This window comes from Vombatus ursinus, unplaced genomic scaffold (assembly GCF_900497805.2).
Source record: "Vombatus ursinus unplaced genomic scaffold, bare-nosed wombat genome assembly UNPS02000481.1, whole genome shotgun sequence".
Classification (NCBI taxonomy): Eukaryota; Metazoa; Chordata; class Mammalia; order Diprotodontia; family Vombatidae; genus Vombatus; species Vombatus ursinus.
The window spans coordinates 278,225-402,416 of NW_020940259.1; the positions used below are offsets into that span (position 1 = coordinate 278,225).

A 124,192-nucleotide genomic window follows, 5' to 3' on the forward strand; every position below is an offset into this window, starting at 1 on the left:
CCTTACCTGCAACTCCCAGATGCATCTAAGGAGCAGGTCCAGAATGACTCCTTTACTAACTATCTAGTCATTTCCCTGGCCTGTGTGTCCTTTCTCTTTCTGGTCTCTGTTATTATGTTCATTGCCATTCGCCTGTGGAAGAGGAAGAAGGACACCACCGACATTAGTCGCTTCTCTTCCAATGGCCCCTTCCCAGGACACTTGGTGGATGTCAGCAGGACAGGGACCCTGTCCCAGAGTTACCAGTATGAGGCGTGTCTGGCCAGTGGCTCAGGGACCACTGAATTTAAGTTCCTGAAGCCGATTGTTCCCATCCTTCCTACTTCAGAGGGAAATGAGAACTCGATTCAAAACTTAGCCTCAAGGAATAGTTTTTGCTTCAATTAGAGTTTGACATGTGCTTCAATGCATAGAGGCCAGGTTTTATGGCTTCTTTCCCTTCTCCTCCCATTAGTTACCTGTCTTCTTGTAGCATGAAAAAGTAGATTTTTGTAGTGTTACATTGTCTCATAATGTATTTATCTTCTCTTTCCCCCTCTACACACACATTTTCCTTCTTTCCCCTGCATCCTTTCCCTGTAAATCTTTCCTTTCTCCTTTTGTTCTCCTTGGGTCTTTGATTTTTCTCCCAGTTACTCTATTGCTGTTCTTTTTGAAATGAGTGAACCATCATATATTCCCTTTCTCATTTAAAACTTAAATTTTTAACATTCCTCAGTCAGATAATTCAGCAAAATTTTTTCCCTGTATTCCAAACTGATTATGATTCCATGCTCTCAGCCAGAGTATCCAATCTTGTGTCACCTACAATGGAATGTTTTCCAAGATTTTTCCAAGAGTTCATTCTCATTATGTCAATGGAAATAATTGTGGTTCTGTGGAAGCACAATTTAGGCATCTGTTCTGACCTTCTTGGGGATTTTTTTCCCTCTAATTTACCTGCCCTCCTTTTAAGTGAAACATCTTCAGAGAATGGTAATGACCTTGTAACCTACTAGCTGTGACCCCTAGAATTTTTAAATTACCCAGGTACTTAAAAAAAAAAATAAGATACAAGGTATTTCCTTGTATTTTGTTTTTAAATAGTGCATAGACCTTACTGAAAATGTTCTTATTTGTGATTTCTGATGTCAATCCCCTAGGTCATGCCTAGTTTTGGGAAATAACAAGGACTAATAAAGAACACTAATATATTGGTGGAAAAAATTGGCTAGAATATATCATTATGAAGGTACTAAAGACAGTTGTATGGTAAAATTTTGTGAAGAAAGAATATATAGTGGATTGAAGACAATTGTGAAATACTAAATGCAAACTTCTGACTGCTGAATATTCCAATGACATTGCACATTAGTGATAACTTCTAATCTTTAAATGTCCTTGATATGAATTTCAAGAAGTGGAGTCGTGCCTGTTGTTATGGCTTTGTAAAATCATTCTTTGTGAACTACTTTGTATATGTTTGTGCCACTTTTTGCCTTCAATCCCATAGATTTGAATTTTTACATCCTTTAGAAGGCCAAGCCATTTATCTCACAGGTTTGTGGTGAGGTTTAATGACATAATATTTGTAAAGATCTTAGCACAGTGCCTGGCACATAATAAGTATTAACTAAATGCTTGTTCCTTTCCCTCCTTGAGGCCTGAAAATAAGTTTAAATAAATATGTCTTTGTTTTCCCTTATGGTTATTTAAATCATTTTCCAGTTTGAGTAACATACCCTTTCATGAGTGTCACCATCTTGGACAAAGTGTGTACTTTCATAATATCTGCCTGAGGTCTTTGAAAAGTTTCATCCATAGCCATTCTGAATTTTATCACAGAATATCTGAACTGGAAGGGTCTTCACAAGCCTTTCAACTCAGTTTCTTTTCAATCAATGTTCAATTTTGAAGAAATGTCATTTCTGGTATACTTTTACTTTTCATACCAGATATGATCACCTGCATTTGGAAGTAGAAGAAAATCTCATTTATTTGAGACTGAAAGCTATTCTTTAATTTGCATATATATATATATGATTTTAAAAACTATTTTAAAAGACAGATTAAGAAGATATACCATGTCTCACTCTATCAGTATTTGGGGTTCAATATGGGGCAAGCACTTTTCTTCTTTCCGTGCCCTTTTGCACAAAAGATTTGTGATTTCTTCAATTCGAGGAACAACTCAACTGTAACTTAATAGACAATTGCTAGGGAGTAGCCCCTGCCACACAGATATTAAGTGGTTCATCAATGATCACATACGTAGTAAATGTCAGAACGTGGCTTTTTGATTGGGTATTCCTGACACCAACTAAACGTGTTGTCTCCTAAACCACAATGCCTCTTTTTTGGGGGTAGCATTACTATATAAATGATTCAGTTGTCTGCAGTTATAGATCCACAATCTTATATCATTAAAACCTAAAATAGACAATGTGATGGTGGAATGGGGGAGTTTCCAATGTCAGGACATTCTCTGAAGATAGAATCATTATATACTCTGTTGGAATTTTATTCTTTCTTTTTTGCTCTTCTTATTGTTTCAGAAGCTGATTTGGTACAGTAAAGACTTTGTAAATAAAAGGCATTATCTTCCTGGTAGGAGAGGAAAGGAGTAAAATTAAAAGATGTCTCAGAGTTATTCTCTCTCTCTTTTTTTTATTTTTAAGCTTTTTATTGTTAAGCTCAACAAAAACCAAAAATTTTGTTTGAAAAGAGGACAGTATTGTATATGAAGCCACAAATTTCTGTTATTTACACTTTACTTTAAAATGTACATATTATAAATTTAGTGTTATTTTCAGTATTGCACTGCTTATCTATGTTTCCTTCTGCTCTTTTTTGTGAAAGTTTTAAGATGCTAAAATAATGGTATTTTTGTTTTCTTCTCTCTTCTTTTTTTTTCACTCACATTCCTATAAGAGTCATTCTTTAAGATAGGATCCAAATTTCATTTGCCAGATTACTACCTCTTCCTTTCTCAACTGATTGGCTCAAATGAACACTTCATCATCTTCTATTATCCACATTCAGTCTATGGCGGATCTTCCAAGAAATCCCCTTTCCCTAGGGCAACAGAGTTCAGGGCTAAGAACACTGACTCCCAGAGAGTCATTTTCCTGGATGGTATTGGTGTTGTTGTTCAGTCATGTCTGAATTTCTGCGGCCCCATTTGGGATTTTCTTGGCAGAGGTGATGTAGTTCTTTGTCATTTCCTTCTCCAGATCATTTTACAGATGAATAACTGAGGCAAACAGGGTTAAATGACTTGACTTGGATCACACAGCTAGGAAGTGTCTGAAACCAGATTTGAACTTAGGAAGATGTCTTCCTGATTCCATCCAATGCACCACCTAGCTGCCCTGGGGTGTATATACTGAATCATAAAACACGGTAATATCCAAATTCTCTTAGCAAAGTGCCCCTTGGCTACAGAACCCTTGCACCATTCCATTTGTGAAGAAGAAAGACTTTTGATTACCAGAAAGATCAAATAAAGGACGTCTTAGCTTTTTGGTCTTATAGGTTCACAAACGAGGTGAATAGGAAGCATCAGCTGCTTCCACTCTTCACCATTTACTCTTTCTGTCTGACTCTTAGTTTCAAAAGGTTGCCCCTCTAGGTATTGTAGAGTTGAATATGGCTTTTTGTAAGCTCAAGTCCTTTCTTTTGCAGTTAAAATATTCATCATTGCTTTTGGGGTCTGGAAGGCTACGTTCTTGACAGAAGCACATGCTTTTAAACCAACTTTAAAAAACATACATGTATAAATAAATACATTTATATGCATATATGTGTGTGGTGTGGGGCAATGTTCTGAGTGGTTATAATATTGATATGGATCACCCTACAGAAAAGAAGTTGTATACCATTTATATTACAAAATAGAATTCGAAGTATGATATCTATATGTGTTCCCTGTGACATTATTTACTTCATTCTACAAAAAATAATGAAGAGCCACGTGGTGGCGCTGCAGACTAGGAAGAGGCAGAAAAGTTATGCGAACACATCAATACCCAGGAAGAGAGCCCAGAATCAGACAATTCAGAAGCAAAGAGGAAGCTTGGTTAGCTGCCATTGGGGATCAGCTCTCCGAGCCAGACGGACGAAAGTGGTAGCTTCTGGTTACCATTTGCCGTCAAGCTGGACTACACGCATTGAGAGGAGGGGTCAAAAATGGAATGCAAAGGGACTATGATTCCACAACAAAGGCAAGTTCTCTTTTTCCTTGTTCTGCTGGGTGTGTCTGGGGTGGCCTCAGAGCCGCAGCAGTTTTCAGTAGTGGAGGAGATGGAGAGAGGCTCCTTTGTGGCCAGTGTGGCAAAAGTCCTGGGCCTGGAGGTGGGGGAGCTGTCAAATCGGGGGGCCAGAGTCATTTTCAAAGGGAACAAAGATTATTTACAGCTGCACCCTAAAACCGGGGATCTGATCTTGAGAGAGAAATTGGATCGAGAGGAGCTGTGCGGCCCCGCCGAACCCTGTGTGCTGCCTTTCCAGATCTTACTGGAAAACCCTTTTCAGGTGGTTCGCACTGAGCTTAGGATACAAGACATTAATGACCATTCACCAGTATTCCTAGACACTGAGACAATCCTAAAAATCTCTGAGAGCACCTCCCCCGGGACTGTGTTTCTGTTAGAAAATGCGCAGGATTTAGACGTAGGAAGCAACAGTCTTCAGAACTACACGATCAGCTCCAACTCTCATTTCCACATTCAAATTCGAGGGGACACAGAGGGCAGGAGTTACCCAGAGCTTGTCCTGGATAAAGCCCTGGATCGGGAGGAGCAGTCTGAGTTTATATTAACTCTCACTGCAATGGATGGGGGAACCCCACCCAGATCTGGAACTGCCCAAATCCTAGTGTTGGTTATGGACATCAATGACAATGCCCCTGTGTTCTCTCAGTCCCAGTATGATGTTCAAATTCCTGAGAACAGCTCTATTGATTCCCTCATTGCTGTAGTCTCAGCTAAAGATTTAGATACAGGAAATAATGGAGAGATTTCCTATTCGTTATTCCGTGCCTCTGAAAGTATTCGTAAAACCTTCCAATTAAATGAAAAATCTGGAGAACTTCGTTTAAAAGAGAAACTGGATTTTGAGTCAATTCAGTCTTATACAATAAATATTCAGGCCACAGATGGTGGTGGTCTTTCTGAAAAATGTACTATAGTTGTTCAAGTGAAGGATTTAAACGACAATCCCCCCGAGCTGACCGTGTCCTCATTTACCAGCCCCATTCCAGAGAACTTGCCTGAGATCTCAGTTGCTGTTTTCAGTGTTTCAGATGCAGACTCTGGGGAAAATGGAAGAATAGTTTGCTCCATCCAGGATGATATTCCCTTTACTCTGAAACCTTCTTTTGAGAACTTCTACACATTGGTAACAGAGGGAGCACTGGACAGAGAGAGCAGAGCTGAGTACAACATCACTATTACAGTCACAGATTTGGGATCCCCCAGGCTCAAATCTGAGCACAATATCACTGTGCTCATCTCTGATGTCAATGACAACCCCCCAGTGTTTATTCAAAGAGTCTATAAACTGTACCTCCAGGAAAACAACAGCCCTGCCCTCCACATTGGCAGTGTCAGTGCCAGTGACAGGGACTCAGGAATCAATGCCAAAGTCACCTACTCTCTGCTGCCTCCAGAGACTGGAGAACTGCCCCTCTTCTCCTACATCTCCATCAACTCAGACAATGGCCATCTCTATGCTCTGAGATCCCTGGATTATGAAGCCATCCAAAGTTTCCAGTTCACTGTGAGGGCAGCTGATGGTGGTTCCCCATCACTGAGCAGCCAGACTCTAGTTCAGGTTTTGGTAAAAGATGAGAATGACAACTCTCCCTTTGTGTTGTACCCTCCTCAGAATGGCACAACTCCCTGCCATGACCTGGTGCCCAGAGCTGCAGAGCCAGGTTATCTGGTGACCAAGGTGGTGGCTGTGGATAGGGACTGGGGACAGAATTCCTGGCTTTCCTACCAGCTGTTCAAGGCCACAGACCCAGGACTCTTCATTTTGTGGGCCCACAATGGGGAAATTCGAACAGCAAGGCCCATCAGTGACAGAGACACCATCAAGCAGAGGCTCCTGGTGCTGGTGAAGGACAATGGGCAGCCACCTCTATCCACAATGGCCACACTGAATGTGCTCCTGGTGGATGGATTCTCTGAACCATATGTGAAGATCCAAGACTCTAACAAGGAGGAAATGCAGAGTGACTCCCTCACTCTCTATTTGGTCATTTCTCTGGTTTCAGTGTCCTTTCTATTTCTAGCTTCTATCATTCTGTTTATCACCATAAGATTGTGGAAAAGAAAGACTGATGGAGGAAATGGTCACTTTCCATCAAGCACCCCCTTCCCGAGTCATTTGGTGGATGTCAGTGGCACTGGGACCTTGTCTCAGAGCTGCCAGTATGAAGTATGTCTGACCAGTGATTCAGGGACAAGTGAGTTCAAGTTCTTGAAACCAGTTGTTCCCAACTTCCCTCTTCAAAAATCTGGGAGTGATGCAGAGGAGAATCCAGCATCTTGTAGTAACTAAAATTAGGAGAACAGTTTTAAGATCAGACTTTGGGTGTCTTTTTTTCCAGTCAGTTGCACTCATTCCTTCTAATTTCTTCCTTAAGAAATTTAATATATAACTTGTTTGTATTTAATAAATTTGCATGTTGGCAATTGTATCCTCTCATTTGCATTAATATTAGAAAAGAAGTAACAGTCTTTAGATAATGAAAAACTCTGCTTCCAATCTAACAACAAAATTAAACCATAGTTCCCCAGTTGTTGAGTAAATCTCTCTTTTGAAAATTAAACAATCTCCATTTTTAATGTACATCCCTTTTTTCTTCATAACACTTTTTCATTCCTTGATTTTATCCCCAGATCTTTAGATTTTTACTCAGATAGAACATTGAGCTATCTATTAATAGGCAATGGTACAAAGTTGACCTTGCCATTTTGGGGTGAAATATGTGCTCCAGTTTCTTTATATGAAAAAATCATGTTGGACTAGAACATATCTAAGATCCCTTTCAGTATCAACAATTTGTTGTCCTATTATTCTTATTAAACATCAACACTGTGAAAAATGTTGCCTTCATTTTAAGGAACAGAGAGAAGTTTGGGAATGCCTCCTCCAGCCTTTATTCTGTCTTGATAGGCTACCAAAATGGATAATTATTGTTTCATTTTTTTCAATCAAACATCGCTCATTGTTGTAAACAAAGTGGTCAGTGTGAGTGGGAATATCTTTGTGTATAGTTTTTTCTAATATATTAACAATTTGGTATAAAATAGTAAGTCACATCCTCTATGAATCTCAGTTTCTTGATTGTAAAATTAGGATAATAACAGTACTTACCTTAAAGTATTATTGTGAGAATCAAATAAAATTAGGCTTGTAAGGTATTTTTCAAATCTTAAAGTGCTATAAAAATAAGAACTATCATTAACATTAAGGGTCAAAAAGAGTACTGCCTACTTTATTATATTTTCACATTGGTTTATATGAAATAAATTAGAGCAACATACAATACATTAATGGAGACAGTCAAACAAAATAGTCATCAAGTGACATGTGAAATTTTGAAAGGCAAGTATATCTGAGTTCTCCAAAGAAGAGCCATCATCATCACACATAACCAGGGAAATGTGTCTGAAGGCAAGTGGAGTTCACATCTGAGCATAGGTGATGGTCATAAAAAGTTTTAGTGTATCTGGGAAAGGGGTGTGTTGAGTCAACTCCAATGGGCTTGCGAAGGCTGCCTGTTAAATTTTCAGTGTGATTATTTATTTATACCTCAGAAGCCAACAATTGCTACAAATGAGGTCTTCGATTATTAGTTTGTTCATTGTATAGATTTAAGAAAGTGTGAACCACTCAGATAAAACTTAAAAGTGTGTGCATATACTTTCTCCCCCTCGGAGTTTGGTTGTTAAACATTTACCAGCACACCCCTTTATTACTCTAGAAGCATTGCTTGAGCTCAGAGGGAGTACAATAGAAGGTTTAGGGAATGGAGTCACCAAACTGATGACAATCAAGATAACAATGACAATGACAACAACAACAACTGGTATTAATATAGAGCTTTACAGTTTTTTAAATAAAAAATAATTTTTACAAAATTCTTTACATCCATTATAGAACGTAGCCTCACAGCACCCCTGATCTGGTTCCCTTAATTTCAATGACACACCTCATAGCCCTAGTAAAGCACTAGGAACAGCATGTCAATCTGAGTTTTCTGAAACTCATGCTTTAATGGAACATTTGAAACAATGTGTGAGAACTCATTTAACCTGCATCACTGCAGGTTAAATTAATTGTGTGCTAGTCCACATTTGTTGAAAATACAATGGTGCCTGAAGAAGAGGAAATTCAGCAGAAAAGACAAGTTTTGCTTTTTTTTTCCTTTTTGTGTTTGAGGAGGGCTCAAGAAGATTTCAATGGAAAAGGAGAATGGTGCCATTGTAGGTAATGTGGGAGAGGTGGGGGCAGATTCTCTTTGAAGATAACAGGCAGTATTTGCAGTTCAATCATGAGAACAGATATTTAGTCCTAAAAGAAAAAAATGGGACCAGGAGGAACTGTATGACCCCACTGAGCCTTATGTGCTGCCTTTTCAGATCTTACTGGAGAAACCTTTGCAGTTCTTCCAGGCTAAGCTCTAGATGCAAGACATAAATGAACATTCCCCGTTGTAAATGGATGCTAAATTACTTCTAAAAATCTCCAGGGATGGTCATTTGGAAAAGGCTGAAGATTTGGATGAAGGAAGCAATCATGTTCAGAATTACACAATCATCACAACTCACATTTTCATATTCAAATCACTGCAGCACTGACATCAGAAGTACCTAGAACTCATGATCGACAAAGTGTTGGATTGATAGGAAGAGTCTGAAGTTAGATTAATTCTCATGGCTGTGGATGGTGGGTCTCCACCCATATTTAGGACTATTCAATTCTAGTTTTTGGTTATGGATGTCAACAACAATGCTCTTGTGTTTGCCCAGATGTTAAATAAGGTTAAAAAACAGCCCAATAGGCTCCTTGGTTGCCACTACCTCTGCTAAAGATGCAGAGGTAGGTGGGGCAGCGAGCTGGTGCAGTGGACAGAGCACTGGCCCTGGATTCAGGAGGACCTGAGTTCAAATCTGGCCTCAGACACCTAACACTTACTAGCAGTGTGACCCTGGGGAAGTCACTTTACCCCATTGCATAGCCAAAAAAAAAAAAAGATTCAGATGTAGGAAATTATGGGAAAATACCCTACATATTTTCCATGATTCTGAAGAAATTCAAGAAATGTTTGAGTTGAATTCAGAAATGGAAAATTCAATTGATAAAGCAATTAAATTTGGAGACTATTCAATCTTAGGAAAATGATATTGAAACCACAGATTGTGGAAATCTTTCTGAAAAATATATGTTCTTATGGATCATTTGACATATTTGAATGACAATTCCCAGAGTTGATCATTTCATCATACACCAGTCCCATCCTAGAGAATTTGCCTCAGATAATTTCTGTGGTTTTCAGGATTTGAGATAAGACTCAAGAGACAATGGAAGGGTGGTTTGCTCTATTTGGTAAGACCTCCATTTTATGCTAAAACCTGGTGAGAACATTTATTTCTTCATAACTGGGGGATCAGTATATAGGGAGAGCAAGGCTGAGTACTCTTGCTGTCCTCAATTTGGGATTCTCAAGCTTCAAAACCGAACTCAGCTTCACAGTGATGATTTCTGATGTCAATGACAACTCTGCTGCGTTTATTCAGTCTACACTGTGTACTTCTGGGAGAATAACAGTCTTGTCATCTACATTGTCTGCATCAGTGACAGGGACTTGGAAATCAATGCCAAAGTTGTCTACTCCATGCTGCCTCCTGAGACTGTTTTATCTTACATCTTCATTAAATCAAACAATGACCTTCTCTGTCCTCTGGGATCCTTGGATAATGAAGCCATTCAAACTTGCCAGTTCTCTATGAGAGCAGCTGATGTTAGTTCCTCAGCCCTGGGCATCCCTGGACAGCCAGATTCTGGTTGAGTTTGTACTTTTGGACCATGAACCATAGTTCTCCTTTTGTGCTGTATTCACTACAGAATGATAAAACTCTCTTTAATGACCTAGTGCTCAGGGGCTGCAGAGCCTGATTACTTGGTCACCAAGATAGTGATTGTGAATGGAAACTGGGGCATAATTGCTGACTCTCCTAATACCTACTCAAAGCCACAGACCCAGGACTCTTCAGCAGGAAGGCTTGTAATGGGGAAATTGGAAGAGTGAGACCCATTAGTGACAGAGACAACATTAAGGAAAGGATCTTGATGCTGGTGAAGAACAACAGGCAGTTATCTCTGTCCACACCAGCCACACTGAACCTACTTCTGTGGTGGATGGATTCTCTGAAAGCTACCTACAGCTCCCAGATGTACCCAAGGAGTGAGTCCAGACTAATTCCCCTACAGCCTACTTGATAATTTCTTTGGTCTTTGTCTTTTTTTCTCTTCCTGCTTTCTCTCATCCTGTTCATCACTATACATGGTGAAGGTGAAAAATTGATGTTAATAATGTTGGTCCTTATGGGAATGATGAACCATTTTGGGGATACTTTGTGGATGCCAGTAGCAATGGGAACTTATTCCAAAGCTAACAGTGTGAAGTATCTCTGACCAGAGGCTCCAGAACCAGAGTTTAAATTCCATAAACTGATTATCCCCAGTATCCCTGAATAGGGTAGGGAAAGATAGTCAGAAGAAAACCTGCTATTCAAGAACAGCTTCAGTTTCAAGTAGAATTGCATAGAGTTGAAAGTTTGTATCAGTTTTCTCTCTTCTTGAAGTAAAGTGTTACATTAAAAAATTTAGATTTTTAAAGTAGGTTTCTAAATTAGGATCTTTGCAAGTAGATTAGTGATTAAGATGTATCTATCCTTATTATCCTTATTTAGTGTAACCAAATTTATGCTTGTTTAAAAAAATGATTTTATCACCCTTCCTATAAAGCCGAATGTCACAGTTTGAAATCAATAGGAAACTTTCACCCTCAGAGAACCTGAGGCCAATGGATTCCCATACCTCATAAACATTACGCTTTATAATCTTGAATAATAAGTTATTCCAAATGTTGTTCCTTAGCTTCACAATTGAGATGAGTATTGTGTTATCCTAGTAATTGGGGTACATAATCAATTAGTTTATTTGAAGTCTGTAAGTGATTTTTGGCTTGTTGAAGCAGTTAAAGTATTATCAGAGTATACCTATGGTCCTGTGATTCCCGCTTTGCAATTTGACACAAACTTTTGTTTTTCTCCTTTGAAAGACACTATTACATCAATAATATTGGTTATTTTCCATACTTTTAGAATGATATTATCCAATAAGTTCTTCTATTATCAATCTGAAATATCTTCATTATCAGGACATGAAGGGGAGGAAACAAATCTCTAAGGAATCATTACAGAATTAAGGATGTGGAATATTTAAAAGCCAGTATGAAAGCAGGAAGAAAAGTATTCATGGTCAAAGATGGGCAACTTTGGACAATCCTGGAAAGGGAAAAAGAACAAAAACATTTTCTCTTGTTATTTGGTATTTTAAAACTTATTTAGTTCAGCTAAAGGTTTTATCCCTTTTTGTATGTTTATTTGGTTTTTTCTTGTGTTGATAATTTTTACTATGTAACAAAAATAATGAAAATAGAAGTACGACATTCTCCGAAGTAGGCTAGTGCTTTTGGTTTATTCTCAGTTCTTCTGCAGCAATAGAACACGATCTACCAAAAGCCTTCCATGGTCATATGTGGGGAGCAGCATGGCACAGCAGGTAAAGAGAGTGCTGGGCAAGGATTCAGGAAGACCTGGGTTCAAATTTCACCCCTGGCATTTATTAGCTGTATGACCATGTACAACTCACTTATACTCTCTGAGCTTCAAGCAGCTCCACAAGATCTGAGGTTACAGAAGAATTGTCATCAGTATATATTTTCATACATTGTGTGTGTGGCAGGAGAATGTTTTATTAATTACAATATAGTGAGGATTTGAAGAAATTAGAATCCATGTGCTCACATAGAAGATGATGTCTTGAGACAACTGGACCTGTTGTCCTCAAAAACAATGCTGAGTTTTGCAGAATAAGGAACATTTCTAAATAGGGAACCATGACAGCAACAGGACCTCTGTGGTTTATTCTATGTGATGCATTTTCATCGTGAGACAATTCTTTATAATCATATGAGGCCCAAGTGATGATTAAAGACATCATTAGCCAGTCCTGAGTGTTTTAAAAAAACAAACTTCTTCTAAAGATTCCAGAAAGTGATGCCATAGTCACTGACTTCCCCTTCCAAGTGTCTGGAGTGTAGCTGTGACAGTCAAGGACTTTCAGAACTTCACACTGTTCTCCAACAACTGTTTATAAAGATATATCAGGGGGTACAGTAGTGGTGTGCTGTGCTAAATAAAGCTCTGGACAAAAGAGAATGATAGTGTTGAATACTATTTGCTGGCATTAAGAGCATCTTCATCTTGGCCCAGGACACTCTAATGAAACTGGCTACTCAAGATTAATTCCCTATTTCAACCTGCCTGACCTATTAAGTTTGAGTTGTAGACATCAGTTCCTGGAACCAGCTGCTTGTCTCACGACTGAAGGCAATAGAGAACACGTACAGCATTGTGAAATCCAAAAATGCAAGAAAATTTCAAGCCATCTAGTCACACTCCTTTGTCTGAGGGAAACTGATTACATCTTCAAGCAGTTGGAATGATTGTGATATAAAAGCTATATGCTTTATCCAAGTTATGGGCTAGGCCTTTAGTTCATTGCAAAAATCTTCAATAAGATTGAAAGCACGCCAAAAGCCACATCAATGGGCCATAACATTGCTGCTAAGTTAGTTCCTTTCCAACTTGAGCAGTCTTTAACTGACTACCCTCAAGGCTTACACATTTGGTGACATTTTTCATTATACCATTGTCCAGGCTTAAAGAGAAGACAGTTTGCTTTGCTGAGGATACATTCATCGTGGCAGCCAGTTGGCATAGTGGATAGAATGCTGGACTTGGAATCAGAAAGACCTGAATTTAAATTCTTAGGCAATTACTAGTAGTGTGACAATGAGCAAATCATTCTACATCCCTCAGCCTCAGCGTCCTCATCAGTAATAATACCTGTCTCACAGAGTTCTGAGGATCAAATTACATAACATATGTAAAGTCCTTTAAAAAGTTTAGTACTATGTAAGTGCCAGAAATATCATTAGCAAAAATTCAAATGAAACATTATTATTTCTAAAAATCTTACATTCCCATGTCTTTTTCAACTCAGAAGAAGGAATGAAGGAGATGGTCAAAGTGACTTCCATCTAATTTCACCTGTTTCCTACACCATATGGAAGGTAGATCATGTTGCTTCCTATGAAAGCTAGATAAGGAGGAGAACACAGCTTTAAAATACTAAGAATTCTGGGGCAGCTAGGTGGTGCAGTGGACAGCACACCAACCCTGGATTGAGAAGGACCTGGGTTCAAATCTGGACACATAACACTTACTGGCTGTGTGACCCTGGGCAAGTCACTTGACCCCATTGCCTAGCCAAAAAAGAAAGAAAGAAAAGAAAAAGACAAAGAATTATGTTTCTTCATCCCATAAATGTTATTTCTATGACTTCTATAAGCAAGTACCACTACTTGCTATTTCCTAAGTATTATTCACCGCACAGCACCTGGCATGGTCTCTACAGAATCCTGGAGTCTAATTTACATTGTTAATTTACTGACTGAAAATCACTTGCCCCAGTAGATTGTGTGTTCTAAACCCTTTTGGAGGGAAAAAAAATCCCAGCAACCTTCATTTGTGGCCAATCAGGAGTACTTCATATACTTTGGAAATAAAAATGCCTTTAATATTTAAACCACGAATTGAAAATGCTTGTTGCCCCTTGAAGTATTGTGATGTCAAATCATTTTTAGAGTGTGTGTGACCCACATCAATGATTCTGCAAATGCAATTCAACTTATCAAGATAGAGTCCTCATTGGTTGTCACCAGAGATAATGAAACAATTGTAAAGATTTGCAATTGCCATATTCATGTGAACTAAATGAATCACAGTACTACCTCTCCCCAATTTAATTTTCTGGGGCCCTTTGATGCATATATACTTAAATTTCTTTTACAATTAACTTTTATGGGAAAATATTAAGTTATCTTTTCAGACACCTGGTGGCGCTGCAGGCTAAGAAGGCTCTGCAGAACCCAGCCTCCCATCAAAGCAAAAGCAGAATTAGAAAAAAGCTCAAAGGGAAGCTTTGTAAGGAGGAGCTGAGAACTCAAACCTGAGCTTCCTGAGACAGCAACCCATGCCTGACCATTGGAATTAGAAAGAAAAGGCAAAATTTCTTTAACTGAAAGGACCCTGGATCCAGGACATAATGAAGCCGAACAGGCAAGTGATATGTCTTATTATCTTATTGTGGGTTTGTGAGGCGGGCTCAGCAACAGGGAGGTTTTCTGTGGCAGAGGAAATGGAGGTCGGTTCCTTTGTGGCTAATGTGGCCAAGACTTTGGGGCTGGAGATAGGGGAGCTGTCTGCCCGTGGGGCCCGAGTCCTCTCCGAGGACAATCGGCAATATTTACAGCTTAACCTAGAGACTGGGGATCTGCTCCTGAGAGAGAAACTGGACCGAGAGGAGCTGTGTGGTCCCAGAGAGCCCTGTCTGCTGCCTTTCCAGATCTTGCTGGAAAAACCTTTTCAGATAGTTCGCGCTGAGCTCTGGGTCCAAGATATAAATGATCATTCCCCTGTTTTCCTGAACACTGAAATCCTTCTCAACGTCCCTGAAAATAGCCAACCTGGGTCTCTGTTTTCTCTGAAAACTGCACAAGATTTGGACATAGGAAGCAATAGTGTTCAGAACTACACAATCAGCCTTAATTCCTATTTCCACGTTGAAACCCGTGCTCGCGGTGACGACAGGATGTTCGCGGAGCTGGTGTTGGACAAAGCCTTGGATAGGGAGGTGCAGTCCGAGGTCACTTTAACTCTCACTGCCCTGGATGGAGGATCCCCTCCTAGGTCTGGAACAGCCCCAATCCGAGTCCTGGTTGTGGACATCAACGACAATGCCCCGATTTTTTCCCAGGCCCAGTATGGAGTTCAGATCCCAGAGAATAGCCCTATCGGCTCCCTGATTGTCACGGTCTCTGCTAGAGATTTAGACATAGGAAATAATGGGCAAGTATCATATTCCTTTTTTCAAGGCTCTGAAGAAATTGTAAATACTTTTGAAGTAAATCCCACCTCAGGAGAAATTAGAATGAAAAGAAAACTAGACTTTGAAGCAATTAAATCTTACGAAGTGGATATTGAAGCCACAGATGGCGGGGGCCTTTCAGGAAAATGCACTGTTGTGATCCAAGTGACAGATGTGAATGACAATGCCCCAGAACTCATCATATCATCATTTACCAGTCCTATTCCTGAGAATTCACCTGAGACTGTGGTAGCTGTTTTTAAGATTCGAGATCAAGATTCTGGAGAAAATGGACAAATGGTTTGTTCTATTGAAGAAAATGTCCCCTTCATCTTGAAACCATCTATTGACAACTTTTACACCCTGTTAACAGAGAGCTCCCTGGATAGAGAAAGCAAGGTCGAGTACAACATCACCATTACAGTCACAGATCTGGGGACTCCGAGGCTCAAAACTGAACGCAGTGTCACTGTACTAATCTCTGATGTCAATGACAATCCTCCAGAGTTTACTCAGACAGCCTACACATTCTACCTCCAGGAGAACAATAGCCCTGCCCTCCACATTGGCAGTGTGAGGGCCAATGACGAGGACTCAGGGACCAATGCCAAGGTTACCTATTCACTGCAACTTCCTGAGCCTGGAGACCTGCCCCTCTTCTCCTACATCTCCATCAACTCTGACAATGGCCATCTCTATGTTCTCAGATCTCTGGATTATGAAGTGATCCAAGCTTTCCAGTTCACTGTGAGGGGGACTGATGGGGGCTCTCCAGCCCTGAGCAGCCAAGCTCTGGTTCAGGTTGTGGTCCTGGATGAAAATGACAATTCTCCCTTTGTGCTGTACCCCCTGCAGAATGGCACAGCTCCCTGCAATGACCTGGTGCCCAGAGCTGCAGAGCCAGGTTACCTGGTGACCAAGGTGGTGGCTGTAGATAGGGACTCAGGACAGAATTCTTGGCTTTCCTACCAGATGCTCAAGGCCACAGACCCAGGACTGTTTACTTTGTGGGCCCACAATGGGGAAGTGCACACAGCAAGGCCCATTAGTGATAGAGATGCTATCAAACAGAGGCTTCTGGTGCTAGTGAAGGACAATGGGGAGCCACCTTTGTCCACTGTGGTCACGTTGAATGTAATCTTGGTAGATGGCTTCTCTGAGCCCTACCTTCAACTCCCAGATGCACCCAAGGAGCAGGTCCAGATTGACTCCCTCACCATCTACTTGATCATTTCTTTAGCAGTTATTTCCTTTCTTTTTCTGTTCTCTATTATTATGTTTATTGCTATTTGCCTGTGGAAGAGAAAAAGGGATGCCACAGACTGTAGGCAATTTGACCCAAATGGCCCCTTCCCAGGGCACTTGATGGATATCAGCAGAACAGGGACCATGTCCCAGAGCTACCAGTATGAGGTGTGTCTAACCAGTGGTTCAGGGACCAGTGAGTTCAAGTTCCTGAAGCCCATTCTACCCAGTGTCTCTCCTCAAGGTACTGGCAAGGACTCACAGGAAAATCCTGTCCTTAGAAATAGTTACATGCTTACTTAAGTATTATAACTGATCAACAGAAATTTAATATTATTATTTTGTGAACCCTTTGCTAGCACTGTTTCATGAATCTTTCATCCTTGCCTAGTAGGGGGAACTTTGAACCAGATAGCAAAAGTCCTTTTAATATGGTGAAAATTATTGTTGGTCCTGAAAGTTTCTCAGTGTTCTTGGTTTTAGTAAAACATTTGGCTAGCTGATTAATTGATTATGTAATATTCCACATAGTCTGCACAATATTGTTATTATTTTATAATATGCTCTATCCAAAAGAGTAAAATGAGAAGATAGATTGTTTCCTTTCAAATTTCAAAGATCATATAGTTTAGCTCTAAGGCTGATATCTCACATCCATTTAGATGCTTTCTTTTTTATTTATCTTTGAGTTTAACTTCCACTGTCTAGGACTGTGTTTATGAAGCTAGTTATTATGAGACTTTCTCCCCCAATCTTGAGTATGTTACCTATAATTTAAATTACTACTACAATTAAATGTCAGAGAAATTCCTGAGTAATGGCCAATAAATACTAGACTTCCCGTAGAGGCAGAGTTAAACAAAAATAGATTTATCTATTACCAAAATCAATTTTACTTTTTCTTTTAACTATTAAATTAACAACATCTTCAGGCTAGCTAATTAACAGTATTAGCATATCATCTTGGAAAGAATTATAAGTAAAGTATGGAACAAAGTTTAAAGAAATGTAAATATCTCATTAAGACCTGGTACTTTTCTCTTTAATCCTTAATGTTAACAGTAATAACTGATTAATCTATCCCTACTTTTTCCTTCCAGGCCTAAGTAAAAACCAACTTTAACTCATGCTTAAACTCACCTTATATTCAGAAACTCATTGGAATACACACACACACACACACATATATATATAACTTCCAGTAAAATTTGGCTCTAACATTTTAGTTTTCAGGTTATATCTGAATATTCCTTACAGTGGCTTTTATCTAACCCTTCAAAAATAGTTATAAACTTATTAAAATAAAATGTTTTGTTCTTGATCCTTTCAATTAATTATATGGGCATCCCAAAGAATGTCTCTAGACCTCCTGGTGGGAAAACTTGGGTTTCTGGGTTTCTGCTCCATGACTTGAACATAGCAAAATAAAGGAGAGACATTAACACTATTCCCTTGTTTAGATACAGACAGGCTGAATCAGTCAGTCATGAGTTATTGATTTTTCTGAAGACCAGATTATGCTTCCCTCAAGTCTCTCCTCAACAGATAGCTTGAGAATACCATAAATTTGTTTTTGATAGTTACATAATCTGGACTCAAACACTATTGACTTTCAAATGGCTATGCCTATTCTTTCTGAATTCTTATACTTCGAAAAATTCAGTTAAACACAACAGACTACAGTTATGTGACAGAGGTATACCTTCATTTCTCTGCAATTGTTACTTTTTAAAGTCATGGGTTATATGTGTTAGCATTTTATCATCATACAAAATGGAGAAACCTGCTATAACTGTTGGTTTACTTCCCCCTATCCTCTAGAGTACTTTTTATGAATGGTATTTGCTTCTAAATTGTGTTAAAGCACTTTGTATTTCTTTTTTTTAAAATATGAAATACAAAATCTTCAAAACACTTAAACATATCCATATGTTTATCCATATGCAAAGAAGGTCATAAAACTAAGGTTGCATATGTAACCATTAATCTATTATTGCTATATTGCTCTTCTTATTTGTGTTTTCTCTTGAACTTCTTCATACTCTCTCTTGTGTGTTTTTGGATATTTCACTGTTTTTCTTTTCTTTTCTTTTTTCATTACTATCACTAATCCCCATACCCCAAATAAAAGCCCTCCTGTGAATTACGTAGGCATAGTCAAATGAAACAAATTTATTGCTTTGATCATGTTTGGAACTATATATCTCATTCTGTCCCAATAGTTCCATAACCTATTCATCAAGAGGTGAGAAGATTGCTTCATCATCTACCATTGCAATGGTTAGAGTTCTTAAACCTTTCAAAGTTGCTTTCATTTATAATATTGTGGTTATTCTATTTATAGAATAGAATATTCTTCTGCTCTGCTTACTTCATCCTGCATTAGTTCATATAAGTTTTCCTATATTTCTCTGGAAGAAATCCAGATTCCCTGGGATGGCTTTTGTCATTTCTTATAGTGACATAGTATTTCATCATACTTATGTACCATAACTTGTTCATCTACTCTTTGATTAATGGACCCTCAATTTATTTCAAATTATTTGATAAAACAAAAAGGGCTGTTATAAATAATTTTGTACTTAAGTTTTCCCACTGTTTTTAATCCCTTTGAGGATATGCCTAGTGGTTGTGCTACTGTGTTAAAGTGCATGAACAGTTTAGAAACTTTTTTGATATTGTTGCAAATTGTTCTTCAGAATGGGTAGACCAGTTCAAAGCTCAACCAGCAATACATTTGTGTGTATGTCCTCCTGTAACTCCTGTAACAATTGTAATTTTAATTTTTGTCATCTTTGTTATTCTGTTGGGCATGAGGTAGAACCTCAGAGGTGTTTAATTCATCTTATTATGAGTGATTATGTGGTTATTAATACCTTGGATTTCTTCCCTCAATTGAGAGCTGCCTATTCATGTACATTTTATCTATTAGGAATGGCTCATTAATAAATCTGTATCAATCCCTTCTATCTTCTATCTTGGATATTAGACTTTTAACAGAGGAAATTTTCTATCTTGGATATTAGACTTTTAACAGAGAAATATTAGACTTTTAACAGAAAATTTAACAGCAAAAACTTTCCCAGATACTTGTTTGCTTTCTGATTCTATCATTCTAACTGAATTGCTTTTAATTCATCTATACCTTTTAAGTTTTATGTAATTAAAATTGAACCTTGCATCTCCTGTGATCATCACTACCCCTATCTGGTCAAGAAATCTTCCCCTGCCCATGGTTATGAAAGATATTTCTTTCCATTTATTCTAATTTATTTGTGGTATAACTTTGGGTATCCAGATCATGTGTCTAGATCACTTGGTGCTTCTTTTAATAAATAGTACAAGTTGTTGATCTAAAACTAATGTTTCTCAATTGTTTTTCAATACAGCCCAGTAGTTTTATCAAAACCTTACCTGTGGTGGTTTATTTCATTGGGTTTAGCAAACACAATAATATTGTTTCAATTGATTTTGGCTCTTTCATACTTAATCTGATCCACTTATCAACTTTTCAGTTTTTTAATCCATACCAAATTGTTTTGATGATCTCTATTTTGTAGTTTGGTTTGAGTATTGGTAATACCAGGTTCCTTTATTTCTCTTAAAATTCTTGAACCCCTTTAGATGAATTTTGTTGTAATCTTGTCTAGTTTTATATAGTAATAATTTGGTAATCATTTAGCAAGGCACCAGCTACCTAAATTAATTTAAATAGTATTGTCATTTATTACATTAGTATGGCTAAATCATAAGCAATTAATTTCTCTCAAATTGTCTTTCTTCATTTCTGTAAAGATTGTTTTGTAGTTGTAATCATATAATTACTATGTCTGTCCTTGTCAGTGAGCTTCTAGATATTTTATGCATTTTGTGGTAATTTTCAATGAAATTTTGTGTTCTATACCATTCTGCTGGGTTTTGTTGGAAATATACAGACAGATTCTCTTTATAGGTTTTATTTAACATTTTTCTACTTTACTGAATTTATCAAATAATTTCTGTAATTTTTAGTTGAATCTCTAGGGTTATCTAAGTAACCTATCACATCTTTATCACAATTACCTCTTTTTTCCTAATCCCTTTCATTGTTTCTTTACTTTTTTCTCCATTTCAACCAGTCTTTAAGTATATTGAAAACCATTTCCTCTTTTTAAAAAAAACTACCAGTACATATATTAATGTTATTGGACATGGATCTCAGTGTTTTAATTTGTCCACAATACTGCTAATCCTCTGTGTCAACTCAATAAATGCTAATGAAATGGAATGGAATGGTTTTGGCATTTGATGTATTCTAATATGTGCACATTCTATTTTAATCAAGTTCATGACTGATTGTGTGATTTCCCAGCTCAACATAGCTGTGACTCATAGTCATGAAAATTGGCATCAACTAATGAAAATGAAAGCCACATGTAGACAATCAGGAAGATATTTTATCATCTCAAAATTGTTTTTTGTAATTCCAAACACTGCCTTTAATAGTGTTGTTGGGATGCTTTCTAGCATTACTCACTTTTTAGTTGGACTATTCAAATTTTCTGGTATACATAGATAAATGATATAAAGAGCTGAAGATGCATCACCTCTATACTTTTAGCCTTAGGTGATATGATGTTTGAATGAGGAGCTAAAGAATGAGGTCAGATGAGAGGGAAACTCACAAAGACTTTGAAAAGTGAAACTCAGTTTGATGAATTTCCTATTAATATATGGGTTAAATTGAACAAAATATGGTTTTTATGTTAATACAAATATTAATCTGAAGTAATATAAAAGTTAACCTTTCACTTACTATATCAATACATGGAAATCCCCTTTGATGAACTGGTAGACCTTTATAAATGAAATCTGTAACTCTCCTCACTTTGTGCTCATGAATTAAAGAGAATTTTTTGAAATATAAAATGGTATTTAAGATGAGAAATTGTAATGAAATCAACATGGGATTGACTACAGCAAAATGAAATGGAGAATAGAGTCAGTGATCCTAAGAAACTGGAGGATGTATTAACTTAATACTACTGGTATTTTGATTATATATGTATTTGACCTAATCTTTTCTTTGGTATAGCTGGTCACATCATTAAGCGAATCATTTCCCCACTCAGGCCTTAGATTAATTATATGTAACAGAAGGGGGTTGGATTAGATTTTTATTCATGTCCCTTCTGAGTCTAACACTGAATATTTCAATGACTATTCCTTCATTTTGGTTAAATAGACTTGGTCAAAATTTGGGATTCATTTTTTTTTTCCATGAAGCTTGTTACTAGTTTAGTTACCATCGCTGTCATAAGAACCCAATAAATAGTGGAGCCCAAAGGAATAAATACAAACTGGTGACTGAAAAAAATACTCTCATAGTCCATGTTTTAAGTTCTTTCTTTGTGTTTTAAGATGTTTAAAAAGAAGTGCTAATTTACTCTAACATCAGAATTTCTTAATGTGCAATTGGAAGAGTTTAAAGTTGGAAACTTGAAGAAGAAAGTATAACTACTTATCTCCTTTTGTCAGTAAGCTCTTGCTAAATTATTTATTAATTATTAGTCAAGTACATATGAGATGAGAAACAATGCCCTTTCTTTTGTTATTTCACTTTGTTTCTCAATAATGCAATAAAATTTGTATGCCTGAAATTGTTTAAGGCAATATTTTGATACTTGAAGAGACATGGAAAAGTGTAAATTCTATGTCAGGATGCATGGTGCAGATGCCATTACCCAAAGCAAAAAGTTACCTCAGGAAGGAAAGAGATTGAAGGCTTAGCAGGGACTGAGGGATATTCCCCCAACAGCTATGAGGCAATAGAAATATTGAGCTAGAGTTCCTTCAACCAGGAAACTGGAATGGATTTTTACCAGGACTTTTTATTACTAAAAGGACACACATGGTGCAGTAGTCACTACAATGGAGACTGTACTATGTAAAACTCAGCAGAAGAGGCAAGTGATATTCCTTATTGTAGCATTACTCTTGTCTGAGATGGGTGGAAGCTGGCCTGTTTTCTGTGGCAGAGGAAATGGAGAGTGGTTCTTTTGTGACCAATGTGGTGAAAGCTCTGGATCTGGAAGTGGGGGAGTTGTATGCGAGGGGTTCCCAGGTAGCCTCTAACCATAACAAACAGTTTTTGCAACTGGATCAGAAGACAGGGGATTTATTTCTAAAGCAGAAACTGGACCGGGAGTAGCTGTGCTGCCTTTCCGGATCTTACTGGAAAACCCTTTGCAGTTCTTCCAAGCTGAACTGCAAGTGAAAGATATAAATGACCATTCACCCACTTTCCCAGACCCTGACATACTCCTGAGAATATCAGAAAGCACCACACCAGGGACTGCTTTCTCTTTAAAGATCAGTCAGGACTTGGATGTTGGCATTAGCAGCCTTCAGGACTACACCATCAGCCATAACTCGAATTTCCTCTTTCATATTCAAACCTGATGTCATTGGTCTTTGAGAGTGCATTGATGGCAGAAAGTTCCCAGAACTGGTCTGGTGTTGGAGAAAGCCCTGGATCACAAGGAATAGCCATAGTTCATTGTAATAAGTGTTAACCACTCCCTAGCACCTGGTATGGATGGATGCAGAGTCCTGGAACCCCATATATGCTGACCAGTGGTTGAATCAAAAGCAAAACTCCTATAAGACTGGCATGTCCAAAGCCTTCTGAAAATTCTTGACTTATTGTGCAGTAAGGGATCCCTGGGGCATCTAGATGACACAGTGGATAGAGCACCAGGCCTAGAGTCAAGAAGACCTAAGTTCAAATCCAGCCTCAGACACTTACTAGAAGTGTGACCCTGGGCAAGTTACTTAACCCTGTTTACTTCAGTTTCCTCATCTGTCAAATGATCTGGAGAAGAAAATGGCAAACCATTCCAGTATCTTAGACAAGAAAACCCCAAATGGGATGATAAAGAGTTGGACAAAGCAGAACAACAAGAAGAACAAAGGGACACCTGATATTTGTTATAAATACAAATGCCAAAGGTGCAAATGCCTACTGCACAGTAAAAGGGTGGAATTTTGTTTTGTTTTGTTTTAAGAATATATAAGATCCATAACAGTGATAAGGTGAATACAACTGGTTGCAGTAAGATCTGATAGTTTTTTTAATAGAGATAATGCGATCTTTCCCATATCTACAATTACCAGTATTCATAGAAGATAATAAATCATAATTCAAATCTCTGTCCCAAATTTCACTAATTGAAGGACTCCTTAGTTCAAGTACATTAAGTATTCTTTTACAACTTAACTATTATGGGAAATATTAAGTTATCCTTTCAGTCACCTGGTGGCGCTGCAGGCTAAGAAGCCTCGGCAGAACCCAGCCTCCCATCAGAGCAAAAGCAGAATTAGAAAAAAGCTCAGACAAAGGGAAGTTTTGTAAGGAGGAGCTGAGAGCTCAAACCTGAGCTTCCTGAGACAGCAACCCATGCCTGACCATTGGAATTAGAAAGAAAAGGCAAAATTTCTTTAACTGAAAGGACCCTGGATCCAGGACATAATGAAGCCGAACAGGCAAGTGATAAGTCTTATTATCTTATTGTGGGTTTGTGAGGCAGGCTCAGCAACAGGGAGGTTTTCTGTGGCAGAGGAAATGGAGGTCGGTTCCTTTGTGGCTAATGTGGCCAAGACTTTGGGGCTGGAGATAGGGGAGCTGTCTGCCCGTGGGGCCCGAGTCCTCTCCGAGGACAATCGGCAATATTTACAGCTTAACCTAGAGACTGGGGATCTGCTCCTGAGAGAGAAACTGGACCGAGAGGAGCTGTGTGGTCCCAGAGAGCCCTGTCTGCTGCCTTTCCAGATCTTGCTGGAAAAACCCTTTCAGATGATTCCTGTTGAGCTCTGGGTCCAAGATATAAATGACCATGCACCTGCTTTCTTAGAAACCAAAATGCTTCTGAAAATCCCTGAGAATACCCCACCTGGAACTCTATTTTCTTTAAAAAACGCTGTGGATTTGGATGTGGGGGAGAACAATATCCAGAACTACACGATTTTCCCCAATTCCCATTTTGAGGTCCACACACGCTCGGGTGGTGAAGGCAATAAGTACCCAGAGCTGGTGTTTGACAAAGCTCTGGATGGGGAGGAGTATCCTGAGATCAGATTAACCCTCACAGCTTTAGACGGTGGGTCCCCATCTAGGTCCGGGACAGCCGAAGTGCGAGTTCTAGTTATAGACGTTAATGACAATGCCCCTGTGTTTGCCCAGTCCCGGTATGAAGTCCAGGTGCCTGAGAACAGCCCCATTGGCTCTCTGGTTGTCATGGTCTCTGCTAGAGATTTGGACATAGGAAATAATGGACAAATATTATATTCACTTTTTCATCGTTCTGAAGAAATTAGCAAAACTTTTGAAGTAAATGAGAACTCAGGAGAAGTAAGGATGAGAAAAAAATTGGATTTCGAGACAATTCAATCATATGAAGTGGATATTGAAGCCACAGATGGTGGAGGTCTTTCAGGAAAATGCACTGTTGTGGTCCAAGTAACAGACGTGAACGACAATCCCCCAGACCTCACCATATCTTCACTGACCAGTCCTATCTCTGAGAACTTGCCTGAAACGATGGTAGCTGTGTTCAAAACTCGAGATCAGGACTCAGGGGATAATGGAAAGATGGTTTGTTTTATCCAAAATGACCTCCCCTTCATCCTGAAACCATCTGTAGATAACTTCTATTCTCTGTTAACCAAGAGAGCACTGGACAGAGAGAGTAGGGCTGTATACAACATCACTATTACCGTCATGGATTTCGGGATACCAAGACTGAGAACTGAACACAACATCACTGTCCTGGTCTCTGATATCAATGACAATTCCCCAGTATTTACTCAGACAGTGTATATACTCTACCTCCAAGAGAACAACAGTCCTGCCCTCCACAATGGCAGCATTAGTGCCAGTGACAGAGACTCAGGGACCAATGCCAAAATCACCTACTCACTGCTGCCTTCTGAATTCCGAGACTTACCCCTCTTCTCCTACATATCCATCAACTCAGACAATGGCCATCTCTATGCCCTGAGATCCCTGGATTATGAAGCCATTCAAACTTTCCAGTTCGCTGTGAGGGCAACTGATGGTGGCTCCCCAGCACTGAGCAGTCAGGCTGTGGTTAGGGTCATGGTCTTGGATGAGAATGATAAGTCTCCCTTCATTCTGTACCCTCTGCAAAATGGCACAGCTCCCTGCAATGACCTGGTTCCCAGAGCTGCAGAGCCAGGTTATCTGGTGACCAAGGTGGTGGCTGTGGATAGGGACTGGGGACAGAATTCCTGGCTTTCCTACGAGCTGCTCAAGGCCACAAACCCACGTCTCTTCACTGTGTGAGCCCACAATGGAGAAGTGCGTATGGCAAGGCCTATCAGTGACAAAGATAACATCAAGCAGAAGCTCCTGGTATTGGTGAAGGACAATGGGGAGCTGCCTCTGTCCGCAGCAGCTACACTGAATGTACTCCTGGTGGATGGCTTCTCTGAGCCCTATGTGAAGCTCTCTGATGTACCTAACAACAGCACTCAGGATGACTCCCTTACAATCTACTTAGTCATTTCTCTGGCCTCCATCTCCTTTCTCTTCCTGTTCTCTGTTATACTGTCCATTGTAATGCATCTGTGGAGAAAAAAAAGGGTTGCTGGAGATAATGGCCATTTTGGTTCAAATGGACCATACCCTAACAACTTAATGGACATCGGTCACTCTGGTACTCTGTCCCAGAGTTACCAGTATGAAATATGTCTGACAAATGGATCTGGGACCAATGAATTCAAATTCCTGAAGCCAGTAATTCCTAGTGTTCCTCCTCAGTGCTCTGGAAGGGAATCAGAAGAATATCCAGTATTCCAAAATAGCTCTAACCTTGGTTAAATACTGGGATTTTTCAACTAAGACTTAAGGGAGTAGATCTCATTGTAAACTAGTTTCCTACTGTGCTTCATTACTTAATATTCATCTTGATAGTCAAAGTCTAACCTTTAATAGCAGATTATTGGTGGTTCTGAAAATTTGTTAGTTATTTGGGCTTCAGATAATTTTAGCTACTCAGGTAATTGAATAAATTGTTATGCTTTATTTAAAGCATTTGTACCTAACATCATTTAAAATTTATTCTATACTAAATAGTAAAATGGAATTTGGCTTTGATTCTCTCTTTAATTAGATTTTTTTCTTGGAAGACACATTTCAGGATGCTTTAAGGTTTTTACTAATTTTGTCTATCTGTGAATTTAACTTTTAATTTATTTGCTTGGGTGTATGAAGCCAGAGGCTCTGAGTCTCTTTATTGCCAGCTGGACCTTTTATCTGAAATTTGGATTATTGCCACAAGTAGAAAGACAATAGTGTCATCACCATGGCTAAAGGGTAGTAGTTTTTGCATAGGCTCAGTTTCCTGAGAACACAGATTAACTAACATATGACTCTAACCAATTACTCTTTTAAAAAAATAAAACATTAAAATTAACAAAATATTAATAGTAGTTAGTTGACATTGTTAGTATAGGAAAGAATTGGAAAGAATAGGAAGTTTAATATGAGACTTGAGAAAATAGGTGTTCCCTCTTTGAATTTGGTGCTTTTTCTCCTAGTTAATAATAACTTACTGTTCTACTCTGTGTTTTTCCTCCCAGGCTTAAGTAAATAACTTCAATTCACTCTGAAATTCTTACATGCAAAAGAAAATGGACTATGTAAATGACTACCAACCAAATCTGGTTCTGATATTTTGAGTTTTCAGGATGATTTTATTTAAGACTCCCTTATCATGATTTTTCTTAAATCTTTTGGAAGATGTAGTAAACAGTTAAAGACTTACCAAGATAAAGTGTTATGTTACTTACTTAGTATTCCCAATGAGCAAATAGGCATTCCCTGTAGCTAACTAACTTGTATTTCTAATTTTCTTACTAAATTAGAATTTCCTTTCTGTTCCACACATTCAGTTTGTCAAAACTGCTGAAAAGAGATGGATTATTATCATCTCTTGTGTAGCTATAGATAATCTGAATCTAACTTTGTAAGTGATTAGTTTTTATGAAAGCTACTTTCCACATCAGTTAAGTTCCCTTCTCTACTGACCACTTGCAAAGAAGATATAATTGTTTTTGATGGTGTTTTATAGGGGCAACTAGGTGGTGCAGTGGATAAAGAACTAGGCTAGGAGTCAAGAAGATCAATATTCAGAGCTGTCCTTAGTAGGTGTGTGACCCTGGGCAAGTCACTTAACCTCTGTTTATTTCAGTTTCCTCACTTGTAAAGTGGAGATAATGATGGCATCTACCTCCCAGGGTTGTTGTGAGAATCAAATGACATAATAATTGTAAAGAAGCTGGCACATAATAAGTGCTATATAAATGTTACCTATTATTCTTATACTTTGGTCTCAGGCACAACCTATTTTCCAAATGGCTAAGTTTACATTTCTAAAGTAATCTTTAAAAACATTTCAACATAACACAATGCAATTTTGAAACAGAGGCATATAATAATTTTTATAATATATACTCTTCAAAATCATAGATTCTATTTGTTACTCGTTGTCATCATACCAAATTGATGGACTTCCTGTAAATATGAAATGCTCACTCTTGCCCAGTTCTCTAAAGTTTCATCCATGGGTATAACTGTGTTTTAAATTATTTCAATACACTTTAAAAATAATAGGTGACATTAATATAGTGGTTTGAGATTTGTGAAGAATTTTACATAATTTTACAAAATTTTTGATTCTCACAACCTCTTGAGATTGGTGGTGTAATTATCCTTATTGTACAGATGAAACTGAGAAATGGAGAACAAATGACTTTCCCAGTGTCATACTAGCTAATGTTTGAGGCAGGTTCTAAATCAGATCTTCCTGATTCCAAGTTCTGCATGCTATCATCAATGCCATGTAACTGTCTTTCTATGCATTTTGATATTTCTGACATGAAATGAAGACTGGAATAAAAAAGCCTTTTCCAAAACAAATCCCTGCACCATAACCCTCCCCCCCCCCAAAAAAAGCTTTTGGCCCTACTCTAAATGAATGTTTTAACTCTCTACTACTCTCAAAGTGTCATTGTTGGGTACTGAGAAAAAAAAATCATGCTCCTGGAAAATCTAGTTTGGATGTCAACTTCTGTGTGGACCTTATATGTTACCTTTATTTCAAAATAATTAATTGCTTTGCTTTTTATCCTATTTGCATTTTACTCAATCTTTTAGTATTTATAAATATTACCTCCTTTTAAAAAATATCAACAAGTGTTATTGTTACTAAAGTAACCTCAATTCACTGTTTTATTTTGCCTACAGCATTGTTCTGCTTTGCATGAAAACTTTATAATAAGATTGAATAGAATTTAATCAAGTCTGTCCCTTTGTATATTCTAAACTATTCATTGTATCATATCTATTTCAACTATTATTGTGAGGTATTTTGCAATAGTGATATGGATACCTAGAAATTATGGTCATTTGATAGACATGTCAGCCCAGTGTCAATGATTAAGATACTTTATTTTCTTAAAATTAATTTCAAATATGTCCTTAAACAACACCTTTTGTGATATTTATGGAAATATTTTCAAGCATAACTGTCACTTTTAACCTGGCTTATTCATTTGTCCAGTGTATGTTGTTAAATTTAATGTAGAGCAACAAACAGTTTGCACATTTGACCTATATAGCTCTAACCTTAAGATGCATCAACATGGATAAATTGAACTTGACCTAGATAAACTATAAAAAATATGATTCAGTTTTACTAATTTCCTTCTAATAAGTGAATTCAGTGAAATGTCTGATTTTGTTTACATGAAGATAAATAGTTGTTCTTCATAACATCTGCAGTTAAGAATACCTCTTGACATCATCTTTCTAGTAGCTTTATATTGCTTTGCCTAAATAACCAATAACTATAAACTCTCATGGAATTCTTCCTATGTATACTTCATACTTCAATTTCCCAAGTCTATGTACACTGCAGGCTTCTCTACTGTTTTTGAAAGTGAGCTTTCAGGGGCAGCTAGGTGGCACAGTGGATAAAGCACTGGCTCTGGAGTCAGGAGTACCTGAGTTCAAATCCAGCCTCAGACACTCACCACTTACTAGCTGTGTGACCCTGGGCAAGTCACTTAACCCTATTGCCTACACCCCCCTCCAAAAAAAGAAATAAAAAAAGAAAGTGAGCTTTTAGCTTTCTACCTATGCAACCCTGGATTTTAGTGTATTGCAAGGAGAATGTAGAGGGAAATTGTTATATGATGTCCTTTTAAGATGAGCCTCTTTTATAGGGGGAAGGTCAATTAATAATAGCAAAGTGCAGTGGAGAATGGAGTCAGCAGTGATCCTTATAAATAGGATCATGGAGTATGTTCGATTAGTTGAATCTTATTTGCATTTCAACTTCAGTTATTTTTATTTCCATCTTTTATGGCCTTTATACCCTTCCTCTCCCTCCTTACTGTGACCATCAATTCATTTTATGTAAAAAGAAATGGTCAGACTAGAATCACAAGATAATCTTTAATACACCTTCAAATTCTAACATTTTGTGATTCTATAGTTTCTTCATTTTCCTAAATTCAGGATTTTATTTTATTTTATTCTCCAAATGTGGTACTAATACAGCCAGGAGATCTGAAAGGGATTTTAGAAGGTGGAATTTATGAGTAAGGACGCATGGTGGCGCTGCAGGCTAAGAAGGCAAATGAAAGGACCGCAGCTACAGCAGACTCCATTACTCTGAGAAAACAGAATCTGAAAGAACAGTCAGAGAAAGAAGACTTTGTCAGTCTCTGCTCAGGTATAGGGGTACCAGTAAGAGAGATCGGAGAATAGAAATAATTAGCTCAGAATTACTTCAGACAAGAAAAAGGACTTGATGTTATTAGGAATATAATAAGGATTCTTCACACGGATACAGCAATGGAGACTACTCCAGGAAAAGCACAGTGGAACAGGCAAGTGATATTCTTTATTGTAGCTTTGCTCTTGTCTGAGGTGGGTTCAGAGCTGGGGCGGTTTTCTGTTGCAGAGGAGACGGAGAGCGGTTCTTTTGTGGCCAATGTGGCTAAAGCTCTGGGTCTGGAAGTGGGGGAGTTGTATGCGAGGGGTTCCCAGGTAGCCTCTAACCATAACAAACAGTTTTTGCAACTGGATCAGAAGACAGGGGATTTATTTCTAAAGCAGAAACTGGACCGGGAGGAGCTGTGCGGCCCTACCGAACCCTGTGTGCTGCCTTTCCAGATCTTACTGGAAAACCCTTTGCAGTTCTTCCGAGCTGAACTGCAAGTGAAAGATATAAATGACCATTCACCCACTTTCCCAGACCCTGACATACTCCTGAGAATATCAGAAAGCACCAAGCCAGGGACTGCTTTCCCTTTAAAGATGGCTGAGGACTTGGATGTTGGCATTAACAGCCTTCAGAACTACACCATCAGCCACAACTCGCATTTCTTCCTTCACACTCACACCCGCAGCGATGGCAGAAAGATCCCAGAGCTGGTGTTGGATAAAGCTCTAGATCGTGAGGAGCAGCCAGAGGTGACACTAACCCTCACGGCCATGGATGGTGGGTCCCCCTCGCGGTCTGGGACAGCCCAAGTGCGAGTTACCATTGTGGACGTTAATGACAATGCGCCTGTGTTTGTTCAGTCGAAGTATCAAGTGCAGATTCCAGAGAATAGCCCCATTGACTCGCTAGTAGTGACTGTCGCTGCTCAAGATTTAGACGCTGGAATCAATGGGGATGTTGCTTATGCCTTATTCCAAGCTTCTGATGAAGTCAGTCAAACGTTTGGAGTTGATCCCGTCTCAGGAGAGATTCGATTGAAAAAACAAGTGGATTTTGAGGCAATTCAGAAATATGAGGTGGAAATTGAGGCCACAGATATTGGGGCCCTTTCAGGAAAATGCACTGTTTTGGTCCAAGTGATGGACCTGAACGACAATTTCCCAGAACTGACTATGTTGTCACTAACCAGCCCTATTCCAGAGAACATTCCTGAGAGTGTGGTTGCTGTTTTTAGCATCAGAGATCGTGACTCTGGGGAAAGTGGAAGGATGATTTGCTCCATTCAAGAGGATCTTCCTTTCTCCTTGAAACCTCACTTGGAGAACTTCTACTCCATAATAACTGAGGGAGCTCTAGACAGAGAGAACAAGGCCGAGTACAACATCACTATTACAGTCATGGATTTGGGATCCCCAAGGCTCAAATATGAGCACAATATCATGGTGCTCATCTCTGATGTCAATGACAACCCACCAGTATTTACTCAGAGAGCCTACAAACTGTACCTCCTGGAGAACAACAGTCCAGCTCTCCACATTGGTAATGTCAGTGCCAGTGACAGGGACTCAGGAATCAATGCCAAAGTCACCTACTCTCTGCTGCCTCCAGAGACTGGAAATCTGTCCCTCTTCTCCTACATATCCATCAACTCTGACAGTGGCCATCTCTATGTCCTGAGATCTGTGGATTATGAAGCCATTCAAACTTTCCAGTTCGCTGTGAGGGCGACTGATGGAGGCTCCCCAGCCCTGAGCAGCCAGGCTCTGGTTCAGATTGTGGTTCAGGATGAGAATGACAACTCTCCCTTTATTCTGTACCCTCTGCAGAATAGCACAGTTCCTTGCAATGACCTGGTGCCCAGGGCAGCAGAGCCAGGTTATCTGGTCACCAAGGTTGTTGCTGTGGATCAGGACTCTGGACAGAATTCCTGGCTTTCTTACCAACTGCTAAAAACCACGGACCCAGGGCTTTTCACTGTATGGGCACATAATGGGGAAGTGCGCACAGCAAGGCCCATCAGTGACAGAGATGCCATCAAGCAGAGGCTTTTGGTGCTGGTGAAGGACAATGGGGAGCTGCCTCTGTCCACAGTAGCCACATTGAATGTACTCTTAGTGGATGGATTCTCTGAGCCTTTTGTGAAGCTTCCAGATGAGCCCAAAGATGATCCACAGACTGATTCCCTTACAGTGTACTTGATCATTTCTTTGGTTTCTGTCTCCTTTCTGTTCCTGGTCTCTGTAATCCTGTTCATTTCTATAAAGCTATGGAGAAAAAGAAAAGCATCAGAAGTTGATCGGGTAGGACCCAACTGCCGATTTTCAGGTCACTTGGTAGATGTCAGTAGCACCGGGACCCTATCCCATAGCTACCAGTATGAGATGTGTTTGACCACTGGCTCTGGGAACACTGATTTCAAGTTTCTGAAGCCAATTATCCATGGTGTCCCTCCTCCAGTCTCTGACAGGTCCTCAGAGGCAGATCAAGTCTTCCAAAATAGCTATATGCTTGGTTAAATGTGAGAATTCTTCAATTTGTATTTAATATGTAAATTGTGTAAATTTTTGGCATTTCTTTGGCATTTGTGACTAGCTACTTAGATACTGAGAATTCCTGGATCTGTAATCTTTACCTATGTGGTCAGCAATTTGATTCCTGATAGTCAGTACTGCATCCACATCAGAGAGCTTATTGACAGAAAGGAAAACTTTTTACTGGTGATTTTCCTTAAGGAGGTATTTTAACTAGCTAACAAGTTGAAGATGTAGTGTTCTTAAATTCTACATAGTCTGCCTGCCAGTGTTGACATTTTAATTATATTCAACCTTCAAGTTATAAAGTGGGAAGGGGAATTATCTTCCCTCTCATATTTTAAAAATTAGATTAAATTTAAAATTAGATTTTTTCTGTTATTGATCAATTTTAGAACTTCTTTATTCTTTTTAAAATATCTGTATGTTTACCTTTTACTTCCTAGGTTTGGGTTTATGAGGCTAGTACCTATGCAGGTGTTTACTTCTTTAATATGTTAACTGATCTCAGAAATGAGTTGCCTGCTTTAAATAATAGAATAATTCCATTATTTTGGTACTTTCTTCTAAAAATGGTGTTAATACATAGAAGGCTTATGATTTACTAGGTTTGGGAATTCCAAGAACACAACACCAAGAACACAGTCTGTATAAATGATAGTACCCTGGGCTCAACAAGGTGAAGAGATTTGCTCTTGGTCACAAAGATAGTCAACCTCAAATGCAGGATTTAAATCCAGCTCTCTCTGATTCTATGTCCAGCATTCTACCCACAATGCTATGATATCTGTTCAAATATCTCTCATAAATGATTTATTATTCTCAAAAAATGAGCTCCCTGCCATTATTTTTATTTCACTTTCAGAAATTGCAAGAAAAATTAAAACTAAATGGCCTTGTAAGAGGAATGTCTGTTATGAAACTAAAACTGATTGTAGCATAGCAAAAGTAGAGAAAATAGAAGCTTGTAGTGGCTTGTATTAATGAAGATACATCAATATTTCAATTGAGTCCTTCCTTGACCTGATATTAATTGTATGAAAGCCTGATATATCTTTAAGCAACTCTGGCCTTAGTTTCACTACCTGTAATAAAGAACAATTTGTACTACATTATCTTCAGTGCAAACTTATTGAGATGACCAATCATTTTGATAGGATTTCATTTTGTGATAGTAATGGTTATATGTGTGTGCCTCTACTATAAGCTAACTCAGAATGCCTGACCTCGACCAGATAAAATTGGATTGACCTGAACTTTAGTCTTCTATCAGTTGAGTGCTGAATTTCATGGCATACATGAGTATTCACTACCGACTTTGATTGTGTTTTAAATGTTATGGTTTTTAAGAATGGCTATTGCTCTAAGGAATGAACAAAATATGCGGCTCTTAAAAAACACATTTCAATAATTTAGAAGCATTACAGTGTCTGTTTGTGTTGAGTCAAACATTTCAAGGATCATATAAGTTCAGAATGAGAAAGAATCAGTCACATTGAATTGTAAATGAAAATGTGGTTGAATTAAAATACACACACACACAAACTGACCCATTGTTAAAAAAAACAAAAACAAAAACAAACAATTAATTCTGAACAAAAAAGCAGACTTTCAAAGGGACCTGGCCTCTGGAGGGGTTCTAATTTCTTAACAGTTCACCAGAGACTTCTTGAAGTTGGAAAAACAGTGAGAACACCAAGGGGAGAATTAGTGCTAACCAATACTATGAAGAACAGATGCTTGTTATAGGCAAAACAATATATAAACAATGAAATTTCAGATATTAGAAAAAGTTCATTTTGACTAATGAATCTCAGTTTTTTTCTTGAAGGCTATAGCAAAACCCTTGTCAGAAAGAGTACAGGGAGGCTTGAGTTACCTGGATGTCATCACATTGTAAAACATCCACCAAAACTGTTCAGAGTATTTTTTTTTTTACTTCAAGAAGTCCTGGATATTTTTTATCCCTTGAGAAAACTGAAATTCTAATAGATATATTGATATACTGCATAGCAGAATTGTTTTGGAATTACAGAAATTCCAAAATAAAAAGAGACGTTATGCAATTGCTTTACATCATCAAACAGATAATGAAAGGTTGAAGTATTTATCCAAGAGATAGATACAAGCATGCTTCTTTGGAATTTGTCTGATTTCAACCTCATAGATAGATATACTGTTTATAATATACAATGTGTTATATATAGTTTCAAGATGAAAAACTATGGAATGCATGAAAATCATTAACTCAATTCTAAATCATGCCAAACTAGCTATTGCAGTAACAGTAAAGAATTTTGAGTATTAAAAGTTTTTTAGAGTTATAGAGGTTATTATTTTCAACTAATTTAATTATTTTGTTTTGTATTAATAATTCCCAAAATTATGTGTAAGATCCCTTCAATTCTAAAACTTTGGGTGCCTATAATAATTCCTTCATTTTGTAAAGATAAATTTGAACTCAATTAAGGATTGGAAAAATATTTCAACCCCCCCCCCCAAGAATGTTACTAGTGAGACATCAACATTGTTGTGAACACCTAATAAATAAAGTGATTTAAAGAGTAGTAAAAGAAATTACTGAAAGACAGTAGTAATTTTTTTTTAGAAATCCTACTATAGAATATAATTTAGGAATGCTGATATTTTTAAAAATCTCTGTTTCCTCTACTCTCAGAAATTCCTAACATACAATAAAAATATACTTTGAAATAGAAGCTAAAATGAAATTTATAAGGATATTTCTAGAGTATTTCTAGAGTAAATTGCATAAGTATATACAGACTGTTCAAGCATATATGAGAAGTGTAAAAAATATAGCTCTCAAGTAATTACATTCAAGACAAATATTAATATTTCAATATTTTGAGCATAAAATTTTAATTATCTAAATGAGCTTTTACATGTTATTACTGAAACAGATTTAAAATGTGTGATCTGCCAGTTACATAATACAGAGGCACTATAGATTAAGAAGGTAATTTAAAAGACTGGAAATATAGAACACTACATTACCCAAAGAAAATAGAATTTGAAAGAAACAATTAAAAGAAAAAGATTTGTAAGGTTTAGTGAGAGTTAAAAGTTACCTATAAAAAATCGAGAACTCCGAATTCCTTCAACCAAAAAAAAAATAGATTACTAGGGAAGAGGACTCTTGATTGTACCAGGAGTGTCTGTTCTTGAAAAGTTTACATGCTCTTCACCAATACACAATTAAACAGGTAATTGGAATTCCTTGTTGCACTGTTCAGATCTGAGGCAACTTTAGAGCTGGGAAATTCAGTATTCAGTGGGTGGGGAAATGAGAAGAATTGTCTTTATGGCCAATATGGCCAAGGCTTTGGGGCTATTAGTGGAGAACCTGGTGGGAGTGGGTAGTGGTGGGGGTGGTCTTTAACAGTGGCAAACAATATTTGTAATTGAATCAGAGGACAGGAGATTTAATTCTAAAGGAGCAACTGGATGAGGAAAAGTTTCATGGCACCTCAGATCACAGCCTGATACCTTTCCAGATCTTATGGGAAATTTAGTTGCAATTTTCCCAGGCTGAACTATGAGTGCTGGACATAAATAATCATTCAACTATATTCTGGATATGGAAATGCTCCTGAAAGTATCAGGAATGATGACAAAGAAGATGCATTTACTGAAGATCACCCAGGATATGAATATTGAATGAACAGAATCCAAAACTTCACACTCACTACCAACTCCCATTCCTTCAAATGCTCAGCCTTGAGGATCACAGAAAGTTCCTAAAACTATTGTTAGGCAAAGCACTGGATCAGAAGGAACAGTCTAAATGGGATTTTAACTCTTAAAGCCACAGATGGCAGGTCTGCACTCAGGTGCAGGGAGCTCCCCAACTGTGATCTAGGTTGGAGATGTAATTGAAAATGCCGGTGTGTTTACTCAATCTCAATATAGAATGTGGATACCTGAAAATGGTTCCATTGGCTCTCTCTTTGTGACTATCTTGACTATAGAGTTAGACTCAGACATCTGTAGAGACATTGCTATATTCCAAGCTTGGGATGAAGTCAATCAAAACGTTTGGAAAAAAAACCCTATCTTTGAAGATATTTAACTGAAAAAATAGGTGGACTTCAAGGCAATTCAAGGCAATATATGGCATATTTATTGATGCCGTAGACCTTGGGACCTTTTCAGGAAAATGTATGGTTTTGATTTTAAGTGAAAGACCAGAGGATTAAATGACTTCACAGAAAAGGCCACATCATCCTTGACTAGCCTCACTTTTGAGAATTTGACTGAGACTATAATCACTGTTTTTTCATACATCATTTAGACTCAAGGGACAATGGGAGGTTGCTTTGCTTTATCAAAGAATATCTCCCTTTTATCCTGACATGAGACTTCAGGAATTTCTATACCTTCATAACAGAGGCAGCAGAGTACAGAAAGCCTGGCTGAATAAAACATCATTATTACTATATCAGTTTGGGAGACTCCCAGGTTGAAAACTTAGCATAACGTCAGTGCTCATCTTCAATGACAACTCACCACTGTCTATAAAGATAGCCTATAAACTTCACCTTGCTGCTTCTCCTATTGGAAACGTCCGCTTTTGGTTGCATCAACTCATAATAGGAAACTTTATTCTTTAAGCTGAGTGGACTATTGAGAAATCCAAACTCTTCATTTCTTTGTAAGGATGACTGATAGTAACTTCCTGACTCTGTGCCAGGTGCTTGCTGGTTTATGTTCTAGTTCTGGATGACAATAACAACTCTCCTTTGTGCTGTATTCACTTCAGAATAGTACATCTCCCTGAAATGACCTGCTGCTTGGGGATAGAGGCAAGTTTTCTGGTTACCAAGGTGATGGCTGTGGATGGGGACTTAGGGCAGAATTCTTCACTTTCCTGACAGCTACTCAAGTTCATGGATCCCCAGGCTCATCACTGTGTGAGCACATAACAGGGAATGAGACTCATTAATGAGAGATACCATCAAGCAAAGGTTGGTGGTACTACTGAATTACAACTGACTACAGTGGCCTGATAGATGACTTCTCTGAACTCTATATGCAGCTCCAAGACTCAGCTAAGGAATTGACTCAAGTTGAAGTCCTTTCAGGTTATTTCCTCCCTTGTCCTTACGTTCTTCAGAGTCTCATTCAAAGCCTTTCCCCAGTAGAGGAACAAGAGGGGCCCAAGAAATTGTGGACAATTTGAATACAAATCAAACTTTCAGGATACTGGAAGAAAATAGCATCATCCCAGAGTTACTAGTATGCAGTATGTCTAACCGTTGGCTCAGAACCAACAAATTCCAGTTCTTGAAGCTAATTACATAGTTTCATTGTCCTTCCTCAGACAGCTGCCAAAGGGGGAAAATAGAACCTTCCTCAAAAGCAACAAACTTGATTACCTGAAACTTAATCTGTGCATTTTGCATATCCCTTTTATTCTGAAACCAACAACTTTCAAATCACTCAGAAACACTTGCAATACTTTTTTCAATTTTATCACCTGAATTCAAACAATTTAAAATGATATTAATAATGTGAAGATTGGTAGAATGGTTGTGTCACATAGGTCTTCCAAGCTAACTGGATCTGGTTGGTCACTGGGGCTTCAAAACAATTGTATGTGAATATTTGTTGGAGTGGTTTTTCTCCAGCCAATTGCAAGAAGTAGCAAAGCTCTTTAAAGACATACTAACTGGAATCATTACTCACAATAAGGTATATGAAAATCCCTTCTATCTAATTTAAGCAGTGCATCTAAACATCTTATTGAGGGAGAAATTAACTGTTGACTTCAGGAACTAAAATTGACAAAATTTTAAAAATGAGATTTTGTAGTTACATTTTGTGTAGATATAAACAGTCAGAATACCCCCAGTTTGAATGATTATTTTTCCTGTAAACCAAGTTCTATATTATTCAACTCTTCCAATTAGCCAATGACTTGAAAGCAACATACAATTTATTTTCAGTAGTTTCACAGTTAAAGCTCTGACACAAACTTCTTTTCATGTGATTAGAACACAATATAATTTCAAAACATGGATATACAGTCATTTCTTCACAATATATTTTTCAAATGCATAGATTACTTTTGTTACTCTTTATCATGATACATTTGTTATAAATGTTCAATGACCACTTTCCTCCTAAGTTCTTTTGAGCACATATCATGGATAGGTATTGTATCTAAATTACATCAATCCTATTTTTTATGTTTTCAAAATACAGGGAATATTTAAATAAAAAGGCTTTTCTCAAAAATATCCTATTATCTGAGTGAAAAGAACTTTTGTCTCAAGTGATCTGAAAAATAATATCAACCATTAACTTCACCTCTTCAGTCTACATTCAGATAAAAGCTACATTGAGAGGAGTTAAACACTCAGAAAGTTAATGCATGAAATCCTGAGTTATTAAGAAGAAAATTGTTTTGAATTTTTGTTCTGACCATCTAGCAAGGATAGGATAAAAGGAGGTAAAAACTCAGCCTCCATTTCTCTCTCCTTGATGTTTTGCCTTATTTCTTTACTTTTTACCTTCATGTAAGTATATCTATTGCCTTATTCTGTTCATCTAGTCTTGAGCCATTTTAAATGCTTTCTTTTTATATCTACTGATGCATTTATTAATCAATGCAGATGGAACATATGTTGAAAGTATTTTATTTTGCTGTGCCACATGTTCCCCAGACTCAAAAACTGCTTTGAAATTGTTCAATACTGAATCATGTTTGGAATGTGTTGTGTTTTAATCTGCATCTAGCTTATTTCGATTATCTCCATGACTAATTTTTTTTTAAGTTTCTCTACTTAAATTGTAAAAGGCCTGATCACATAGGTATAGAAATTAGCAACATCTGGTGGAACTTCAGGTCCAATATAGACAATTAACATGTTTTACCTTCTCAAAATTATTCCTGCTAACCTTCTCAAGCACTACCTTTAATGACTTCTATGAACTTGAAAAAGGCATAAATACTACTTTTTACCAACATTGTTTAATTTTCCATTTTTTCTAGATAATTGAAATGTAAACCTGCAAACAAATTACTTTTTTGCCTTTAGGCTTTATCATCATTAGTGAAGTGAAATGAAGAACTGAGCAAAAAATCAAGGGGAAAATTTGAATGATCAATGAAAATTTGAGTTTAGTTGGACTAATTTCCACTCAATAAAAGGATTAAACTAAGTTAAAATGGTTGGTTTTGTTTAGGCAAATAAAAATTTTGGTTCTGAATAACATTTTATTTAACTATATATTTTAACAGCATGTAAATGCTAGGTTTTTTTTTTCTCCTGTGCATGAATAAGCCATAGCTATTCTTTGTTGGAATACGTCTTCCAAACAGTCATTTTTTTTTACTTTTCCTTACCTTTGTCTAGAGACATTGATATTGACTTTGGTTGGAGGGGATTGTTCTCAAAAGTCAAATCCTTGCATTATATCATAAATTAATTCCATGATTTTGGTATTCATCTCTGAGAAATTATCCCAAGTTAAGAACCTTTGAGTTTGTGCGTGTGGAAATTCCCTCAGTGGTGCATTTTTAAAATGTCTTTACTTCACATCCTTAGAGAGTTTTCTGAAGCTCAGAAAGGCTAAATTACTTGCTCACAGCCACACAGGCAGTAAGTGTCAAAGACAGGATTTGAATCCAGCTCTGTCACAGGGCAAGTCCTCAACTCCTTCCACTATGCTGCATTGTCTCTAAACTTCTCTGAAAATGGTATATTGTTCTCAAAAGTGAACTCCTGGAAAAGGAGTATCATAATTTTGTTACTTCAATCTCAAAAATCTAAGGGAATATATATATATATATATATGTATATGTATATATACACACACACATAAGTATATGTATGTATAATAGCTTTGTTGTAAGAGGGGCAACTATTATGAAACAGGCCAGGTATACTATAGCAAAATAAAACAGAGAACAGAGGCTGATATCCTAAAAAATGAGGCTTGACTGGCTTGAATTCACTGAGTTCTTTTGGTATTTTAACTACAAATATCTCTTTAATCTAAAATTATTATTATAGTAGTCTGATATTTTATTGGGCAAGTCATGAACTTATTTTCATCATCTGTAAAAACAAGAGGTTAAATTATATGATTTATAATATCACTATAATTCTAACATTCTAGTAACTTGTGATTATTTCTTCTTTGTTGACAATTTTAAAAGATCCTCTCATAAATCATGTTTTAAGAATTCCTTGTTTGTGTTTTTTGAAATGCATTTTATTGTCATATTTTATTTTTATATCACAGTCAATTCTGGAAGTGTCATTCCCTCTCCCTGTCCCCTCCTTTATTGATTCTTTTTTGTTCTTGCTTGTCCTTTTAAGAAATCTTTGCTTCAGGTGCCATCAGGAAGCCCTAACAGGCCATAAGAAAAAAATTAACTCTATGGTAAAATGTTGAAAAAAAATTGGAACCCTCTCTCCCCCAATGACAAGTTGGTTAAATTTTAATGACTGCTTAATGATGATTATTCAAATATACTCTCTATTGTTTTCCTCTGCTCTAACAATTTTTGCTCCTGTTCTTGAGCTCAAGGAGAAAGCTGAGCCTAAAAATCTAAGACCATTAATTTTATATTGAGTTAAAGAGCTTTAGTCTGAATTTTTTTTGGTCGTGAAAGTTTTTACAGAGTGTAATTTGTCAATAAAGACACATGGTGGTGCTGCAGAATAGGAAGGCGATTAAAAGAACTGCAAATCCTGCAGGCTCCATTAACCTAAATATAACAAAGACAGTTCTGGAAGACAAGATTGCGGGGCTTAAACAGAACCAAGAGGTTTCCATAAGGACTATCCTGAATTACAAATAAGGACTTTATAGTTCCTTCCAAGAAACTTCCAAGAAATATTGATTGTATCAGATGTTTCTCTTGCTGAAAGGATTACGTATTGTGCACCCAGCCAAACAATGGAGACTGCACCAGAGAAAACTCAGCGGAACAGGCAAGTGATATTTCTTATTATAGTTTTTCTCTTGTCTGAGGCGCGTTCGGAGTTGGGCAGGTTTTCTGTGGCAGAGGAGATGGAGAGCGGCTCCTTTGTGGCCAATGTGGTAAAGACCCTTGGGGTGGGAGTGGGGGAATTGTTAGCCCGGAGGGCCCAGGTGCTCTCTGAGGATAAAAAACAGCATTTACAGCTCAATCGTGAGACAGGAGACCTTCTTATAAAAGAGAAACTGGATCGGGAGGAGCTGTGCGGCTTCACGGAGCCCTGTGTGCTGCCTTTCCAGATCTTACTGGAAAACCCTTTACATTTCTTCCGGGCTGAGCTCCAGGTCGAAGATATAAATGACCATTCGCCCACATTTTTAGATATGGAGACATTTTTGAAAATACCAGAAGGTACCACACTGGGAACAACGTTTCCCCTGACAATTGCGCAGGATATGGATGTCGGAAAGAATGGTCTCCAAAACTACACAATCAGCCCTAACTCCTACCTCTTCCTTCACACTCGCACTCACAGTGATGGGAGGAAGTACCCAGAACTGGTGTTGGAAAAAGCTCTGGATCGTGAGGAACAGCCAGAACTCACATTAACCCTCATGGCCACGGATGGTGGGTCCCCAGCAAGGTCTGGGACCGCCCAAGTGCGGATCACTGTTGTGGACATCAATGACAATACACCTGTGTTTTCTCAGTCTCAGTATGAAGTGCAGATTCCCGAGAACAGCCCCTTTTGTTCTCTGGTTGTAACTGTCTCTGCTCGAGATTTAGACGCTGGTATCTATGGAGATATAACTTATACCTTATTCCAAGCAACTGCAAAAGTCAGTCAAACATTTGGAGTAGACCCTATCTCAGGAGACATTCGACTGAAAAGAGCAGTAGATTTTGAGGAAATTCAGACATATGATCTATATATTGAGGCCATAGATGGTGGAGGCCTTTCTACGAAATGCAGTGTCTTGGTCCATGTGACAGATCTGAACGACAACCCCCCAGAACTGACAATGTCTTCATTTACCAGCAATATTCCAGAGAACTCCTCTGAAACCGTGGTTGCTGTTTTCAGCATCCGAGATCATGACTCTGGGGACAATGGAAGGATGACTTGTTCCATCCAGGAAGATCTCCCTTTTGTCTTGAAACAGCAATTTGAAAATGTCTACATCCTTGTAACAGAGGAAGCACTGGACAGAGAGAATAAGGCAAAGTACAATATTACCATTACTGTCACGGATTTTGGGTCACCAAGACTCAAAACTGAGCATAACATCACAGTGATCATCTCCGACATCAATGACAACCCACCAATATTTAATCAGACGGCCTATACACTCTACCTCCGGGAAAACAACAGTCCTGCTCTCCATATTGGCAGTGTCAGTGCCAGTGACAGGGACACAGGGACCAATGCCAAAATCACTTATTCACTGCTGCCTCTTGAGGATGAAAACCTGTCCCTCTTCTCCTATATCTCCATAAACTCAGACAATGGAAATCTTTATGCCTTGAGATCCCTGGATTATGAAGCCATACAAACTTTCTGGTTCACCGTGAGGGCAACTGATGGTGGTTCCCCAGCACTGAGCAGCAAGGCCCTCATTCATGTTGTGGTCCAGGATGAGAATGACAACTCTCCCTTTGTGCTTTACCCACTGCAGAATGGCACAGCCCCCTGCAATGACCTGGTACCCAGATCTGCAGAGTCAGGTTACCTGGTGACCAAGGTGGTGGCCATGGATGGGGACTCAGGACAGAATTCTTGGCTTTCCTACCAACTGCTTAAAGCTCCTGATTCTGGACTTTTCACTGTTTGGGCCCATAATGGAGAAGTGCATACAGCAAGACCCATTAGTGACAGAGAGTCTATCAAGCAGAAGCTCCTGGTGCTGGTGAAGGACAATGGACAACCGCCTCTATCCACAACAGCCACACTGAATGTGATTCTGGTGGATGGCTTCTCTGAACCATACATTCACCTCTCAGCTGCACCCAAGGAACAGGCCCAGACTGACTCTCTCACCATTTACTTAGTTATTTCTCTGGCCTCAGTGTCTTTTCTCTTCCTGGTCTCCATAATCCTGTTCATCTCAGTACACCTTTGGAGGAAAAAAAGAGATACTTTAAACAGTGGCTACTTTGGACCCCATGGACCCTCATCAGGTCACTTGATGGATGTCAATGGAACTGGGACCCTGTCCCAGAGATATCAATATGAGGTGTGCCTGACTAGTGGCCTGGGGACCAGTGAGTTCAAATTCCTTAAGCCCATTATTCCCAGTGTACAAGTGCAGGGATGTGGAAAGGATTTAGAGGAAAATCCATCCTTTCAGAATAGCTTTGGCATCAATTAATTACCCCACCAATGACCCCACCCTATCTAAACAATGCATTCCATGAAGATAGTTTAAAATGATTTTTTATTTTTTCTTATTATGTTGTACTATAACTAACTTTTTGTGTTTCATTTTGTTCCATATAATCAGTAGTTTAGTGAAGTAATGTATTAAACTTGTTTCCTAGACACTTAACACTTTCATACATATAGTCTGTAGTCATTTTATTTAGACTTGGAAGGGACGTTAGATGTTATATAGTCCAACTCCTTTATCTTACAAATCAGGAAACTGAAAGCCAGTGAAGTTGAGTGTCTTCTAAGGACAGATCTATTGCTTGTTGCTAGTAGAAGGATGTGGCATTTTTACAACACCTTATGTTATTGTTATTTTAACATAATGAAGCACAAACGTTTTCACATTTCCATTGCAAATGAAGGTTTGGCACTCTCATCAGCAGTACATATTCTAAAATTGGAATTATATAATGTTGAAGAGTGTGACTGCTGCTCAAGGATGACAAAATCATTGAGTACCCCCATATTTTGGATAAAACATTTCACATATCCTTCTGGCTCTTAATTTTCCCCATGCCTTTATATCACACATGATATAGGAGCTCCTGTGGAAAATGCATTATGTTTTCTACAGTTTCTAAATAATATTTCGCTGAGCTTTTAAAACCATGGATTAAGTAGTTACAGAAATTATAATTTCAATCTTATGGTATTTTCAGGTTTTTTTTTTTACCTCTTGTATTTTCTACTGTAATAATGTAAATTAAGGTCTTCTACAATTGATAGTTCATTTTATCACTGGTTGTCCCTATGGAATGTGTTTACAAAATATATGGTTAAAAGTAATTTGTTATGGAAATTCTGGACATAAATTAAATATCCAAGTATCCAAAAAAGAAATTGAGTTTGGAGTTTTTCAGTGTATGAATGGCAGCTAATTGGTGGTTGTTAATTGAATCTGAAACTATGATCTGTTTGATGTTTTGGGATTGAATATGTAGCACTTTTGGCTGAAATTGCCTCTACCCTCAGGGATATTATTATCCAAATATTTAAATTGTATCCCTTTCCATTCCTTATATTACTGTGATCTTAAAATAGCATCATTTTCTACAATGCCACTTTATTTGCCTCACTCCTTTTCGTTCAAATGATAATTTACTTCATATCAATAAGATACAATCATCTGACTATTTTATTATGCTAACCAAGCTTTTGGAAAAAAATTGAATGGGGAAAATTCCAGAAGAATATTATCTTAGTGATGTGGAGTTTTTTTTAACCACCTTAAAAATGAAATTACAGAAAACTCTTCAGGCTAATGTATGACTTAGTGTGTATTCTAATAATGTTTAATGGGTATAATTCTTAATTAATTTTTATAAAGAGTTGAAGTCCAGATTCTCAAAAGCTTAAAATAATAATAGCAGCCCAGTCCCTCTCTATTTTAAGGCCATGCACAGCCACTTGGACATATGTGTGTACGAACTTTGAAACATCCATGGTAATGTTGTGGTTTGGATGTGTTTGCACACTTTTTTTATGCAATCACTCAGTGTAATATGTGTTTCTCCATCATTTTCCAGGCTTGCTTCTCTTGTTTTTTAAATACAAGTATGGGCCTAGAATCCAGTGACATATTCAGGAATCTGGGGGTTGATCTTGTGGGGCAGAGGGCAGGGGATTCTGGAAATTCTCAACAAACCTAATTCTTATCACTACCACCTACTCACCATCCTCTTTTGTACCCTTGTAATTTGTGTAGTTCAGGAGTCACTTCCAGAGGCTTTAGGAATCAAGCTACTCTCCCCAACCACACAGTCTTTGCAAGTGAATCCTGCTCTCCACTCACTCAAAATAGATCGTTTATCTCTTCTGCACTAAAATCCAAAATCCTCTGCAGCAAGAGAGTGCGTACAAACAACACAAAGAAGGAAGGAATTTCTCCAAACAAAGTTGAGCCATATTTCTCTGAAAGAAAACTCTTTCATTTAAAGATGTTTTTAGTTTTTTAATAGGATATATATATATATATATACATATATACACACACCTTTCTCTCTCCATATGTGTGTGTGTGTGTATTTGTCAGTATCAGTACCTGATGGTCTAGGATGTACCTGCCATCAACTGCCATGAAATCATAGTGCTTTGGGCAGTTATGTGTTTACTTATCTGAAATATGGAATTCTCAGACTCTAGAGAGTGATTTCCTGTGTTTATCAAGTACCAGACTAGTTCAAAGTTGCAGGATGCCTGACTGCTGTCACACTTGTATGAACTTGCAGTACCTTCAAGATGTTGTAATTTGACCTCAATAGTAGATTTAAGCACATGGATTTAATGTGATTCCAGGAGATAAACCTAGATCAATAAGACTATTTCCTTGTTGTCTTTATTTTCAATTTTTTTTAAGGTTATGCTTAAGGGTACAGCAAGTTTGCCTGTTACTGCTCTACTTTCATAGATAAGTGCAGCTTCCCAAGTTTTCACTGAAGTTGGCACCATACACTTGAGTCCTAATGGGGGAGTAGGGAAGGCAAATCAATGCACATTATTAGACTAAAGGCACAAACAGAAGGAAAAGAATGCAAAAATAAAGGGAGTGAGGAAGGGGCACAGTGAAGAGGCAGAAAGTTAGAGGGAAGAAGAAAAGAGAAACGATGAAGAAGAAGAGAAAGTGGAGATCAAAAAGATGTACACATGTCAGAGAGTAGCAGAGGAAGACCAAGAATAGGTTCAGGCACCACTTCTTAGAGTTTTTCTCTCCACTGCTTTACAGAGATTGGGCAACTTTGTGGTAGGTATATATACAAGATTTGAGAGAAATCATCTAAACTATGAAGAAAAAAACCACAAATCCTGGTTCAGAAATCCAATATATAAGGTTTTCAGACAACTAGGATTTCACTCCTATTATGGAATTTCACATAGACAGAAATGATGGATAAAGAGCCAGATTTAGAATAGCATTTCAAGTCCTGCCTCTGGCACCCATGAGCTGTATTACCAAGTTTACAAAGCTTGTCGGTCACCCCAGACAATTCTCTCTCAAACACTCTAATGGATCTATGGTTTCCTTATATCCAGGAGTTCCTTCCAATGATGTAAATCTCAATCCATCTATGGGTATCCATCCTGTGTGATTCTAGTTCATGTTCTCCCAAAATTTTGCCACAAGAGATGCAACATGCTGATGGTCTTTACACTTTCTTGTCCCAATGCTATTGGAACATTTTGGCTGTCCATCTATCATCTCTTCCTCTTGCTATGTGTCCACCCTATCTTCTTTTCTTATCATGCAATTCCTTGATGATATACTTTACTTCTGTTTTTCTTCAGAGTCCCTTGTTGGTTTAAGTTGCAGCCAGAGCACACTCATCATGTGCTGCCTTTCCATTTCCCTCTGTGTGATATATTCGTATTTTGTTCTTTAGAGGCACTGGTATTCCTTGTCTTATAACCACATAGCAACACAATTCTCTAATTCTAGAAATTCAAAATGAGCTACCAATCTTCATTTTTTTAGCTTGGAGTTTCCACATAAAGACTTCCCTATAGGACTGTGATTAAAATTCTGGAGTCTCCCTCCACCCCCACCAATGGAAGCCCAAATAAACATGAGCCAATCAACTTTTGATGTAGAGAGAAGATGAGGGAAAGCTACCAAATAAGGGGCTCTAAAGTGGAATGTCACCTTGGTGATCCAGAATTTAAATGTATACAAGTCTAACACTTGGCAAAGTAACAAAAATGACAAAAGTAGTCATTGATCAATGTTGGAGAATTGCAGGAGGCAAGAACCCTTATATGCAATTGATGAAACCATGAATTGATCCTACCATTCTGGAAAACAACGTGCAACTGTGTGAAAAAAAATCATTAAAATGTTCATTCTCCTTGAACTAGTGATATCTTTACTGGGAAATATCACAAGGAAATCAAAGACATATAGCAAGATATTCATAAAAACACATTTGTTGTTTGTCATGGAAATATAGTGGTTGCTGATCACTGAGGAATGTATAAACAACTTGTTAAAATTTCACTTTGTCATCCTGGGCAAGTCACTTAACCTCTTGGAGCCTTAGCTATACACAATAACTACAATAATGTAAAGGGAAAAATACTTAATCAAAGAAAAATACTTCATTATTTCAATAATTAATTTGGTCCCAGGGAAGACATGGGGAAATGAACTTCTATAATTTCTTTGGAGATTTGGGAAAAACAGAATGTGAAATATCACCTTTGTCTTTTGACTCATCTATATCACAAGCATATACAACAAAGATTAAAGAAAGAGGAAAAGGATTCATCTGTGTGTGTGTATGTGTGTATGTGTGTGTGTATAGCACCACTCTTTTATAGAGGAAAAGGACTGAAATCTAAGAGGATAACCATCATTTGAGTGATTGAAAAATTATGCTATATTGATAGAATGGAATATTACTATGCTGTAAGAAAAGCAAAAAAGGATAGTATTTAAAAAACCTGGGAAGACTTGTATGAATTGGTTCAGAATGAAGTGAATAGAGCCTAGAGAAGAACAAGTTATACAATAACAATTACATTGTAAGGAAAAATAACTTTGAAAGAATTTAAAACTATGATAAATACAATGACCAACAATGATTTCATAATACTGGTGATAAAATATTACCACCTCCTAGGAGACAGGGAGTTGATTCACAAAATGAGCATTTATTTTTAGACATGGCTACTGTGAGGATTGCTTGATTATTCATTCTTGATGAAAGGCTTTTGTTTTATTTGGGGAGAGGGAACAGGAGAGGAAAAGAGAGAGAATGATAGTGACTAAAACATTTTTTAAAAGAAATAAAAAGAGTCATTGAGGCTTTTTAAAAAACGAACAGAAAGAAGGTCAGTAGGAAGCATGCAAACAAGACAACTTTGAAAATAACATGATGAAATTCAAAAAACTTAAGAAGTCTGATAAATACAATGATCAACCATGATTCCATAGGACCTATGATGAAGGACAAAGTATGCTACCCAGCTCCTGACAGAGATTTGTCCACTCTGATGGACTCAGGGTGCAAATACACATACATACATAGATTTGTGTGTGTATCTTTTATATATGTGCATACACACAATACAGGAATTTGTTTCCTTGACTATACTATACATATTTGTTACAATACTTTTGACATTCTTTCCTCCTCCTACTGGTATGTGGAGGTTGGAAAAAAGACAAAATCAAATTTTGTCAATTAAAAAATTAAATTTAATTAAGAACTAGTATGTTGTATTTCTTGTATACTTGGAGGGAGAAGCAAACTATAGTTGATGCAGTGTGGCTGAATGTGCAATCCCCTTTATTTGTTCTGTTTTATCTATGGAAAAGCACATCTTATTTGGTGTTTGTGAGACCCAGAACAAAGAAAAAATGAATTTTTTAAAAAGTGTCTTCTATGTCTAACACCGCCACTCTTTAATTTTTATTAACCTGTTTTTCTTTGTTTGAAATATAAGTTCACTGACAAGAGGGGCATATCCAGAAATGACTTATGTTAAAAACAAAAGACACCAGTAAAATGGTCTTAAAATTTATACAAACATCTCTGCAATATATAAAAATATATATACACACATATATACATATATATGTTCTTATGGTTTGCTGTAAGAACATTGGTTTGAAAAAATGTCAGTAACCAGAGCGATGGTCATTTATCTGTGGAAAATGATATTACAAATAAAGCAAACGATTAAACACGCAAAATCTCTATTAAAAGAGGAAACAGAGACTATTTCATGTCACATATCATATGTTGGGGAAATGCCTTTGTTTGGGATCAGATCCTCACTGTCACATCGTTTCCCTTATATTCTTGAGAACATGAAAGGCAGTATTAGGACACCTGGTGGCGCTGTAGGCTAAGAAGGCAGAAAAGAACAAAAACCAGATCGGATTTACTGATGCGGAGAACTACATTAGCCAGAGAACATCCGACTGGCATAGTCAAGCAAAAGAGAACATCCTTTGTTAGCTGTAGCTGGGGAGGAACCGGAACAGTGGTAGTCCCCCGAACAGCCCTGAGGTTACAGCCCAAGGGATCAGAGACTAAGGAGGCGTAGTTGAAAACCGAAGAGCTCACCGAACGAGCAATGGAGCCTAAAGTGCGGACGACTCGGCGACAAAGGCAAGTTCTTCTTCTCCTTGTTTTTCTGTGGGCGTCAGAGGCAGGTTCAGATCCTCGGCGGTATTCGGTAGTTGAGGAGATGGAGAGCGGTTCCTTTGTAGCCAATGTGGCAAATGACTGGGGGCTGGAGGCGAGGGAGCTTTCAGCCAGGGTGGGGCGAATAGTTCTGGACAACAATAAAGAGTATTTCCAGCTCAACCGGGAGACTGGGGATCTGCTACTAAAAGAGAAACTGGATCGAGAGGAGGTATGCGGCTCCGCCGAGCCCTGCGTGGTATCTTTTCAGATCTTACTGGAAAATCCCTTGCAGTTTCTCCAGTTTGAGCTGCAAGTGCAAGATATAAATGATCATTCACCTATGTTTCTGGACACTGAAATGCTCCTGAAAATATCAGAAAGCACAACGCCCGGGACTTCATTTCTCCTAGAAACTGCACAGGATTTAGATGTAGGGAGAAACGGCCTCCAAAACTATACGATTAACCCCAACTCCCATTTCCACATTAAAATCCGAGAGAGCAGGGAGGGCACGAAATATCCAGAGCTTGTTCTGGATAGAGCACTGGATCGGGAGGAGAAGCCTGAGGTCATTTTAATCCTCACGGCATTGGATGGGGGATCTCCACCCAGGTCTGGCACTGCCCTGGTTCGGGTCCTAGTTATGGACATCAATGACAATGCCCCTGTATTTTCTCAACCTCTATATGAGGTTCAGATCCCTGAGAACAGCCCCATTGGCTCCCTGGTTGTCACAGTCTCTGCTAGAGATTTAGACACAGGAAATAATGGAGAAATAACATATACACTCTTCCACTCATCAGAAAGTATACGCAAAACTTTTCAAATCAATCCCACCACTGGGGACCTTCGTCTAGGGGCGCAACTGGATTATGAGACAATTCAGGATTACACAGTGAGAATTCAAGCCACAGATGGAGGGGGCCTTTCAGAGGAATGTACTGTATTTGTCCAGGTGACCGATCTGAACGACAATCCCCCAGAACTGACCATGTCGACATTAACCAATCCCATTCCTGAGAATTCACCTGACTCTGTCGTTGCCATTTTCAAGATCCGAGATCCAGACTCTGGAGATAATGGAAAGATGCTTTGTTTCATCCAGGATGATCTCCCTTTCATCTTGAAACCTGTCAAGAACTTCTACACCCTCTTAACAGAGGGAGCTCTGGACAGAGAGAACAGGTCCGAATACAACATCACCATTACTGTCACAGATTTAGGTTCCCCCAGGCTCAAAACTGAGTACAACATCACTGTAATGATCTCTGACATCAATGACAATCCTCCAGTATTTAGTCAGATGGTCTACACACTTTACCTTAGGGAAAACAACAGCCCCGCCCTTCACATTGGCAGGGTCAGTGCCAGTGACAGGGACTCAGGGACCAATGCCAAAGTCACCTATTCACTGCAACCTCCTGAGCCTGGAGACCTGCCTCTCTTCTCCTACGTTTCCATCAACTCAGACAATGGTCATCTCTATGCCTTGAGATCTTTGGATTATGAAGTCACCCAAACTTTCCAGTTCACTGTGAGGGCGACTGATGGAGGCTCCCCAGCCCTGAGCAGCCAGGCTCTGGTTCAGATTGTGGTTCAGGATGAGAATGACAACTCTCCCTTCGTGTTGTACCCCTTTCAGAATGGCACAGCCCCCTGCAATGACCTGGTCCCAAGGGCAGCAGAACCAGGTTACCTGGTCACCAAGGTAGTTGCTGTGGATCAGGACTCTGGACAGAATTCCTGGCTTTCCTACCAACTGCTAAAAGCCACGGACCCAGGGCTCTTCACTGTGTGGGCTCATAATGGGGAAGTGCACATAGCAAGGCCCATCAGTGACAGAGATGCCATCAAGCAGAGGCTCCTGGTGCTAGTGAAGGACAATGGACAGCCACCTCTGTCCACAGCAGCTACACTGAATGTGTTTCTGGTGGATGGCTTCTCTGAGCCATATATGAAGCTTCCAGATGAGCCCAAAGATGAGCCACAGACTGATTCCCTCACAATCTATTTGGTCATTTCTCTAGCTTCAGTCTCATTTCTCTTCTTAGTCTCTGTCATACTCTTCATCACTGTACACCTGTGGAGGAGAAAAAGGGGAGCTGTTGAGCGTGGAAACTTTGCCACTGGAGGCTCCTTTCCAGGACACTTGGTGAATGTCAGTGGCACTGGGACCCTGTCCCAGAGCTACCAGTATGAGGTGTGTCTGACCAGTGGCTCAGGGGGAGATGAGTTCAAGTTCTTGAAGCCTATTACCCCCAATTTCTCTGCTCCAATTACTCAGATGGATCCTGAGGAAACCACACCCTTTCCTAATAGCATTGGGTTCAATTAGAAATTGAAAAAGAATGTTTTCAAGGATTGATATATTCATTGATTTTTTCAATATTCTTCATGTCTTACAAAATTAAATTTATGAGTTTTCCCTTCCTGCACATTCTATTCAGTAGAATATTGATTTGATTAATTAACTGAGTCTTTAACCATTTTATATATGCCCCTCCCTCACCTACCCTCCCTTGTTTTTGAAATGCAGTTTTACACTTTATGTTGGAGCTCAAAAGGACACTCATCAATTGATACTTGACATCTGCATTCTTCTAGTTTATCTTCACTTCCAATTCAAGACATCACCCTTCTGGTGTCATTGATCCTCTTCAAAAATGAAGGACAAACAATAGAGTCTCCCTTAGCTATGAAGAACTGAGCCCCTTTAGTTTCTCTGTTCTGCTCTTGTATCATCTACTGTATTCTATGTCTTCCACAATAGCATGCTTTCTAGCCTTTCTAATGTTCAACATAATAAAAATGGTGTCACTAAAGGCAATAAGCTTGTTCTGATAGCGAAATATGTCCTCTTGATTCTCTTGTGTAGATGGTATTGTTGGGAATGTTTGGGTTCTTATCATTGTGATTCAACATGTATCTATGCTTCCCCCCCTTTCAGATGTATTGTAATCACATAGATAAGGTTTTCTTATAATAATTTTTTTAGATTTCTCACTAGAAAGTTGTCAACAGAGTGAAACATTTTTTTCAGCAACAATGGCTGAAGATCATTCTGAGATGCTGTGGCTGAAAGATTTTAACATATCCTTTAGCTTGAAGATGGATTATCTAGACAGAGGGTCAATGGTCCAGGTGGAAAAATGCAGAAGTGGGATTTGAATCTAGGTTTTCTGACTCCAAATCCATTAGCTCTTTCCACTATTCTATGATGATTCCCATCAAAGAAGTCACAAATCCTTGGAATATTGACAGAAACATTATTGAAAGGACAATAACTTTCTTAAATGCTTCTTTATGTCATTTGCAACTATAATCATGTGGGTTGGAAAATATACATGATGAAAAGAATTTTATGTTATGGAAGAAATATTTGAAAGCCCATTAAAAAGAAATTTTATGGCACTTTTACTACCTACTTTTACAATAAAATTGCTTTTAAGGAGTTTTGAGGAATTTATGATGTAAACCAAGGTGTAATGATGACAGGTTTTTTTTCCATGCAACTACAACATGCAACTAAACTAACATTTCATTTGAAATGCCCAGAACTCAAATTTCAAATGATTACAATTTCATATAAGTGAATTGAATTCTAAGGTTAGGACATCATATTCTCAAAATGATTCTTATTTTCTATATTTTTAATGTGATGTTGAATGGACCAAGTTTACCTTGTGCTGAGATACTCATCTACCAATAGAGATAAGTGTAGCCAGAAAGAACAAGCCTCATGGCCATAAACACTGTTCTTCACACATTCATTCTTCATGAGTCCCTATCATGGATCACTTTGAATTGACTTTGTTGCTAAATTGCACCAATAAGGCAAAAGAATATCCATGAGTGACAAGCCTTTGCAAGCCTAAGATATTGGTAGGGGAAAGTGGAAGGAAATTGAAAAGGGAAAGAGCATAAGAAAAAAAAAGGAAAGGAGGTAATGCAAGGGGGAAAAAAGAGAAACTATAGAGATTCACAGGTTGTTTTCTTTTCTTTTCCTTTTTTACATCCCTTTTTTTCTGTGCTTTTGGTATGGGAATGTTCATCTTTATCAAGTTTATAGTAAACAAAGAAGAAAATTAGAGAAAAAGAGAAAATATAATGAAAGCAATGTTCATGGGAAAGATTGCTTCAAGTGTCTTTTGATTTTATCAATGCTGTTGTTTACCTACCCCTAAATTATAAAGTTTTAAAAATATTACAGTGTAGTCTATGAAAGCCAGTCTAGTCTCATGGATAGAGCAGACTTCCTGGTTGGAAAGACTGGAATTCAAGTCCCACCTCTGAGATATACTACCAGCTAAGATTTCTTTTTTAAATTAAATTAAAGTTTTTCAAGGAAAAAAATTCTATTTTCTCTTCCTGGGGGAGAGGGCGGGGAGAACAAATCATCCCTGGCAACAAATACAATCAAGGAAAATAGATTCCTGTATTGGCTGTGTGAAACAAATATGTTTCTCATTCTGACCAGTGAGTCCATATCACCTCTGTCAAGAGATAGATAGCATCCATTTCCATAAGTCCTCTGGAATCATGGTTGTTCATTATGTCGATCAGAGTTCTTAACTCTTCCGAAGTTGATTATTTTACAATGTTGTTGCTATATATAAATTGTTCTCCTGGTTCTGCTCACTTGATTCTGCATCAGTTCATAAAAGTTTTCCCTATTTCCTTTTTATCATGTCATACAACTCAGTAGCATTCCACTTCTTAGTTGATGGACAATCTCTTCATATTCAGTTCTTTGACACCATGAAAGAGTTACTATAAATATTATTGTACATAAGGGTCCTTCTCCTTTTTTTTGGTTTCTTTGAGTTATAGGGCTAACAGTAGTATCACTGAGTCATAGGGTTTCTGTAATTTAGTAAAATTTACACTGCTTTCCAAAATGGCCGGACTAATTCACAACATTAATGTGCACTAATGTGCATGTTTTCGTAAATCACATCCAACATTTGTCATTTTTTGTTTTTGGTCAACTTTGCCAAGCTAATGAATTACTTTAATTTGTGTGTCTCCTATTAGTAATTATTTCATATATTTTTCATATTGGTATTGGTAACTTGGATTTCTTCCTCTGAAATCTGCCTGTTTATATCCTTTGTCAATTGAGAAATTGCTCTTATTCTTCTAAATTTGGGTGATTCCTACATAACTTGTAAATAAGACCCTCAAAAAAGAAATTTGCAGGAAGAATTTCCCCCTCTCCCAGTAATCTGTTTCTCTTTTAATTTTCACTTACAGCTAAAATTTCACTACAACTATCACTGTACCCAAAATTACTGCTTAATTCTTCTCTTGTAGATAGATAGGTTCAGATCAATGAAATAGTCCAGTCAAGCCAATATTTCTTTGCAATTGAATCCCCTAAGAGCAATACAAGAAAGGAATTTCATGAACTTTTAGTTCAGACATTCAGTATTGGTTTCACACAATGATGAAGTTGGATCTTCCATAAGCTGATATATAGGCATTTACATCCTGATGGAAAATTGCCAGAAACTCTAACCACATAATGTCTTTTCTGTCCTGAACCTTCCTACTTATTCATCTTCAGTTACTGCTACTTCCTTTTACTCTAGTATAGCAATTCTCCTTTCAAAACTCTGAACACATCATGCTTATTTTCTTCCTAATATAGGGAATGCTTTCTGTTGCTCTTCCCCACCTATCTAAAAATGTCTATTCCTTAAGGGCCAGAGCAAGTCCCATTTCCTCCAAGAACCATTCTTAGGGAGCTCAAACAGGTCTCTTCAACATCTGAATGCCTATTGACCATGTATTCTTTCCTTTAAAATTGCCCATCAAAACTTCGCAAAACTCTTCCCATGTTTTAATCCTTTCTTCCACATGAAACTGTAAGGTCCTTGAGGGAACGAAACAGAATTTCTTTTAATGTTTGAAAAATATGCACCTAGTCCAGTACTGGCCAACCAGCCAGATGCTCAGCTATTTGTTAACCATTCAACAAAATCGACAATGTTTCAACTCCCAAAGAATGCAACTAAAAAGATTTTGGTGATAAAGAGAACACATTGAATATCATTTAATAATTTTATTAACTAAATTAATTCATGTGACCCAGAAAATCACATATTTTCACCACTCATTGTTATTCTTTTCATAAAACTTGACCACTGGAGATGACACATGATTAGACCCTCAAATAATCAAAGAATCTATGAAAGCAACATCATAGGGAACTCCAAAAATTTCTACCCATGGATCTTTCCACTGACATTTTCCCACAGTGTTATGCTTTCATTACCAATAGCTACCAAAGCCTAGGTTATGTCCTGTGACTTTTACAAATTTTCTATATTCAGTATTACTAATCCATGAAGTTTGGTTATATGATCTAAATAACAGAAGAAACATAAATACTTCAAGAGATATTTACATGGTCACTTCATGACTAGGTCCTGAAGACTTTATAATAATTTTAAAAGTCTAAGTACCTCTTTTATCCTTATAAATAGGCTTTAAAATAAAAATTAACTAGATATCTTTAATTACCGCATTTGATCTCAGCATTTTAAAAAGTGCCTGGGGAAATAGATAGACATCAAGTAGGGCAAAAGACATAGATAAATCTGATTTACAGGATTCTTATAACCTTCCTGGCATTTTCTTCAGTTCTCAACTGTTCCTTTGAACTATTTGAGATCATAACTTCTTCTGAAGAAGATTCTGCTAGCCATAGTTTATGTATTTTGAGTAGTGCTGATGAAGCCATGAAAGTACTCTCCCTCCAAGTCCTTATCACTATGTATGGATGGCCCTGGGTTTTTAAAGATTTTCTTATCAGATTGCAAGCTTTGGCAGGTCCTGTGCAATTGAAAAAAAAAAAAGGTTAGGATATGGACTTATGCTTGATTTTAGATCTGTCATCCAAGCAACAATCTAGCTAAGTTTATAGTTATCCACAGGTCGGCTGCAGTATTGTGACTTTTTCACCCACAGCTAGCGTCCTACACCAATTATAGAGTGTTATGATCTATGCCGATAAAGGGATTGCCTGCATCTGAGAGATATAGATCCTTGACAGTCCTAAGAGCTTTTTCAAAACCTGCAGATCCCAGAGCCAGAGTTCTAACTTCACTCTCTCTAAGGACACCCTCCCCATACTATGATAATGTTTTAATCAAGCTGATGAGATACACTGACGAGATTTTTGTTGCGGCTGTGAAAGGGACCGTTTAAGTCTTAGAAAGGATACGAGGTGGCGCTGCAGACTATGAAGAAGAAGAAGAAAAAGAGGAGAAAAAACATTTCAGATGCCAGTTCCAACAGGCTGAGATACAGGCAGTCACAGACGGTCCTGACAGAGCATGCGTTGTTCGCCAGAGCTGAGAGGACGAGCGAGAAGCCGAAACGCGTTATTCATCTTTACATTTCGGAGGCTTTAGAACTGCGGATTGCTATCGGTGTAACCCTGGGGTGCTGTTGGAGGCCAACTTGCTGAAAGGAGGCCACCGAAAGAACAATGGAGGCCCGAGAGAAGTCACTTCCACTTCAAAGGCAAGTTCTCCTTCTCCTTTTCCTTGTTTTGCTCTGTGTTTATGTGTCGGCTTCCGAACCCGGGAGGTTTTCAGTGGCGGAGGAAATGGAGAGTAGATCTTTTGTAGGCAATGTGGGTAAGGCTCTGGGCTTGGAGGTTGGGGAACTATCTGCCAGGGGTGCTCGGATTACTTCCAAAGGGAAAAAACAGCATTTACAGCTCAACATTCAGACCGGGGATCTGCTTCTAAAAGAGAAACTGGACGGGGAGGAACTGTGCGGCCTTGCGGAGCCCTGTGTGCTGCCTTTCCAGATTTTACTGAAAAATCCCCTTCACATAATTCCTGCAGAACTGAGAGTGCTAGATATAAATGACCACGCGCGCATGTTCCCAGATACTGAAATGCTCTTGAAAATCCGCGAAAATAGGCCACCGGAGTCTCTATTTTCTCTGAAAAACGCGCTAGATTTGGATGTAGGTATCAACAATGTTCAGAACTACACAGTCAACCCCAACTCCCATTTTTGTGTTCACATTCGAACCCGCAGTGATGGTAGGAAGTACCCAGAGCTGGTCTTGGACAAAACCCTGGATCGTGAGGAGCAGCCAGAGTTCGCTTTAACCCTCACTGCAGTGGATGGTGGGTCCCCTCCCAAGTCTGGGACCGCCCAAATCCGGGTCCTGGTTGTGGACATCAATGATAATACTCCTGTATTTGCTCAGCCCCAATATGAGGTTCAGATTCCTGAGGACAGCCCCATCGATTCCCTGGTTGTCACTGTGTCTGCCAGAGACTTGGACATAGGAAGCAATGGTGAAATCTCATATACACTTATTCAGAGTTTGAAGGAGATTAGCCAAACGTTCAAAGTAAACCCCTTCTCGGGAGAAATTCGACTGAAAAAACAAGTGGATTTCGAGATGATTCAGTCATACGAGGTGGATATTGAGGCCACCGATGGTGGAGGCCTTTCTGGAAAATGCACTGTCCGAATCCATGTAATGGATTTAAACGACAATCCTCCAGAATTAGCCTTATCCTCTTTAAATAGCCCCATCCCCAAGGATTCGATTCAGGTCGTCGTCGCTGTTTTCAGCATTTCAGACCGAGACTCGGGACACAAAGGAAAGATGGTTTGCTCCATCCAAGATAATGTCCCCTTCATCTTGAAATAGTCTTTGGAGAACTTCTATACCCTGGTAACTGATGGGGTCCTGGACAGAGAGATCAGAGATGAGTACAACGTCACCATCACTGTCACGGATTTGGGATCCCCAGGCTTAAAACCGAGCAAAACATCACAGTGCTGATCTCCGACGTCAATGATAACTCTCCAGTGTTTACTCAGACCACTTACACGCTCTATCTCCGGGAGAACAACAGCCCTGCCTTCCACATTGGCAGTGTCAGTGCCAGTGACAGGGACTCAGGAATCAATGCCAAAGTCACCTACTCCCTGCTGCCTCCAGAGACTGGAGACCTACCCCTCTTCTCCTACATCTCCATCAACTCAGATAATGGCCATCTCTATGCTCTGAGATCCCTGGATTATGAAGCCATCCAAGCTTTCCATTTCACTGTGAGGGCAACTGATGGTGGTTCCCCATCTCTGAGCAGCCAGGCTGTGGTTCAGGTTTTGGTGGAAGATGAGAATGACAACTCTCCCTTTGTGCTGTACCCCCTGAAGAATGGCACAGCTCCCTGCAATGACTTGGTGCCCAGAGCTGCAGAGCCAGGTTACCTGGTGACCAAGGTGGTGGCCGTGGATAGGGACTGGGGACAGAATTCCTGGCTTTCTTACCAACTAATCAAGGCCATGGACCCAGAACTCTTCACTATGTGGGCCCACAATGGGGAAGCTTGAACAGCAAGGCCCATCAGTGACAGAGATGCCATCAAGCAGAGGCTCCTGGTGCTGGTGAAGGACAATGGACAGCCACCTCTGTCCACAATGGCCACACTTAATGTCCTCCTGGTGGACAGATTCTCTGAGCCTTACTTGCAGCTCCCAGATACACCCAAGGAGCAGGCCCAGACTGACTCTCTCACCATTTATTTGGTCATTTCTCTAGCTTCTGTCTCTTTCCTTTTTCTTGTTTCTGTGATTCTGTTCATTGCTGTGCACTGGTGGAAAATGAAGAAGGATGCCACTGATGGCCTTCAGTTTAGGCCCAATAGTTCATTCCCAGTCCACTTTGTGGATGTTGGGGGTACTGGAATCCTGTCCCAGAGTTACCACTATGAGGTGTGCCTGACCAATGATTCTGGCACTGGTGAGTTTAAGTTCTTAAAGTCCATTATTCCCAGCCTCCCCACTCAGGATAGTGGAAAAGATTTGGAAGAAAGCCCTCCCTTCCAGAAGAGCTTTGGGCTGGGTTAAGATTCTGCCAAACTGAGATTCTATACATTCATTTTGTAAACCCTTTTCTATTGTGTTTCTTTACCTAGCTAATTAAATTATCTTTAGACTCATTTGATCTTTACCTAATTTGGGGATGGACTGCTTTCCTGCTTGACCTAGCTCTTATTCCAGTGCTGCAAAGCACATTGTTGTCAACAATCTTGTTTTAAGGAAGAATTAGTTTACAAAAAGAATTTGTATTATACTATATTCTATCTTTTCTGCATGTGATTAATAACATTTTAGCACAAAGAGTAAAATTGAAAAATGAATTATTTTCACTCCCAAATGTTTGAAATATTTAATGTTCTTCAAAAAGCTACATGTATTTGAGTGTGGTTATTATGCACAGAAGGTTCCCAAATGTTTCCTTTACAAGAAAAATTAATGTGAGGTGTAATAAGTTGAGACACTTGCCCAAAGCCCTGTTTTAATATTTTTGAACCCAAATAATAGAGTTTTTGAATGCTCTATTTCTCTTTTGAGTCAGAACTATATCCAGATAGGAAAATTGAAGTGACAATCTCAGACAATCAGTAAATTTTTTGTCAACAAATTACTGGCAATTGAGAAATCAACATATCTTTATGTCATCAGAGTCAGGTTACAGGGTAAGAGTCAGTCTTCACTTCATCCTGCTGTGAAAATGTGGAGTTTTTTGTATCTCTCACAATAATCTCTGTACTTTTTAAAACCTATTTTAACATTTCCTTTTCCTTGTTCTTGTCACCTAGGATTGAAGTATTTCTGAACATTTCCTGTTTTAAAAACGTCTATCAACAAATGTGTACAATTAATATGGATGCAACATAGATGTAAATTTTTATTTAGACCACAACACTGCTAAATCCACATTGTGGAAATTTAATAAATATTTATGAAGCTGGACTTTGCTGGGCCTTTATTGGCACAAGATGTGTCCTAATTTCAGCACTGCAACATGTCTATTTCAGCCATATTTTTGATTGACTGATGATTACCCAGCTTAACCTGAGAGTGTTCCAGAGTATCATTTAATAGAGTTCCAGTTCTAATGTCCCTAATTTAGAAAATGTTTTCATGTTCAAAATCAGTTTTATATTATCTCAACAATAACCTTTATGGATGTATTTTCTAGTATAGGTATCACTTTTTATTGAAATTTATTTCAATTTCAATTCATTTTCCAGTATAAATTCCATGTGTGCTCCAAACAGATCACTTTTCCTGTATTGCTGTGGGTGTAGATTGTATTTATACTTGGCAATTTAATTTAAAAGCTAAGAAATATGAGCAGACAGATAGGGTGGCAGTCTGGATGAACTTGGAAAAATGAGAGTCAGTTTGCTTAATTTCCACTAAATCAATGAATTTGTGTTTAGTTAACTAAAATAGTTAGTTTTGTCTGAATAAAAATTTCATCTTCAGTGTCCATTCAGGAATCATGCAGATATTCTCTCTATCTGTGCTTTACTAATCCTTATCAGCTATTCATTTTGTGAAAATTTGCCCTGAAAATGTTCAGCTCTCCATTCTATTTTTATCCTTTTCTATGTAAATGACTAGCATAGTTTCCCTTGCTGTCTGGGTGCATTGTTTTCAACGATGAGCTGAGAGATATTAAGGGAGAAATTTGATGAAATAGATTGATGAAATAAAAAGATATTATGAGGCTCAAGAAATGAATAAAAAACTGAAATGATTATCTGAAGAAATAAAATAAATAAAAGCTTAGCTTGAGTAAAATGCATATTATTTCAATTACATCTTCATTCTTTTTTTTTTAATCCAATATGAACCATTTAATACTCTGATATGTTGTTGCGTAAGTCACTTCCCCTCTCTTGGCCTCAATTTTACCACTTGTAAAATAAAGAATTGTATCTCAATAAGGTTCCATGCAACCCTAACATTTTGCAATTCTATGATATTCAATTAATTTTATTAAGATACATTGGGCTAGAATTCAAGAATTTACATGTCTTTCAATAAGTCAAGTTACAAGCAAAATACCACCTACGTTATTCATGGAACATAAAGAAAGCTAAATAAACAGGGATGATTGACTGAAAATATAGCCTTACTGCAGACCATGTTATCCAGAAGTTTTCACAAAATCTTTGTTCCTGAAAAGTCAGAAATGATGGCATACAATGAAAATATTTTTATATTGAAGCAAAATTGTTAACTACCTATTTAAGTTATGGCTTTTTCAAACTTGAAACCCCTTGTATCTGCGAACAGCCTCATTGACAAAAGTGAATAATGTTCTCTCTATCCGTAATTGAAAAATATATGGGGAAAACAACATGATTTCCTTCATTTTCAAAAGCACCATAACAAAAGTGGATTAATAGGCAACTAGTTGAGGCGTAGATAGAGTATAGGACTTGTAGTCAGGAAGACTGAGTTGGAAACTTCAGAAACTTACTAGCTGTGTGACCCTTGACAAGCCACTTAATCTTTATATACTTCAGTGTCTTCATCTTTAAAATGGAGCTAATAATAGCATCTACTTCACAGGGTTATGAAGATTGAGTAAAAATATGTAAAAAAAGCTTTGCAGACCCTAAAACTCTATACAAATGCTAGCTATTACTGTTATTATTTTACCTGAAAGGGTATATATTTTCTTATTCAAATGGATTTAAAGAGTAATTTGTCAATAAGGACGCTTGGTGGCGCTGTAGACTAAGAAGACGAATAAAATATTGCAGATCCTGCAGACTGCCTTACTCATAGAAAACAGAATGCAAAAGACACTCCCGGGAAGAGAACGTTTTCTAAGCCATAGCTGGAGCTAAAGAAATACACCTAGCTGCTATCTGCCAATCTCTTGGACCAAGAAACCAAGGTTGATTGTACCAGCGATTTCTCTACTGAGAGGATTGCATATTGTATGCCCCATCACACTAATGGAGACTGCGCCACGGAAAGCTCGGCGGAACAGGCAAGTGGCATTTCTTATTGCTGCTTTATTCTTGTCTGAGGCGGTTTCAGAGCCACAGCAGTACTCAGTGGCAGAGGAAACTGAGAATGGTTCCTTTGTGGCTAATGTTGCAAAGACTCTGGGGCTAGAGGTAGGGGAGTTGTCATTCCGAGGGGCCCGGGTGATCTCTGAGGATAAAAAGCAATATCTGCAGCTTAAACGCAACACTGGGGATCTTCTTATAAAAGAGAAGCTAGACCGGGAGGAGCTGTGTGGCTCTGCCGAGTCCTGCGTGCTGCCTTTCCAAATCTTACTGGAAAACCCTTTTCAGTTTTTCCGGGCTGAGCTGAGGGTAGAAGACATAAATGACCATTCGCCCACCTTCCCGGAATCTGAGATGATTCTGAAAATATTAGAAAGCACTACGCCAGGGACTGTGTTTCCACTAAAGATGGCCCAAGATTTAGACGTTGGAATAAACAGTCTCCAGAACTATACCATTGGGCGCAACCCCCATTTCTTCGTCCGCACTCGCGCACGCAACAATGGAAGAAAGTTCCCAGAGCTGGTGTTGGATAAAGTGCTGGATAGGGAGGAGGAGCCTGAGCTCACTTTAACTCTCACAGCAGTAGATGGGGGGATTCCACCCAGATCCGGGACAGCTCAAGTCCGGGTCCTGGTTATGGATATCAATGACAACGCCCCTATCTTCACTCACACCCAGTATGAGGTTCAAATCCCAGAGAACAGCCCCATTGGCTCTCTAGTAGTGACTGTCTCTGCTCGAGATTTAGACGCTGGAATCAATGGGGATGTGACTTATGCCTTATTCCAAGCTTCGGATGAAGTCAGTCAAACATTTAGAGTAGATCCCATTTCCGGAGAGATTCGACTCAAAAAACAACTGGATTTCGAGGAAATTCAAAAATATGAGGTGGATATTGAAGCAATCGATGGCGGGGGGCTTTCTGGAAAATGCACTGTTGTGGTTCAAGTAACGGATCTGAACGACAATTCCCCGGAGTTGATTGAATCGTCACTTACCAGCAATATCCCAGAGAACTCCCCAGAGACCGTGGTGGCTGTTTTCAGCATCCGAGATCGCGACTCCGGGGACAACGGAAGAATGATGTGTTCTATCCAGGAAGACCTCCCTTTCTCCCTGAAACCAACTTTCAAGAACTTTTATACACTGGTCACAGAGGGAGCCCTGGACAGAGAAAGGAGGGCTCAGTATAACATCACTGTTACCCTCACGGATTTAGGGTCCCCGAGACTCAAAACCGAGCACAACATCACGGTATTCATCACTGACGTCAATGACAATCCACCAGTATTTACTCAGACAGCCTATACACTTTACCTCAGGGAGAACAACAGCCCCGCCCTCCATATTGGCAGCGTCAGTGCAGATGACAGGGATGAAGGAACCAATGCTAAAGTCATCTACTCCCTGCTGTCTCCTGAGACTGAAGATTTACCCCTCTTCTCTTATATCTCCATCAATTCGGACAATGGACATCTCTATGCTCTGAGATCCCTGGATTATGAAACCATGCAAGCCTTCCAGTTCACTGTGAGAGCGGCTGATGGGGGCTCTCCAGCCCTGAGCAGCCAAGCTTTGGTTCAGGTTGTGGTCCTGGATGAAAATGACAATTCTCCCTTTGTACTATATCCTCTGCAGAATGACACGGTTCCTTGCAATGACCTGGTGCCCAGAGCTGCAGAGCCAGGTTACCTGGTGACCAAGGTGGTGGCTGTAGATAGGGACTCAGGACAAAATTCCTGGCTATCCTACCAGCTACTTAAAGCCACAGACCCGGGACTCTTCACTGTGTGGGCTCATAATGGAGAAGTTCACACAGGAAGACCCATCAGTGACAGAGACACCATCAAGCATAGACTTCTGGTTCTGGTGAAGGACAATGGGAAGCCACCTTTGTCCACAGCAGTCACGCTGAATATACTCTTGGTAGACGGATTCTCTGAGCCACATGTACAGCTCCTAGACACAAAGAAGGAGCAAGTCCAGAATGACTCCCTCACTGTTTACTTGGTCATTTCTCTCGTTTCAGTCTCATTCCTCTTCCTGGTCTCCGTCTTCCTTTTCATAGCTGTGCGTCTATGGAAGAAGAAAAGAAGTGCTGCAAATGAAGTTTGCTTGGGGACCAGTGGCCCCTATCCAGGTCACTTAGTGGATGTCAGTGGCACAGGGACTCTTTCCCAGAGTTACCAGTATGAAATGTGTCTGACCAGTGGCTCAGGGAATGGAGAATTCAAATTCCTGAAACCCATTATTCCCAGCCTCCAAGCTCAGAATACTGGGGAGAGACTTAGAAGAAAGCCCACCCTTTAGGAGTAGCTGTGGCTTCAATTAGAGGTATGAAGTGATGACAATGTACATGTGATTTTCTCATATTTGCTATGGACATTGCCCCAGTAGATCTTTATTGCTTGGATTATTAGAGAGTTACTGTATATGCTACTCTTCAAAAGTTTTTTGACTTCTGCAGGTTGGACATTCCAGTCATTTGGATACTTATGTATTGCCTTCATTTACATTATCTAGAGGACAGAATTTTATTCGACTTTTGAGTAACAGCTCACATTTGGGCCCTAACTCACCCTCTGAGCCCATAAGAACATCTTGTGTTCTAACTTCTGTCTGACTACCACTAACCTTTTTGGAAACAATGAAGATGAGTAGAATGTGAATGCTACATGCTCTTAAGTTATCATGGATTTAGGCCAATCTTTGTTATCATTTGTACTTACAGTTTCATATTCTCTTCCCACAGTGCTTTAATACAAGCAATGCAGAGCTTTGCTCTACAGAGTGGTTGGTTTTTTTTCCTGCAAAAGGTCATAATTATTCTAAGGCTTAGAAATTTCTCTTGGCAAATACCTTTTTATTTTTTTATTTTTTTTTTTTGGTAATTGGGGTTAAGTGACTTCCCCAGGGTCACACAGCTAGTAAGTGTCAAGTGTTTGGTCTGAGGCCGAATTTGAACTCAGATCCTCCTGACTTCAGGGCCAGTGCTCCATCCACTGCACCACCTAACCGCCCCCCAAATACCTTCTTCAACCCCATGTCCACTTCTGTGTGACTTGTTAGAAATAAAATGATCATATGCGTTCTTGAAAATTAATATCATATACCAGCTGAAATAATTTTTATACAACAAACATAAATGTATTTAAGGAACCCAGACAATTTTTCATCAAATATAATTTTAAAGAGGATTTTTATGTGGTTAGCTCATACTCAATGAATAATTGGAGCATCCATGAGAAATCTTTGAAAGTACACTTGATTCATATTTTTTATTTTTAATTTGTGCTTTTTGGATTTTATATTATGGTTATTTGTCAATACTACTTCCCCTTGCCCAAAGAACTATCCTTTATAACAAACAAAAACAGTTGATCAAAACAATCAAAATTATTTCATTAGATTGAGAGTGCTAAGTTCTGCACCTTAACTCACCACCTCTCTACTGAGGGGGGAAAATTGTGTTCATCTTGTACTCTAGAGTCAAGGTTGGTTGTTGCATTTAACTTAATTCTGGCGTTTTTCTGTGTTGTTTTATTTAAGTTCTTATACACCCTATTTATATTATTGCCATGATTCTATCTTTCCTTTCCCTCGGTTCATACTTGTCTTCATGTGTTTCTGATTTGCAACTATCCATTGTTTCTTATAGCTTAATACTATTCAATTACATTTATATACCATAATTGTTCAGCTATTCTGTAGTCAATGAACACTTTTATGCAAAAACAATAGTTTTTGTTACTGCAAAGTCTGCTTTACTATGAATATTTTGGTATGTATGAGGCCTTTGTTTAGATTAGATCCCAATTTCACATGTATAGAAATAAACAGATGTCTAATTATCTCTAGTTCACAGACTGTATTAACAAAGTGATAGGGAAAGTGTGAATTGGTTTGATCCAAAGGAAATAAATGTAAATTCTGAATCCTCATATTTTTCACTAGTTTCAAGAATATTTTGATGCCACTGGACAATTTTCTTAATCTAGATTTTAGTAGTAAATTAACCCACCACCACCCCTGCCATAATACAACATAAAACAGTTCTGGACCCAAATGTACTCTGAGACACTGACCTAGAGTTTAAATACTTTGTCCCCCTTGAACCTATGTGCACTGCAAATGTCTCTTCCTTGTTTTGAAAGTGGTTAAAATGATTTTATTATGTTCTTTCTCCACCACTACACTTCTTCCTTGCTCTTTGCCTCTCTCTCTCTACCTCTGTCCCTCCCTCCCCCCTCCCCTTCCTCCCTCCCTTTTTCCTGCTCTCAACCAGGAGATACACAATGTGGGTGACTCATGTGTTTTATCATTTCACCACACCAATCTATGGAGTTTTTTCCAACTCCAGTATACAGCAAGAGAATGGAGTTTCATATCTTGAATAACAAAGCACTCTGTAGACATTGGATAACAGTGGTTGCAACAATCAGATATCTGACATATTTTGCAGAACAGCAAAATATAAAAACATCAGTTTTAACTTTTAGTAGCGACACTTGGTGGCGCTGCAGGCTAAGGTGGGGGAGACACTATGTCTCTGCAGACTGGTTTCTTAGAAACTGAAACAGACTAGAAGACTGGGACAAAGACAGAGGAAGGGACATTATTAGCTGGAGCTGGGGAAGGATACAAGCCTGGGCCCTGTGCTGCTCACCAACAGTTTAGAACCTGGCAAATAAATGTGACTCACAGAATTCGGATCTAATTTGAGGTAGAGCTGGGCGATTCAAGCCGAAAAGGAGGCAGCCAAAGGAACAATGGATCCCAAAAAGAAAGCAATTCTACGGCAAAGGCAAGTCCTGTTCCTTGTTTTTTTGCTGTGGGTGTCTGAGGCCGGCTGCGAGCTGGGGAGGTTTTTGGTGGCTGAGGAGACTGAGATCGGCTCCTTTGTGACAAATGTAGCGAGGGACTTAGGGTTAGAGTTAGGGGATCTATCAACCAGAAGGGCCCGAATCGCTTCCAGAGGAAATAAACCGTTTTTGCAGCTCAATGGTGAGACTGGAGATTTGGTCCTAAAAGAGAAACTGGACCGGGAGGAGTTGTGCGGCTCCGCCGAGCCCTGTCTGCTGCCTTTCCAGATCTTACTGGAAAACCCTTTAAAGATATTTCGCGCTGAGCTTCGGGTGAGAGACATTAATGATCATTCGCCCGTGTTCCTAGAACCAGAGATGCTTCTGAAAATCCCAGAAAATAGTATTCTCGGTACTGTTTTGCCTCTGAAAAACGCCGAAGATTTGGATGTAGGAAGTAACGCTGTGCAGAACTATACCATCAGCCCTAACTCCCATTTCTATGTTCAAACTCACAGCCGCAGTGAAGGCAGGAAGTTCCCAGAGCTGGTGTTGATCAAAGCTCTGGATCGTGAGGCGCAATCGGAATTTACACTAACCCTCACGGCCATAGATGATGGGTCCCCGCCCAGGTCTGGGACGGTTCGCGTCCGCATAGTGGTTTTGGACATTAATGATAATGCTCCTGTATTTACTCAACCTAGATATGAGGTTCGGATCCCTGAAAACAATTCCATTGGCTCCCTGGTCGTCACCGTCTCTGCTAGAGACTCAGACGCTGGAAATAACGGAGAAATATTGTATTCGCTTTTTCATAGTTCTGAGGAAATTATCAAAACTTTTGAAATAAACCCCATCTCAGGAGATGTTCGACTTAGAAAAAAACTAGATTTTGAGACAATTCAACGGTATGAGGTAGATATCGAAGGAACTGATGGTGGTGGCCTTTCCGGGAAATGTACTGTAATTGTTCAGGTGATAGATCTGAATGACAATGCCCCTGAACTGACGATATCGTCACTTACCAGCTCCATCCCAGAGAATGTGCCCGAGTCTGTGGTGGTTGTTTTCAGTATTTCAGATTTGGACTCAGGAGAAAACGGAAGGCTGGTTTGCTCCATTCAAGAAGATATCCCTTTTACTCTACAACCATCCATAGAAAATTTTTATACCTTGGTAACAGAAGGAGCGCTGGACAGAGAGATTAAGGCCCTGTATGATGTCACAATTACTGTCACGGATTTGGGGTTTCCAAGGCTCAAAACTATGCACAACATCACAGTGTTCATCTCTGACGTCAATGACAACCCACCAGTATTTACTCAGACAGCATATACACTCTACCTCAGGGAGAACAACAGTCCTGCCTTCCACCTTGGCAGTGTTAGTGCCAATGATAGGGACTCAGGGACCAATGCCAAAGTCACCTATTCACTGCAGCCTCCGGGACCTGAAAATTTATCCCTCTTTTCCTATGTCTCCATCAATTCAGACAATGGACATCTCTATGCTCTGAGATCCCTGGATTATGAAGACATTCAAACTTTCCAATTCACTGTGAGGGCTACTGATGGAGGCTCCCCAGCCCTCAGCAGCCAGGTTCTTGTTCAAGTCGTGGTCCTAGATGAGAATGACAACTCTCCTTTTGTGCTGTATCCTTTGCAAAATGGCACAACTCCCTGCAATGACTTGGTACCCAGGGCAGCAGAGCCAGGTTACTTGGTCACCAAAGTAGTGGCTGTGGATAGAGACTCAGGGCAAAATTCCTGGCTTTCCTACCAGCTGTTCAAGGCCACAGACCCAGGGCTCTTCACTGTGTGGGCCCATAATGGGGAAGTACGAACAGCAAGGCCCATCAGTGACAGAGATGCCATCAAGCAGAGGCTCTTGGTGTTGGTGAAGGACAATGGGCAGCCACCTCTATCCACAGCAGCCACATTGAACGTGCTCTTGGTGGATGGATTCTCTGAGCCATATATAAAGCTCCAAGAATCTACCGCTGAGCCAGTCCAGACTGATTCTCTCACCCTCTACTTGATCATTTCTTTGGCTTCTGTCTCTTTTCTCTTCCTATTCTCCATCATTGGGTTCACTGTACTACACCTATGGAGGAAGAAAAGAGAAGCTTCAGACAGCAGCCACTTTGGGCCCAGTGGTCCCTTCCCAGGCCATTTGGTGGATGTCAGTGGCACTGGGACTCTGTCCCATAGCTACCAGTATGAGGTGTGTCTGACCAGTGGTTCTGGGACTGGTGAATTTAAGTTCTTGAAGCCAATTATCTCCAGTGTCCCTGCTCACACTAATGGCAAGGATTCAGAAGAAATTGCTACCTTTCGGAATAGCTTAGGCTTCAGTTAGAGATGAATTTTCCCCCCAATAATTCTTTCAAGAGCAGTTCTTTTTCTCTGCCTCTGAATGAAATTTTAAATAATTTTAAGGATTTGTTCTTTATGTGTTTTCCAAATTTTAAATGTTCTTTTCCACCTTTGTATAATAAAAATTGATCATGTCCTTCAGATCATGTCCTTCCATGGCATTACTTGTAAAGGCTTTTGTGCATAATATTCCTTAAAATATACTTCTCCTGTCTATAACCAAATTCATCCTCAAATAAAATAGATTTCAACTATCAGTGAGCATGTATGAGGCTGCAGTTTCTTTCTGAGCCTTTTTACTCACCTTTAAATGAGTTCAGTTATGCACAGCTTATGTATTTTTTAAATCTCATGAGTTTTCTCTGCGTATTTCTATTTCCAGTAATTGCTATGAAATAGACTATATCCCCAGGCCCAATTTTAGTTACTGTATAAGGTCGTTATTTTCTCTTGTTGTATTATGTGTGTGGATGTAGCAGATGCTCAGTAGGTTGAGGATTTTTTTCTCCTTTTTTGTTAGGATTTGTTAAGTCATTCTTTTCTCAAATGTAATGATTTTCATCTGATTCTATGAAGATATACTGTGTTCACCAAGTAAGAAAATATATGTGAACCATATCTCCTTTCCTTTCAATCTACCATTGAAAGAACCATATACTGGAAAGGTGACTATATATGTCTTCATGAAACCAGAGGAGAGTACCCTCAGCTAATTTCAACAGTACACATACTTTATAAACTATTTCCTGTCCCTCTGAAGTTCTCGGTAATTGATTCAATTTTCTGTTGTAAGTGTAACCGTGGCAAGATTCTTCTACTGAGACAAGTAATGATGCCACAAGCAGATAAAGAATACCACAATTATGCCTGTGGAGTGGCGGGCTAGTTTTGTAGGAGAGAGTGAAAGGGGATAGTGCTGGAGTATTCCATGAATGGTTATTTTCCTTTTCATTTAACATTGTTTTTCATTACTTCTCTACTCTTAGAAAGTATTTTATGCTTAGCTAAAACACCGTGTGCTTGAATTTGTTTACATCTCCTGAAACACACATTAGAGAACATTTATTTTGCAAGAATCAATAGGTTGTAACTATTTTTACTGGACTGAACAATCCTTGAGTTATTTGATTGAGACGCTTGGTGGCGCTGTCGGCCAGGAAGGAGACGAAAGGAAAATCCCAGAGCAAAACGTTCAGTCAAATTATCCTCATTCCTTTTTGAAAAGCAGCCGGGTCTGCAGGGCACTTTCAGGCTCTGCCTAAATCCTGAACTCTGCTACTGCAAACGTTGTCGTAGCTGGAATCTGAGCAGGGGAGTCCTGTGCCCATCCCGCAGTATTTTCTGACTTGGAGCCGCCACAGCAGCATCGCTGTGTTTAGTCTTCAGTTGATGTGGAGAGACCGTGATGGCGCCAGCACCGAGGGAAATGATCAGGCAAGTTCTCTTTGTCTATATTTTTCTTTATGGGGGGTTCCGCGTGGCGTGTGAAACCATTCGCTATTCTATAGCTGAAGAAATAGCGATCGGCTCCTTCGTGGCCAATTTTGCAAAGGACCTGGGGCTGGATGTGAAAGAGCTGCCTTCTCGGCAGACTCGGCTCGTTGCGGACGGTAATGGGGAGCATTTCTTATTGGACCTGAGAACAGGGGAACTGGTCACAAAGGACAGAATAGACCGGGAAGAAATATGCGCCCATATGGATGAGTGCATCGTCCGTTTTGAATTATTGCTGCAAAATCCATTGAGGTTCTTCCGGGCTGAGGTGGTCATTTCTGATGTCAACGATCACTCACCTCAGTTCCCAGAGGATGAATTCATTTTAAAGATCCCTGAAATTACTACCATTGGAACTCGCTTCCCCCTGGAAAGTGCCCAGGATTTAGATATGGGGGAAAATGCCCTCCAGACCTACACGCTCACTCCACTAAGTGAGCTTTTTGTTTTGCACACCCGGGAGAGCACCGATGGCATTGGCAAGTACCCGGAGCTGCTCCTGGCAAAGGCCCTGGACCGCGAGGAGCAGCCAGAACTCGAGTTCATACTCACAGCAGTGGATGGCGGAATTCCGCCCAGCTCGGGAACCGCCAAGATCCGTATCATTGTTCTGGATGCAAATGACAATGCCCCAGTGTTCTCGCAGTCTCTGTACCGAGCTACTGTTGCAGAAAACAGTCCAGTAGGCTTTGTAGTGATTACTGTATCTGCAACTGACTCAGACCAAGGTAGTAATGGAGAAGTGACTTACTCATTCAGTCAAAATGCCAGCAAAGGTCGTCGTGCTCTCCAGATTGACCCTCAGATGTGGGAAATTTGAATCTCCAAACTTCTGGACTTTGAAATGATTGAGAAATATGAACTGAGTGTTCAGGCCACTGATGGAGGGGGGCTATCCTCGCACTGTAAAGTCCTCGTGGAGGTGGTGGATGTGAATGACAACCCTCCTGAAGTGACAGTGACATCTCTTTCCACCCTACTCCCTGAAGACTCTTTACCTGGAACAGTGGTGGCCCTTTTTAGCGTCCGAGACCAAGACTCTGGGGACCAAGGGAGAGCATCTTGCTCCATTCCAGATGACATCCCCTTCATCCTGAAACGGACTTTCAGCAATTATTATGAGCTAGTGACAGATACAGCCTTGGATCGGGAAAGGGTTTCCAGCTATAACATAACAATCACTGCCATAGACTCGGGATCTCCTAGTCTCTCAGCTTGGGAGACTGTCATGGTGCAAATATTAGATGTCAATGATAACCTCCCTCTCTTCAACCAATCGTCCCACACTATGTATGTAACTGAAAATAACAGACCTTCCCTGATGATTGGAGGGGTACATGCTACTGATTCAGATTCGGGGCAGAATGCTAAAGTGACATATTCTATCTGGCCTGAGAACAAAAATTCTCCCTTTTCATCCCCATTCATTTCCATCAATTCAGAAAATGGACAGATCTACATTTCGAAGACTCTTGATTATGAGAAAACTAAAGACTTCAAAGTGACCGTGCAAGCATCAGATTCAGGGTCCCCTTCCTTAAGCACTAATGTCACAGTATATGTAGTCATTGTGGATGAAAATGACAATGCTCCAGTTATTTTATATCCTATACAGAACCACTCTTCTGCCTACAGTGAACTGGTCCCCAGGATGGCTGAAGAAGGTTACTTGGTTACTAAAGTTGTTGCTGTGGATGAAGACTCAGGTCAGAATTCCTGGCTTTCCTATCAATTGCTCAAGGCCACGGACCCTGGATTGTTCATTGTATGGTCCCATAATGGAGAAGTTCGAACTGCGAGGTCCATCAGCGACAGAGATGATATCAGGCAGAAACTCATTATCCTTGTAAGAGACAATGGTGTCCCAATACTCTCTACTCCTGCAACTCTAGACCTTCTTCTAGTAGATGGCTTTTCAGAAGCCCATATGCATGTCCCAGATTCCACCGAAGAAGAGAAGCATGATAGCACATTAACCGTTTATTTGATTATTTCATTGGCTTTAATTTCCTTTCTTTTTCTAGTTTCTATCATAATCTTTATAGTTATCAAGGTATATAAGAGGAAACAGCTGAAGGAGAGATCCCACTGCACTGGCCATTTTGATGATGCCAATAATTTCCCAAGAAATTTGGTGGATGTTACTGGCACAGGGACTCTCTTTCAGACATACAAATATGACATGTGTTTAACAGATAGCTCTGGTAATAGTGAATTCAAATTCCTCAAACCTATTATCCCCAGTCTCCTACCTCAGTTGGAGAACAGTGAAATGTTCCCTGAGGGGAATTAAAGCTTTTCCCAAGATTGATGCAGAGGAGAAAGGAAAATAGTGAGACTTTGATCTTGCTTTATGTGTTTTCCAGAATAAGATAGGGAGAGGGGTGTATGAAGATTTCCGTATAGTATAAGCTTGACCCTATGTAGTCTTTATATCATTACTATAATTACCATTGATTATGGGTCCTCTTTTTTGAAAGCATGTTTTACTTTTGGTAGAGCTATTTCTTAACTGTGTAATTTTAAAAATTTCTTTTAGAAACTACCATACATAATGGGCAACTTTTGGAAGTATAATGTATGATCATCTCTAACCCTTGGGCAAACAATGGGTATTTATATGCTTTAACATTAGTGTAGTACACAGAATGCTTAGAATGAATCACAGAAAGATTTAGCATTTAGAAAGGAAAAAAGAAATGTTGAAAATAAAAGTTTCTGTAATACCACAATGCTTCTTTTGAACTATCTAGACTAATTGTCTTATATGTTATATCCCTGAAGAGCTGGAAGATGTTTGAGGGAATGGTTATAGTTTTTAAATACTGATGTGTTCTATTAAAGATTTTACTTCCAATATGCTACATTGGTTCTTATATGTTATAAATTGAATTTATAGAGAAAATTTTGGAAGGCCCTTCAAATAAGAAGTAAAGGCTCATGCATGACACAAATTCCTAGTAGTGATATTAAGAATAATAATATCCATAAGAGAGCAATACTGTTTCTACCAACCTCAAATTCTCCAACACTAGAACAATTTCCAATTCTTCTCCCTTTTATTCCACATATGGGAATATGTGCCATTATCATGTGCTACTTGTTTTCTTCTGCAAAATTTTTGTGAGTTGTTTCTCCTCCAGTTCCATAAACATAACCCACTGCATCATGTCTAGACTACTACAAGATCTCCTAATTAGACTTCCTACCTCTCCTCTTTCTAGTTTATCCTTCAACATCTGTCCTCTGCACTGCTGAAATAGTCATCTTCAACTATAGATTTGACAATGAAATTGCCATTCTCAAAATCTAATTTGCCTACCACTTGCCTTGGGAGCCAAATTAAATTTTTTTGAGAGAAAGAAAACAGAAGCAAAGTAGCTACTGTGGCAAAACTAATTTGCTGATGTATGTCTGAATGATGCATCCATACATAATAGAACCTTATCATTTAGCAACACACATTTCAGGCACCTATTCATTACATTATTCTGAGCTTGCCACTAAGGAAGACACACGGATAAATATGATAAAATCTCTATCCTTAAGTAACTGACAGTCTAGCCAGGGTGGGTAAAAAATGCACATATGACTGTATTAAAAAATATAAAGTTTCATAAGATCAAAGTTGCAAAGCTGGAAGGAACCTTGTAGGTAATTTTGTCCAACTTCTTCATTTTACAGATGAGGAAACTGAAGCTTAGAGAGGTAAAGTGACTTTCTCAAAGTAATTCAGGTTGTAAGTAATAGATCCATGCAAGAATAAAATGATAAATTCATAAAAGAAGTAAAAAAGAGTTATGAGATCAAATTAGAGGATGACCCTGAAGAACTGTATTAGCAAACTGAATATAATAATTTAGCGGATTTGATCTTGTCTTTGTCATGACATGCAGAGTCAGCAAAACATTTTTAGGAATAATTGATAAAGATTTCCACTAACCAGTGTCTAGGATTTTATTATGTACATAGTAGATACCTATTAGATGTTTGTTTCCTTTAATTGGCATGAGCTTTGACATGAGAATCTGACTTTACTCCCCTTCCTCCACACATCTTAGTTCATATTCCTCATCACTTGTTACCCCACTCCTCCCATATGTAAGCCACTACATCACTATTGTGGAATATTCTTATTTATTATCTTTGTCAAATCATAGCTTTTCCTTTCTACAAACTCTGAGGCCTTTATTGCTCAACCTACACATTGCTCCATTTCTTCCAGTAATCTCCAAGGACCAAGTCAGGAGGTTCATTGCATGTGTAAAGGGGCTGGAGTGAGAAAGAGAGGCTGGAAATGGAGAATATAGTGTTACCTTAAAATCAGATCCAGCATCTGCAGCATTAGTCAAAGGAATACTCCATCTCTTCCAGACTAGCAACGTTCTGATTGCCTCACTTTGCATTTGACCATCTGTTCCACCTGCTTCAAGTCCTTCTTAGTACATTTTAGACTCAATTAGTTTGTGGCCTTCTCTCCCATTTTATTGTGGCCTCCATCGCTGGCTTTCTATTCAGTCCCTTTTACTGTTGCTCTTGGTGGTTTCTGAACCATCTCATGTAGGTTTATATGTTCCGTAATCATCACCTTCCCAAATAACTTTAGGTTCATCCTGTAATCAGCAATCCCAACATTCCTCAGAATATAAATTTCTTAATACTTGTGTGTATGCCTTTATAACTCAAATTGGTTGTATGTGTTTGTGTATAATTTATGTTTGTAAATTTTGTTTTTTTTTTCTTTTTAAATGCTTTGTTGGTGTTCTTTTAAAAAACATTCCTGTCATTTCCCAATGACTCATCTTGCCTCCATAGGCTTGTTCCTCATAACAAGCAATCCAATCAATCAAAACAAATCTACACATTAGCTGTCTGAAAATGTATTCCTTATTCCACACCTGTAATCCAATATTTCTTTGTCAAGAGGGGGTAGGCATGCTTCACTACTAGTTCTCTGAAGTTCTGACAACTGGACACTGTATTGTTGCAAGTTCTGAAGTCTTTCAGTGTTGTTTTCCTTTACTCTATTTTGGTCATCATGTAAATTGTTTCCCTCGTTCTGCTCAGTTTCAACTAAACGTTTTTATTTGAATATCACTTAATGTACTTAACTTTCTAAAATGGCTCTCTTTTGGTGATATTATCTATATTTGTCTGAATGTAAGCAGAAGAAAAAGAACTAGCAAAATGTAATGAGGAAAGTAATGAATTTGATAGCAGAAGACCTGCATTCACATCTCAGTTCAACAATTTAGTATTTGTGTGACATTGGGCATTACTTTTTTTCTTGGGGCCTCAATTCTGCACTTGTAAAGTGAGGAGATCAGACCAGATGAAATCTAGGTTTGCTTCTAGATCTAAATCTGTGAAAAAATGCTATAACCCTACCAAACACCTGAGTACTATAACTTCTCTGTTCTTGAATAATAAAATATCTTTTCCTTAAAATATAAGTATCAAATGCTATTGCCACCAGTTTTAGGGACTAATTCCTTTAATTCAGCTTAGTGAACTCAAAAAGACAACTTAATCATTGTATTCCATGATCACCTGACTCCCCAGTCAAAATGTACTTTCTAGTCTACTAGACTACCCCAGTAGACAACTTTGCTGCATGAGGATAAGAACCATTAAAATCTGTGTTGGACCAATATTTATTAATTTATGAATATTTATGAATGAATTATAGCTACTTAATATGAAGGCCACTTCACACAGTGGTTAGAATGCTGGTTTTGGAGGCAGGAAAACCATTTGTTCAAATCTAGCCTCTGACACTGTATATGGGATCTTAGGCAGACACTATATATCTCAGACAACTCCTTAGAACTTATCTGATAAATGATCATGATAAATTGATTATTTTCTGAGTTAGTGAAAAGAATCCCCATGATGATGAAATCATAGATTCTGTCAGAAATCCCACATAATATGGGAGAGAACAGGCTCACAAGAAGAAAGATGTCAATGACTGCAAATCACATTAAAATTATATTGAAGGAGGATAGAATTTTCAAGTGGAAAGAATTAGTAAATGCAAAACAAAATCAGAAAATAATGTGCTGGTCAGCACTGCTTCCTGTTTTGATTTTCCCAGGTCTAGTACTGAAGCTCTAACCTAAGGAATTGAAAATAAAGAAAAAATAAGATTTAACAAGTAAGGTGGTCTCCTATTTAACTTACTTAAAAATAAAATAGCCTCTTATACAAAGGACACAGTGGAGCTGTGGGAGTGGAACATAAATGGTACTGCGATATCTTCCTGAAGCTTAGAACAGTCTAGGTCAATGTTTTGATCAGTACTCAATTCAGATATGCCAAGACAACAGTAATGCATTATGACACTTTTATCACACTCTCAGTACAGACTGCAAATGGGACCAGAGAGAGCTTGAGAAGAGACAGAGAAAAGTACTATTTCTAGTTTTCCCTTCTTATCAATCAAGCAATCAATAAACATTTATTAAACACTTACTGTGTGTCAGGAACTGTGCTAAGCTTCTGTATCAATTCTTTATTCGAATAGGAGATATACCTCTATTCTTAAGTGCATGACAGTTTTTTGAATGATGCAGTATCTAACCAGATTTATTTCAGCCTCGTTTGACCTGCACAAATGGTGATCACGACATAAATGAATCTTTTCTCCTCTTTAAGCATCTGGAGTTCTTACCTGGGTGGGAAGTCCTGTTTGACTAATGTCAGGAAGGAGCAGAGTGGTTACCAGAACTTGTGACAGTGTCTGATTTTCCTAAATGTTCAGATGGCATTTAACTATTTTGCAAAACCTAACAAAAAAGAAGGGTAAACTCAGACAGTTTCAATATTATCTTGCTGAATGGACATCCAGATCCCTCTACTCATACCTCCGAAGGAATTTTTTTTCCCATAAAAGTCCTTGGTCTTGGCCTCTTACTCTCTTATTAGTTTTTCTTATGATAGCCTAATCCCAAACAGACCAGATCCAACTAATGAAAACAGTTCTGGTTAAAAAATAAACCTTGAGGGAATGAGCTATTGTTGTTGAGACTGGCTCACATATTCATAGTTGTAGTTTAATATTAATAAATCAGATTAGCCAAAGATCACAAGCAGTCCACTGCCCTTCTTTCAAGGCAAGGGACAAAATGTTATAAAGTACCCAGTATATCTTCCCTAGAAGGGAAAACTGACTTATTTAGAGGCACCAGTTTTAGATAAGGGTGGTGATCCTTGATACTTTAAAACTTGTATCCTAGTTCACATTTCTATTTACACTATATCTTTTATGGCCACATTATACACTACTGAAAATTTCATATTCTGAAGTTACATTACACTACTTAATTAGTCCTCCTTCTAGTTCTTGAGGGAATACTATTCTTTACTATTGAGGTTCTAGGCTCTCCTTAGTTTTATGTTAAAAAAATATGGATAAGGACTAGATTTGTGGTTTCATTAGTATAGAGAACTCCTAGGTATGGAAGGTCCCTCTACAAATACAGGTCAACACCTCCTCTGCTACTTAGAGTCTCACAGAATGGGTTAGAGCACTAAGAAATGAAGTGAGTTGCTCAGGGTCACACAGTATATATATTTCCAAAGTTGGACTTGAACTCAGGTATTCTTAGAGCACATGATCTCCAACACATTGGGAGGATCTTCTATGAAAGATTTGTCAGAAAACATGCCTAATAATAACACAGGGTGAAAAATTATGTAGGGGTGAGAATAAACACTGATGAAAGACAGTGATGGAATTCTTATCAATGAAGCAAACCATGAACACATACAAGGATTGAAGTATAAAGATGACTCTTAGAGAAGATGTCCTCTTATACTAAAGAAATAAGGTTCTCTGCTTTTACTTAACATGGCCTAAATATTAAAAAAAAAAAAAACAAATAAGTACTTTAAAAGTATCAAAATACTACTGAATTCCAGTTTCTTATCAATAAAAGTTTGAATAAATATAAGTTGAATCCCCCTAAAGAATGAAGGCCTTGTGGTCAAATAATAACTAGAGTTTCATTTTGACAATGGAAGTCACACTTCTAAAAAGAATAAGAACACACAATATAGGAAGGCTGTTTGATTTCATTAGCCTTGGTGTGGGAAGACCCAACAGCAATTCAAATAGCAATTGAGAGGGAGAGAGAGAGGGAGAGACAGAGGGAGAGAGGAAGGGAGGGAAGAAGGGAGGGAGGAGGCAGGGGGAGAGAGGGAGAGAGGGAGAGAGAGAGAGTTGGGTAAGCTTTGTAGAGATTCAATGACTTGCTCTGTGTTACACAGCTACTGTCAGAGCTATTTTAGCCCAGACTTTCCAGTCTCCAAGCACAGTACCCTAGCTACTTTATACACTTTGTTGTGCTGCTGTATCAAAGTAAAGCAAAACAGAAAAAAAGCAAACCCATAAATACAATTTTACAACTTGCCTGGTCTGTAACAACCTCCCCTTCCCCGATATAATACTCTGTTCTACATTTCTCTAAAGCCCTTATCTGGTAATATTGTGTATTATAGTTATGGCATTTGTGTTTTACTCCCCCCCCCCCCACATTATCTAAGTTTTAACCTGCCCCCCCCACACACCTCAGAACACAGTGGGCATGTAATAAATGCATTTGTATTCATGTTAAATGAGCAAAAGTAAGGATTAATAATTATCAACAACAAAAACATTAATGCCTTGCCATTATCAGTAAAGGCTCTGGGTGCCGCTATTCTACCAAGGACTGAAAACAGATAACCAAGAGATACTCTGCAGGGTTATGCTGGATAGAACAGGATTGACCTTAAACAATACAATTTGAACGTGAAGGAACAATCTCAGTAACTGGAGTGGGCTCAGACCCTAATTCCAGAGATCAGCCCTGGGGATATAGGAACGAAAACAAAAGCGGAAAAATAAAAGCATATCTTCGAAAGAACAGGAGGTGGCACATCCTGAAGATAACAATGGGAGCTCGACAGAGGCTCCGAGACTGCAAGGGGCAAGTCCTGCTTTGCTTTCTCTTGGGGACGCTGTGGGAGGCTGGTTCTGGACAGATCCGCTATTCGGTTCCCGAGGAGATGGACAAGGGCTCTTTTGTGGGCGACCTCTCAAAGGACCTGGGGCTGGAGCCACAAGAACTGTCCGAGCGCGGAGCTCGCATTGTCTCAGGAGGTAAGAAGCAGCATTTCACTCTGAATTTACAAAACGGTCATTTATATGTCAGTGAGAAAATAGATAGAGAGAGCATGTGTGGACAAATCTCTCAGTGTCTGATGACTCTCCAGGTTCTCATGGAGGAGCCAGTAAAGTTGGTACATGCAGAAGTGGAAATCTTAGATATAAATGATAATTCGCCCACCTTCCCTGTGGAGGAAATTTTGCTAGAGATCAGAGAAATAACCACTCCAGGGGCCCGCTTTCATCTCCAGGATGCCCAGGATCCCGACATAGGCAACAATTCTCTCCAGAATTACCTCCTTGGCCGCAGCACACATTTCAGCCTCAATGTGCAGACGAAAGCTGGTGGTACCAAATATGCTGAGCTGGTATTGGAAAAAGCTCTGGACCGGGAGGAGCAAGCTGAGCATCAGCTCCTCCTCATAGCCACTGACGGCGGGGATCCGGCGAGAACCGGAGAAACCCAGATTCGGATCCGGGTGTTAGATGTGAATGACAATGCGCCCAGGTTTCAGCGCTCTCTCTATGAGGTGAGCGTGCCTGAGGATGTGCAAACGGGCACAGCGGTGGTCAAGGTGCAGGCCACGGACCGTGACGAAGGTTCCAACGCCGAGATAACTTATTCGCTAATAAAACTCTCTGAGGCCTCTTCCCTGCTGTTCCAAATCGGACCCACGAGTGGAGAGCTCAAAATAGTAGGAAGCCTGGATTTCGAGGCGGATCAGTTGCATGAGCTGGAAGTGCAGGCCATAGACGGAGGAGGACTTTCTGCATTGGCCCACATTTTACTTCGAGTGACAGATGTTAATGACAACCCCCCGGAAATCACCATCACTTCCCTCTTCAGTCCAGTCCCAGAAGACTCTCCACTTGGGACTATAATTGCCCTTTTTAACGTCCATGACAGAGATTCTGCAGAAAATGGTCGGATCCGGTGTGCTATTTCCAGACAAGTTCCTTTCGAGATTTCAAGTTCATTTGATAACTATTACAGTTTGATATCAATTGAAATACTGGACAGGGAGCGAATTCTGGGCTACAATATCACTATCACTGCGGAAGACAGAGGGGATCCACCCCTGACTTCTTACCAAGTGATACAACTGCAGGTGTCAGATAAAAATGATAATCCCCCAGTATTCCACCAAAGTCACTATTTAGCTTATGTAATGGAAAACAATTTACCTGGAGCTACAATATCTTCTCCCAAGGCAAGTGATGCAGACAGCGAAGATAATGCTAGAGTCACTTATTCAATTGCCAACGAGACTTTCCAGGGATCGCCACTCTCTTCCTATATTTCCATCAATTCTGAGACTGGTGTCCTCTATGCTCTGCGCTCCTTCGACTATGAACAATTCAGGCAGCTACAGCTGAGAGTGACAGCCAGAGACTCTGGGGACCCTCCTCTCAGCAGCAATGTGACCCTTACTCTGTTCATCCTGGATCAGAATGACAATGCCCCAGAAATCCTGTATCCTGCTTTCCCTACAGATGGTTCTAGTGGGGTGGAGCTGGCCCCCCGCGCTGCAGAGCCAGGCTACCTGGTGACCAAGGTGGTAGCAGTGGATGGAGACTCAGGCCAGAATGCCTGGCTGTCCTACCGTCTACTGAAGTCCACAGAGCCTGGGCTATTCTCAGTGGGATTGCACACGGGTGAGATAACGACTACCCGGGCTTTCCTGGGTAAAGACTCCATCAAGCAAACTCTGGTAGTAGCTGTCACAGACAACGGGGAGCCTCCTCTCTCTGCCACTATCAGTATTACAGTTGCAGTGGCTGATAGTATCCCTGAGATCCTTTCAGATCTCAGCAACCTAATGACCCCTGAATTTCCAAATGACTCCAATCTCACATTCTACCTGGTCATCGCAGTAGCTGCAGTATCCTGCCTATTCTTTTCTTTCATTATCCTGTTATTGGCACTCCGGCTTCGAAGGCGGCATATGGAGCTCGGATCAGCAAGTACCCATCTGGAAAGTGTTCAAGTCTCTCGGTTCCTGGGCATAGATGGAGTACAAGCATTTCTCCAGACTTATTCACATGAGGTTTCCTCTACCATTGACTCTCGGAAGAGCCATTTAAAATTTTCAGCAAGTAATTCACAGGAATTTACCAGTAAGCAAGGATCTGATCAAAGAGAATCTATTATGTCTTGGGATGCCTGCAACAAAGCAAATGAAGAGCAAGCCTTCATTAAGGTGGGAATCTTCTTTTACAATTTTAATTTTTGGAATTTTAATATATTAGCATGTTTCTCCATCAGTGTGAAAGTATTCTCTTATGAAGATGATATGTTCCATAGATCTATGTGTTTAATTTAATCGTGAAATAGTTTAAATGGGGGCATTTGTGAAGAAACCATGACAATGGTCTTCATCATGTATCACTTATGTCTCTGCTTTAGAATTTTAGTGTACAGTGAAGGTATTTTTAGATAGATATAAATCTTTTACTTCTTTATGACACAAGTTAGGCATTAAAAAGGGAGAAATTATTAAAGGAAAATTATGAAGACAAGATTTGGCAAAATTTGTTTCTAGGGTGACAACATCATACTCAACAATCATTTACTCAAGTACCACTATGATAACAATAATTACAAGCATAGGTTTATATTTGTTTTACATCTGTGATAGCATTTGGTGATCATTCTCTGAGGTAGACAATGTGCTATCAGCCCCATTTTTAAAGAAGCACAATTCACATTTATATAACATTTTAAGGTTTACAAAGCACTTTCCACATAACTATGTGAGGTAGGTAGTAGTGCGCAACAATGCTACCATTTTATAAATGGGAAAATGGAAGCTTCCAACATTAAAATTTATCCTATATAGTTATACATCTAGTATGTGGCAGAGACTGGATTCTAACCCCAGATCTTCAGATCTCATTGGGTACTCTCTACAAGAGGACTGCTAGGTACTGAATATCCAGAAACATCTAAAATATTGCAACAATGAAGTCCCCAAAACATTCATTCTTCATACATATAAGCTGGTCTTAGATCCTCAATCCTGACATATTCTGCATGCCGTGATCTCTCAAAATCAGCAAGAGTCTTGAGATATTGAATACACCTAGTGGCCAAAAGGGCACCCTGGTCCATTGACTCCACACTTGGAGGGTGGACACTCAGTCTGATTGTCATTATCAAATTGAATCACTGGGAGTATAGCTACCAAATTTAATGTAAGAAAAGGAGATAATAGAGAGCCTTTTTACTTTTTGTCACAAAATTATGATGAAGAATACTTAAATATATCTGGCAAAGCTGAGTTTTCTGATCTACAATTTTAGTACTTTTTAGTTTAATGTGAAGAATAGGCCCCAATGAGGGGGAAAGGATTTTTTGGAAACAGTTGGTTTCCTATATTGGCAAGCTTGATAAGATGTCTGTCAAAAAGGCTGATTCCTTCTATTCACTCACCACCATACTGATCTCAAGTTGCTAGGATTGTGCCAGCCATGAAACTTTTGAGCCACCACATCTTTGACTGCAGCTTTTATCAATGAGAAAACATAGTTCAGTACTAGAAAGTCTCAAGTGAATGTCCCACTGTCAGAACAGGCATTCATAGGAGAAACTGAAGGAGATGAACCATGATTCAATGATTTGAAAATAAACTATCTTAACTTTCATTGTACTAACCAAAAACTACTATCGACCTGATTAAGATTAAACAATGAACATTGTAGCCTCTCTTTAAGTTCAATATTTTCTCCTTTTTTCTCCTTCTATCTTCTTACTCTGCACCTGCATTGCTGCACAAAAGGATGGGTTACTGAGTGGTGCAGGTTAAGTGAAAGGTATCATATTTTCTTTATTTTTGATAGGAATGTTTCCTATGTCCAGGAGGGACCTCTTTCTCAAGAAAGAGACTCACATATGAAGTTCATACATTATAAATAATAATTATAATAATAACAATTATTATTACTGTTATGTAGCTAACATTTTTATATAGCTCTTACAATGTGCCAGGCATTGTGGCAAGTGCTTTACAAATATTATTGTATTTGATCCTCACAACAGTTCTGGAAGGTAGATGCAATTATTATGCTCACTTTACAGATATAGAAACTGAGGTTAAGTGACTTGCTCAAAGTCAAGCTAGTAGTGATCTGAAGCCAGATTTGAATTCAGATCTTTCTCCAGGCCCTGTGCTAATCCACTGCACCACATAGTTGCTTAGACTGCAACACTTAAAATCAGTCTCAGGGTATACAACATTAAAGATATCCCAAATATTGAAGGTTTAGAATAGTCTAAGATCTGTGTCAGAGATGAACAATTGTTGTATCTCCTTGCTTTGGAGAATTTGTTATTCATTCCACCCCATTGTTATATACTACCTAGAAATCAAGGTCATTTGAAAAGATAAAGGTGGAAATTTTTTCATGGGAAAGTTTTCAACAGGCAATTTAAATGAAGATCTGTAAAATGGGTGGTGCTGTTTTGAATATTCATTACTAACTTTGTCTTTGTAATGTAAAGAATCAAATCAGTCACACAACATAGAAAAGATTATACATTTTGTGTTTAAAGGACTTCATTGAATTCGACGATTCTGATACACCATTAACAAATGCATATTCAGTCCTTTAGGGATCTCCAATTCTTATGGTATGCTTTCACATACACATTTGATTGTGTTGTTGTTCAGTCATTTAGTCATGTCCAACTCTTCATCACCCTGGGGACCATAGAACATCAATAATGTCCATGGGGTTTTCTTGGCAAAGATACTGGAGTGATTTGTCATCTCCTTTTCCAGGGGATTAAGGCAAACAAAGGTTGAGGTGACTTGCCCAGAGCTAGTGAATGTCTGAGGCCCCAGATTTGAAGTCAGGTCTTCCTGACTCCAGGCCCAGTGCTTTATTCACTGAACTATTTAGCTTTCTCCACACATATGGTTTAACTTCCTGGTAACTTAGTAGATGGTCTTTGTGAATCTGACGTGGCCAAAAATCACCCTTGAAGCCAGCCTGATGCTAAGTCTCTCTGAACTTAACTAGATTGGGCCTCAGACATCCACTCCATCACCAGTCTTTCCAACTTGGTAAAACCCAGTAAAATTTTCAGAGCATTTAAGAAGCCCAAGATCATCTTTCTCTACACTATGTTGGTGGAGTAGAATAAAACTTTAAAAAGAATAAAGCATCTTAAAGATTAAGGTGGATGATTTTATGCCTATTATTTATTAAGAATCTCACAATTTCTAACATGCAGAACAAATTGTTATATGTGAAATGTTTTCAGAAATGGATGAAATTATGGCTATACACTCTGGGTTTTGCTGTTTACTGATGAGGAAGAAGAATGAATCAAGACCAAAATCAACTTTCTTCACTAAGATGGCATCAAATAAAAGGCAGAACAGTTCCCAAGGAATTAAATTAAGTAAATCTAAAGTCACTTATTAAGTGTTTTCTGTATGCCAGGAATGAGACAGAAATGGTCAGAAGAAATAATTTACCTGTGTCTCCTCTCAGTCAGGAATATATAACAAATGGAAAACAGAAGAATCATGGTAAGAGAGCTGTTCTCCCTCCATCTCGTTAATTACATAACGATTCAGATTTTAAAATAGATCTTCAAAGTGGGAAAGTTAATGTGAAAGCAGCTTAGATTTGAAGATGAATTATAAGTATTACAAGTCCAAGCTAAAAACATCAGTGAGTTGTTGTCGAAGTCTGACTTTCTTAAATAAGCAATGAGAAAGTCTTAGTTTCATATGCCATCTTCTTTTTTCTGTTCTTAGTGTGTAGAAATCTTCACTCATTTTCTGGCATTTGCTGGTATTTGTCAAATTCAGAATAACAAAAATAATTTTAAAATAAGCGACTGATAAGAAAAAGAGAGAAATTGTGAAAGATAAATTAGTTTATGTAAAACTTGGTATGCAGCCCATTAAACAGGATCTAGAGAGAATTTAAGGTTGAAACTTGGAGTACAATGATCATTTAAAGACTGAAAGGGATCTGTTAATATTTGTATGTAACAAATTATTTTTTACATCAATGACAATGGAACCACCACATTTGGGCATCACCATATGAAAAAGTCAAAATGGCACTACAGAAAATAATTGGCAGAACATCTGGGCTAGAAGAAGCAATCACAGTGGAGATCTGTTTCAATGTATCTAGAAGAGTAGAACACACCAAACAATTGGGAAAAAATCACTTATATTATGACTACTGAAAATAGTCTAAAAGATATCAGATTCTACTGACCCAGAAACCTATATGTGTATGTCCACACACAAACATATACATATAAATGCACACACACATATGTGAAGATACTGAACTACTAGAAAATGATATTGTTTTTATGATCATCAAGAATAATTGCTCTAGGGACAGCTAGATGGCCCAGTGAATAGAGAACTCTGGCCTTGGAATCAGGAGGACCTGAGTTCAAATCCAGCCTCAGATGCTTAACATTTACTAGCTGTGTGACCCTGGGAAAGTCACAACCCATTGCCTAAAAAAAAAAAAGAATAAGAATTGGTCTAAAGGCCATCACTCTCTACTGACTCAGATATCTACACCTACGTATATACATGTAAATAGACATATATAAAAATGTGGATATATGTATATATCCATGGAGGATATCTTGGCATAGTAGATAGAGAACCAGTCTCAGAGACATGCTGGTTGTGTGGGCCTGAGCAAATCATTTAACCTCAGTGTTCCAGGCAGCTCTGTAAGAAAAGAAAGTGCCAACCTACAAAGTTAGAGAAAATTCCTTCTCTTGGGATTTACCTATATCAGTGAAATCTCAGGCCCAGTCCCTATCAATATGTGTTGCACAATATATATTATACATTAAATATGTATATGTTAATTATTATATTTTATTGATAAATTTTTTTCTTTGGGCACAATAATCACTTATAATAATCACTTTCTACTCTTATAGTCTACAATGTCTTAATATGAATGAAGAAAGTGCATTATAACAAGGAATCCAGCATTGATCATTGTATTTGACCTAAAATCTTTTGCCTTTTAGGGTGAATAAGTAAACTTTTTCAAATGATATTTCCACAATAGACTGCATTTTTACAAGTCATACAATTTCCTAAAAGATGATCATAACATTTATTTAACATTTATTGACATAATTTGATTTGATAGAGTAAAATGCATCCTTAAAGATTTCTTTCTCAAAGACCAAGCTTTAAACCCATTTCACTCTGAATTTCTTGGATTGGGGTCCCTGCCCAAGCACCACTTAATGCTTATTTTTTGGGACCTCCTGGCTCAGAGTGAATGTAAATAGTAACTGTTTATCTTTTGGCCAGTAACCCTGACAGTCTTTCCCTCCCAATTTGATTTTTTTTTAAAGGGGCCATCCCTTGACTTACTTCTTAAAGAGGCCTATTCACCAAATGGGCATTACATCAGTGAGAACCTGAAAAGACCTTAGCTTAAAAGGTCCAGGGTCTCCCATTGCAACCTGGGCCATCTCCGGCCATCCTAATGAATATCTGGCCACTGGACCCAGATGGCTCTAGAGGAGAAAGTGAGGCTGGTGACCTTGCACAGCCCTCCCTCACTCAAATGAAAGTCAATCACAAGTCATGTCATCATCTCCCTGATGTCATAGTCCTCTTCAAGAACAAAAGACAAACACAACAACTTCAAATATTTCCCATGCATATGATAAGATCATGCAATATTGCTAGATAGAAGAAACATCAGAAATAACTTTGTTTAATGATTTTTTTGGTCATGGAACAGCAAGGCGTAAGCTTAACAGAGACATTTGCTATTGTCAGAGAAGGTGTCCAGAACCCAGCTGGAAAAATTATTTCCTAATGATGATTAGGTAATTCAGGAGCAATTATTTCCATATGGCATTGTGTCAACTGAATCAAACACTGATGTATTGAGTGATCTCCCAAATAAAATCCAAAATTATTATTTTTAATTCAAATTATTAAAAAATTGGCCAAACTATTCATACAGGGAAAACTTAAAGGATGAAAAATTCCCATTGTTCAGATGATAATATTCAGTTGGATGAATTGGATGAACAGCCCATGGAACTAGTTTAACATAATGTATATCTTGGGTAATAATAATTAAAACATTACCTTACACTGACATAGTGTTCCAAAGTTTGCAAAAATAATTTATGTATGTTATCATATTTGATAGACAATGACTGAACCTTGAATTAAATTGGAGAAAGGAAGCAAGTTGGAGTGCATCTGAGAAACCCCAGTGAATAAAATTCCATCTCTGAATAAAATTTCATCTTTTTAATCTCAATATTCTTCCAGTGATACTATTTAACTGCAAATCGTGGAGTAGTTAAAATTTCAGGTTACCAAATGGTTAATGAATAGAGACATTATAAATAAGCTAAAGCATATTTTGAATGATGAGTTGTATTCATAAAGTATTATGAAAGAGGCCGTCAAAAATATGTAATGTCAAGAAAGGAGATAAATTGTTCAAATAGAAGAGTTAAAGATAATATATGCACAGTCATCATATAGGATTGGGTTCCACATAATATCAAGCAATGAGAAGAAGGCCCTTAGTGTGGTGGATGGATCATCTGAAGACCCTTTACTAGATTAAACAAACAGGATTAGAATGCATTTATGCCTTTAAATCTACTACATCAGTGAGATCATGGATATGCTAAGTACTAAAGTAAATCAACAGATGTTTGACCAGGAGACACAATTTTAGTATAACCACATCATTTCTGCCTGGCATTTCAGATCTCTCACACAATCTTCCACCAAAACTCGGCATGTTTTTATTTTTTTAATTTGTTTTTGCATTATTTATATTTATTAATATATTCCTTGACTCTCCTCTACCCATCAATCAATCACTTGTAATAAATAATAATGAGAGAGACAGAGATCAACCGAGTCTAACAGGATATAGAAGATTACACAAATATAAGACACATACATCCTTTCCAGCTCTGCAAAGAAGAGAGTAAAATATAATTCAAAACAATTTTGAGGTTTGATCTCACACTAAGCAAATATAATAAATACATGAATAAGTGGTGGAGAGGTTATGGAAATATAGGCACACTGATACACTGTTAGTAGAGCTATGAAATTTGTTTAAACAGTATGAAAAGCAATTTTGAATTATTATTAAAAAAGTGAGTAAAATATTCAAAATTATTGACCCAGAGACCCTACTGTTGCTCTTATGCCCCAAGGAGATCAAATATAAAAAAAGAATGTCCCACATAAAACAAAATATTTATAATGTCTTTCTTGTAGTAGCAAAGAACTGAAAACAAATTAGATACTCATCAATTGGTAAATAGATAAATAAATTGTGGCACATTAATAACAAAATAGTGTTGTCCCATAAGAAATAACAAATATGAAGATTAAAGAAAGACTGAATACATATATAAACTGATGCAAAATTTGTCAAACAGAACAAAGAAAACAATATACAAAATGACTACAACCATGTACATGATAGAAAAAATAAAATCAAAATTCTGTGTAATTATAATGACCAAGCTCAGCCCTGAAGAAGCAGTATAAGAATGAAACTCCCCTCATTCTTTGAAGAGATGGGGACAAACCTGAATATATTATTGAATTCTGTTGATGGTAGTTTTACTGAGCTGTTTTTTTCTTTCTCCTTCTTCATTCTTTGTGATATAGAATTTTTCCCCTCTGAGAAAAGAAGAGAAGGGTTATATTGCTAAATAAAAGTGAGGGAAGAATATGTCTGTAAAACATTTAAAGAAAAAATACAGCAAAAAGGTGGTGGTGGTGGAGGACTGGGTATATTTCTTTCAGATGAAAAAAATAACCCATCCATTTTATTTCTGAAGTATCTACAATTTCATTGAAGAGCAATAATGCTAATGATGATAAAAATGCTCAAATCACTTACTCCAGTGGGGGTGACAGAAGGAAGCACCTCTCCTATTTTTCCATCAAGCTTCAGTTCTAAGTCCTTTACTTTCTGAGTTTCTTCCATTACTAAAAGTTCTAGGCCTTGAAATGGTGAGTAAAAGTCTCAAAGCCTAAGGACATTTCTCTGAGTATCAATGAGTCTGTTCCACCTGTAATAAAAATTACAGTACTTGGAAGTTCTGCCCCTTCCTTTCCCTATAGATTGAGCCAGTCTCATGAATTTCAAAGCTAGGTTGCCTGGTAGCAAATATGGTGACCCTAGAACACAACTAGTCAGAATGCTTAACTGTCCCACTATCTACTCAAGGCCATTGAACTAGAATTCTTCTTGGTAGATCTGCAAAGAGGTTAGGTTGTAAGAGCAAGGATACCCTGAAGCAGAGTTTTCCCTAGACAAAGGAAAGCTCTTTTTGCCATCATCATCTGTCATTGCCAACAAAATTCCCTGGGGTCTTGCCCATCTCAGCAGCCTGATTGAATATATTATTTTATTAACAGAGAAAACTCTCAGTGTTGGAACTTCCTCCACCCATGGAAATTACATCCACTTTATAATTCACTGGATTATTCTTAGGTATTTGCCTAAGGACATATAGAGGTTAAATGACTTGTCCAGAGCCACATAGACAGATTTGGACTCTGGTCTTATTGACTAAAATACTCAAACTATATCCTCTAATTGAAGCTACCTTTCCTTGATCTCAGAAATCTAGTTGGTTAATGGTCACATGTTCATTCATCACTGAGATCTGGGAGGGGCTGGAGTTGTTTTTATGATTTAGATAAGGGCAATCCTTATATAATAAATTATACTACTGCTTTCTATGAGATTTGCCTTTGTGTTTAACCAATGAGATCTATTAGATAATGAAATATGAAAGTATTTATGGCAGTAGCATTGTAAAATAATGCCTGGAGCCTAGGGCAATGAAGGCTGAAAAAAGATACAAAGACAATACAGAGAGAAGATACATAAAATTTTAAATCCATGAGGGATACAAACAAGAAAAATATGAGCTCGGTTACCACATTGAAGAATATAGTAAGTTGACCAAATTTTATTAAGCCCTTACTGTATTCAAGGCATTATAATAAGTTTTGAGCATTTGAAGAAAGGCAAAAAAAAAAAATTCCCTGCCCTCAAGGAGCTTACATGCTAATGAAGAGAGGAAATTCAGATAACTATGCACTTAAGAGATATACACAACGTAAATAAAAGGTAATCTCTGTGAGAAGACACTAGAGGGGAGGGGCTGTGAGGGGAGGGAATACTATGAAAGGGCTCCTGGAGAAGATGGCATTTGGGCTAATTCTTGAATGCTCAAGGAAGCCAGGAGTTTGAGGTGAGGAAAGAGGGCATTTCCAGGCATGGGTGACATTCCATTAAAAGTCTTGGAATGTACAGCAAGGAAGTCAATATAGCTAGTTCGTAGATTATGTGGAGGTGTAAAGGGAGAAGGTTGCAAAGGGCTTTAAATGCTAAATATGGTATTTTACATTTGATCATGTGGATAATATGGGGCCAGTGATGTTTTTTAAAGAGATATGATATGATCTGAATTGTAGGAAAATCCTTCTGGCAACTGGATTGAAGTGGGAAAGAGGTTTGAGGCAGAGATGACAAGCAGAAGGCTATAACAATAGTCCTTGAATGAATTTCTGAGGCCTGCACCAATGTGGCTGCTATGTGAGTGGGAAGAAAGGAACCTTGTGAAAATAGACATAAGAGTTGACAACAAATTGTATATATGGGTTGAACTTGAATAAGGACTAAAGAATGGCCTCGTGAACTTCATGAGTGGAACTGAAGATGTGAGTGTGAGTGACTGGGAAGATAGTGTTATCCTTGATACCAGATGGGAGGGTTTGGGGGAAGGATAATAAATTTTGTGTTGGATATTTTGACTTTAAAATGTTTATGAAAATCTCAAGATTTTAAAAGCACAACTAGTGATATAGGGTGGAAATTCAAGAGAAAAAATGGGCCTTGACATAGAGTTGTGGGCATCATCTTCATAAAGATGATCAGTGAATCCATGGGAACTGAGGAGATCAAACAAGATAATATAAATAGAGAAGAGAAGAGGGCCCAGCACAGAGCCTTGGGGGATGCCCAGGGTTAGTGAGCTTGATTTGGACAAAGATCCAGAAAAAAAAAATCTGAGAAGGAATAGTCAGCAAGACAAGTAGGAGGAAAACTAGGAGTAAGTAGTAACACAAAAGTCTAGAGGGAGAGATGTATTTAGAAGAAGAGGGTGATCAACTGTGTCAAAGGTTACAGATAGGTCAAGCAGGATGAGGATTGAGAAAATAGTCAAATCTAATAATTTACTCTAATTGGTAACTTGAGAGAGAGCAGTTTCATTTTAATTGGTTCTAATTCTAAATATCTATGTGACATGAAGCAAGTCATTTATTGTCTGAGTCTCATTTTCCTTTTTTCCTCATTTTCCTGTTAAATAAATTAGATTAGAAAATTATTAAGATCCCTTCTAGCTCTAATATTCTTTAATTTTAAGAAGTGTTATCTCACACAAAGGATAATTTAATGAACCCATGGAATTTGCTAATTCAGGATGTTGAACCAGTTTAAAAATGTAAGCAATAAATAATTTAACCATGAATGGGGCTGCTAGGTGGCAAAGTTGATAGAGTGCCAGGCCTGGAATCAAGAAGACTGATCTTCCTGAGTTCAAATCTTGCCTCAGACACTTACTAGCTATGTGACCCTAGGCAAGTCACTTAACCCTGTTTGCCTCAGTTTCCTCATTTGTAAAATGAGCTGGAGAAAGAAATGGCAACCTTCTCCAGTATATCTGCCAAGAAAACCTTAAATGGGGTCATGAAGAGTATGAATGAAAATGATTAAAAGACAATAACAACAAATTCATGAATAATTTAGTCATGTGACATAGGGATGATTACATAAAGGCCTGATATTTTAAAGTAGATAAATCAACAAGTATTTATTTAGTGCCTACAATGTATCAGATGCTGAGTCCTGCAGATGCAAAGAGAAAAGGAAACAGTCCCTGTCATCCAGGAGCTTGTATTTCTCAAGAGAAAAATATGTACACACAGATATGAATACAAAATATATTCAAAGTAAATACAAAGTAATTAGAGAGGGGCATTAGCAGCTGGGGGATCAAGAAAGGCCTTATGTAGGAAGTGGGCCTTGAGCTAAAATTTGAAGAAAGCTACAGATTCAAAGAAGAGATGTGAGGAAGGAACATATACATTCCAAGTAAGAGGGAAGGGCATAGCCATGACATCAGAGATGGAATGTGATCTGGAGAAGGGGAATAAGGCTGGTTTGCCTGGATCCTAAAATGGGAGGGGAGTAATATTTAATAATCTGAAAAAGAGGGTTGGATTCAGGTTGGAAGGGTTATAATAGCCAAAAGAGGTTTGTTTGTTTGTTTGTTTGTTTTGTATTTGATCCTGGAACTTGTCAAGCATGGGAGTAATATGTGAGATCTGTGCTTTGGGACTATTACTTTGGCATCTTTGTGGAAGATGGATTGGAAAGAGGAGCGACTTGAACTAAGGAGAAAAATTAGGAAGCCTTTTCAACACTCCAAGTGATGTGGGCCTTAACTAGGGTTGTGGCCATGTGATTAGAGATAATAAATATTCCTTCTAGAGGACAGATAACAAAACACACTTCCTTCCTCTCAGTAGAAAGTTAGGGGTACTAGGAGTATCAGATGTTTTCATTTGTGTAGTACACCATCTAGGACTTTCTCCTCAACTTGATACTTGAATACAAAGTCCCTGGAGGCAATTCCTACTTAGTTTCAAAGATACCATTTGGGTCTTTACTCCTACAACTACATAGTCCAAGAGATGCTACCAATGTGCCAACTTTTTTTTTTGGCAATCAGGATTAAGTGACTTACTCAGGGTCACACAACTAGTGAGTGTCAGAGGCCAAATTTGAACTCAGGTGCTCCTGACTCTAGGACCAGTGCTCTATCCATTGTGCCATCTAGCTGCCCCAGTGCTTACTTTTAATAGTCAGCCAGCAGATACAATAACTTAAAACAAAGGCATGTACTAAGGTAGCATTGAAACTACAAACATTTCACCCACAAACCTGTGCCACACTCTCCCACAAATACACATAGTATAAGTGAAAAGAGTGAGAACAAACAGAATACAATTGCAGGGAGACAGGGTGGGAACAGAAGTGGTCATGGCAACTCACACCTTCAACTCTGTAGGCTCCTGATATCTCTTCTCTTCATATGACATACTTACGTTGCTCCCCACTGGATAGAGCATCTCTGTTGGGCTAGTTGCTCTGACAGATTCACTAAACCCACTTGTCTCTGAAACTCCACTCTCAATTGCCAGGATTAATTCTCTCTTGAGTCCATAGTTGGCATTTTTCTCTGTTCTTCCTTTAAGTTGCTTCCACTTTTTATCTCTGTTTCTCTGTCTCTTACTGTCTCCCTCTGGGTCTAGGATGAAGAGGCTCCCACTTGGCAAGCAGGACAATAGGAGAATCCCATCGGGACTAAAACTAAAATAAACAGCTTTGTGGGTTCTAACAAATTTGAAGCATTACTAATATTTACTTTAGTATCCTCAAATCACTAACTTTAGCACTAGTAATGCAACTTCTATTGACCCACCTGTATAGTATATACACATGTATATATGTATGTATATATAAGCATTAAATATGTATGATGACAAAGAAGCCTTTTAAGGCAACATACATGCACACATAAGCATTATATATATTATATGCACATGTAACAACTACATGTATGTCTATACATAATGCTTATATGAGTATATGTGTATTTTTTTTCTGTACATATATGTATGTGTATGTACATACATACACGTATATATGTGCGTGTGTGTCTTGAAAAGAAAAAGTCTCTTCCTTGGCAGAATCAGGCCTTTCCGAAAGAAACTGCCATATACAAATATATATAAATATGTATCCAGTGTTTAAAAAAAACGAATAGGCCTTCTAACTCTCATTCTTTTTCAGTCATTGCTAGTTTTCAAAGGGATGAATTATTTAGTCAAAATTATAATAAATAGCTTACTTTTAAACTTGTGAACACATTTTATAAACATTGAACACTAAAATGATAATTTTAATACAATTATAGATATAATACAATGTTGTGAAAATATTTAGTATATCAGCTAAGCTCTCAATCCAAAAATTACACCAGCATCATACATGACAATCTTCAGTTGACTTTCTTATCATTGATATTGTTCAATCACGAGAAAAATAACAGGAATCCTGCAGAGCACTCCTTTTATGGCACCATGGATAATAATAGCTAACATTCACATAACACTTACAGTGTGCCAGGCACTGTGCTAAGCACTTTACAAATATTATCACATTTAATCCTCACTACAGCCCTAGGAAGTAATTGCTATTTTTATTGCAATTTTACAGATGAGGAAACTGAGGCAAACAGAAGTTAAATGACTTACCCATAATCACAAAGCTTATAAGTTTCTGAGGCCAGAACTGAACTTAGATCTTCCTGACTCCAGACCTAACACTCTATCCACTGTGCCACTTAGCTGCCTAGTAAGATAGGAAAGAGGACATGTTGCCAGCTCACTGACTGAGCTATTAGAAAGATCTGCAGTTGCCTTGGTTTAGTTATCCATTCTTTTCAAGTCCTTTGGAGTATTAATCAGCAAAACTCTCATAATATTTAAAATGGAGACTACACAAAAGCAACAGGACTGAAGGGCATGAGTCCTGCTTTGATTTCTCCTGGGTACACTGAGAGACCAGAATCATGCAAGTCTGCTATTCAGTGCTCAAGGAGATGGGGAGGACTCTGTTATGGATGATATTACCAGGGTCTGGATCTGGAGCCCCTTATGCTGGTGGAACATGGAACACACATTGCATCCCAATGTAGGATCCAGTATTTCACTCTTAATGCTAAAAATGGTATTTTAGTTATGAATGAAAAGATTGCTGGAGGCCAGATACATGCAGATAACCCACACTGTCTTTTGAATTTGCAAATTATGACTAAAATTCAATGAAGTTTTGCCAAGCAGAGGTGGATATTCTGAACCTAATGATAATGCTCCCAGGTTCCACAGAATGAACATATTATTGAGAAAGGCCCTGCGTTCAAGGAGTTTACATTCTAATGACTAAAGACAACATATGAAACTGAAAAGTGCGGGATGGGAATGGAGAAAAAAGGCACACAAACAAGAGTCAGGAGTGGAGCCTGGAGAAGAGTTAAGAAGTGCATATGGCTATCCTGGACCCTTCTTTAAAATGGAAGTTCTGAGAGGAACTGGCCAATCAGAAGAAAAACCCACAGGAGCAGAAGAATTTTACAGGTTGAGAAATTTACCTAGGCATTGTGTAGACAGAGGTCTGAAGAATCAGGAGCAGTGCCCAAAGAGTCCAGTGAGACAACATAACCAGGATCCCAGTTTTGTCTGGGTGTGGCATGAGTTCCAAATGTAGAAATTGATTCCTCCCCATTCATCTCCTTAAATTATCACTCAGTAGTCTTATTCTCACTGGAAATACATGCATTGCCATGAGGAGGGTAAAATGCAGAGCTTCTCCTGGACAAGTCTTTGGATAAGGAACAAGATTATATATCATCTGATCTTTACTGCAAAGGGTGGAAGTAAACCCCAGAGGTTTAATACTGAGAAAATCCATGTTTCTGTTCTGGATTCTGGTGACAAAGCTCTTGTTTGTAACCAAACTTTATGAAGTCTAAATTATGGAAAAGTTGACACCCATTTCTGCAGTGTTGACCATGAAAGCTACTGAAGTTGATGATGAATGTTCATATGCAGAAATAATTCCCTCATAGAAGACACAAACATTTTAAAATTATTTTACATTGGATTCTCAAACTAGGAGGATAAAAGTGACTGGAAAAATTGACTTTGAAGAATCTCAAATCTATTCATTTGCCATTCAGTTGATTGACTACAGAGAATTCTCTTCCAAGTTCAGCTCCTTCTAGAAATCTTAGATAAAAATGATAACATTAATGATATTAAAATGGCTTCCTGTTCCTCTCAGTCCCAGAAGTCATTAGGACGGTAATCTCTCTCCTTAATGTAGAGAATAAATATTCAGGCAGCAATGTTTAAGTTGCCTGTTCCATCCCCAGTCACTTTCAAATCCAACTTCAGAAGTCCTTTGACAATTATTACAGTTTAATTACTGACAGTGTTTTGGACAAAGAACTAATCTAAGAGTACAATATAACCATAACAGCTATAGATCAGGGGAAACCCAGTCTCTCAGCAGCAAGTATAATATACTTCATAATTGTTCATAAAAGTGATAATGCACCTATATTTCTGGAGAAGTTTTATGTGGCCAAAGTCCCTGAAAATAATCCACAGGGAATAGCCATTTTTGTTCTGTGAAAGCAACAGATCCTGAATGGGAATAAAATGTCTGCATCATAAACTCCATTATAATTGACAATCTACCCCCTAGATGTCCCTCTCTCTTTATATGTCTCATCAACTCAGAGATTAATGTCTTGTATGTTCTACCTTCTTTTAATTATGGACAATTCAGGGAATTGAGGTTAAGAATGACAACCAGGAACTCTGAAGACCTCATTTCATTCACTGTTTAGAAATCCTCATGAGCTTTTCCAAAGCATTCATTATGTTCAGGTTTGCACTGTATATCTAACAGAAAAAAGTTATTAAAGAAAAAATGTTAAAGGGTAGTACTTAGTGAAATCTGAAATGCAACTACAAAGTCAGTAGGTAAAGAAAAAGAGCCAAGTCTTGGTCCTGATAGATTGACAGTAGAATTCTATAAAACTTGTGTTTTATTTTATTATCCATACTTCACAAATTATTCTCAAAAATTTAGAAAGTACTCTACAAGTATCCTTTTATGAGACAGATATAATCCTAATAACTAAACCAGAGAAAAACAAAACACAGAAGGAAAACTATAGCTTACTATCATCAATAATGCATTACAATATGCATAAAATATCTGGGAATTGACCTAGCAAAGTACAAAAACAAAAGACATATAGATGAAATTGCAACGTAGTCCTTAAAAAAAAATAAACAATTTAAATAGTAGGTGAAATATGCAGTGCTCATGGCTAGACTGTGCCAATATAGTAAAAGTGACAATACTACCAAAGTTAATTTATACTTTTAATGTAATGCCATGTCAATCAAATTGTCAAGGGAATACTTTGTTTTATTTTTATTTTAAGTTTTTAAAATTTATTTTCAGTTCCATATTTTCTTCCTCCATCCAATTTCTTCTTGACTCATTGAGAACATAAGAAATATGATACCCATTATACATATGAAATCATTCAAAACATTAGCCATGTTTGGGAAGAGAAGAGACAGAGGGGAATAGCAAGTGATATAAATGAAGTAAATTGCTTCAGTTTGCAATATGAGTCCATCATTTCTCTATCTGTAAGTGGATAGCAATTTTTTCATCATGAGTCCTTTTTATTGTCGTGGATCATAGAGTAGCTAAGTCTTTCACAGTTGGTTATATTTATAATATTGCTGTTACTATGTAAATTATTCTCCTGGTTCTGCTCACTTCACTTGGCATCAGTTCATATAAGTCTTCTCAGGTTTTTCTGAAACCCTCCCCTTTATCATTTCTAACAGCATAATTTTATTCCATCACAATCTTATGCCACAACCTCTGAAATCATTCTGCAATTGATTGGCATACTTTCAGTTTCCAATTCTTTGCTACCATAAAAAGAAATACTATAAATATTTATGTACATATGGATCCTTTTCTTTTTTCTTTGAGCTCTTTTGGGTATAGTAGCAGCAATGCTGGATCAAAGGGTATGCACAACTTTATAGTTCTTTGGGCATAGTTCCAAATTATTCTCCAGAATGGTCCAACAACAGGGCATGTGTATCTATTTTTCTACACCCCTTCAACATTTGTCATTTTCCTTCTCTGTCATGTTAGCCAATCTGATGGATGTGCAAAAGGTATCTCAGAGTTGCTTTAATATGCATTTCTCTAATTATTAGTGATTTGGAGCATTCTTTCATGTGGTTGCTTATAATTTGGATTTCTTCTTCTGAAAACTACCTGTTCATATCCTTTGACCATTTATCTATTGGGGAATAGCTCTTATTTTTACAAATTTGATTCAATTCCCTATATAGTTGAGAAATGAGACCTTTGTCAAAGAAAATTGCTGTAAAATTTTCCCCAGTTTCCTGCTTTGGGATTAATTATTAACACTGTAATAGTATATTAACCTTACCATCTACCATGGTTTAGGTAACATTCCATTCATCTATCTCTAGGATAGCTTTCAGGGTCCCACAAGGGGAGGACCTAAGGATTAGTAGTGACCCAGGGAGGTAAAGAAGGTAGGTGGTAGAAGAGTGTCCTAATATTACAAGCTCATTGACTGTCCTCTCTGTTCCCATATTCCACAGGCTATACGTAACCCTTTTGTTATTACTTCCTCCTTATTTTTCTAACCCATGTACTTATATTCACATGGATCCAAATGTGGAGAAGAGATAGTTTGATTTTCTCAGATGTTGCATCTTCTTAGGGAAAGGTTCTAGGCAAAAGTCTGGAATGTATGACTTCTTGAGGAAATTTTCAAGCTTCTGAATTCTATAACTTTATAATTAATAAAATGTTGAACAATCTATAGCCTGGCAGATGCAAGAAAAAGCAGTGAAATAAATAAATACCATGAATGAAACAAAGTATTTCATGCTAAATATAGAGAAATACTCAGCTCCATTGAGTTAGCAGAATATGAAGGGCCTCAATTTATTATTGCTGCCCTTCTTATTCTCAGAGAAAGAAAAGAGCATGCTTTCCTGTTGTCTATTTGAATTCAGCCAACCTTAATTGAATGCCTGTTGTGCTTAAGGCACTGGCTAAGTGAGGGGTAAGCAAAACAAGAACTAAATAGTCTCTTTACGAAAGGAACTCATAGAACTGCTGGAGGATGAAATATGTATGCTGTACATACACGGTATGTACGGAGATTACAAAGCTGTTGCATAAGTTATAGAGCACTAGAAGCCTAATATAGAGAATGGCACCTGAGTTGCCTGGAAAGGAAGCTAGAAATTCTAAGATGCAAGTGAGGTGAAGAGGAAGAGCATTCTAGAGAAGGAGTGCATTCCAGATGGCACAAATGGGATTGTTATTATTAAAACTCATTTTGATCATGGATGAAAACTGATTTTGTGGGAAATGTGTCCGTTTCGTTTACTATGTCTGATTGAGAGGATTTTGTAAAAGCCATAAAATGTTTTAAAATTTCCTTTAATGGGGTGGCTAGGTGGCGTAGTGGATAGAGAGTTCTAGCCTTGGAGTCAGGAGGACCTGAGTTCAAATCTGACCTCAGACACTTGACGCTTGCTGGCTGTGTGACCCTAGGCAAGTCACTTAACCCCGATAGCCTCACCAAAAAAGGGGAAAAAAATTCCTTTAATGACAAATATATATAATGCATAATCACCCTTTCCCTCCACCGAGCCCAAAAGAATTTACAGTCACTGAAATTCCTCAGAATCGTTTTTCACCGAATTGTGGGTGTTCCTCTTAAATTATCCAAGCCTTACTGGATTGCTAGATGTTTATTCCTTCCCCAGCGCTGTATACTTTCTGAGTCTGCGCCTCTGGGCGCCGCTCTTTGCTCGTGCCCAGCCAGACTTGGGTCGGAGCGAAGAGCCACTGTGTTCCATCTGGACGATTTACTGCGCAGTCTCAACGAACACATAATAGAGGAAAGCTGGGACTCATACATTCGGCTTGCCGCCTTCTCCCATTCGGCCCCAGAACCCAAGGATTCGCCATTTCCTGAAGAAAGGGGCCTCTCTTCTTTGACCCGTAAGCTCACACTCAAGTAAAGATTTGTAACGCAGCATCTGGGAACTTCCGAAACCTCGGCTGAAACGGAAGAGGGGTGGGGACAGCAGCGCTGGGCAGAGAGAAGAGACAATGAGGCCTCGGGTAACTGTTTCCTTTCTAGGATTCTTTGTTCTGCCAAGCGCTTTCCTAACACTTCAGTTACTCGATTCCCGAGGAGAGGGGGAAAGACTTGGTGGTGGGGAACCTCGTCAAAGATCAGGGGCTGGAGGCCCGGGACTTGCCGGCTCTGAAAACCAGGCTACTCTCCGGAGCCGAAAAGGAGTATTTTACTGTGAATGTAGAGAATGGCGGCCTTTATGTAAAGGAGAGATTAGACGGAGAGGAGATATGCGGAAAAACATCATCTTGCTTCTTAAATTTAGAAACTGGTCGAAAACCATTTTTATGTTTTCCACATGAATATGGAAATACAAGATACCAATGATTACTTTGCCTTTTTGAACCAAAATGACAAAAATATGGAAATAAAATCTGTAGTTCCATTTGGAAGATTTCCTCTAGAATCAGCTGAAGATCTAGATTTTAATGTCAATTCAGTCTAAAGTTACAGTCTTGATCCTCCTTAAACCTGCAGGGAGGTCCAGATGGCAGTAAACAATCAATATTAGTTCTCGAGAAGCCTTTGGACAGGGAAAAATAGAATATCCATTACTGTGGTGTCCGGGGGAGACCCAGCCCTAAACCGTACTGCTTAGATCAGGATCACAGTCGTGGACGCCAATGATAATCCCCTTGTCTTCAGCCAGGACGTCTACAGAGTCAGTCTGCAGGAGAACCTACCCCTGGGATCCTCAGTGCTGGGCCTGATGGCTATGGACCTGGACGAGGGAGTCCATGGAAGAATTTCATACCACTCTAAAAGTGTTCAAGAGACTTCACAACCCATTTTTACTCTCCATATTATTACTGAAGAAATGTTACTAAAAGGAAGATTATATTTCAAAGAGACCTATTAAACCTCTGGGTTTAATATACAAAGTAAAGGTGATAGAGGTCAGGTGGCTCACTGTAAAGTAACAATGAACCCCAAATCACCAATCATGTTCTGTGACCTATAACAGTTATATCTTTCATCAGTGCTCATGAAGAGAATTCAAAAAAAAAAAAAAAAAAAGGCCAAGTGGTTTATTATTTACAGGGACATTTTCCAGTGAAAATTGTTCCATTCACTAACACCTACTCATAACAGAGAGTACCTTAAATCGAGAAGAGATCCCAGGTTATAAGATCAACATGACTGCCACAAATAACGAAAAAGTCTCCTCTCTCCTCCAGCAAGACTCTCGCCCTGTACATCGATGAAGTAACGACAATCTCCCTGTTTTTCTCCAACCTTACCATGTTGCTTACGTCCCTGAGAACAATCCCTCTGGAGTCTGCAATCGAGAGTATCTCATCCTCTGACCTAGACCTGGAAGTGGAATGTCCCATTCTATCTTCAGCAGCGACCTGGTCCAGCTGCAACTGTCTTCTTGTGCATCTGTCAATGGCCACAGTGAGGGCATCTTTTTACAGCTCTCCAACTATGAACAAACAGGTCCGAACCTTCGTGACTCTACAGGCCATGATGCAGACTCCCCTTTTCTCAGCGCCAATGTTACTGCGCGAGATTTCATTGTGTACCGCGGTGACAACGCCCCTCTATCCGCCCCTGAGGCTTGATGATTCTGCCCTCTTAGACAAGATCCGTCGGGCAGTGGACTCAGACTGGCCTACAGCGAGCAGCAAGACGTAGATCCGGGAATCTTCAGCCTAGAGCTGCGAAAAGGCGAGGTCAGTATCTCCAGGGCTTTGACTGACCGAGATGCAGCTGGGCACCGCCTTCTGGTCTCTGTGCAGGATAGAGGCCAACCCTGTTTGTCCACTACAGTGTGTCTGCACTTGGTTTTTGCCGACAGCTTGCAGGAGGCGCCGCCTGAGATGAGAGGTGAGCCTTCAACTGCCTTGGACCCTCATTCTGAGCTGTAGTTTTACCTAGTTGTGGCACTGGCCCTAATCTCTTCATTGTTTCTAATCACTGAGACAATGGCTATAGCCCAGCACTTTCAGAGAGCCTGTCTAACTCCTATGTGATGAGCTGTTTCCCTGGACATCTTTGCTTCAGGGCTGCATCCAGAGTTCCTCCAAACCTCAGTGAAGGGACTTTACTTATTCCTACAATCTAAATATGGCCTCAGGTCTTGGAAAGACAGAATTTAACTTATTAAAATCAAAAGGTTGGAGCCAAGAAGTTGACAATCTCTTTTATATTGAGAAGCCACACCCACTATTTGTGCAGAACAATAACACTCCATGGCACGTACACCATTCAGAAGGTGAGCTCTGGATCTTTTTCTTTAAGAATTAGTGAAGTTATTGCTATAGCTTTTCTGTTTGGATTTTCAGAATTAGTAAATGAATCCAAATGTTTAACTTGGATTCATTTACTAATTCGTGAAAATACAAACATCTTAAATATTTTCAAAGAAAGCCCTGGCTACTATAGAACATTGTGAACTATCTCTTTGAGGCAAGTATTAACATTTCAAAAACTTTTGATAGGCGCTCGTTCTATATCTCCAATCATGTTATTCTATTAGGGGTGATTTTCTGATTTAAATTACACCTAGTAGTTGTTTTGCTTAGGAGGTAAGTCAGAACATATCAGAGCTCCCGGTTTCTACTCTGAACTATTCCTTCTTCTTAATGTTGATCCTTATGAAAGAGCTGGACCCATAGCGCCCTTCATTCTCTATATGCAGAGGTCTACAAGCTGGACTGTTGGACCTATGGGCTTCCAATTACTTGAGGAATTGTGAAATAGACATTTTAGATCACTAATCCTGTTTGCCTCAGTTTCCTTATCTGTAAAAATGAGCTGGAGAAGGAAATGGTAAGCCACTCCAGTATCTTTGCCAAGAAAACTCCAAATGAGGTCATGAAGAGGCCATGAGTTGGACACAACTGAAACACATGAACAACAACATCAATAAATTTTCCATCTGTACGTTACTTCAGTAACCATAGATCTACCCCATTAGCTCAGGAAACTCAGTTTCTTTACATGTTTTCCTTTCCCCCACTTGACAGTTACTTAATCAATTCTGTTGCAAATAAGCAAAGAATCTGGAACTATAGCAGCATGAGAGGAAATTCTGGTGAGTTCACTCCTGACAGAGTAAATTCCAACTCATCCTTGGTTTGTTAGAGAATCTTGGAGAGTTGCCTGAGGCTGATAGAGGTTGAATGGCTTGTCTAAGATCACACAGCTAGTAACCCTTGAAAGTGAAATTGAATAGAAGTTTCTTTTCTTATTCCATGCCTACACTGCCTCCCTCTCTCTCCCCCTCTCCTCCTCATCTCTGTCTCTCTGATCTCTTCCAAATAAAGGGTCTATAACCTATATTAATAAAAATGGATGTAAGGTTGGTCATGAATTTGGCAACAGTATATGTGTGTGTGTGTGTATTATATATATATATATTATATATATATATATATATGTAGCATTTGAAAAGAGCCATTGTGTTTAGCTCATGAAAATCAACCATTTTCTTCTGTCCTAAGGGACAGTTTGATTTATTATTTAGTGTTGACATGTGAAATGCTTACAGCTGAAAAGAAAATGAACTAGTCATGTAATAAGAACTAGGAAAAAACGGGATCTCAGATCTATAGTGGTACTCCTAGATACAGAAAGAAGAGAAAGGTCTCCAACAAGATAGTAGATCCAGGAAGAACAACTTAAGGGGGGAAAGTATCCACACTGATGAAATTAAGTATCCGCCGGAGCATACAGAAAGGTGTGCACTTCAATTCCATATTTACTTAACTTTTACTATATTCTAAGTGAATAAACATGTTGTATACCCTCCCTAATTTGAACAATAAATTTAAATCTAGATACAATTTGGGGGGAAAAATTCGAGGGGGTAGTTTGCAGTCACTGCACAGGCCTCTAGATGTCGCTGTTCACTAATAACCGACACCAATTCCAGAACATAGCCAACCAGCTCTCACAGCTCCTTAAGCCCAAAAATACTGCCAGATCAGAACGGCAAACACTCGGACTGCACTAACAGCCAGAACTCTCTGCTATGCAGATTTTCTGATGAATACCTATTGCTTCCGGCTCAGAGGAGGCAAGAATTGATTCAGACACTCCGGTGGAACCGGGACTAGTTTGTGGCGGTGAGATACAAATGGCTGCTGTGCAGAGGTTCAATGACTGCAGAGGGCAGATCCTGCTTTGTTTTGTGCTGAGTATACTTTTGGAATCTTGTGCCGCGCAGATCCGCTACTCTGTGCCCGAGGAGATGGAGAAGGGCTCTTTTGTGGGTGACATAGCCAAGGACTTGGAGCTGAAGCCCCGCGAGCTTTCGGAACGCGGAGCCCGAATCGTCTCCAGAGGTAAGATGCAGCATTTTGTTCTGAATTCCAGAAGCGGCAGCTTAGTCACTGCGGATAGAATAGATAGGGAAGAGCTTTGTCCCGGGGCCCCAAAGTGTTTTTTGAATTTGGACATCCTTCTGGAAGACAAAGCGAATATTTATGGAGTGGATGTGGAGATAACTGATATCAACGATAGCAAGCCCTATTTCCGAGCTGAAGAAGTGGAAGTAAAAGTCAGTGAAATCGCAGCGCCCGAAACGTGATTCCCTCTCCCAGAAGGATTTGATTCAGATATGGGTGTGAACTCAGTCCAGAGCTATCAGCTGAGCCCGAACCATCATTTCTGTCTGCATGTGCAAAGCGGAATAGACGGGGCCAAGTACCCGGAGCTGGTGTTAGAGCGGGCCCTGGACCGTGAGGAAGAGCCAGTTCACCATTTCATCCTCAGGGCCTCGGGCGGGGGAGATCCTGTCCTCTCAGGCACCGAACAAGTCCGAGTGACTGTCGTTGATTTCAATGACAACGCACCAGTATTTACTGAGCCCACGTACAGCGTGAATGTTCCTGAGAGTGTGCCTGTGAGAACATTACTACTCACCGTTACAGCCACAGACCCAGATGAAGGAGTCAATGGGGAAGTAAGGTACTCTTTCAGGAAAATAGCTGAAAGAACCTCAAAGACCTTGCAAATGAATGCTGTTACAGGACAAATATCAACGACGAAAAACCTAGATTATGAAGAATCTGCCTTATATGAGATGGAAGTACAAGCAGGGGATGGTCCTGGGCTCCTGGGGAAAGCTAAGATCCTTGTTTCAGTCTAGGATGTAAATGACAGCATTCCCGAAGTAAGTATAACATCCCTCACGAAGTCAGTCTCTGAAGATTCTCTCTCAGGGACTGTAATTGCCCTTTTAAATGTGCATTACGGGGACTCTGGGGAGAATGGACGTGTAATGTGCTCCATACCTGAGAATCTGTCTTTTAAACTTATCAAATCTTATGGAAATTATCACAAATTGATAACAGTGGGAGCCCTAGACAGAGAGAAGGTTTCCCTGTACAATATCACTGTGACAGCTACGGACTTCGGGACCCCACCCCTGTCCATGGACACTTACATCCCCCTGCATGTGGTAGACATTAATGACAACCCTCCCACCTTCGGTCAGACATCCTACTCTGTGTACATCCGAGAAAACAATCTCAGAGGTGCCTCTATCTATTCTGTGATAGCCCGAGACCCAGACAGCGAAGAGAATGGCCGTGTCACTTATTCCATTGCAGAAGACATTCTCCAGGAGGCACCTCTCTCCTCCTACATCTCCATCAACTCTGACTCTGGCATCCTCTATTCTCTGTGCTCTTTCGATTATGAACAATTACTTGACATTCAACTGCTTGTGATTGCTGAAGATGCTGGTGACCCACCTCTTAGTAGCAATGTGTCTCTAACTCTGTTCATCCTGGATCAGAACGACAATGCCCCAGAAATCCTATACCCCACATTTCCCACAGATGGCTCCACCAGAGTGGAGTTGGCTCCTCGATCTGCAGAGCCAGGCTACCTGATGACAAAGGTGGTGGCAGTGGATGGAGACACAGGCCAAAATGCCTGGCTGTCTTACCATCTACTCAAGGCCACAGAACCAGGCCTCTTTTCTGTGGGCCTACACATGGGAGAGATCAGGACTGCCAGAGCCTTTCTAAGCAAAGACACCTTAAAATAGAATCTGGTCATATCAGTCACAGATAATGGAGAGCCTCCCTTCTCTGCCACTGTTAGTGTCACAGTGGCTGTGGCTGACACCATCCCTGAGGTCCTCTCAGATCTCAACCGCCTGGCTGTCCCTGAAGTCCCCAGGGAATCCAATCTCACTTTCTATCTTGTCCTGGCTATTGCTGCTGTATCCTGCCTGTCCTTTGGCTTCATCATTGTCTTACTAGCATTCAGGTTTTGCAAGTGGAGGGCTTCACAGCTGCTGAGGTCAGGCACTCACCATTTTGCCAGTGTCCCTGCCTCAGAATTTGTTGGCATTGATGGAGTCCCAGCTTTTCTCCAGACACATACTCAAGAGGTTACTCTCACTATGGGCTCTCAGAAGAGCCAGCTATTCTTTCCCCAACAATCTTACACAGATATTTTAACATGTCAGAAAATTCTCAGAATTTACTTGAAGGTAATGAGGATTTTAATATTCTCCAGGTAAGATCCCTTCTGCATTTACTACATTTCCTTACTTGCATAGTTTATGAGATTGATAATTTCATCATTCTTTGTTGTAGTACCCCCCATCAGTATATGAGCCTGTAAAAGTGCACTCGAATATTTTGTTGTCTTTGAGTAGATAAGTGTTTATTTATTTATTTATCTTCTGGCCTTGTTTTTTTTATTAATTTATTTTGATTTATCAACAATCACTTCCATAAGCTTTTGAGTTTAAAATTTTTCTCCCCCTCCCTCCCCAAGACGGTGCATAATATGATATAGGCTGCACATATACATTCCTATGAAACAAATTTTCACATTAATGATGTTGTAAGTAAGAATTAGAACCAATAGGAGAAACCATCAGAAAAAGGAAACAAAACATAACAGAAGAAAAAAATAGCAAATAGTGTGCTTTGATCTTCATTCAAACTCCATAGTTTTTTTTCTTTGGATGTGGATAGAATTTTTCATCATGAGGCCTTTGGAGATGTCTTAGATCCTTGAGTTGCTGAGAAGGGCTAAGTCTATCAATATCAGTCATCGAACAATGTGGCTGTTACTGTGCAAAACATTCTCTTGATTTTGCTCACTTCACTCAGCATCAGACCACACAAGTCTTTCCAGGTTTTTCTGAAGTCTGCCTGTTCATCATTTCATATAGCACAATAGTATAGATAAGTGTTTTTGATAAACAAAATGGGAAACTTTATTGTGATAAGAAACATAATTTAAGGGCCATCTTTTTCTGATATATTTGAACTGATCAGTCCTAATTCTGTATAAGTAAAAGATTTAGGATTTTAAATTTTTAAAAATTTGAAATCAGTCACATTCTATGAAATTTTTTCTAATCAACATTTTCTAATGTATTTTTATTATGTCCCACTTCTATTCACTCTCATGAATTCTTCCCTGACAGTATTTCCACTGTTGCTCTATTTTTCTATTTTACTCCAAACTCTTTTTTGGGAACACAGAGTGCATTGAAAATTTCCATCTCATTCAGCTTTAATTGTAATATCATAGTTACACAGTTGTGTAAAATCACAGTAATAATAAATATGCCAATGGTGAAGAAAGTCTTACTGTCAAGCAAAACTTCCTGGAAGCTTTCCATATTTGAGTTTCACATTCATAAACAGTAATAGATCTAGGCTTCACAACATAAGAAATTTTTGTTCTTATTTTCATCATATAAAAGGAGATTTTTAAAGGGTGCAGAAATGCCAAATAGTGTGTAAAAGACTAAAATTTATATAGAATAAATTATCTTAGTGACAGAGGTAAAGCAATGAAGGTTTTGGGGCAAAGTATCCTGCAATGCTTCCAGAAATGACTTGTGTAATCTGACTCAGAAAGAAAGGCAGAGGGGGCAGCTAGGTGGCACAGTGGATAGAGCACTGGCTCTGGAGCCAGGAGGACCTGAGTTCAAATCTGGTCTCAGACCAGACACTTGACACTTACTAGCTGTGTGACCCTGGGCAACTCACTTAACCTCAATTGCCTCACCAAAAATAAATAAATAAAAAAGAAAGGAAGATAATGTAGAATCATTGCTTCTTCTTGTCATTGTTCTTTTTAAAATGTATCTCTAAATGAAAATAAGTTTAATTATGGAAGACAAGATGAGTACCTCCTTTGAGTACTGAACAGGGTGGCTACATATGCTTAAAGTTGCCTATACTTACAAAGTCAGTGTTTATGTTAACGTGGCTTCAATAAACTGTCACTTGTGCATTGGCCACACCCTGGTAAAACCATCTCAGCAGATAGGTTAAACCAGGTTGAGGGTAACCAACAGGCCTCAAACCTGTAGGTGAGTTAGGAGTGTGTCTACCCCAAGCATGTAAAGACTTTACTCAGCAGAATGGGTGGATGAAAACAATCTGTTCCAAAGACCATGAAGGCACTGTGGAGCACTTAAAGCTTGGTCAGGTATTGAAGATGCCAAGGTTATCCACTGCATCCAGGGCCATTGCTATTAATCTTGACTTTTGTCTTGCCACTGGACTTCGATGACTCTGGAAGAGAAAGTGATACTGACAACTTTGTGCCTCTCCCTTATTTGAATCCAATTCATGGCTCAAGTCAAGACATCATCCCATAATGTTATTGTTCTTCTTCAAAAAATGAAAAATGAACTTTTTATAAGGAGGTGTTGATGGAGGCAGAGGAGAACATGGTGCTAAAATAAAAAATGGCTGTGCTGTTTTTAAGAGCTGCTAATAGGGGCAGTTAGGTGGCACAGTGGATAGAGCACCAGCTCTGAAGTCAGGAAGACCTGAGTTCAAATCTGGCCTCAGATCAAACACTTGACACTTACTAGCTGTGTGACCCTGGGCAAGTCATTTAACCCCAATTGCCTTAAAAAAAAGCTGCTAATAAAAATTATTTTGAGAGAAAAAATAAGTTTAACATTTAGAAAGTCTTATGTGGATAATATCACATTTTTCCTGAAATTTCCACAAAGTGTTCTCTAAGTAATATTGGCATCCATTTCTAAGTCAAATGTATTTATCAGGAGTTAAAATTAATGATACCACAAAACTGCAGCTCCAGAATCAGCCTCCGGGAGCAGCTGTCAACCCCAAAGTAGAGCTTTAGCAGATAATGAGCTTCATTGAATGATTTTCCTGTATATGACTCCCATCCTAAAGTCCACTAGCACACATTCTGGGGGACTGTCTGAATTTAAAAAAGAAAAGATTCAAAGGCTCTAAGAGCCTTGACATTGACCTTTTTTTTCTTTGGGAAAACTTTAATTCACTAATGATCTGAAATTTGATGCCTTGGAAAATGGAAACACATCTACCCAGTAATGAAAAGGATTGCCAAACAGAGGAAGAGCTGGACACTGGAGTAACAAATATTCTTTCTCTTCTTGAATATTTTATTCTGATTAGAGCTTTCTGAGAGGATTAACTTTCTGATTACTGAGGAAATGGTAAAAAGAGCCTGAAGTGGTAAATCTAGGAAGAATCTGGACCTGGATGCCTGAGATTTCTCAGATCTGAAACTGCAGGTTAATGGTGAGGGGAGATATGTTATGGTGAACACTGAAAGAAGATACTTACTAGCCAATAACAGAATAGAGAAAGAGTAGATAGGAAAGGCAAATTCACTCCAAGTTTAAGTTGGACACTTGTAAAGAGTCCCTTAAATGCTTTCCATATAAACATGCAAATTCAGAATGTAAACAATAATATGCCATGTATCAGGGATTTCAAAGGATTGTCACCTTAAAATTAGAACTGACATGAGAAAAATACTTATACTAACTCCATCAGTACATGCAAATTCTGGGGTTAATTCTCTGCAAGACAACCACTTCAGACCATTTCTCCTAAGGAATATTTGGATGACAGTAAGTATATTGGATTAGCATTCAAGAAACTTCCCAACCTGGAATAACAAAGCTCCCACTACTTGGTCCTGACTGCTGTGAACTATGTGGATGCAGTACAAAACGACACTACTTGGACCAAGATCTATCACAGGTGTCAAAAATTATCAGCCTACCTTCATCCAGGATCTCTACAAGATCAATCTTCAGTACTGTGGTTATCAGCCAGGGACTGGGACCAAGACTTCAATATGCAAATCATTTTATGCCTCAGAGATGTCCCAGAAAACATTCAGTTTATCTTCAAGCTGTAATGAATAGCTCATGAATAGCTTAAAACTGAATAGATTAATAATCTACTATTAGTTATATCCACAGAAATTTTAAAAATAGCCTAGTACTACTAAGAGAATGGGTGAAGAGAGTAGAATTTTGGAAAATTTGAATTCAAATTTTCTCCATCAGAATCCTGACCATACCCTTTGATTTTATGGATTTCATATTCATTACAGTGATGTAGATTCTAACCTTTCCATGCTTGCTTACCCTATGTGATTCTACACTAGACCACTAGAGGGTTTGCCCAACATGCCAGAGGTCTTCCTTACTTTCTCTTGACATTCAGAGGGAACCAACTAGGAAAACACAGGAAATCTGTCCATCCTAACTGACTCCTTCACCTCTTTATGTGACCTGCCAATCTTTTTTACTCATAGATTTCACTTGTAGATGACATGTCTCATATCCTTCACCTTCCTAATTCTTTGGTTGAAATGTGTTGCAACCTGCTCATATCCACTTTTGCACATCTGCATTGCTCTTTGAGTGATTTTCAATTTCAAGTCTTCAGAGACTATAGAGTTCTATTACTCACAGTCCATAACACACTTGCATTTAGTGGGTACTTAATAAGTATTTTTTGATTAAACTGAATTAAATCCTATGATTGATAGGGAAATAGTAACTTAAGGAACATTGAATTTTGAAGATACATATAGGTGTAAGTATAGATATGATGGATGTACAAGCAGAGGAAGTAGGATGTCATATAGCTAGCACACTATGACATTCATATTGAAATCCTACATGATGATGACAATGTGCTTTAAATTATCTAAATACAGTTCAGTCCTTTCCCAGAAGACCCATTACCTAGTCAGTGACCTGCCTGATCAGGGAGCAAGGTTCAGGCATGAATGGAATGGTTCTCAAAGAGGGCTATGTGCCCTATGGAGTAGAATCCTTACCTGGGAATTACTACAAATTGCTAAAATGAGGAGCCTCAGATTGAACAGATCCCACAGTAATACATCAATATTACAGTCACAAATAAGGGACATCTTCCCTTTCCCCAACAAACCACCATGCAACAGCAGATATTGTTCTGTATATTGTTGTGACAATGACAATGCCTCCATTGTCCTCCAACCTTCTTACATTGCCAATATCCAAGAAAACAACCCCTCCAGAGGCTTTATCACTTGACATTTGAGTCGATACTTCAGGCTTGTGTAACCTTTCATACAGGCTTCAGAAGGCACTGCCAAAGATTAATGAAAAGACTCAACCATCTCTTCTTTGTTCCATCTGAGGTATGGTTTTAGCCACTTGTGATTCCAGGCCTAATTTCTATGTTGTTTCTCATCATAGTGACAATAGATTTTGGCCTCAATTTTTGGAGAGCTTCTAATGCCAAGTTGTTGGGCTGCTTCTGGAAGCTGTAGGGTTGGACCTGGCATCCTAAAAAAAACCATAGTAAGGAAACTCTGCCTTATTTCTAAAATTTCTGAGTTCCCTCAGATGCATTTGAGGTCAAATTTAACTCTCTTAAAAGAACAGCAAATGGAGGCCCCTTAGGATCACCTACTAATCAGAATTCCCAGGCAAAAGGTTTCAGGAATACTGCCACAGATGTGTTTTCTGATTTAGATTGGCTTTGCACCTATCTGCTTTAATCTTTAAAAAAAAAACTTTTCTTACTTCCTCAACATCCTTGTCTCAAAGTAGTGTTGGGATACATACCTATATAGCTTCTAAGATTCTTTTCTAACTTATCCAGATATCATCTATTTATTCACTATAAATGCATTTAGGATAAGACCCATAGGTGTGTTCTGGATAAAGCCCGTTTCAAGCATTAGGATTCTGCAGGAGAAGGTTAGAATTCAGCTTTTCCAAAAGTCTACTCTCTTCACTCATTGTCCTAGTAGTACTGGTCTTTTATGGTTTCTGTGGTTATAACTAATAGTGGATTATTAATCTATCTAGTTTTGAATTTTTCAAAACATTTAATAGTTCATCCACCAATGCAAAAAACTAGATATATTTCTTTTTTCTCTCTTTATAATGTAGCATCTTTTGATTGACCCTTACCTGTTGCTGTTCATCATTTTATATGTTTAATTTAAATTATTTAAAATAACAAAAATTTATTTTTTCTTTTTCCCACTCTTCTCACTAAAAAAGCCAAATGTTCGCAATAAATATGCATAATCAAGCTAAATAAATTTCCTCTACACCCATGTCTTAAAAATGTCTTATTCTGCACCCCAAGTCATCATCTCTTTGTCAGGAGGTGGGAAGAGTCTAGAAATATGGTTTATCAGATTCCTTAAGTTTTTCAAAGTTGATTGTATTTACAAAATTGTTGTTATTGTTTAAAGTGTTCTTTTGGTTCTGCTCAATTCACTCTGTATCAATTCATACAAGTCTTTCCAGGTATCTTTGAAAAATTACTTTCATCATTTCTCATTTCCTGGTCACTAATCTAACCTCCTTTTTGTCCCTACAATTAGTAGAACAACTTTCAACTCATCTTAAATCTTACAGTCAGATTCCTAAGCATGTTGCAAGACTTTAGGTCAAATTGGTATCAAAAGCCTCTGAAATGTTTTACTCAGATACCATACCTTCTTTCTATCACTGTCACAAATTTCTATTTCCCCTGATTGGTAAAGACTATTTCCCTTGAATTGGTAACGATTGGTAATCATTACTCATTCAGCTCCAGGATAAGCTATTATGCTCAGTGACAGGAAAGGACAAGCTTGAAAAGGGAGACATTCATAACGAGACTTTTGACAAAGGAAGGCAGTTTTTAAATATACATTGAAGTATGTATCCATATGTTAGATCTAAGTGATTGAAAAAATATCAATTGCTCATGTGTAGGCTGAGCCAATATAATTAAAATGACAATTCTATCTAAATTAATTTATATATTCAGTCTCATAACAATCAAGTTGCAAAAAAACTATTACTTTATAAAGCTCAAAAAAAATTAATAACAAAGAAGTATGTATCCATGAGGGTATGTCAGAGAATTTGTTTAGATAAGTTGTTTAGAAAATTAACTGCTCCTATTCTGAACCCAGATTAAATTACATCTGGTCAAACTCTTTCATTTTACAGATAAGGAAACTGAAATGGCCTCTTATAGTTGTTTGAAACCAGATTGTTTATCTTTACATCTCTTCCAACACCTAACATAATTATAAGCACACAGTAATCAGTGAATGAGCAAATTCTTTCTGTAAGAGTACAATTTGGGGCAGCTAGGTGGCACAGTGGATAGAGCTCCAGTCTTGGAGTCAGGAGGACCTGAGTTCAAATCTCAGCCTCCGACACTTGACAATTACTAGCTGTGTGACCCTGGGCAAGTCACTTAACCCTGATTGCCTCTCCAAAAAGCAAGAAAAAAAATTATGAGAGTACAATTTATCTCCAACTCTATGGCCTCCTTTTGATTAATAGGTTCTTCCTTCCAGGGATGTAAACGGTCTCCATCTTCTGTAAAATGTCTTAGCAGACAAAGTAGCTCACTTCAGTAAAATAATGGTGAGATGAATCAAATACTCCAGAACTCTAAGGTTAAATTTGGGCTATGAGAAATTGTTGGCACTTCTGGAAACATTAACTCATATTGTGTCTTTTTAGAGTAATTTTTTTTTCTCCAAAGAAATACTGATTGAAGATATTTTTAAAACTTGTCTTCAGGGCATTTATCCCCCTGTAGATACATAGACTTAGATACCAATTACCTTTACCCTAAGGCATTTCTATGGTTGCCTTTTTATTTTTTACCCTCTCTTGGTGTCTTGGGAAGCTACAAATGCACAAAGTATTGCAACTCTGGATTTTCTTGGGCATGAAAGTAATGCAAGAATTAGTTTATTTTATATCATGTCACTAGGTAATAGACTGGGAAGGTTTTATCCCAGCATCATTGATGTTTTTACATTACAAGTATTTACAGATTACTCTCACCTCCAGACAGGTCTCTTGTACCAAAATAAAACAAATAAATAAAACTAACAATACAGTAGCTTCATTTGAAAGCACAAGCAGCATTTCATATTTTAACACTTCCCTAATTTAAAAAAAATCTATTTTCTTTCTCTCTCACCCCTCACCACAATGGGAAAAAAAAGAAAGAAAAAGAAATATAACAAATTCCCTCAATATGTGTGTGTGTGTACATGTATATGTATGTGTTTCATTCTGAAGCCTAAACACACCACTTCTCTATAATGGATAGCATACTTTATCATCAGATCTATAGATAGGAGAAAAGTTCATGATCAAACAAGGAATAGAGAAGATCATAGAGGATAAAATGGATAATTTTGATTACATAAAATTAAAAAGTTTTTGCACAAACAAACCTAATAAAGCAAAGATTAAAAGGGAAGCAATTAATAGGGGAAAAAATCTTTGCATTAAATATCTGTGATGAAAATCTCATTTCCAAGATATCTCAGGAATTGATTCAAACTTATGAGAAAAAGAAACATTCTCCAATTGATGAACGGGCTATGGATATGAACAGCTGGAAGAAACCCAAGATATTTATGGCTATACCAAAAAATGTTCCAAATCACTATGAATTGAGAATGAAAATTAAAGCAACTCTGAGACTCCATATCACACTCAACAAAGAGGCAAAGACAACAAAAAGAAAAATTAATATTAGGGCAAAGAGTTTTCAGTAGAGAAATATTTACTACTCTTTATTTGCTTTATCAAACTACTAAAAAGAACATCTTGAAAAGTTACTTTAAAAAGAAATGAGATGTATGAAATGGCAAATAGGAATGCAAAGACATATGGGAAGACAAATGAAGTGAAAAAGCACAAGAGAAAGAGAAAGATACATTTTTACTTAAACTACATAAAGAAAATCAAACAGCGGCAAGATTGAGCAAATGCTGAGTAATATTGACTTGTTTTTATCACATAATGCACATTGACTTGTTTTTATCACATAATGCACATAGACTTGTTTTTATCAGTTGCTATCTATGCAACCTTAGGAAATTCACTCAACTTTCCTGGGCTTCAGGTTCCTTATCTGTAAAATGAAGGACATGGACAAAAAGTCTTTTTAAAAAAAGTTTTAGAGGGCAGCTAGGTGGCACATTGGATAGAGCACTGGCCCTGGAGTCAGGAGGACCTGAGTTCAAATCTGACCTCAGACACTTGACACTTACTAGCTGTGTGACCCTGGGCAAGTCACTTAACCCCATTGCCTAGCAAAAAAAAAGGTTTAGAATTGATAGATTTATAGATTTATAATTGAAGGGATGTCAGAAGCTATCTGTCACTTTACAGACCATAAACTGAAGGCCCAGAAAGGTTGAAAACCTTGGCCAAGGTCACACAGGTAGGGAGCAGGAGAGCTTAGACATTCCAACTCACATCTAATAACTCCCCACCAGTAGACTCTCCAGTGTATCAGGAGGCTGCCCCTTGGGAGTGCTTTCTAAGTGACAATCTTCTAGAAAGGAGGAGTGACAAAGTCAGATATCTGGACTTTGGGACAAAAAAATAAATAAATAAAACCTCACATTCCAAGTAGATAGGATTTTTTTTTCGTTTTTATCAACCTTTTTGAGAACGCCATAATTGTTATGACTTGAAACAATGAAATTATTATTTTGGTTCATCTGTGATTCTCACAGAGAATGATAGAATGTGAAAAGAAGACCTAGGAAATTATTAGGAAGGAAAATGGTGTATAGAGAAAACATATTTCATCTTCTCAAAAATCCTGGAGTAGTTGCTTGGGACTCTGGGTGTCGCTGTTCACCAACCTGGGAGAGAAATTAGAGGAGAGTCAGTCTTTTCAATTCTGCCTCACAAAGAGCCTTCAGATGAAATACACAAAGATTCAGCATATGAGCACTCTGAATTTGACTGCGGATACTCCACTGGACATGGACGAACCAAGAGCTGAATTCAGACACAAGTAGTAGGAAAAGAAATACAAATCATTTGGCAGAGAGACAGCAATGACTGCTGAGCACAAGGCAGTGGGCTTGCAGGCAATCAGCCTTGCTTTGCTTTCTCCTGGGGATTCTGTGTAAGGACGGGGCTGCCAAGATCTGCTACTCGGTACCCGAGGAGATGGAGAAGGGCTCTTTCATGGGCGACATTGCCAAAGATCTGGAGGTAGAGCCTCAGAAACTGTCGGAGCTCAGACCTTGAATCGTCTCCAGAGGTAAGAAGCAGTATTTCGCTCTGAACCTAAGAAGCCATAGCTTAGTGACCTTGGACAGAATAGGCAGGGAGGAGCTTTGTGCTCAGAGTTCCCAGTGTCTACTGAATTTCAATATTCTGATTGAGGATAAGTTCAAACTTTACCCTATAGAAGTAGAAATATTAGACATTAATAACAATGTTCCTTGCTTTGGGTCAGAAGACTTGGATTTCAAAATTAATGAAAAAATCACTCCAGGAACTAGATACCCTCTGCCTTCTGCACAGGACCCAGATGTGGGTGTGAATTCAGTCCAGAGCTACCAGATGAGCCCGAACCATCACTTCTTTCTGCATGTGCAGAGAGGAACAGATGAGGCCAAGTACCCAGAACTGGTACTGGAGCAGGCGCTGGATGGGGAGGAGGAGCCTATTCATCACCTCACCCTCACAGCCTTGGATGGGAGAGACCCGGTCCACTCTGGTACCGTACACATTCGTGTGACTGTACTTGATTTCAATGACAACGTGCCAGTTTTTACTCAGCCCATGTACAGTGTGAGTGTTCCTGAGAGTGTCTGTGGAAACGTGGATGCTTACAGTGAATGTCACTGACCCAGAAGAGGGAGTCAATGGGGAAGTGATCTATTCTTTTAGGAACATCGAAAGTAAAGCAGCCCAAACCTTCCACTTGGACTCTCATAAAGGGGAAATAAGGAATCAAATATCCTTGAATTTTGAAGAATTAGAGTTTTATGAAATGGAAATTCAAGCACAAGATGGAGCTGGTTTAATGATCGGTGTTAAGTTCTTGATCACAGTTCTGGACATAAATGACAATGCCCCAGAAGTGACCATCACTTCGTTCATCGGTTCAGTTCCAGAAAATTCTCTCCCAGGGACTGTGATTTCCCCTTCTAATATGCATGACCCAGATTCTGGAGAGAATGGTCATGTCACATGTTCCATTCCAGTGGATCTGCCCTTTAAATTAGAAAAAATAGTTGATAATTATGACAGTTTGCAGACAGACAGGGTTTTGGACAGGGAGCAGGTTTCTGTGTACAACTTTACAGTGACAGTTATAGACAGGGACTCTGCCACTATAGACTTATATTACCTTTCACTGAGTATAGCTGACATCAATGACAACTCACCCACTTTCAGTCAGTCATTTTACCTTGCCTACATCCAAGACAATAATCCTAGAGGAGTCTCTATTTATTCAGTGACTGCCTTGGATCTCAACCTGGAGGATAATGCTCAAGTCATTTACTCCATTGCAGAAGACACTTTCCAGGAGACATCTCTCTCTTTCTGTGTCTCCATTAATTCTGAGACAGGCATACTTCATGCTCTGTTCTCCTTCAACTATGAACAGTTTAGGGAGCTACAGCTGAGAGTGATAGCCAGGGACTCTGGGGACCCTCCTCTCAGCACCAACATGTCCCTGACTCTGTTCATCCTGCATCAGAATGACAATGCCCCAGAAATCCTGTACCCCACTTTCCCCATGGATGGCTCCAGTGGAGTGGAGCTGGCCCCATGCTCTGCAGAGCCAGGCTACCTGGTGACCAAGGTGGTGGCAGTGAATGCAGACTCTGGTCATTCTGCCTGGCTGTCCTACTGCCTACTCAAGGCCACAGAGCCTGGGCTTTTCTCCATGGGCCTGCACCCAGAGGAGATCAGGACTGTCTGGACATTCCTGGACAAAGATACCCTCAAGCAGAATCTCATGGTGGCAGTGACAGACAATGGGGAACCCCCTCTCTCTGCCACTGTCAGTGTCACTGAGGCAGTGGCTGACAACATCCCTGAGATCCTCTCAGATCGCAGCAGCCAGGCAGCTCCTGGGATTCAAGAGGACTCTAACATCACACTCTACTTGGTTATAGCAATAGCTGCAGTATCTTGTCTCTTTTTTGCCTTCCTCATTGTCTTACTGACAGTCAAGTTACATCAATGGAGGAGATCACAGCTCTTAGGTTCATCTGATACCTATTTCTTGGGTGTCCCTGCATCCCAATTTGTGGACACTAATGGAGTTCAAGCTTTTCTCCAAATACATTCACTTGAAGTTGCTTTTACTACTGACTCTTGGAAAAGTCAGTTTATCTTTCCCCAGTCCAACTATGCAGACACCTTTCTAAGTTAGCAAAGCTACAAGAAATCAACATTATGTGTCCAGTCTTTATTTGAAGTTAAAGATGAACAAACATTTTTCAGGTAAAATAAAATTCTGCAGAATTGAATTACAAGTTATTTTGAAATTCATGACTGTATTTGTTTCTCTACTGTTTGCTAGACTTTAGTAGCATGTTACAGTTATTCTGCCAACAAACACAATTTTTTCTAATGATGATCTGAATCTAGTAAAAGTGCTAGTAAGTAAGGTCATAAGACTTAGAACCGGACAATATCTTGGAGGTTATCCAAAGTCTTATTTTTTTTTTTTGAGATATGGGAACTGATAGCTAGAGAGTTTCAGTGGCTTGGCCAAGGTTGCTCAAGAGGCTATGCTAACTTCCCTAAGAGGACTGACCCAATACTATGGTACCTGGGACATTGATTTAAGATAAGATTTAATGTCTGTTGCTACAAACAGAAATAGTCAGGCATCCCTTTTACTGAATATGTGAATGATATTCTAACTGTGATTTATCTTCAAATCAAAAAATCTGGAAATACAGTGCTGACAAAATGACCTGAGTTGTGTTGACTTCTTCTTTTAGAAAAGTTTAAATGAGGGGATTGTTTGGTTCTATTACACTTCCTTAAATTCTTGCTGCACTTTGATCTCTGTAGTTTTAGATTACCACAAGAAAGGAAGTAGACTTTCACTATATGATTCTTTTATTTCTTTTGTTGTTATTCTTTCTTATTTTTATTAGTGATACATTCTTCTCTTTTATTTTATTGGACCAGATTTGGAATTTCATTAGTATGGGGCACTCCAAATGAGGGAAATCCATATATTGATGAAGAGCTTCACTTACTTTGAATCTGTAATTTTGCCTGAGGCACAGAGAGATTAAATGACCCTGAGGTCACATGGAGAGTGCTTGTTGGAGCCAGGATTGAATCTAATTCTCCTTGAGTTCTATACAAACTTTATCCACTAGATCACACCACCTCATGAATTCTCCTTCTTGATTTATAAATGATGACTCTATTAACCATGAAACAAAGAGATGTGCAGTTCTCAAATTCCCTTTCTGCAACTGACATGACAGTGAATCACTACATTTTAACATTATCATCATTGTCTCCTGGAGGCAATGGCAAAGTTGCTGTCTCTTTTACCAGGAATTGATTGTTTAAAATAATAAAGTATTGATATCTTGTAATGACTTACACTCTCCAATGGGGTCTTCATATAATCCATGTATCAGTGGATGAAAGATTAATCCAGCTAAATTGTAAGACACTAATCATTAAAGTGGCAGTAAAGTAATCAAAAATGTTGATCACAAAGACCACCAATGAAGTGGTAGGATGGTTTGGTAATATGTTAGAGGAGAGGTCGACTATACCTTGAACCACACAGATACTTAAAGTACTGATATGTTCTCTTACATGCAGACGTTTTGTTACTCAGCATTTCCTTGGATGTCTTTCTTATTTCTATAACAGTACCCTTTCAATTCATCAGTTTTACGCTGAAGAACTTAGCAAAGGCTTAGAGAGCCATAAATATACAATTTAAAGGACTTGGGTTTATATAGTCTAAGACATTCATTTTTTATGAGTGTAAACAGATCCAGAGAAGTTGGGAGACTGACCAAATGACACATATATTGTAAGCAGACAATCCTACAATCAAACCCAAGATCTCTGACCCAGATCCATTTTTCTTTCTACTTTACCATAAGGTTCCTAGAATTTCTCTCATATATTTTATCATGCTTATTGCAGTAGAGTATAACCACTTACTAATCTAACATGGATGGAGTTATGCTTTTGTACCATTCTCTTTGGTGAAACAAAATATAGGATAGTAAAGAGATTCAGTTGTGCTATCTTGTACTTCAAGTTAATTAATAACAAGATTGTGAAATTTTATTCACAACTGAAATGGGGATTACTTCTTACAAAGATGAAATTAATGCCATGCCAAAGTGTTTCTTGAAGCACTGAAAGAAAAGACAGATATATAAAGATATGGATATACAGATTTAGGTAAAAGATTAATATGCAGTTACAAATGCAAATATAAACTATAGATATTAAGATTGAATGTAAAAATTGTGTCGTTATTATGATATGAGAGGTAAAAATTACAACAAAGACACCTGATAACAAAGTTACACAAAATATTTCTATGGTAGAGAGAAGAGTAAATTTAAAGTTAGGTTACCTAATAGGTCGAGAAGGTAATAGTCACAATTAATATAAAAAAATTTATAAAGATTGACAGAAACATAAATAAAGTGCTGTTTTTGGAATAAATGATCTCCTTAAGGTCCCTCCAAATCCAAAAGAAAAATAGCTTTCTTTAAAACATCTCACAAAGTATACAAGCCAATATACCATTAGTGTCTCAGGACGAGTGTAATAATTGATGTAGACTCTGGGCACCGCTGTTCACCAGTAGGGAAGAAAATAGCGAGGAGAGAGCCAGTCTAATCCTCCCAAGTCTTGAGAGAGACAAGGCTCCGGAAAATCAAACACACAAGGACCAGTATGCACATAAATTCTGCCCTCCAACCCCGCAAACTCTGGGTTTAGATTCCGGAAACTGACTACCAATCAAATCTACTTCCATTCGGGGAGCCCACGAACTAATTCAGATTCGTCTGCAGAATAAGGAGAACATTTTTAAACGAAACAATAGTCGCTGAGCAAAACCACAGAGGCTGCATGAGGCAATTCCTGCTTTATTATCTCCTGGGGACTCTGTGGGAGATCAGCGCTGCCCAGATCCTGTACTCGATTCCCGAAGAGATGGAAAAGGGATCTTTTGTGGGCAACATCGCCAAGGACTTGGGACTGCAGCCAACGGAATTGTCAGAGCGAGGGGCTCGCATCGTTTCCAAAGGTGAGAAGCAGCATTTCGCTCTCAATGTCAGAACCGGTAGCTTAGTCATCGGGGACAGAATAGACAGAGAAGAAATCTGCACCCAGAGTGCCCAGTGCCTGCTGTATTTTAATGTTCTCGTCGAGGATAAACTGAAAATCTATTCAGTGGATGTGGAAATAATAGACATTAATGATAACGCTCCTTACTTTTTAGCAGAGGACCTAGAACTAAAAATCAGTGAATTCACAGCTCTGGGAACCCAGCATCTCTTGGAAAGTGCATATGACCCGGATGTGGGAGTGAATTCTCTACAGGGTTATGAGCTGAGCCCCAACCATCACTTTTCTCTGAGAGTGCAAAGCACAGACGATGGGGTGAAGTAACCAGAGCTGATGCTGGAGCAGGCTCTAGACCGGGAAAAGGAACCGGATCTCCACCTCGTGCTCACAGCATGGGATGGAGGAGAACCTGTCCGTTCTGGCACTGCCAGAATCCGAGTGATTGTCCTGGATGCCAATGACAATGCCCCAGTGTTTACCCAGTCCATGTATACTGTCAATGTTCCTGAGAATGTACCCCAGGGGACACTGCTGCTCACAGTAAATGCCACTGATGCAGATGGAGGAATCAATTCTCAGGTAAGATATTTTCAAGTGAAAATGCCTGGAAAGATCTCCCAAATCTTCCAACTGAGTTCTGTGACTGGAGAATTATCAACCTTACAAAATCTGGATTATGAAGTTGCAGAATTGCACATGATGGAAGTAGAGGCTGAGGATGGCCTAGGTCTCAAGAGCAGAAGTAAAATTTATGTCACAGTTCTGGATGTGAATGACAATGCCCCAGAAGTGGCTATCACTTCTGTCATCACCTC

General features: G+C 38.7%; 11 protein-coding genes and 3 pseudogenes across 11 annotated transcripts in view; all 14 read left to right on the forward strand.

Moving 5' to 3' along the window:
• The window catches only part of LOC114036913 (protocadherin beta-2-like), an 8,677-nt gene extending 6,736 nt beyond the window's left edge, over positions 1-1,941 (forward strand). Inside the window, exon 2 of the mRNA XM_027853726.1 lies at positions 20-1,941. Within this exon, the coding sequence (XP_027709527.1) occupies positions 20-387 (368 nt within the window). The 3' untranslated portion in view covers positions 388-1,941. The remainder of the gene's footprint in view (positions 1-19) is intronic.
• Positions 1,942-4,035: 2,094 nt separating this feature from the next.
• LOC114037001 (protocadherin beta-2-like) lies at positions 4,036-6,774 on the forward strand. Its single transcript, XM_027853815.1, has one exon. It carries the CDS (start codon positions 4,168-4,170, stop codon positions 6,541-6,543), a length of 2,376 nt encoding a protein of 791 aa, XP_027709616.1. The 5' UTR covers positions 4,036-4,167; the 3' UTR covers positions 6,544-6,774.
• Positions 6,775-14,348: 7,574 nt separating this feature from the next.
• On the forward strand, positions 14,349-19,479 carry LOC114037079 (protocadherin beta-15-like). Its single transcript, XM_027853921.1, has one exon. It carries the CDS (start codon positions 14,449-14,451, stop codon positions 16,816-16,818), a length of 2,370 nt encoding a protein of 789 aa, XP_027709722.1. The 5' UTR covers positions 14,349-14,448; the 3' UTR covers positions 16,819-19,479.
• Positions 19,480-23,867: 4,388 nt separating this feature from the next.
• LOC114038384 lies at positions 23,868-26,568 on the forward strand (annotated as a pseudogene).
• Positions 26,569-29,669: 3,101 nt separating this feature from the next.
• Positions 29,670-33,146, forward strand: LOC114037403 (protocadherin beta-5-like). Its single transcript, XM_027854290.1, has one exon. The coding sequence runs from the start codon at positions 30,437-30,439 to the stop codon at positions 32,822-32,824; it is 2,388 nt and encodes a 795-aa protein (XP_027710091.1). The 5' UTR covers positions 29,670-30,436; the 3' UTR covers positions 32,825-33,146.
• An 8,010-nt stretch (positions 33,147-41,156) lies between these two features.
• On the forward strand, positions 41,157-44,990 carry LOC114037158 (protocadherin beta-14-like). The gene has a single exon (XM_027854010.1). The coding sequence runs from the start codon at positions 41,771-41,773 to the stop codon at positions 44,159-44,161; it is 2,391 nt and encodes a 796-aa protein (XP_027709811.1). The 5' UTR covers positions 41,157-41,770; the 3' UTR covers positions 44,162-44,990.
• A 5,147-nt stretch (positions 44,991-50,137) lies between these two features.
• LOC114038011 (protocadherin beta-16-like) lies at positions 50,138-53,747 on the forward strand. Its single transcript, XM_027855122.1, has one exon. The coding sequence runs from the start codon at positions 50,296-50,298 to the stop codon at positions 52,681-52,683; it is 2,388 nt and encodes a 795-aa protein (XP_027710923.1). The 5' UTR covers positions 50,138-50,295; the 3' UTR covers positions 52,684-53,747.
• Positions 53,748-57,724: 3,977 nt separating this feature from the next.
• LOC114036313 lies at positions 57,725-60,288 on the forward strand (annotated as a pseudogene).
• Positions 60,289-63,009: 2,721 nt separating this feature from the next.
• LOC114038232 (protocadherin beta-4-like) lies at positions 63,010-66,045 on the forward strand. The gene is given in 2 exon segments (XM_027855485.1): positions 63,010-65,497; positions 65,499-66,045. Coding segments are annotated over 2 exon segments (2,391 nt in total). The 5' UTR covers positions 63,010-63,154; the 3' UTR covers positions 65,547-66,045.
• Positions 66,046-67,523: 1,478 nt separating this feature from the next.
• On the forward strand, positions 67,524-70,648 carry LOC114037245 (protocadherin beta-16-like). Its single transcript, XM_027854088.1, has one exon. It carries the CDS (start codon positions 67,984-67,986, stop codon positions 70,372-70,374), a length of 2,391 nt encoding a protein of 796 aa, XP_027709889.1. The 5' UTR covers positions 67,524-67,983; the 3' UTR covers positions 70,375-70,648.
• Positions 70,649-70,719: 71 nt separating this feature from the next.
• Positions 70,720-74,712, forward strand: LOC114037323 (annotated as a pseudogene).
• Positions 74,713-80,822: 6,110 nt separating this feature from the next.
• On the forward strand, positions 80,823-106,056 carry LOC114037784 (protocadherin gamma-A10-like). The gene is made up of 8 exons (XM_027854782.1): positions 80,823-83,237; positions 101,616-101,857; positions 101,889-101,976; positions 102,050-102,193; positions 102,591-102,725; positions 103,154-103,530; positions 103,575-103,822; positions 105,923-106,056. The coding sequence occupies exons 1-8, from the start codon at positions 80,823-80,825 to the stop codon at positions 106,054-106,056; spliced, it is 3,783 nt and encodes a 1,260-aa protein (XP_027710583.1).
• Positions 106,057-106,076: 20 nt separating this feature from the next.
• Positions 106,077-108,476, forward strand: LOC114037863 (protocadherin gamma-A8-like). Its single transcript, XM_027854895.1, is given in 1 exon segment — positions 106,077-108,476. A coding segment is annotated over 1 exon segment (2,400 nt).
• A 9,560-nt stretch (positions 108,477-118,036) lies between these two features.
• On the forward strand, positions 118,037-120,453 carry LOC114037943 (protocadherin gamma-A1-like). Its single transcript, XM_027854999.1, is given in 3 exon segments — positions 118,037-118,068; positions 118,145-118,879; positions 118,881-120,453. Coding segments are annotated over 3 exon segments (2,340 nt in total).
• Positions 120,454-124,192: the final 3,739 nt, after the last annotated feature.

Bases quoted from the DNA above. Each gene is read 5' to 3' on its own strand.
- LOC114037001 (XM_027853815.1), top strand. From the start codon at position 4,168: ATGGAATGCAAAGGGACTATGATTCCACAACAAAGGCAAGTTCTCTTT.
- LOC114037158 (XM_027854010.1), top strand. From the start codon at position 41,771: ATGGAGACTGCACCAGAGAAAACTCAGCGGAACAGGCAAGTGATATTT.
- LOC114037245 (XM_027854088.1), top strand. From the start codon at position 67,984: ATGGATCCCAAAAAGAAAGCAATTCTACGGCAAAGGCAAGTCCTGTTC.
- LOC114038011 (XM_027855122.1), top strand. From the start codon at position 50,296: ATGGAGCCTAAAGTGCGGACGACTCGGCGACAAAGGCAAGTTCTTCTT.
- LOC114037403 (XM_027854290.1), top strand. From the start codon at position 30,437: ATGGAGACTACTCCAGGAAAAGCACAGTGGAACAGGCAAGTGATATTC.
- LOC114037784 (XM_027854782.1), top strand. From the start codon at position 80,823: ATGGGAGCTCGACAGAGGCTCCGAGACTGCAAGGGGCAAGTCCTGCTT. The intron at 101,858-101,888 runs GCTCACACTCAA...TTTGTAACGCAG, and splicing joins CTCTCTTCTTTGACCCGTAA to CATCTGGGAACTTCCGAAAC. The intron at 102,726-103,153 runs GTCCATGGAAGA...ATAACGAAAAAG, and splicing joins CTATGGACCTGGACGAGGGA to TCTCCTCTCTCCTCCAGCAA.
- LOC114037079 (XM_027853921.1), top strand. From the start codon at position 14,449: ATGAAGCCGAACAGGCAAGTGATATGTCTTATTATCTTATTGTGGGTT.